General features: G+C 40.2%; 1 protein-coding gene across 1 annotated transcript; it reads left to right on the forward strand.

Moving 5' to 3' along the window:
* Positions 1-18,700: 18,700 nt before the first annotated feature.
* On the forward strand, positions 18,701-90,278 carry dlg4a (discs, large homolog 4a; the record flags this gene model as incomplete). Its single annotated transcript, XM_083926690.1, has 21 exons — positions 18,701-18,730; positions 55,922-56,083; positions 65,652-65,708; positions 75,420-75,470; positions 75,638-75,762; positions 78,863-79,032; positions 79,200-79,336; positions 80,979-81,123; positions 81,596-81,731; positions 82,193-82,349; positions 82,469-82,571; positions 82,817-82,931; positions 85,545-85,721; positions 85,872-85,914; positions 86,010-86,040; positions 87,106-87,153; positions 87,253-87,354; positions 87,524-87,696; positions 88,352-88,464; positions 88,553-88,644; positions 90,103-90,278. The coding sequence occupies 21 exons, from the start codon at positions 18,701-18,703 to the stop codon at positions 90,207-90,209; spliced, it is 2,274 nt and encodes a 757-aa protein (XP_083782816.1). The 3' UTR covers positions 90,210-90,278.
* Between the last annotated feature and the right edge of the window lie 11,373 nt (positions 90,279-101,651).

Below are 101,651 nucleotides of genomic sequence, written 5' to 3' on the forward strand. Positions count from 1 at the left end.
CTGAGCAGCAACACTGCATGATTTTTCATAAATGAAAGTAATGGTGCGTAACGAAACCTGTGAAGGATGAGGTTCAAATAAAGGTTCGCAGTGATGTTGCACCCCAGCGAATGTTCTCCCATAAACCCCCTCCGTTATTGTTTCATTTATGTCTTTTTCTGTATTTATTGCGCGAGCTCCAGCGCTTGCTTTGCAAAAAAAAAAGACCAGCGTTCACAATTGTGAATGAACTCAAATCTATTCCCCAGTCTGGATCAGAAGGACAGGGGAATTGTCAGTTATGTGTCCATCATGCGTCTGAACTTCGCATTGGACGCTGCCCCTGCCAGTCCAGTGAGCCAGCTGCGCCGGGGCCTCTCATTGGACCGCGGCGCCGTCAATCATTTCCGCCACTAACAAGCTAGATTGTCTGCGGTGTCTTCTACTTTCTACGCATTTCTATTTTCTCATTTATTTATTTTTTAACGTCCCGAGCTGACCTCGAGTTTGCGAGCAGGGGGAAAAATTCGTGCCGGTTCAGCCGGCCAATCAGATTTGGTAGAGCGATTGCTTTTTTCTCTTGTTGTTGTTGATTTTTTTTTGTCATTATCCAACGCCTTGAGATATATTGTGGTTGGCATAGAATAAAGCAGTAATGGGTCATGTGGGATCCCCCCCGCACCCACCGCCTTAATGCCCCCTCCCTGTCTAGACAGTGACAGGTGTGCGTGTGTGCGCACACGTTTGTCTGTAGTTCAGATCAGAATAATGAGCCACCCATGTCTAATAGATACTTTCGATATATTATTCATGTGTGTGATTGTAGTGCACGGGGTAGAGGTTCAGTGTGAGCAGCTCTGCATCTGGGAAGAAAAGCTTTTTACTGACAAAGAGGTCAACTAAGGTTACGCTCGACCGGTCTGATAAACCGCCCTGCCTCCTGAGCTGATCAGCGCGTAAAGGCTGTGAAAAAGTCTCTTTTTATAAAAGAAAAAAAAAAACTGCACTCTTGAACTTTGCTTTCACAGCCCTCCAGCTCTACAGGGGAGACAGAGGTGCCGCTTCAGACAATCGTCATCTCTCAAGCTGGGTAAGCTCCATACGGATATTGTTGTGTGAGCACCGTGGTGAGCACCCAGGGCACTCAGTTGACTGTGCGCGCCATCTGCAGGACTGCGATGTGGATTAATACCACGGGTTCAACGGAGGACACCCTTCCGTCACTGCTTTGACCTACATTAACCAGGAACACCGTAGGAACACCCCCGCCGGCCTTAATGGGCTGCTTTGCCATCCGACAATGAGGCACGTTTCAAAAACGCTTTTAATATTCAGAATGATGTCTATTTGGGGTTATAAACGGAACGTCCCGAAACGGTGGATCCGCGTGGCGCACGTCTTCCCGGAACACGGTTGAAGATATTCCGCTTGATTATCATGGCTCACCCGGCAGCACGTGCAGGAAGGATTCAACGCCGAGAACATTTTGTTTTAGTGGTGGTACTAAGTGCTTTTCATGTTTGACTGGGCTTGGCCTTTATGGCAGTGTATAGCGTTGTCACCATGAGAACAAAATCCAATCTAAATATGTTTGGATTATTCATGTTTGTTTTTATTGAACAAATACAAGCACATTGAATATTAACTGATCAGCCTAATGGCAGTTATTATGTGTTGTTATTTTAAAGAAACGTAGTCCAATAAAAATAAACATAAAATGCAAATTGTATTACAATTATACACCCATTTTCCCTAATTGTACCAAAACTCAGTGTTCACAGAATGGAATGTAAAAGAGTCATAACAGCCATAATAAGAACAGAAATAATAATACTGTGGAAACTCATGAAATCAAAAATAAATAAATTATAAGCTACTAAATATTGCTATTAGTTCATCTAAACTTTTAAGCTTCTCCGGTAGCTTCCACATCCCAGAGCCTCTATGACAAGAATAAATGAATAAATAATAATAATAATTGGGGGTAAAAAGTCACCTTTAGTTGCAAAGCCTTCCATGAGAATTATGATCACTCTTGAACTGTGACACAATTTCACATTTTCAAGGTAATAAAACAGTGTAAAATACATATTTTTAGTGTTTCCAGAATTTGTTAAATTAACAATAACTAACAAACAAATACAAAAATATTCTTTTAGAAATTAAAAACAAAAAGGCCTCAGCAGCACAATGGACTTATAGTGCAAGTATGAATCAGACCTGAATATATTGGCTTGAAACAAGAATCTTACCTATAAACCTGGTCGGCAGCCACAGTTTTTTTTTATATTTGGAGAAATTGCAATCCCTAAATGTTTTCCCTCAGCGACAGTCCAGTCAGTAAAACCAAATCATATGTTAAGTGTCTTGCCACTATTAAACAAGCTCTGGTTGTCAAATGTGACCATCACTCCTGAAAAAAATCCAAATTTATTTTCCACTGATAAGTAAAAAAATAGAGCAGATGAGATGAAAAGTTGCATCGTTAGCGAAACACATTTTTTGACAAAATTAAACTTGACCTTTTGCGACCCTAGAGAACGTTTTACATTTTTTGTGATTGTGATGATATTTTACAGGAAAACTGAATTCCTACTGCAACTTAAATATTCTTTAAGGTAAAAACAGGAACGCACTGTAAGTTTACATTGGCAGGTCAAGTCACGTCTTGCTCAAAATAAAATATAACCAACAGAGGGCAGCAATATGACTTGTCTTTTGAACAATTATCTATTCATCCTTTCATTCATGCATTCTGTTTCTATGCTGGGCCTGGCCCACTCAAATACTGCGCGTGTGTCTTAGATTTCCCTAATTTGAAAATTATCTCTGATGGTACGTAAGTTTCTAGAGTAATACGAAGTTAGATGGGGATGCTGGTTTTCACATTGGTTCACAAAAAAAGGTTTTACTCGGAATGGAAGTTTGCAAGCTACCATTTAGGGAAATTTATAACTTTCAACTTGGAAATAAATCACTGTAGCTTTTGTATTCACTAAAGTATGATTGCACACCTCGATTCAGAGGTATTGCTCTTGTGTATCTTGTTCTGTTTGAATATATTCCAATAAGGGCTATTTATTTTGCAGACCGTCTAGACAACTCATTACTGGCTGGATGGCAACTGACAACATGCAAACTGGATTAGGGCGAGAGGAATTGAGTTATACAAATAATTTACATTCAATTTGCAGTTCAATTAAAAAGGTCACTTTCGTCCAAAATGTAACTTTCTAAGCCTCCCTTGTTTTCAACCCACCTAGTACAAACCTGTTAATGTGTTCAAAGGAACATAACGTTTCTCAGGATTGCTCTAAGTAATTCTACTCATTGTTACTTAAATACTTAAATGTCCTGAAGCTGTTACACACTGAACAGTTTGCCTTTAAGAGATGCAGTCCAGAAAACAATGTTTGTCCAGGTTATGTTTCTGTTATATATAGATATTAGCAAGCATATTAGCAAGTGTTGTGAAATAAAAACACTGAATTAAAATGACCACAATGATATGTGTGTGCAGCAGATCACTGACGTGGTCTCATATTTGGTCACATGTTAAGATCTAATGCCACATTTCCACTGCATGGTACGGCACCACTTTACACAACTCTAGTTTTGGTTTTCCAATAGCAAAAGCTGGGGATAGTACCTGGAACTTTTTGTGGTACCACCTCAGTGGAGGTTCCAAGCAAGTTGAGCCAGTACCAGAAGGTGGAGTTTAAACACTCCAGACCACTGATTGGTCAGAGAATCATCTTAAATGCGACATGGGACATGGTAGTGTCTAGGTGGTAACCCAAGATTTGCCTCATTATGGTCAAGGTTAGGCATTGAAATCTAATGTTTGAGGTTAGTGTAGGTGGTCGGGAAGCGAGTCCCACCAGAGTTCTTGCGCGTTTTCGCAAATCTAGGGTTACCATCTAGACAAACCTAAATAACTACCACAAAAAAGACATTGTTGCAGATTAAAGCATTCAGCGAGTTTCACGTTGACGACGGCAGTCAGCTGAGAAAGACCTCATGCCAAAAAGTGAGATGAGTAAAGTCGAACCTCGCAGTGGTAATGAGATCTGAGATACACGTGTGGCAGCATGGCACACCCTCTCCATTCCTGTTAAACCGATCTATCAGCCACACCATGCCACATACTTCACAAACATGTTCCCACAGCATCACCACATAGCATCACTATTCTGTGTTATCTGGTGATTAAAAATAGAATGGTGGTAAACCAGATGGAGCCACAAGTCACCTGTGCATTCCAGTGAACCCATCCGCATATGAATCAACTGAGACACACCTTGATACTCACTGTTTGATAATTCTTAACTGGTATGAGGACTCAGAAGGATTTAGAAAGTTGTGTGCACGCATGTCATCATATTTGTATTGTTACTGCCGTCTGTTAGAAGGTGTTTTCATTTACACACTTTATAATTATATAGAGGGGTGTGTACAGGAACGTAAATTATGTTGAATGTTACGTACGTTGAGTTGGTCTGGGAGCCGGCTGGCAGCCTCAACAGGCCTATCGTTCTACTTCCACATACTTCACGCTTCACATATTTTCTGGTGTAAAGAAACAACAGCAAACACAACATTTGTCTTGTCTTTTGTAACGTTTTATGTCTGTGAGAGATTAAATGAATGGCCATTAAAATTAAAACAGCTCGCATTTTGCAACATTTTGTAATGCACAGTAAGTTTGCAATGCAGAGAGCTACTCGCCTCTCATCTTCAAAACTAGCTGCAGGCAGATAGTTGACAAGTACAGACAATAACATTGCTTTGTAAGCTATTCGTCTCTCTCTCTCTTTTTTGGTTATTTGGTCTTTGGTCTTAATTTGTCAATTATTGTGCCTAAAATAACTTGTGCAGTATGTCAGTGACAACATTAGTATTACATGTTTCATTGAAACTCACAAGAAATGATCACAGATGAGCCAGACGTGACAGAAAAGAGGCCTCTTCACATACTAACAAATGTGTTTTTGTTCCCTTTGGGTTGGGACTCCTCTCTGTTTCTACTACGGTGTTATCTGACTCCGCAGGAAACTGTAAAACTGTACTTATTTTTTCCAGGTCGTGTTACTGTGCATGCGTGAGGCGAGACAAATACTGTAGCTCTTGTGCTTTACAGAATAGCACCAACTGTTCCGTGGGCCATACACCATCTGAAGTTAAGGATTTTCAGATAAAGAAAAAAACAAGGAGAATCTGTAAAATCAGTTTCCTGTTTGTCAGGTCATCACTAGTTTGATTTACCTTCCCACTGAAGAGCTGCTTGAACTTCAACCTCATTTGTGTACTTAATAAATAAATAGTATTTAAGACATAACAGCATTGTAAAGCCTATTTTTGTATACTCATGTGTGAATGAAATAGCTGACCAAGGAACAGAACTTTAGTGCAAAAAGAACATACCGTGCAACGATCAGAATGTAACACGTCGACCAAATCAGTGATTCTCAACCTTTTTCATGTCAAGGACCCCCCAAAAAATGTATGTACGTTAGGTTAGATTTCGCTTCAGGGTTATCTGGTGGTTAAGACCAGGATTCTATAGTTGTTAGCTACAGTAGAGGAGTACAGTTGAAAATATGATCAGACTAGTCACTCTTGACTCTTGCATATACAGTATATACACACAATAGGCATTTGTATATGTTTTTGGGATGAAATACATACATTCGAAAATACATACATACGTTCATACATTCCCACGTGTATGTGAAACCATGGGTTATGTTATCCAGTTGATGTTAATCCCCTTGAACTATGTGCTTATGTAAAGTTTATAAAGTCTATGATTACAAAAACCAAACTGCTATTTTCAAATGATAATTCCTCAGGCTCAGAAAACATTTTCCGAGAAATCGAAGTGCTTGTTATTGTCAATTTAGACAACGTAATTGTGAATCATATAATCTTGAAAAGACGATAAATTCTCATACTGAATTATCGCCCAGCCCCAACTAAAAGTAAACATGATCAACATGTTTAAAATTGTACAGTGTATGTCTCATTTACATATATCTGATTCATATATCATCAGTATTGTTAATGGATGTCGGTGACATGTTGAGACTGAACCTACAGTTCAACTAAGCCGCAGTTTTGTACTTGTCCCTTTTAGAAAGACAATCAAGGTAACATAAATGAGTTATCACAATGCTGTCTTTTTGGGAACATGGTCCAAGTGGTATAAATGATTAATAGGCTTCTTCACTTGTCTTTCAGCTCGCAGGAGTCCTCTGTCTGTGCCAGCCTTGCAGCTGAGATATAAGAATAATGTGCCACCAGTCTCTACGAATTCTTCCTCAACTTTGGAGATTCACACTTCATCTCACGTGTTTGCCACAAGATACTGCATCAGAATAGTGATTAGACAGTGAATATTTTAACCCTTCTAGGATGTTGAAAGTGACTACTACCTGCTAATAAGAATTACACTTTTTCCCCCCAAGTCTACATTTGTTTTTTTCAAACTGGAAGCAATTTAATGTTCCATATACTCTTATTTACCTGAAACACACTGACATCATGTTTGGTGCTTTAAAAGGGGCTAATCATTGTGCTTAATCTGAATGAGTTGATAGATATTAACGTTATGTCATGCACATTTTAATGTTAACCAGTTGTTCCTGTGAATTGAAAGCCTGAAGTTCAAAAGTCATAACTGGATGAAGTTACGGTACATGCAAAGGATTTTCCACAGGAGACACTGTTTGAGTCACCGTCTTCACCCTTTCCATCAATATGTTAATCAAGTCAGTAAGTGGAACGCCATAAGCCCCCCTGACCATGCCCTCTAAGAGCTTTCATGGACGACCTGATGATGATTAGTGCTCCAGTACAGGGCTGCAGTTGGCTCCTCCGAAGGCCTTTGGAAGCTCATCAGCTGGACATGGCTGTTCTTCAAGTGAGTAAATTCCAGGTGTTGGCCGAAAAAGTGTCTGAGCAATTTTGCCTCTCCCTAGGAGGCACGGATATTCACCCTTCAATGACTGCTCCGTCAGAAGCTTGGCCAAGACCTTGAATTACCGTACAGGTGACTGGTTGGCGATCAGAGCCATGGCAGGAGGCGGCAGTCATGAGAGGGTATGGCACAGCAATTCAAAGACTGACTTTGACACCATCCCATTTATCCTGCTGTCAACCACTGGGGGCTTTACATTACATCTCTTTAAGAAGACGCTGCTTTCTATTTCTACACGTGGTCAGTCCTAACACAAAACTGGACATGCCTCCCAGATCAGTGTCTCTCAAATAGGGGGTACACTTTGGAGTACTGCATGGGATTTTTAAAAAATGTTTATGTACAAAATATTAGTCATGCATGACTCCTAGAATAATTATAGGATTATAAGTACAATAGAAAAATCAAAATGTAAATTTGGTTAAACCTCATATGATATTCAGAATTCCTACGTTATCTGCCGTAAACTGTGTCGCAAAGTGTCGCAACAAATGCAATCACAATTTTTGGTTGAAACATAGCAGTAGCAGGTGTGTTTGCAGTTGTTTAGTCAATCAAAACACTGATGGCGCTTCTTTATAAAGGCTTTTTTTTTACCCGAACTGTTTTTTCTTGGTTGAAAAAAAATAGTTCAAAGGGGGTACGGTTTTGAAAAACCTAAGCAGAACTAGAGTCTATAACACTAGGGCAGCTTTCACAACTGCTGTCTCTGTGTCAGTCAGACTCTAGTGTTGAAGCTGTAGCATACGTTCTTTTCCCTTTAAGGCAGTAAGTGCTTTGTTATATCTGCCCTCTTCCACCTCAGTTGTAACACTTCACACCCTGAGCATTGTCAGTCTTTGACAGTTGAATTCCCTGAAATGGCACCTATAGCCTGGGGCTGAGTAACATTGGTATGTGACGCCGTGCAGGTGTTGAACAAGCAAAGAGCAAACAGATGCTCTGCAGTGAAAAAACACAATACTGTTAAAAAGGAGGTCTATTCTGCAGCAAATGTTCAGTTTCACTGTCTTTTCTCTCTCACTGAATTTATTTCAATTGTTTTCAACTTTTTATGAGTTCCAGACACTGCAGCCACAAGACTCGCTTTCATAAGCACAACTCTGTTCACTGCTGGCAGCACCCACCAGCAGGAAATGCTGTACACACCCCAAAACCTCCCAAACATTGCTGAACAACTCCAAGTAGAAGTTTTTTTAGGACTTTACACACAGAGTCACACACTGACAATGCACAGCATACATTTTGACTTGTCACAGTAGGAAAAATACATGTGTTACTAACAAGATTAACAATGGATCTGTTCTATTCAAGTGTCCCTGTAAGACATGGCAGTGTGACTGTGTGATCCTGCACACACGATACCCGGCCCTTGAAAATGAAGCAGCTACATGGAATTCAGCCATCTCTCATTAATTATTTACACCTGTGCTTTTCCTGCTGTAACATATCAAAATGTCTTCCGTGACATTCTGATTTACCATGATGTGATGACACAGTCACATGTCTATATAGTAGTGGCGTCTTGTCAACATGAGCAATAGCTAAAGTTTGGAATGAAAAATTATTTGACAATTCAATAGTTTTACAATATGTAAAAAAAATAGGTAGAGTTCTTGTAGTTCAGTCTTTTACCAGAAGATGGCGGTCAACTCCATATAATAAGACACCAGTCTTTGTTTTTCAATCAACGCAGTACAAAAATACAGTAGGTAACATCTTAATTCATTTGAGTTTTTTTGATTGAAAAGTTTAATAACGAAGAATATATTTTATAACTACAAAACACCTAAACTACATATTATTTTGAGAAATGTAATCACAGATTTTACTTGAATTACTTATAAAGAATGAATTTGCTACTTATCTGAATAATGAAAACACTGATTATATTCAATCAAGCAGCTTAAGACTGAAAATGTGTATACAACAATTCAATCAGATTTCAGATTTGTTTGAACATTATACAACTTCTAAAGCCTCTTAAATAATGTAAATACCTGAACTCATTGCCATAAGTAAAAGAAAACATGTTTGTTATTCATGATTATATTGAGCTTTGATTAAACATTTTAAAATGAAATCAAAACCAATATTTTGCACGATACATGAAAGCAATGTGGTGAAATGATGTGATTATTGTTACATTTTACGGTTCAACAGTTTTTTTTATTTCTTTAATACACACCATCCTACAGCAAATGTTAGGATTTACAACTCTTTGGCCAAGTGGGGAGAGTAACATTTTATCTCCGGCTGAGAGGAAAAGAAAGGCACACTGCCACATGGCGTGCGGTTGGCTAGGTGAAGATTGTTAGCCCACTGCTGGCAGCCTTGGAGGAGGCGGCTGCTGCTTCCAGTCAACAAACATGGAGTAAAAGGCCCTGGAACAAGTCCTCAGGAATCATAATATGAATTACTTTGTAGTGAAAATCCAGTGTAGGACCAACTTTAAACTGTGCCCGACAGTTATAAAATCAATCAATCAATCCATCTATCTGAATGAATGTCACATTTAAATGCTAAATGTATTTTATTTCTCACATCCATCCCATCTTTGGTTGCAAAATTCCAGGAATATTAAAGATGGCAAAATTCCATATGAATTTATGGGTTAAAATGGGATTATCTGATCGGACTGTATTTACCATGGTATTTGCATATAGAAACACACTTTTTGCCGTATCATATACGCAAACATAATGAATTAATTTCCCAAATAAATCCATGAATTTGAATTGCAAAAATGTGCCATGTGGTGAGTTAGCTAGCTAATCAGGGAAAGTTACCCTGAGAATGTGAGTGGACAATTAAAACTCCTTGATTAGCATTGCTCAATCAAGCTACATCCTATGGTAACAGCTAGCTTGCAAACACTAGCAGTAATGAGTTATAAACTGTGCACTGTCTTTTAGGCTACTATCTGCTGGTTAACTCATATATAAAAAAATATAACATACAAATATTCACTCCAGCGATATAATCAAAACTTACATGAAATCATGTATTCCTGTGGCCCAGACAGTGCAGTAGTGTGGGCTGCACATGTGATGGGAGAATGCACTGTACATGCAGAAGGCTTTTCATTTTCCCAAATAAGTTCACTATGAAAAGGTACTGTTTTAAAGCAAAATTGTGCAAAATGTCAAACAATACCCAAGCTTAACCTTCCCTGGAAGTGTTCTGGAAATTTTCGGATCCTTTGCAACTCAAATCCCACCTATGTGGGCTTAATTAAAGATTTCTAGCACCCCATCTTTCCACACCAATTTAAATGCTTTCATACCTACACAAGGTTAGATAATCCCATTCAGATTTATATTGCCAAATGTAGCCTACTGTATTTTTCAGAGCATCACACAAACATTAATGGCTTTAGAATTGGAAAAACATCTCCTACTCCTGCTCTGCTACTCAGATTTATATGCCAGTAGGATGAATGTGAGCCATATCATTTCATGCTGCAGTGGACAAGTGAATGTATTAGCAGACTTAGAATCCCCCAGCTGCTTATTAATTAGTAAGCTGTGGGTCGGTGGGAATAATCAGCAGGGGTAGGTTACTCCGAGGTAGCGAGCTATAGGCTAGTGTTAGTCAGGGAGGTAACTTGTTCACTGTGTTTCTGGTGTTGCTTTATCAGTGGACCAAATGCCATTTCACCAGGTTGTCAGCATGCACTGACAAGTGGTGGTGAAGTGGCTAATCATACAGTGTGCAAGAGTGAGGTAGTTAATTAAAATGTGCTGTTTACTGAGCTGTCTATCTGGCTGCAAACGGTGAATAAATGTTTAATTTATTTTGCCTTTTTTGTATGTTTGTATTTGATGGATTTGACACCTAGACGTAATCAGCAAGGAGCTTAATACTTAAATGATACTTCGAGTGATTTTCAGCATGTATTAGTCATGGTGCTGGCATTTGTATAACACCCACAACTGGGAGGGTGTGAGTTTCTTTTTATCTCCGCCTGGTGGTATGACAGCGCAGGATGACTTCAGAGCAGCATTTTGGATGGTCGGGCAATTTACTTCCATTATGGAATAGTTTCCATTGTATAACAGTGTGAAAGCCGTGGAGCCACAGCTGAGGAAATGCAACAAAGAGATGACGCTCTGGCTGCCACTCATGCCCACCTAGCAGTACTGTAGCATCAGTGCTAGGCTATCCATGAGGATGAAGACTTACTTTTAGTCAGAGTGTAACCAATTCAACAAGATGATAGTGAAGTGCTTTGCACAATCACAGCTCAACACGTGATTGGATGATTTGGTTCACACGCACGTCACCGTCACTTTGTGAGAAGTACACAATGTTAAGCAATGTTAACAGCTTTTACCGGTATAAATAGTAAAAAGAAAAAGAATCAAAAGAATTGGATTATTCACAGGTGACTCATCACTCATGTGCTAAGCATGCTGGTACATGTAGGCACTGTGAGACAAGCTCTCTGAGCTGGAGAGCAATCATTTCTCTGTCTGTGTGAGCAGCAAAGAGACAGTTATACAGCACCCTTTAAGACTGAAAAGACCAATGGCACAGTCTGTATGCCGTCCATATAATAAGCAGCAATATATTCCTTTAACCGTCAACTTTTAAGGCCCTGACAACTAATTTTCTCAATTAGCTTCTGACTGTGAGCAATGGGGACCTGCATGAATATTTTTTTTTTTTCTTTCAGTGCTCTTCACATGGGTTTGAGGTGGGTGAGGGTGAGAAATTGGTGATATGACGCATCTCTATGCACCAATCAGGATTTAGCAGGATCCACACAGATAAAGGAGAGATAAGAGTGTTAAAATATACTTATTTTCCCCTACAATGTATACATATTGCACATGTAGTAATGAATGTTTGTTGTATGTGAGAAATATTTAGGTTTGAAAGCACATTATCAGGTGCTTCAACCAAAGCGCCAACCTGGGATGTGACTCATCCTCTACACATCATATGGCCTTTTTCAAAATGTCAAAAGCAGCAGACAAAGACATGAGGGTGATGTGTTTGTAAAGACCTGCGAGTAAAGCATACAGGTAGCATAATCAGATAAAAATGCAGTTTGGTTGGATGAGTACATGATTATATGCTTTGGCTACCATTTTCACTTCCTGTTGAACTTCACCAAATAATAATAATGATTATAATAGTACTACTAATAATATTTATACACTTTGTTTCTATCTTACAAAGGGTTTCCCAGAAAAACAGAAACTAAAACCAAAAACAACAGAAAATGACAACAGAGACAGTGGAGTCATGAAAACATAAACACCGAGGATAAAAGAAATATATATATTAAAGGCGAAGAAGGAGTGATGATGAAACCTAGCAGCAAATTAAATATTCATAAATGATTTTTTTATAAAAGAAAGCTTGGCGAGTCGGATCTCAGTAGACAGAGAGTTCCAAAGTCTTGGTAGCAAAGCCCCACTCACCTGTGGTCACCTGCCAGGGACAACCAACAGAGCTCCACCCACTGATCCAAGGTGGAAAATAATCAATACAGGCAGCCAGTGTAGGTTAACTAGCACAGGAGAATTGTATTCATATTTCTTGATGCCTGTTAAAATTCAGGTGGCAGTGTTCTGCACCAATTAGAGACGGTGAAAGGTACAATTGCTGCTAGCAACACAGCTTCATTGATATGGCTCCTCAGCTTCATATTTTTAGTGAGGGGTTCAAGCTTTGGACCAGTGACTATGATCTCAGTTTTGTCATCATTCAATTTTAAAACTTTTTTTGACATCCAGGATTTGACATTGTGGAGGCAAAGAAGGAGGATATCTAGGCTGCTGCAGTTAATGGACTGGAGAGGGACATATAACTGTGTGTCATCCGCAAAACAGTAGTGGGGGACACCATGGTTCTGGATGAAGTGGCTGAAAGGAAGCATTTATATGGAAAACAACAGTGGGTCGCGATACAAGCGGCCGAAATGGGTTTTCTCAGGAGGGTGGCTGGAGTCTCCCTTAGAGATAGGGTGAGAAGTTCAGCCATCCATGAGGAACTCGGAGTAGAGCCGCTGCTCCTTTGCGTTAAAAGGTGCCAGTTGAGGTGGTTCGGGCATCTGGTAAGGATGCTCCCTGGGCGCCTCCCTAGGGAGGTGTTCTAGGCACGTCCAGCTGGGAGGAGGCCTCGGGGAAGACCCAGGACTAGGTGGAGAGATTATATCTCCACACTGGCCTGGGAATGCCTCGGGATCCCCCAGTTAGAGCTGGTTAATGTGGCCCAGGAAAGGGAAGTTTGAGGTCCCCTGCTAGAGCTGCTGCCCCCGCGACCCGACCCCGGATAAGCGGTCCCTTCAGCATGCAGGTGAGCGACTTCTTTCATAATTTGTGAAAAGGTTAATAGATAGTTTGCACACACAGTCATTGTGGATCAACTTAATACAAAATAAATCACTGGCACAGTGCTGCAGGAGCCATATCAATGAAGCTGTGTTGCCATGAGCAGCTTACAAAACCCAAAAGCCCACTTCTACGCATGTAAAAGCAATCTGGAGAAATAATATTCCTTAATGTCTCTGAGAAACAAATGTTACATACATCAGCCAAATAGGTAAGCATCTGCCTTGGGACACACAAAAATCCCAGAATGCAAACTGCAGTCTGTTTCCTGAGGAGCTAACACATCGTGCGCATCACCTGCACTAACAATAGTTTACTCCAGGGAAGCTGCAGTGACATCCATGCTGCAGGCAGGCCCGGCTAGCGGCTTGCAGAATCTTGCTCGCAGTGATCACCCTAAACAACACTAAAAAAAGTGGCAATTATCTGAGCGAGTGTGCAGACACCTGTGGGTGTCTCTTGGCCTTGACAACTCAGGAATGGTCTCGCGGTTTTTATGCCAGCTGAATATTTTTGAACCAGGGAAAGGGAGATTCTGCTAAGTAGACGCCAACAAGATTAATATATGAATAATATTCAAAGCAATTCATGGTAAATGCCTGCATTACTTAACGGAAACAAACACGTCTTTAAGCGTTCTTGATTACAATATTTGATATTTTGAGTCAACACTTCTTTCAGTATGTATTATTTCAAGACAAACTGAAAAGTTATCAGTGCATGGTAATATGGTAATTCGAATAAAGCTTAAGCTAAATCTGGCAACATTTCAGTCTGCAGCCCCGTGATCTGATGTTCTACTTGGGTTTAGCCTTGTTAGATGACCAGTCTTTGTCCTTGACCTATATATTGGTCAGAGGCATACCATAGAGCCAAAAGAATATAGTGTTTAAGAAAAGCAGCACAGGAGGATGGAGGCAACATACTTATGGGTAAGTGCTCTTCAAATCTTGGCAGGAATTATCATAATGGAGGTTTGTGAATGTACATCAATGGAAATGCTCTCAGTGCTCGGGTTTCTCCATAGGGAGGTTTTTCTCTTTGCTACTCCTAGCATGATATATTTTTAACAGCATGCGTAAGTGTGTGGCTGTGTGTGGGTGTTGTAGGGGCGATGGAAGGTTTGTGTTTTTCATACACTTTTATCATCAATATTATGCTGCATTTCCGTAACTGATTCTTTTGACAGTTATTAAAGCTCATAGTGTGCACAAGAAGAATCATAACTTGTGTTGCAAGTAAGCGCAGAGCTCCTTGCTCACTTGAGAGCAGTATTATATATTTGTGTATACAGGTCAGCCATATTAGGATCCTCTTCTGTGAGAAAACATGCTACGTACAGAATATGGCCCATAAATCATATAATTCCCTTTAAAATGAATAAAAAGTCCTACTTTGAAATGTACATAATCAGCTGTCACTAGATTACGTCACACACATGCTGACACACATACTACATCAATTACTAATGCATTAATATAAGTATGATTTGCTCCCAGGTTCCCACTAAAATATTTACATAGGCATAAAATGTTCCTGAATTAATATCTGAAATACACAAAAAATGTTTTCACTTTCATATATCGACTGTTTTGCTCTTTTTTTAATTTACATTTTGCTCTGCTTGTGCGAAAGATATTTTAGTTTATATGTGGAAGATGAAGCTGTCAAAAGTCAGATATGCAGGGCACATCAAGTGCTGCTGTACAATTACTTCATGTCATCACAGATGTGATATAGATAAATTTAATTATCTGTAACCTTTACAGGCAATTTTGCTCCCTGTGATCATATCCTATCGTATCCTGTTCATACTGGCCATGAAGAGATTCCTTCCTAATGCGATTTCAATGTTAGTGATGCGGGACAAAAATACACCACAGAGTTGATGTGAAGTTAATTTGAGGGTTGAGCAGTCTGAACGAGACAAGTAAAGTGTGTCTTCCTGTTCTTGAAATTCCCTCTTTGTGTTACCATCCCTGCACTGCAGCTCAGTAACGAAACACTGGAGATGTACATTTGATTTGATTAACTCAGACTGCTGAGGCCTCATATTAACTTGACATACTCTTTGGAATATAAGTAAACGAAATGACCAAATGAGGACTGTGGATTTTGTCCCTCATTACGTCCAGTATTAATATGAAGAAAGATTACAGCAAGACTGTTTCAATGTACATATGGGCATGCATGTTTTGTTATGAGACATAAAACATTTCATTTAATAACATGTGAATCATTTTAAGGAAAATATCAAACTAAGCTAGCAATTCAGACAAAAGGAGCAGATGTAAGACAAGCCCTTGGACTCGGAATTGATGATTATAGCCTGACCAGAACTGGATTTTGGAGGCCCATACTGATTTTGATACTTGGGAGTTTAAAAATAACAATATACCGGCCAGTGGTAATGTTTTTATCATAAGCAACTATCTTGATACAGATCCCTTTGATTTTTTTATTTTTAAATCAACATGTCAGTGCTCTCCGGTGGACAAACATTAAAGTGGCGCCATTCCTTAAAGCTAGTTTGCCATTTATTGTTACACTTATCGGCCTACATACACCAACATAGATATAAACATAAGCTGACATCGATCAGTTCATCAACACAAAAGATAATCGGCAATCGTAGTAACTGTATTGTAGTAAGTGATTTTTCATGCAAAAATGGCAGGAAAAACTGTTTTCAACTTCTTAATTATGGAGATTTACTGTGTTTCTCTTTGTTATGATACCAAAATGAATATATTTGGGTTTGGAATCAACATACCAAAACATTTAAAAACATTACCTTGGATTAGGGGACTAGGACGCACATTTTGTATTATTTTCTGACATTTTATCAACCAAACGATTAATTGAGAAAATAGTCGGCAGATTAATCAGTAATGAAATAAGCAGTTGCATCCCTTGCTGACACCGGCCGATTTATCTGTCTAGCTCTTCTTGTGATGGGTATTTGACCTCATTGGAATAAAAATAATCAATAGTTGCAGCCCTAAATCTTTTTCAAATAAATGTTTCAGCAAAAACACAATGAAAAAGACACAGTTTGGTGTTCCTTTGAATGGTGCACTGCAAAGCCACTTGAAGGAACATTAAATTACTACTTCAAGGCTCGTGATTGCCACTAGAATAATATTGACTGTGGTCTACACTGCAAGCAAATAAAGAACTGACAATGAAATCTGATTTCATCTTTGAAAAATATGCTTTGAGATGCTCACAGTGTACTCCAGACACATGGCACGTGTTCAATATGACTTTAGTTGTTTATTTATTCTATTCTTTATCTGTTTAAAAGTACAAAATATTCACATTCTAACCTCTAGTTTCCTGAGAAATAAACATTTCTGGTCCTGTTAACAGATTTGCTGCTATCACGTTATCTTTTCTCTTTATTTATTAATACAAATGGACAAAAGTACTCTCTTAAAAGATCATTCTTCTCAGAAAAATCTTGGTTGAAGTCCTTTAGTCTTGAAATGTATAATAAATAGAGTTGTCAGAAGGTATTAAGGGTTGAAGTTATAAATGTTATATGATGACAGTGAAATATTGCTTAAACTACCTCTGCTGGAATCCCGCTGTTAATCTCTAATCTGTCTTATCAAGCTATTGTCTAGCTTCTACCAAGTTATGTCTGTAGTTAACCAAATGCCGGGAAGAGAAAAAACGTATCTGAGCAGATTAACAGGTATGTAATTGAGTGGAAGTGGAGTAATTAAGGTAGCCCACCCTTGCATTTAATTACAGAGCTTTACACTTGTGAAACTGAGAGTGTATTTATAACCGTGGCCATCTGTAGGAAGTGGCCATCTGTGGGTGTAAGTGCCTGTTTGTTGTATTGCACTGTACATTTCGATCAAAGCCTGTACTTTTCACCCCGGGGAATAAATGTGTTCATCATTTAGAATTGCTTTATTGCTGCACCATTGCTCTGGCATTGTGGGGAGCTGGAAAGTAGGGATGAGGTGGGGTGAGGGGTGGATTCGTACAATTATAGAACTGATGATGCAAAGACACTGAAGAGCACATTCCTCCCCTTTTACACAACGCTGAGTGGTACGGTCCACAGTCTTAAAGGTAGAGTGTACAACAGAGACGAGTGTATACATTTTTACACTGTTTCCTTTAAGCTAAAAACAATAGTTAGCACGATCATACAAGTAATCACATAATAATTCAATGTAAATCATTTCTGGGAGTTTGATGTTTCAACGTGTGTTGAATCATGGAGAAATGTAGTAATAGTTAATGTTCAAATAATAAATCGATCATTTCTGGTGATTACTTAATCAAATATGATTGTCCTTCATGGTTATTTATATATATTATTCATATATTATTTTTAATTATGTAAAATTTGTGGACATACACACACCTTGACACAAATACACAAACATACACACACACCAACATACAGATTTCGATGCACAGGTGTGTAAATCCAATGCAGACTTCCTCACTCATACCTCAGCACTACACCGGTGACCATATGACAACAAGCCTTTCTATTGCCATGGCAACAACTGCACCATTGCTAAGGCAGCTGCAGAGTGCTACAACAAGCAGAAAAACCTTCATGCTTTCTCTATCTCATTATATCTTCCCAGTTAATTCTTTTTTTGTGTGATTTGGTCTTCTTTAAGTCGCTCTCGCGTTGCATCTTGTTTTCTTTTTTTGTGATGCATATGTAATTCACACTCTCCTCCTCAACACATTTTCTTTCGGTCTAATTCCTTCTGTCTTCACACACATACACACACACACACACGCACTCACCCACTCTCCCTCTCCTTTTCTCTCTCCTTCACTGTCCCCTCCCTCTGTTCTTCCTCTCCATTCTCTGCTGTTTCGCTGTCTTATTCTCTGTTTCTCTTTTTCCCTCTTTCCAATGTGAACCTCCCTCCCCCATTTTTTTAATCCCCACCACCTCTGCTTTCCATCTTCATTCTCCCCCTTCCTCCATCTCTTTTTCAAATTCACCCCCTCTTTTCTCTTTCTTTTCCGCCGCTTCTCCCTTGCCTCGGAAAAGAAAAAGCAGATATACTCTCACCTTCTACCCACCCTTTCTCCTCTCTTTCTCTCTCTCATACTAAATTCTGAGACCACCCTCTCTCCTATCCTCTCTCTTTCTTTGCTCACTCTCTCTATTTCCCTGTGGCCCTCCCCCTCCCTTTTCACATTTCCCCCTCCCTCCATCCTCTCTTTCCCTCGCTGGTTCAGTTAGTCAAAGAACAGATTCACGGAAGGAGAGAAAAGGGGGGAAAGGCAGGACGAGAGTGAGAGTGCAGGAGTGGGGCAGGCTGGGGAGAGGGGTGTGGGGTCTCAGCCCTCTGTCGTGGGGGGTTGGGGGGGTTGAGATACACCCCAATATTTTGTTCTAAGTACCATGGACTGCCTCTGCATTGTGACTACAAAGGTAAGCCTATCTGCTGTTCCTTACTTTAGCTCTGTGTGTGTGTGTGTGTGTGTGTGTGTGTGTGTGTGTGTGTGTGTGTGTGTGTGTGTGTGTGTGTGTGTGTGTGTGTGTGTGTGTGTGTGTGTGTGTGAGAGAGAGAGAGCAAGAGAGAGAAAGAGTGAAAGGTGACAACTGTATGTGAACACAGAGAAGAAGGCACTTATCTTTCTGTCATCTTCGAATTCTGAAAAAATATTCTTCTTCTGTAAGACATAAAAATATTTCTGTCTATTATTTATAAATATATATATATATATATATATATATATATATATTTATATGTCAGAAAAAGGTATGCTAGGGTACCTAAGTGTTGTATAGAAGGGGTATAGAGGGATTTTCCCTCTCTAGATGACCCTCTCTCCCACTCTCCCTGCATCTCCTACTCTTTGTCATGCTTTTTGAGTGTATAAACAGGCTGACCTGCGTGGATGTAGTAAAAGCAGGAGAGAACCGGTGCTTGGGTTGCTTGTGCAGGGCTTTGTGTCATGCTGGAGCTGCAGAATATATCAGGGAGAGTCCATGGGAGGGCATCCTGCATGCTAATCTGCTCATATTTCCGGCCGCTTTATCTTAACCTCGACCGTAGGCACATGTTAGAGCTACCCGCTGTGCATCTGCACACATCTGCCTCTTTACACACAGGATACGAGCGATGTGTTATATCATACACATGCGCTCAACGTCAGCACTCAGCATGTCGTTCCATGGAGGCAGTTCTGGTCATGGAATTGGTGAATAAAATGAAAAATGAAGGCGCTTTAATGAAGTCAGACTCAAGACACACTCTGGGGTCAGACCCTGTTTATTCAGACAGCTACAATCTGCTTCAGACCTTCAAAAACCCTGGTGGACATACAGATTCAAAAACAGGTGAACAATAATCTGTAGCAGCTGCACCTGAATGCAGTTTCTGGCAGGAAGTGATGACAAAAAGTGGGGAAATACACACTCAAACACACACACACACACAGACACTCTTACAGCTGTGTGACGTGGGGATCATTTGAAATTTCACTTGGACTAAGTGTATGTACAACAGTATCGAGTTCAGATGTATTACATGAATGTGTGCTTAACTGTGGCACATTACATTCATTTGCTTATCAACCTCGCAGTTTCCTTGGCAACAGAGATTATTGGTCAGTTAAACATAAATAGGAAGGTGCAGTCAGATGAGCAGGGAGACAGAATTTTACGTTTTATGTTAAAGAAAATTTTATACAATATCTGTTGATAAGATATAAAAAATAAAAGCAAAAACTTCATTTCACATCTTCCGCTAAACGAGCTAACTCCCAAGCTGATGAGCGGCTGTTGGTGCTACAAGCCTATTTTTGTTACCTAACAAGATGCAGTGTGACAAATGCTGTGTGAGAAAAAAAAGAAACACAAATTAAAATGTCGAGGTATCTCTCTGTAAGCCTGGAACATCCGTCCCTAATGCATCTTATTCGCTTTGAGTGTGACTCACTGAGTTACTGTAGCGAGGGGGAAAAAAGCACTATAAGTGAAAGACCAGTGGATATTTCACCAAACTGGTTCCAGAAACCTGCGTCTCCAAAGTGTGAAAAAAATTACTGTAAAGCTGGCAAAGAAAGAAACTTAGCAATTGTGAGCCAGATGGTCATTGGATTAAAAGGGAAAGTTAGTGCACAAAAGTGGGGCTGCAGGACATATGTAAAATATGCGATAACGCGGAATATCGTGCTTAACAATATTACTTGCAATAAATAAAACAGATATTAGAGTCAACTCAGTTCTGCCTTTCTGTTTGTTTTAGTTATACCCCTAAAATACAACACATTGCTTGTTTGATATAAGGAAAACTGAAATGATTTTCAACATTATTTTATCAAACAAACTTAACATTAAACTGAACACAAAAGGCACCAATAAAAAAAGATACATGATAGATACATTTTAAAGTTCAGTTTTCGACTGATACTCTCTTTCAGCTAACTCAAAAAATAGCCAAGGTCGCAAGGTGTCAGAGTCTTTCAAAATGTGTATATTATGCAGGTTGATATTGTGATAATGAAAAAAACAACCACAATTTATTGTGCAGCCCTATAGCAAAGTAGATCCACCAATGTGATCTTTGAATGATACTGCAGCGGCTACATGTGGCTACATGTGGCTACATCACCAACATTATATAAACTGGATACCCACAAGAGAATTGGACAGCCACTTGTCTTACCAGTGTGCAAATTTAACTCAGATTTGCCAAAAAAATTGGTGTGTTCCTTTGAATTTGTTATTAAACTTTAATGGAGGCTGGCTGCAATGCAGGTGAGGAGTGTGGCTTGCCATCATGTGGCAGATGATGTGTGAGCAGCTCCCTGGGTGAGCTCTCCCCCGACACCCACATACTGGAGAGCAGGTTACGAACAATGCTGCTTCCCCGTGAAGGCCTGTGCAACAAAGTTTTGCTGTGTGGGAGAAGCCGCAGTAAGCTAGTGAGTGACAAATATCGGATAACATTGGGTACAGCACACCAAGTTAAAGCACCACTGTGCTCAATGCTGCTTTAAGTCGGAAGAATATTAGCTCGGACGATACATTACAAGCTTCTTCCTAGATTTTAATGGCAACCCCAGTGAGCCCCTGTGGTTTTTGTTGGGGAATTCACCTAAACCTAGAATCTAAAATGAGATAGCAATAAATTGACCTCCTTTCATAGCAACAGAGGCAGCATTAGTGCAATTATGTGACGGAAAATAAAGAGAACTTAAAGCTATTCTTACCTTTCTTGCATGTCTCACAGCGCTTCCCTCCAAAGTCCCAACCTCTTCCCCCTGCCTAACCTCCTCCCCCGACACATGCGGTGAAAGTGGAATGCTGTTTTCCAGTGCCATGGGAACTGCAAGGTTTCGGACCTCCAACTAAGCAAAGTGCACTAGAATGCCTGTCTAAGTGGAACCTCCTACTATCGAATTTAAGATCGATCACTGTTTTAATCCCAGGGATCGTTTGGTTTAACGCTTTTAATTGAAGCAAAACTTTGGGGTCGATGATGAATAAACAAAATCCCGTACTGGGGTGAGAGCTATGTGGCGTGGGACTTTTTTTCAGTACATTTAAATATATTTTATTTATTAGAGAGAGAGAGAGAGCGAAAAGAGACATTTTCTTTGATAATAACATTATATTACTGCAGGCTGCCTTCCCAACAAACAGTGACAAACAGTGACAGCTAATCATATGAATGGGCCTGTGAATGTTCTCATTCGTCCAGGTCATCGTTATCCTCAAAGCAATTTCAGTCAAAAACAACTGGACTGGTTGTTTGTCTAGGAAGACGTTTCACCTCTCATCCAAGAGGCTTCATCAGTTCATGTACGCATCTGACCAGGCTGGGACTGGTCCAACTAACTGGTGTGAGATCCAGGTATTTAACCTCTCACAAGGCCGATGATGTCACTGAAACCCTTTGTGCTCCAAGTGCCCACGCCCGTCGTTAGAGTGACAGTCGGTGGTGGGCAGTTGGTTTCGACGTCGTTAGTGCTCTATTGAGTCTGAACGACAGTCGTTGGGGTCACCCGGGCCATGTGTGAACAGTTGTCCTTTGAGGTTAGATTGTTGAATCTCCTGGGAAGGGATGAAAGGGCGGCATTGTAAATTGATTTTCAACAAACACTGCATCCCTGTGTATTTCAAACCCGGTAACACACTCAGACAGAGACTAGTACATCCGAAGGACAGAACACCACACCACCACAAAAGCAACCTGGTTTATGCTGTCCAATGCAACGAGGAATGCAAAGATCTTTACATTGGAGAAACAAAACAACCACTGCATAAACGCATGGCCCAACACAGGAGAGCTAACTCCTCAGGCCTGGACTCGGCTGTCCACTTACACCTCAAGGAGAAAGCCCACTCCTTTGATGACAGCAATGTCCAAATCTTGGACAGAGAGGACAGATGGTTTGAAAGAGGAGTAAAAGAAGCCATCTATGTAAAAGTGGAGAAACCATCGCTAAACAGAGGAGGGGGTCTGAGACACCACTTATCTCCAATTTACAATGCCGCCCTTTCATCCCTTCCCAGGAGATTCAACAATCTAACCTCAAAGGACAACTGTTCACACATGGCCCGGGTGACCCCAACGACTGTCGTTCAGACTCAATAGAGCACTAACGACGTCGAAACCAACTGCCCACCACCGACTGTCACTCTAACGACGGGCGTGGGCACTTGGAGCACAAAGGGTTTCAGTGACATCATCGGCCTTGTGAGAGGTTAAATACCTGGATCTCACACCAGTTAGTTGGACCAGTCCCAGCCTGGTCAGATGCGTACATGAACTGATGAAGCCTCTTGGATGAGAGGTGAAACGTCTTCCTAGACAAACAACCAGTCCAGTTGTTTTTGACTGAAATTGCTTTGAGGGAATCATATGAATGGGTCCGCCGTCTCACTTGCACAAGACGACAACTACCAAGAATATCGATGTTTGGTTTGGCAGGTGAGAGGGGCGGCCCATCCCTCCAATAGCTATGCCTGCCCCTCCAAGTCAATGGTAGGGGAAATACTGCATTTGTCTCCTGGGTGAAAGTCCTGTGTTTGTTTTACCTATCCACCACCCCGACCTTCTCTCTAGACTGATTTTGTAGCAGCGGATGGGTTTACAGTTGAAAGCCTGGTGCCTCTAAAACAGATGCTAAAGGCCACCTTGTGCATCAGAATTAAATAGTGAGGGGCATGACAAAGTGTCAGTGTTTTTGCACACTGGGAATGAGAGCCATCTGGTATAATTTGAATAGGATTTTTTTGTCCTCAAAGTCCATACAATTAGACAAGTATTTATTTTAGTAAAGTAAAGTAAGTAAGATTGCCTTTTATCTCCTACAGAGATGATATGTGGGTCATAATAATTTGTCTGTATGTTGTAAAATGACATTAACCCTTTGACAATCAGCGTTTAGGTGAAACTAACTCAGAAAACAGTCCAAGAAATACTGAGCTTGTGTCAGGTCAAGGCTGATGTAGATCAGAAGCTATTCTAAAGCAACCTGTCTTGATCATTTAATAATTTCATCCAATTTCTAACAGACACAAACACTCCAAGTTTTTCATACCAGATAGGGCTGGTTAATAAGAAGATGTGTATTGTAAAAAAGACCTAAGACCTAAACCCTGTCTATCATATATATTTTTCAATATAATTTTTATTGCATCATTGGACAAACAGCGGCACTGCGTTACAGCAATATTTAAGTAATTTGGACAACACTTGGCATTCTGATCCTTGGACGTTATGTTCATTTTGCACTGAGGTTCTTAATAAAATGAGAAAATACTCATGTAGTTTTTAATTGGTCAAGTATTTAATTCACACAGACATATACAAAAATAGGCGTTACCAGATAGCTCTTTCATATACACTATTTATTCATTGAATGACTGGAAAACATGCTTTATCATGAAATATATTGTTAGCGAGAAATGAAATTACCTTTATACAGATATCCATCAGGCCATATCGTACCTGGTACCAGGTAATACATTCACATTTCAAGTCTCCTGAGTGTTGATTGAGTTATGTAATTTTTTGCTCCTTCTTACATGCACATATCTGGAAAAAAAATAATAAATAGCAACATATGTCATTACAGTGTCATTACATAACACTAAGAACTGGAATATTAGGGCGTATCAGCTTGATGAGACGTCACAGGATTTATATTTGGTTGCTTGACAATACCTTGAACTCTCCCTCCCAGCGTGGCACTGAGTCAGAGAAGGACGGTTTGATGTTTGAGAGGCAAGAACAAAGACGGTGTACACAGAAAACAGGATTTAAGCAACTTCTCTTAAAGCTATCACAATGTCTGATAGAAAATGATTGCAATAAAAAATCAATTATGTATCTCCTGTGTGGAAAGGAGGACACTGCTAACTCTTACTGCCTTCCTCCTGCTTTGCCTGTCTTACACTCCTTTGATTATCACTCCTCTCCCTGTTGTCACCCTCGTTCCACTTCTCTGCTCTCACATTTCCAATTTCACAATTTTTTGTCCTCTCTGCCTCCTTCACCTCTGTAATCTCTTACTCAGTCATCCTCTCTTCCAGCCTCCTCTTTCCTTTATCTCATTTTACCTCCTTTTCCCCCTTCTGCTTACTCTCCTTTCCTGCTCTCTCTAGCATACCTCCTGCTCTCCTCTTCAGCACTTTCGAGGCTTCCCTAGTTAGTGCTCCTTCAAATAAATTATACATTTGACAGGATGTAGTCAAAGTCAGCAGCTTCGTGTGCATATTATTGGCATCATGCATCGCTTCATGCTCTAACATGGACATCTTCTTCCCTGAATGGGTTTCAGCACTCACATTTGTAATTATTTTGCTGCCAGCTGTTCTTATGGTTCAATATATATGAATATTTATATCGTGTATGTATGTGTGTGTGTGTGTATGTGTGTGTGTGTGTGTGTGTGTGTGTGTGTGTGTGTGTGTGCATGCATACAGGGATGAGAAGCTTATGGCTGTGCGTCTTGCTCTAGTCCTAAGAGTCTCCAAAATGGAGTTAAGCTAAACCCTCCGCTCACAAATCAAACAGCGTCTCCTTAGCATTCATTCGGCTCGTCCACAATTCTGCTCATCCTCACAAGTGCCCATTCACTGTACAGTGTGGTGTGTGTCTGTATGATTGTGTGACAGTACAGTGTGCTGTGGGTTAGGATTAGTGATCCAGTGGAGAGCTCATATGATCTTCGCTCAAGGGCACGAGCTGAGGCCTTTGTATGCAGTCACAGAGACACTGATCCTGCCAAGTTGCTCCCAGGGCACAATGAGCGAAGCGGGGCATGCCCTGGTGCAAGTCTGATGCCACGACTGCACAGCGCAGAGGTTCTCCGTTGTCCGAGAAAGACAGCAGAATCAAGGGGGTGGTGAAGATGAACATGTTGTTTTTCTCCTTCTTGGTTTCTTTATCATCACCACTGCTTAAATGACAGCTTTCTCTTGCGCTCATGAAGGAATAATGCACATTTCTGTGGTCAGCTACGGTTTTGTTCCGTCCTTTAAGTACATATTGCACCACTCACCCACACATTCAACCGCTTTCCCGAAAGAAAGCCACACACCTACATCGACAGACAGAACTCGCACTCAAACAGCAGAGCATCCTGCTCCAGTGCAAGTGGCTTCTGCACGGCGAAATTTAACTGCAGCATTGCTCAAGCTAGAAAAGGGTGCAAGTGTATGTCTTAGAAAACTTGTCAGGTTTAATTTAACAGGGTGTAGAGGCTGGCTGTATGAAGACAATTCTTACAGCAGGTGCTAAATTCAAGCAGCGGCAACTGTGAATGGTGTTGTTGCAGAAATCGAACACTAGATAACTAGCATCTTTTATCAACGCTGTCTTGACTCGAAACATCAAATCAAACACATTGTTTCACCTTAGGAGCTTCTCTTTGTCAAATGCACACAACACAATCTGTGCTGTTTTTTACTTCCCTAGCCTCGCCAGTCTCATCCAGTGAGTGGATGAGCAATGCTTCATCATTTTCTTTTAAATCTCACCTTGAATGTTTAGATACTATTAATGGCTAATTCATTATGCCACAATGTTTCGAGGCCACAGGCTCAGTCTGTGTCTTTATTGCTTTTTAGTGTGAAATAAAAATGATTTTTCAAGGCTTTAACACCCTTATCTTTGGTGCCACTGATTAATCATCATTTCGTTGATTAAACAATAATAGAATCTAATGTGATATGGACATTGTAAAGAACAATAGTCTCTTAAGTAAAAACACCAATAAAAAGAAATCCTCAAATCTTTCTTTATACATACATAAAAAGACCAGTCCACTTGCTGTCCACCAGCAGACCCTGCTTACAGGCTCTGCTCCTTAATTTCAGTGTTTTGGCTGTCAGCATCGCTGTCTGTCCTGAAATTGTCCATATGACAGGTGACAGATTAGATCCATCATGGGCTGTTTGAGTCAGAGACTTTGTCGTCTCACATTGACTGAGAAGGCTAACGGCGAAACATGAACCTGGTGGACCAGCAGGAGGACTGTGGTGCTCAAACACTGTAGTATGCAGCGTAAAAAATAATACTAATGGTAACTATATAAGACTGAGAAATAAATACATTGATAGAGATGATGATGTATATAAAGATGTGGCTAGATTCAATAGAAGAGGTCCCGTGGGCCTCATTAGGTAGAGAAGCAAAGGTCAAGGAGGGTCATTGTTTCATCAGGGCCTCTATAATAAAACTACATGTCCATACTATAGGCATTTTAGTTAAGACAGCCAACTTACTAGCATGTGTTATGTAATTAAGAGAGTGTTTGTCAATGTGTGGTGCTTGTGTATGTGTGGGGTGGGCCTGGGATGTGCGGGAGCACAGAAAAGAGGAAGGTAGATGGAAAATGACGAAAACAAGAATGACAAGGATTGTAGTGCTGATATCATCGATATGAATAGCTCTGGCATTAGCCTTGCAAATGGGATCAGGTTTTCTTCCAGTGCCTCGATCATATTTTTCAATAAAGCACACGATGACACCTTGTGGCCCGTTGTTAAACTACAGCACAGGAGTCTTTGACAATCTGTCTCAGGGATACAGTCAAATTTGAACTGCTTGTGTCCATGCGAGCAGCTGGATGCTCGTATGTAACGTCAGCCTGAGCCTTAGAGCACACACTTGGTCTGCATTCACCGAGGTGGAGGCCTTACATTTTTTCTTATAATTAATAGGAAATTGCTGGACCATGTATCAGTTATTCATGAGCAGTCCCTTGTCACCTTCATAATGTTGTCGTCTGAAAATTAAAGTCACGGATTCAGAGGTTTTTAACCTCTTGTTTGGCAAAGAGCAGTAGAGTGCCCAGAGTAGCAGTCATATTTGAATTATACACTTCCTAACTCTAATAATACACCTTGCCGCCTGCATGTGTGGCTTTGGAGCTGATTTAAAAAAAAACTGTCAACATTTGAATTAAAAACACAATATGAGCTCATGACAACGCGCCCGCACTCCTCACAGTAATTTACAAGCACACATATTTTGTGTGATTTGTTTGTCTCTGCCTTTTTGTATCTTCATGTTCCTCTTATAGGTGATGTCAGTTGCCTAGCAACCAAGCAATCAGGGCCCGATTGTTGCCATGACAACATGGCAGGGGTATCATCATGGAGAGAATAGAGATGAAAGGAGGAAGGGAGGGAGAGGAGAGGGGAGGAAGAGGGAGAAAGGGAGAGACAGAGAGAGAGAGAGAGAGTGGGCAAAAGAGAGAGAGAGAGAGAGAGAGAGAGAGAGAGAGAGAGCCCTGCCATTGAAGGGTGTTGATAATGTGAAGCCCACAGTGTTCAGGTAGGAGGACGACCTCTGTGTAGGCGGCAGCAGAGAATGCTCATGAATGCGGAGAATAGAAAATGAACGTTTGGTATTATGCGGCTGGATCCACGGGTTACTCAGCGTTTGACACTGTTCTAACAGTATAGGCTTCATTCCAGATGGAAATGTCACGATGTGCTCCAGTTGTCTTTAGTCACAGACAGTGAAGCTGATGCAGAAGGCCACAGCTCAGTGTGTCGCTGAGGTCCAGAGGGCTATGGGCCCAACCTCCCCAGGTGTCATAACCCATCCATCACCCGACAGCAGTCCACTGTAAAACAGCCCAGTGGGGTCATGGTGCATTTACTCTGTTTATTCCCTCGCTCAACTCTGCTTCACCCTTAATACAGCCATGTAGCAGAGAGAAACGGGGCCTGAGAGGGCAAGAGAAGGAACTACACACAAATATGCCCATTATAATGCCAATTAAGCTATTGTATGTAGTAAACACAGAATTATATTCAGTGTCAAAATCCTGACTACATTGAATCAACTACTGTCACGAATGAATGACCTTATCATTGTTACGACTGGTCAAGAGCAAGTGTAAATCTAAGCTAACTCACCGGCTGAATAGTGAAAGGCCGTAACTGTTTACAGAAGTGTGCTTTAAGAGAAACTTAAAAAAAAATTACTAAAATTCAGTAATACTAGTTGCACATAACACTTATGTTGGAGTTGTCTATCTGGCTGTTAAGCCTGACGTAACACCCTTTCAAAATACGATTTCAATTTCCGAACTTGTGAACAATTACGATCACCTCTTTCGTCAGTTAGACACCTTTTTTATCGAGGTAAAATGACAATTACGTTGTTTTTCTTAAAACTCAGATCTGTTCAAACAATGGGGAAGACGTAGAAATACGAGGCTTGGACCCGGAAATCATATTTTGAAAGGGCATTACGTCACGTCTTAATAGCCAGATATCACTTTCAATCAATCAAAATTCCTGAAACTTGCCTTTCTCACCACTGAGTCAGTATACAGCGCCCGGGTCAGGCCCTCTGTAACGTGGACACAGAGGTTCTTGAAGATGTCCATCCTCTCCAACGAGGATTATTAAGGTGGGCATAGATCATTCCCTACTTCTTCCCTATCATCTACTATCATCTTCTTTGTCTTGATGATGTTCATGAGTATGTTGGAGTATGACACCAGCAGGTCAAGTCCTCTACTTCTTTCAGATAGGCCCTTTCATTGTTTTCTATGATCAGGCCCTCACAATGGTGCTGGGTCGAAAGTGGCTACACACTCATATGTGTACAGGTAGAACATCGGGAGGCAGAAAACCCAGCCCTGGGGTGCTCCCGTGTTTAGGGTGAGAGTGGGAGAGGTGTGTTCACCCATCCTCTCTACCTTGGGTCAGGAAGTCAAAGATCCACATGTGCAGTGAGGTGTTTAACCCCAGGTGCTTGAGCTTTGTGATGAGCCAGGAGGGAACTATGGTGTGAAACGCTGAACTATAGTCAGCGAAACCCTTTTCCAGGTAAGACAGGGTGGAGTAGTGAGGGTGTGTGATATTGGTGTCTTCTGTAGATCGGTTGGGATGGTAGGCCAACTGTAGTGGGTCCACTGTACTGGTTAATGAGGAGCAGATGTATACCTTGACCAACTGATAAAAGCATTTCATCACTAGAGAGGTGAGTGCGGTAGTCATTTAGGCAGGCTGGTGTTGTTTTCTTGGACAAAGGAATAATGGGAGACAGACAGCCTGAGCCAGTGACAGGTTGAATATCATTATGAACGCCAGCGCTGGTCGGTCAGCACTCAGTTTGGTGTTCACATGCAAAAGGCAGATATTATAGATTTTAGCATCCTACATATGGTAAAACAACATGTTGCATATGTTCCAATTCCCAATTGCTCCATTTCATAAAATACCTAAGAATTAACTACTGCTATATATTAATTTTTTGACAAATTACTTTGGCAATCGACTTTTGCAGTCCAGTCAGAAACTACTAACCTGACTCTCGCCAGATGAATTTTGTTCTGCCTTGCTTCCTTCATCAATCTGGGATCGCTCAACTGGGAAGCGCTTTCGGGAGGCTGGACTTTATCAAAAATCCTTGCATATGATTGGAAAAACCACTTGTCCTCATCTTTATTGACGTGCTACTTCAACGACTCACATCGAAACCAACTTGTGACGCTGATGAGAGCAACGCAGGGAAAAGTCAAACAGAACAGCCGACATTGTTTCCACCAACAAAAGCCTTCAGAGCCGTTCTCTGGTGTTCTTTTAAAAAATAAATATTTGCTAGATTGGACAACACGGAGGAAATAGCAGCATCGACGTTGACGCCTGCTTTCTCGATGCAAGCCACCATTGTTGTCTGAATCACAAGAGTCGTTTCTCTGCTAGTCACATCTATAAAACCCTGCCTGGTGGTCCTGGTTGGCCTGACCATTTTTTTCACATTACTATAGTATTTGTGTTTCGCTGCAGGGGAACCATCATCATCTCAACTTTTGTGGCGAGAGAGACACTATAAAACATCTAATAAATGCCTAGTTTCCAACCATTGCTCTGATTGTGGACAGGGAATATGTGACTTTGTGATAAGGACACAGAAATACAATTTATTACCATAGATTTGCAAAAAATATTGACTTCATACAGTATTTATAAGTATCTTATTAAAGGTCTGTCCAATAAACACTGATCGTAGATAAATAAAAAAAAGTTCCGGATTGACAATTAGATGTACAAACTGTAGCCTACAGTAGTAGCTAGCATTTACCAAAGTCACACAATAACACAAATAAACTAACCAACCAAGGCAGCTGTAGATCAGCATCTCCCATGTTCTGTGAGGTAGAATGACTCATTTTGTCAAAGGAGTCTGGTGGCTTTTAAGACAGCATAGATAACGGAAGGGCCTGTCTGACGGCAAGGTAATGTTTTTCTTTCTCAGATTCGTGCAAAGGACGTATTATATCACGCCTATGAACCAATCAGATTGCTTGATTTGAGCTAACTGTTTTATAAAGATTATTTTTAGTTCTTCATCTTAGTTCTTAGTAAGTAAATCATCTTGCAAAAAGCAATTGCCGGTCATACCTTCAATCTGTGTTATATACGATCCAGTCGGCAGTCTGCATAAGCCTAGCTGACACAAAATCACTCTGACATGAAATAAAGTCTTTGACATTAGTCCGGTAGCCAGCAATTTACAAATTTACACACAAGATAACAACCTAACAGCTAAAACCACTGACACCCTTTTATAGACATTATGATTACATAATAACATAGCTAACATTTAATTGTTAGAATAACACAAAATGCTGATGCAACTCTGTGCACAGGTTTCCAGAGCCCATAACATTGTCAAATTACCAGTTTTGTATGACCAAGCTATTCAAGCTATTTAAGAATACAAAACTGAGAAAATAAGCAAAACATTGCATTTGTTTAGCTGGAACCAGCAAATGTTTGCTTAATAGATGAGAAGTGATTACTTGATAATTAAGATTACTGACAAATTATTTGTTTCAGTGTTTGTTTGGCACAGGAGTTTTTTGAAATCTGCATATTAACAGGATGATTATGGAGCATCCTTCAAATGCATGGCTCTTCATTTAGATTTGCAGTCTTCATGTGTGAGCTGAGGAATTTGTAAGTCGAGACAGACATGGCATGGCAATGACAGAAATGAACATAGGCTACACTTAAAACACTAGTCGCAAAGGGATAGATATGTAATTATATAATGGTTGCATAACAGAGAGATCTGTGTCAAAATTGTCCTCATTTCAAAATCGCCATCAAAACATTCAGCCTTTACTTGATGCGTTTGTGTGTGACGGTGTGTCCGGGGAGGAGCAAAGAGCAGTGTGGATGGAAGCCTTCCATCGTGCTTATTTCCTAAAAAAATAATAAGAAGAATCATTTTGAAGGTTTACTCTCTGTCTCTACGTCTCCTTCTCTCCCCTCCCTCACTCACCAGCAGTGACAAACGAATTGTATGAGTCACGGCTAGAGCAGGCTGCCAGTCCTCTCTGTTCAGACCCTTGCCTTTAACATCAAGATATACCCAACACCAACAACTCTGGCTTCCAGGAAAACTCTCTCTCCTCGTCTGCTACGACACCCCCCCTTCCCCTTCCCTGTCTCCCCCTCCCTCTTTTTTATTTCCCCTTACCCTTTCCCAGCCTCCCATCTCTCTCTCTCTTTCTCCCCATCCCTCTCCTCCTCTACTGCGGGTGTCTGGGAGGCTGTTTTTCCTCTGTCTCTCGCTCATGAAGGGCCGCACTAAGCTCCCTTCCCTCTGCCCGTGTGTGGTAGGTAAATTCACCTCTCCGTTTGTGTCGTTCTTCTTGTTCCATCTCTCTCTGTTGCTGCCTCTGTTTTGCATGTTAGCTTGAAAGTCTGCTAGTCGTTCTGGCAGGCTTTGGGGAGGTCTGCATCTACATCTGTGTATATTGCATCGAACATGCTCGCAATCTCGTCCACTGTCATAAATTAATCAGAAATATGTGTATGAGGATTTCTTTTGCTCTCCTAATACGTATGCTGTGGGTAGGTTTTTTCATGCACTTGAGTTATTACGTATGAACATGGCCTGGCACATGTGGGTGTGTATGTGTCAGTGAGCATTTTCAGACACGCAGTAGTCGGAGTAAAACTCTAGCAGACTTGTTGATTAAAGCATCATATAGATTCATGTATGCAATGGTTTGATTCTCTGTTTGGATAGGTATGGTCAATATATATATTTTAAAATATTTAATATGCCTGTACCCCTTTATCCTTGTGAGGACACTAGAACACAAGCCCAGTGGTCCAAGGTGAGAACAATCCTCCAATTGACTAAAAATGTACGTCACTTTGAAAGAGGTCATTGCATTTTTAGGGTTAAAAGCATCAACGTCAGGGAAAGAGATTAGGATTAGAGGTGAGGGAAGGGGTTTTCATCACACGCCCAGGGTAGCACCCTTGAATACAGGACGCACACATGAAAACACGGAGCAGCCAAGAGAAGTCAAAAGCTCCTCCAGCCTTGATTAGCTGAATAGACATGATGAGCTTGTACTGGTTTGGTTGAGTGTTACGGCACAAAGATTTCACTTAATCTAGATCTTTCTCTCTCTCTGTGTGTGTGTGTGTGTGTGTGTGTGTGAGTGTGAGTGTGTGTTCATCTTACACAGATTTGCACTGGTTATTAACTGTGTTAGAGTTGTTATTGCGAATGTAAACGCACACAAATATAAAGTTTATTGTGCAACAGATTTGAACCGTAAGTGGCTCTGATGAAGGAGAATCATTATTTGCGTATACAATACTGCAATATCTAGTACATTGACACATATTTGTAGTTTTTCCTCTGTGCATCAGCATGTTGGATTGAAAAAAAACAACTGAAGTGAAAGTCCTGACTCTCTGCTTTAATGTAAAGGTATTTGCATTCACGTCAGATTAAGCATGTAGCAAATGTCGCCAAATTCCCATAGACTCAATGTAAAAATATCTGGAGTTGACTCTGGTTGTGACATTTGTCTCTCAATGTGAAGACCAAATATGTGTCAGTGCCAGTTAAGGAGGCCAACACAAGGCTGGAAAAACCGAATAAATCAGTGTTGAGGCTAAACATTTGGATGTAAAAATCAACAGTTTAAATGGCCCTCTGGGTTTTTTTTTTCTTTTTTTCTTTTTTTGCTAACAAAAACAAGTTATGTTCACATTTAGTATTAGACATTCAAACGCATTGTGTAACAAACATGCTGGTGGAATTCCTTTCACATAAAACATTTGTAAAGCCGATTTTTTAAAGTGTTTTAAATCCTGCATTGTTAAAATCCTGTATTTTTCACATTACCGTCACCTGTTGCTCAGAGGAATAGTGTGACACCACTGGTAGGGCTGTGTATCACCCACGTGCGTCAGGGACCAGCTCAGAAAAACAGCTCCATAGCGCTACAGGAGGTCTAAAAAGCTGTAGGAAGCAATAATGCACCTTTCAGCAACTGTGAACAACCTGTTAGATAAAGGAGGACCAGTACTGTTGATGACAGAGGAATAAACTGGAAGTTCAAGGGGAAAAAAACAGCTGTCCAACAGACACATGACACTCTGACAAGACAAACATCATGACAAGACTACACCTGTATAACCTCAGCAGGTTCACCACAAGATAAAAACCTCAGAAAGGCCAGGTTACAGTTAAAGCGTCAAGCGCTCCAGGAACCCCGTAGAGCTCTGAATCGGAGTGTAATGGACACATGAGACAATGATCGACCAGCAGCAGAGTGTTGGAAAGAAAGCGTGAAAAATAGAAACATAATCTATGCCATAATCCAAGGCATACCACCTCATTTGTCAAACATAGTGGAGGTGTCATGGTCTGGGTGCCAGTGGAGTCATCTCACTTGAGTTCATTGATAATTTCCCTGCTGACAGCAGCAGCGGGATGAATGTGAAAGCAACAGTGCCCAGATCGAAATGAATGCATTAGAACTTTTGAAAAATGCTTTATCAGCATGGAAATGATCCTTACCATACAGTCAAAGAAACAAAGGAGATTACGTCTGGCCAAACGGTGTGATGTTCTTGAATAGCCAAGTCAGTCACCAGACCTCTAGTTTAACTGATGTGTATACGTTGTCAAGGCCATACTGAAGGCAAAGAAAGGATGAGTACAAGCAAGAAGTGAAGATGGCTGCAAACCAGAACTGTCAGAGCATCACCAGTGGAGATACCAAGTATCTATTGAGTTCTGTGGCTCATAAACTTCAACCAGCCATTGATTGTAGAAGAATTTCAACTACATATGATGAGTTTAGTTCAATTTGTCCGATTAAGTTTGGTACCCTACATTTGGAGGACAGTGTCTATGAAGGGCTGCTATACACAGCTCATCTGATGTGGGTGGAAACCCATTAATTTTATAGGTGAGAGTCTTCAGTGATTTCCCGGCAACCTGATCCTTGAATAGTCTAATTAGACTATTCAAAATCATGCTGTCACAATAGAAAATAGAACGTGTGCTTTTTTTATGCACCCATTGACTTTTATTTGTCCTATCTCTTATCAGAAGCTGACTGGTAAGTATCTCAATAGGAAAGCTGAGCGGAAATGGCAAAATTCAATAAAAACTCCTTAATAGAGCAATAAAGTTATTAAGCTCGCTTGAGGTGTTTTTTCTATTTGTCAAAAAACAGTTAGTGTTATGGCTAAATGGGATATGAAAACGTTTTTGCAGAATAAGTTTTGATGTAGTGAACATTTAACTCATATGACTCACTGGCTGTTTCCACTGTCAACTCCTGGAAGTTAGATTAGTTTATTCTGAAATTCCTGGCAAACAATGTGTCCACTATTCCATTAGTTAGTAACTTGTTCCACCTTCATGTAAAGCGTCCTTGGGTCCCTTGAAATCTGCCGTTAACACCCAAGCTATATATTCAACTGAGTACCCACAAATATCACACATGTAATGTTGCTACCAACAGGATTTGATGTACAGTAAACAGTCAATGTGTGTAAACTCAATGTATTAATACTGTTAGATGGCAGTGGTGGGTAACTGGAGCATAGACACTGCCAGTCAGCTCTACCTGTTGGCTGACCAGACTGATCCCCTGCTGCGCTCGCTACACGCCGAGCCAAATCAGTGGCGATCTGAGCCTCTTTGTTGCATTTCATCAGAGGTGACTCCAAAAAAATATACTGTTAAAAGTGTGAGGCAAGCCAAACACGGCAAGGTGCACACCAGTAGGAGCTCCAATGGAAGTCCAATGTAATTAAAACTCCTCTTACAACTCTTCTCCAGTACAAAGTGCTGCTATTCACCAAATGTTTTTGGCCAGCTTGCCTTCATTAATGAAGCAATCCAAAATGACAAATACACACATTTATACTTTTAAAATGTTCTCAGCCGACACCAGAGCACAGCAGCAGAGACATTTCATGTAACTGGAGATAAACAACGTGGACAAAATTCCATGAAGTCACTCCTATCTTATTGACCATTGATCTATAGAGTTAAGTGTCGTAAATGAAAGTGACACTTTAGGCTACCTGGTTCATAACGATGGAAAAAGCATCATGACTGTATTTTAAAGCCTTAAGTTGGGGGCAAGCTACCACCCAAAGGCAAATGTTATGTAATGGTTAGCAATGTACTGCCCGCTAAGTGACCAGGGGCCATATTCACAAAACATCTTAAGGCTAGGAGTAGGTCCTAACTTGCTGATTTAGGTGTAACTCTAATTTCAACCCTAATTTTAGGACTCACAAAGCATTTAGCGCTAAAAGTAGGTCCTACATCTATAAAAGCGTGACTTAGGAGAGGACCTCCCAAGTCGCTCAGAGTCAATCAGGAAGGACCTAACATGGCTGCTGCAGTCAACATTTTGAAGAGATTAAATGATAGTGAGCTTTTAAAAAGGTATCGCCTAAATGGAGATTGCATTATGAACGTGGTAGAGTTGGTCAGAAATGCCATCACATCACCAACGAATAAAACCCACCCTATATCACAACGGATTAAAGTTGTTACAACTCTCCACTATTTGGCCATGGGGAAAAATGCAGCTCTGCAACACAGACGATCTTGGCGTCTCTCAGCTGTCGGTCAGGAGGATTTTGCAAAATTAAACTAATAGTCTGTCCACATCCTGCTGCTTATCAGTATATTTCGTATTCCATAGTTGCTACAGAATACATGTAAATTAAAGCATATAACTATATCATTTCAAATGACATCATCTCTCAGAAATCTGTATACTATTTGTATTAAAATCTGTCCCACCTCTAATCATTCTGCTCTGTGACATTATGTTTTTATTAGTGAGAAAATTTACAACAATATACTGTATAGATAGATAGATAGATAGATAGATAGATAGATAGATAGATACATAGATAGATAGATAGATAGATAGATAGATAGATAGATAGAGTATATATTATATGTATATATATTAATAATATAGGGTGAAAACAATGCAAGTTAAATAATATTTAGTTGTATTAAGTAAAATGTTAGCTATACAGTGGATACACATTGCATAATGGCATTTACAACACAGACAGCCATTGTGGTAGCATGTTCCAATGCTAGAAACAATGGAGAGGCTCATGGGGGCTGCTTTAGGTGAGAGAAAGCTTTTTAGCTTGTGGGTGGTTCTGGTTTACAATTGACAGATTTTAGTACGGGTTGGAGATGGAGCTGGCAGTCCTTAGTGATCCCTCTTCCACTTTTTTTGCATCATACATGTTATGGGGGACAACTGGCAGGGGACTGTCTCAGCACTGTGGATAACACACTGTTGTCTTGAGTGTGGGAGGAGGCACAGCAGAACCAGAGTGTGGTAGAGGAAGTGAGGTGATGGCTGTATAGAATTAGACCAATAGTTGCATTGTGACATTCTTCACTTGTCAAAGGACGAGGATCTGTTTGACTTTAATGATTATGGTGTAGATGTTTTCATCTCAGTTTGGGGGTGGTGCAGATAATTATTCCCAAGAGCTCAATTTAACCATTTAATAACTGTCTCCGAGCATGTCTACAGCTACAAAAAAAAGGAGAAAGATAAGTGCATTTCAGGGCTAATCGATATTTTTAGGCTTTTGAAGTGTGTTGAAGGTGTATCATGCACACCATACTTCATGCATAAAGCATTGCTCCAAGTTCACTCATCACTGTTGGAGATGACTCTATTCTGGCATGTTAAATTTACACAGCTGGGTGGTTTTGCGAGAGATAGAAGCAGAATTATCAGATATGAAACATTACAGTTGTAGAGGAACACTTAAGTGCTGCTGTTGCACCCGTAGCGGAGTTGACCACAGGGTGTCCCGGTTTGGAGTGTTATGTTGTTTTGTCTTGTCCCTAACGGGGTCGCGGCTGGAGCCGATCCCAGGTGACATTGGCCATGAGGCGGGGTACACCCTGGACAGGACGCCAGTCTATCACATGGCACATATGGACAGACACCTACGGGCAATATATAATATATATAATATATATACAATAATCAATTGTAATCAATTAACCTAACATGTGCATGTCTTTGGACTGTGGAAGGAAGCTGGAGAACACGGGGAGAACATGCAAACTCCACACAGATTCGAACCAGGAACACTCTTGCTGTGAGGCGACACCACACCACCATGCCGCTGTTTTGTTTATTTCACTAGGAATAAATAATCTCTGTGCAATTTATAGAATAAGTTAAGGATTTTAAGGGTGATTCATCCTCTTAATTTTACTTGCTAATTTTTAAACCGACCATGTGCTGTATTTTTTTCTTTTTTAAAACAACAATTGTATTTTCTAGTAAGAACAGGTGAAATTACATATTCAAGCCGAGATAAATCAGATGTAGCAGGTTCTGTGTGGGTGTGAATACTATAATTCTCACCTAGGGTGATTTCCTAGTCAGTAGAGCTGAAGCAGTCTCAGAGCCTCAGGAGATTCCCAGATTTGTTTGCACTTTGGTTAGACTACTTCATTGTCAAAGCTGTTGAATACTGGAGGTTATAGAAAGCTGAAGACCGGATGCTTGTTTTGCAAAGGCTGGGACACACCAAACTGACTTCAAAGAAGTCGTGGTGACAAAGGACGACTGTTGTGTAACTTGTGTCTCGCCCAAAAAGGGGCACTTGAACACACTTGAAGACTACACCAGACAGCAAACTAGTACGTACATTCTGTGCCTGGGTGAGAGGAAATAACTCTCCGTACTCGCAGGTGGCAGTGGTCTGTGTTCCTCATTCAAAAAGGGATGAGGGAGATTGACAGGATGTCTGAAGACGCTAGTGTGTCCCCACAACCCGATGGTGAAAGAACTAATGATATTTACTGTGCATGAGCAAACAATAACGGAAAAAATTATGAACCTTTTCTAGTAAAGAGCTCAATGGCTAATCTTACTTGATGTAAGTTTGTTTGTGATCTCACAATTTCTGTATTTTAGATGTGTGTCTACTTTACTCACTTTTGTTTCTCTTCTTATGCACTGATCTGAGCTGCCAATAAGAGTGATTTCTCTCATCAATGGGCTCCAACTGCTCCGACACCGATCCAACATGCAGAATCGGCCAAAACACAGCGAACAAGGGCCGACTAGTGCAAACGATGTGGGTACACCGCAAAAACTAGGGCGACAGATGCACAACATAGGCCCAACTTTGACAGATGGCTGACTGTCAGCTTAGTGTGTCCCAGCTTTAAGATCCAGGTTTTTTTCCACCCAATTTAGTTAGTTACCACACTGTTTAGATTAGCTTTCTATACTTGAAAACTACACATGCCAGCCGGAGCTTACCTGAATATAGGTTAAGGACAGATTGAATAGTGTAAGGGTCTGATAAGACTAATTAACACTAAATAGTATAAAGTGGTTATTGGTAGACCAGTAAAAGGAAGGCCACTTTTTAGTGGAGCAGCTGCTATTCAACCCACAGAACTAACTAATCTAAAATCATTGACATACAAAGACTTAAAAAAGACATCAATTCATTTCTCCGACTCTGGCTCATACTTAAGTTTACATTCAGTCCGGCTGTGATCAGGCTGTAATGCCTTTCTTTATCTCTTATGCAAAGGTAAATCACTAATGGTATGTTTTTCTCAACCACTCATACAGTTAAACATGAAAAAATGGCTACCATGGCTTGCAGAAAACATGAGAAAATGTCAAGTATGGCACATCTGGCTCAACCTACAGTGTATTAGGCTTAGCACCATTTTCTGGCACTCACAGGCTCAGTGAGCTGCTTTAACAGCCAGTGGTGAATAATGCCAGCACTCTTCAAGTCACAGTGCTTCTTTATATTCTCTGTGAATTAGAGAAAACACTGGCATGTGTCATGGCATGTGACGCATGTAGTAGTAGCATGAGGCGCCTGCCTTTATGTGCCCAATCACCCGTGACAGAAGCAGTCATCATATACGATATGGTGGCCAGAATGCTGCTGGAAAGTGGACTATTTGTTAGGAATGTGCCACCCCCTGCAGATGTTGTCATGGAAACACTCCTCTCTCTCTCTCTCTCTCTCTCTGTCTCTCTCACACACACACACACACACACACACACACACACACACACACACACACACACACACACACACACACACACACACACACACACACACACACACACACACACACACACACACACACACACACACACACACACACACACACACACACACATACACACACAATGCAGCATTAGGATGTTAATGCTATCCTCAACACTGCACAGTTCAGGTTTCCATGTGACTCCTACGCTTACATAATGCCGTAGTGGAAGGGGGAAGCCATTTACAGTATATGATCTCCATGGAAATGATGCTGTATCTATGATGATTAGATGGTGTTATAGTCATATCCTTCTTTATGTATTGCTTGCCTGAAAATGCTGCCTGGATCAAATTAAATCTACTTAAATGTATAAACACACATATGTAGTATGCAGTTTTCATCTAATAGGTTGGTCCTATATACAGGAGGGTTGAACAAAACAACCTTCAAAGGCATGTCTGTGAAAACTGAGTTTCTGTTAAAACCAAGGAGAGGCAGCTAACATGGCTTGACTTCCCTCCTGCTGTTCTTATACCGGTTAGAGCTCTGTGGACAGAGATTAAAAGTTTTATTTTCTCTGTCAACAATTATTTCAAGTCAAAGCAGAACCACAGCTAAGAAACTCCTTTCAATGACTGCAGCTGATAAATCAGATACATACAGTAACTACTGTAGTAAAAAGGTATTTTCTTCAAATTATAAAGCAGGTTGAGGTGCTTTATAAATACTGTGAAAGTACAGTATCAAAACACTCAATTCAAAGAGAAATGCACACAGCCCATATAAAGAAAATGTGCCTTTAAACAAGCCGTCAGGACCTCTGTACGGTTGTGATGTCACAAATATACTATACATAGAAAGTGAAAATATATACACATACATACATACATACATACATACATACATAAATGCAGATACATTCAGACAGACTGTATGAGAAAAGTATGTGTTTTTGAAAATTAAGGCATGTAAATGTCCAGTAGAAACCCCCAAAAACCTAATATGTGTGGCACCACTCTTGTGTGATTTTCAAGAGGTGGTGGCCTACTGCAAATCTGTTACTCAGCTTTGCAGCCTTTGTCAGTGTACAGTCAGAGTCTCTGATGATATGGCATTCAATGCTGCAATCAAGGACAGAGTTTTCTTTTTTAGAAATATCCATGGAAACGGTGGTGGGCTTGAAACCTCTTCTTAGTGTCATTATGTGATCACAGATAAAGTATAAAGTTAGAAAACAGCGTCATACATCTGGAGTACTAAAAGAAAAATGTGAACAAGGCCATGCCCGCCCACACACACACGCACACACACACACACACACACACACGCGCACACACACACACACACACACACACACACACACACACACACACACACACACACACACACACACACACACACACACACACACACACACACACACACACACACACACACACACACACACACACACACACACACACACACACACACACACACATAGTACGTCTTTCTATTATGTGATCAGGACAGAGGGCTATCTAGCTTTATAGATATTCATATTATTGCTCTGAAAATCACATTATTAGCCATTGTGCCTTCTTAAACATTTTTGTATTGTTTGTATTGATCTGTTTTCTCCGGTCTTTGAGTTAACCGAAACAAATATTTTTCTAAGAAAAAAGTTACACTAGTCTACTTCACACTGTGTTCAATTCATGGCCTCCCTGGGCATGTGGTAATCCTGCTTTCTTTAGCACATTGCATGTTTCCCAGGATATCCCCAACTATCAGGGAAGGTGATAAGGTTAAAAAAAAAAAAATATATCAGCAGCACATTGGTGTATTTGGAACAGTCTGTGTTTAAGGCTGACGTCACCGCAGAGCGTTGAGCCCTGCGCCGCAGTTGGTCCTGAGATGAATGCACAATATTTAAATCTAGCCTACCTGGTTCTCTCACTCCACCCTGTGGGCTCACCATGTCAGCACAATCACACAAAGGAGTGGAGAGGAACAAAACCACAAATAAAATGAGACCTTCCTCTTGTGAAAGACGTAAAGCCTGTTAAGACATAATGATCTTTGGTATGAAAAAAAGAGGTTACCTGCTATTGCTGGTTATCTATTACAACTTCAATTGTGTAACCACAACAAAACATCTTTGAGCACCTGGAAAAGAGCCATATACATCTGTATCTATTATTATTAACAAATTCTATTAAGATTATTAGTACATCAATCATTTGTTGTTATTATTTCAGAAATCTTTAAGACCAAACATCATTTAGAGAGGTTTAAGTTGCCTATATGAAGTCAAACTTATCAGTTATCTCAACACTTTTAATAACAAGAGCCATATGATCTCTATCAGGGGGAAAGCAGCTTTTCACTGAACACTTCCAACTAAATTGCTCCACTTGAATCACTTAAATTGATTGAAAACAAGCTTAACATTTAGACGGTGTACTTTCAGACAAAATTATGACAAATATATGAATAGAACAGTCAGGGTCAAATGAATGCTGTGCACTGTAATATGAGATGATAAGTGAAAATATAAATACTGATACAGCAACAGTAAGCTCTACACTTCTCAGTGTGTTGTTATCTCCTCTCTTGTGAGTGCATTCATTGGTTTACATATTTGTGTGTAGTGGTTGAATTCACAGCATTCATGAGAAATGAGGGCAAAGTTCCTGCCTGTGGTATTTGAGCTCATTTATAAAAACTTGAGGGTGTGTTGATGAATGACACTCCCACTTTAGCTCAATCACCGAGTAGATGCATGAAGACATTTTGCAGCCACCAAGTGCTATTAACTGCCGTAAAACATTTCAGGACGCTGGACAGCTACTCCAGCATTTTTCTAAAGATCCAACAGGGGGCGCAATAATCACACTGTAACATGTGGTGGTGAAACAAGCTGTGGGAGCCATTTAAAATTTCCCAGGTTCAACTGCCGTGTGTGTGTGTGTGTGTGTGTGTGTGTGTGTGTGTGTGTGTGTGTGTGTGTGTGTGTGTGTGTGTGTGTGTGTGTGTGTGTGTGTGTGTGTGTGTGTGTGTGTGTGTGTGTGTGCGTGTATGTGTGCGTGTGTTTGATTATCTACTACCAATAGGCTACATACAGATAGGGTAGGCAGGCTTTACCGTTGCTCTCTATTCAGTGTCTTCACTGTTTCTCCTTTGATTCCAGCTGCGTGCGCGTTGAGTACAAATTTTACGGTCAATGAGAGAGCGAGAGAGAGAGAGAGAGAGAGAGAGAGAGAGAGAGAGAGAGAGAGAGAGAGAGAGAGAGAGAGGAGAGAGAGAGAGAGCAAATCATGAATGATGCTGCCATTAGACATATGGACAACATGGCATTGCATCGCGACAGACCGACGCTGTAAACGTGTCAAACCATGCACGATCATGAAGTTGCATTAAGAACAAATGGACCCAAGTAGCCTTCCGCTACGGTCACGTTTCAACCGGGAAGCCCGCCTGTTAACCGGGCATCACCGACCCCCCTCCCCTCTCAGCATCCACGGCTCTCGTGTATCGCGGCTCTGAAGTGAGTGGCGAGCGGACCGACGTGCTCCGGTCTGTGCTGTGTGTGTGTGTCTGCGGTTGAGCCTGTGGACTGATGTCTCTGCCTGTCAGGAATTTAAAGTGTCTGTCGCCGGTCATGTGCCAGTGTAAGGTCATCTGCAGCAACCGGACCCTCTCTCTCATGTTCGGGTGCAAGGTAAGACTGGGTTGCAACTGCAGGCAGATGGGGCAGGAGCGATTGCTATCGAGATGTTAGTTTGTAGAAATATGAAACAACAAAAAAAAAGGCTTTTGTGAGAAAGTGCTCGTTTGGTTTTGTGCCATTTGAAATGATTTGAACCGCGCGTTTTTTCTCTGCACAGCCACTAGTAATTAGTGCTGTGATCACAGTCACCTACGGCTTCCTCTCTTGTCCATATGCTTTCAGGTACCAGCTTATTCACAGCATATTACCTTTACATCACCGCCTGAGCGCTTCTTTAAGAGCTCATTGATGGACGATTTCCATTTACACATAAACAGGCAGCAGCAGCATCCTTGGCAGGCAAGGTTTTGTTTTTGCTGTTATTTTTAATCCATAAGTGTTAGTGATATTTAATGAATCAGACGTCCATCATCATTATCAGACGTGTATTGCAGGGCAGGTCACGTTATAAGGCTAACCTTATGGTAGCCCGTGCTCATTTGAGTCCCATTTATCTTTGCATGCCTGCTGAGCAAACTACATGGCATGTTTTTGACCTTGGGAAATGCACTTTATTGCTGGGGGCCACTTAGATATCATTTATCATAAGAGAAACTGTACACTGCTAAAAAAAAAAGCAGGAAATCAGGTAACAGGAACAGTACTCCTGCTGTTTTCTACAGCACACTGATGAATCAGAGCCCGGCTGCTAATCATCAGCAAAGCAGGCCAATTTGTTGTCAAGGGTTTTGTCTTAATGTTGAGTGAGAGAGGCGGTGTTTTTTCCAAAGAGAGAGCATGGTCATTCATTCATTCACTGATCGTCCATCACATCCCCAACACCCCCTCCCTCGCAGCTTCAGGTGTTTCCAGAATGGCAGCCAGCTCAGAGTTTCCCTCCATATGGCGCTTCTCGTCTTAGCTTTTTCAAAGCCAGATCTGACAACGCTGGTCCGCTCTGTCCAGGATTTGTCTCTACGCTTGCCAAAGTGATGTGTACATGTATACAGAGCTCCAGATAATTTAGACATTTGTGTTTGTGTTGTGTCTTGTTCCTAGAAGCTGGTTCACTCTAAGTAGTTATTAGATATGAACTAGGTGGATATTTTAGTTATATTTTATCAACCGTGATTATTTTTACGTTTTGTCTGGTAGATGACAAAAAAAAAGTCCTATATTTGTGAGACACCGCTACTTAATGGGGTTTGTTTGCTCTGTGGGTTCCTGAAAGGGAGCTCCTGCTGTGCTCAGTGTTCAGTATTACTAGCACAGATAATCCCATGTGTCCTCCCTCCCTCCTGGCTCATGTCTTCCTCTCTGTCTCCATCTGAGACTCCACTCCTTCCTTGTGGAAAACATTAAAATTCTCCTCCCACATAATCAAGTTTCCTCCACAGTCATCATGACCAGCGAGTGAAATGTAACCCCACAGCAAACATCTAGTCTGTAAGAGGAGCAGATTTCAAAACGGGATTGACTACTCATTTCAATTGTGCTCGGTTTGCATGTTGTTATAACAGATCTGGCCTATAATAATGGGTTTCAGCTCATCTAATACACATGCTACAAGCATTTTATCTCATTTGTATGTAAAACTTTATTATTTAACTGTTTCCTTATCTTTGTTTCCTTATCTTTCTGTTTTCTTATCTTATCTTTGATATGTTTCATATCTTTCCTTATATATCCTATGCTAAACATGCAGCCGGGAAACTAGACAAATCTGCATGCTAATGTTTGCGCTGATACGTTTGGCCCCCCTCCTATTCACACAGATTTCCAGCCAGCCAGGCCCTGGGCAGACCAATCACAACCATTGATCTCATATGAGGCGGGTTTAAGAAGATTACTGACAGAGGAGCATCATGCTAGAATGTAGTTACCGAACGAAGTTACTGACATACTGCGTCCGGCCTGACGCATCAGGGTAATGAAACTGAAGATCAAATTGCCAAACTAGGCAGCGCTTATCTAAATTAATCAATATTCTGTTACAGTTTTGTACATTTGCTGCCTCAAATGTTTTTAGAAACACATTTTAGTGTACAGTTTAGCTGTAATTTGAGAAAGTTTGTGACCGGGCAGCCATTCTTTTCCTGTTTGGGTAGTAAATGGACTTTCTAGTCTTCTGACAACTCAAGGTGATTTTACACTATTTGTCACATTCACCTTATCACACAGACATTCATACACTGATGGCAGAGGCTACCTGCCCATCATCTAATCTAATCGAATCATTTAAACCACATTTACACACTAAAGCGCAGCACAGGGAGCAATTTGGGGTTCAGTGTCTTGCCCGAGGACAGGAGGAGCCGGGGGAATCGAAAAGCTAGTCTTTCGAATGGAAGACACCCGTCTGCACCGTTGATAACGCCCCTTGAAAATCAAAAATGAATTGAAACTAATGTGCATTTGCAGATAAGTCTAGTGATGCCAGGCTACTAAACATGCCAATCATCAGATTAGCCTCCATTTTGTTGTTTTATTAAGATGTTAACCAGGCGAATGTATCTAGTGTCATAGTTTCCCTTCAACATACCCCAATACCTGCTGTACATATTTCAGTAGCCCCCAAACAGCTTGCATCCAGTCTGTTGCAGTCTCGTGGTGGGTTGTTAACTGTGGCATATGATTTGGCAAGATCTTTTAAGATGTACAGTATATTGCAGGGATGTGCTTTTACTGTTCCTTTATATCCTTTCCCTACTACTCTAACACATTTCCAACTTTACCTCTTTGCTTTTATTCCCAATATTCTCCAGGACTATCCTGTTTGCTAAACTATAGCTCTCTCTACAATAGCTGTCACATGACTGTTCATTTGCCAAGGTGACGTTCCAAGGTTATTTGTTTACATAACCTTTGTTCTTAAACAAAGCCCAGCGCAGAGCCACTCAGTCATCTTTTATTCAGAATCTTAATTGAAAGGCTCTTTATGTGGTTGGAAGCGTTCAGCAGTGCTTTAATGTGCTCTTTTATGCTTAATGCTCATTGATGGCCTCACAACATTTAATCACGATTGCCTCGCTGAAGTTTTTCTTTAAGCTACTATTCAGTGCTGTGCTTATATCGAAGGCCAAGCAATGCACACCAGCCAAAGGACAGAGTTTAAATGAAAACTGAGTATTAATGTAATGAATGATTTACGACTCTGGGATCAGTGTGCCTTCATCTCAATATCAAGATCGATGCTCACCTCACCCTGAGAATCAATTCTCAGACGTCTTTACTGGAAAATGGACAGGAAATCGACCTGATGTCACTCATTACCAGTCGACCAATCAGATGATCAGGAGTAATGATGTGGAAAAATATCAGCAGATTATATCAAAGCAGAGTGCGTTCTGTGCTCCTCTATATGAGGCGCTGGTTTTACATTACACATCCTTACTGTAACTGTTTTTATAGCTGCGCAAACACACATTTCCTCCTATGGATTTGACCTATTTTATCCTGCCGTTTGTGTCATCATTTTTTTATAAAGAGCAGTGAGTCTCAGCTCTGACAGTGAGTTCACAGAGAGATGTGGCAACAACAAAGTGTGACGGCAGATATTTGCTAATGCTCTGCTCAGGTCTAAGACTGAAGCATTCAGGGGCGCCTCGTTCTTGCTAACTTGCTCTTCTCAGCTTATCTGCTATCAAATACTGCAGCTGGTGTTGTGTGGGCTATGGATGCAGAGGTTGCAGCCAGGAGTAAGTAGAACACTCACAGTATAAAAACTAGCACTGTACAGAAATGGCAGCAACCTCACAAGTAGATGTTTCTCATAAAGGAAAGAGTGTCTCACTGAGGATGAGTGTATGGGTTTCCTTCAGGAGACCTGACATCATATTTGAAAAAAATCAAATCTTCAAACTTGTCAATATGAGTGTTTACACCTAGTTACATTACACCTTACATGTACACCTAGATTCGCCACGAAAAAAAACATTGAGGTGAGCACATCAACACAGGAGATATTGTGATGGACTATTTGAATAACCAATAGAGGTCATTTTTACAGCCAGGGTTGATCACAGAATCTTGATTCATATTTGAGTAGCACTTTGTAGTTTGACAGTTTAATCTGAGCTTCATGAGCGCCGTGCATAGCGCTCGACGGAGAATGCCGGTAACATTCAGTAACTACACGATTGTGTTCGGCCCGTCTTGGCTGGATGAAAATCTGTCCTAATTGGAGGAGGGGCCAGATGTGTCTGCCAGAGCAAATGAAACGTGAGTTTGCAGATTCATCTGGTTTCCAGGATAGGGCTTCATGGACCTTCTTCGTAAACATACATAGATGAGAGGAAAAAGGAGACTGAAGGAAAGTTCTGAGATCAGTCATTTTGATATGAGGAGTGGAGATATCTGTATTTAGACAATTTCCTACTAATGCTTCAGATAAACACGAATGCTTGAGATCAACAGATTCCTCTTTTTATTATGCATGGATAGCCAATCGTTTCAGGGTGATGTTTGCTCACAGCAGTAAAGCGACTACTCAGTGCTCTGAAGCTGTTTCAGACCTGTTTTTGCAAGTAACGTTGATCACACCGTAGGATTGAAGAAAATAACCACTGCTGCCATTATTGCACGTTCTGGTGAAACCATTTACTAGTCTTTCAGTACTGTGTGTTATCATGGCACCCACTTGCATGTTTGAGTGTGTGGACAAAAGAAAGGGCTGGGGGAGGGTTAACACTACAGGCCCCCACTACAAGTGCAACATACATAAAAATGTATGTACTCAGCATAAAAATGGTATTTGCATACTTCTATGGGCAGAGGGGGAGGGGATGAACTGATTAAGATTACTGAGCTTTCAAAGTGTGAGACCTGTGAGGAGAATCGAAGAGGTTTCACCTGACCTGCAGACTGCAAAAAATATAGCATTTGAATGCTTTGTGTTTTTACTGTGCTGCTAATCATGCGTATTTTTTAATGGAAGCATATCCTCAAAAAAAGTGAAGGCTTTGTTCTTTCACAACATGAAACAGAATTCATTTTTGTCAGATATTTGTTGTTTTGGGTCATTTTTACAGGGTTTACGTTGAGGCAGTGTCAGAAATTAAGGGGGTCTAAGGGCAAAAATGCCCAAAGATATCTCATAATGCCCCTGTAGCCCCAAATATTTCCAAAAACAATTTTTTTGAGTTACTAGTTAAGATTAATATCCTAGTTCTTCATATAGCAATCACTTTTTTCCCCAGTTCATTTAACTAACAGACAGTGCTGTTACATATAAATGCTGAACGTAAATGATAGCAATAGCATGCTTTTTATTTACTCATGTTGGTTCATGGTGGTGACTACTGTACTGCATTATATTATGGGAAATTATATCATACAGAAAAAATGGCACTTTATGCACCAATGATTGATTTATTATTATTTTTTAACAGTGTCCACAAAATGTTGTAAAAACGACCTGTTTTTTTAGACAGTGAAGGCAAAAGTTGCCCCTCAAATATATATATATAATATTATATTTAATATATTTAATTTTCTTCATTGTGTTAAGGTGCATTATTTTTGCAAGGTTCAAATTGAGAAAATGCAAATATTCCAATATTTTTGACCAAATACCTTAAGTATTGTAGGGTTGACAACTGGTGCTTTCACAAAATATTTTTTATAAATAATCATCAGTAATGTGGATACAATGACCAAGTGGTTAAAGGCAAAGTGAACAGCTTCAACACTCTTGTAAATTCAGAAAAATATATATTTTTTACTGTAATGCAGCCTAAAAAAACCCTGAAAAGACAACTCTTATATCATATTACATTATTCAAAATATAAGACGATCACAATGTTGATATGATTGTGTCATATTCCCTAGCCCTACACCATGGCTTCATGCAGTTAGTTTAATGTTAAAGAAAAAATATTCTGGGTAAAATCCCTCTAGTCTGCAATTCATGCTACTAATCATATAAATATATTGTTCCTTTCCCGAATTACATATAAGCATGGAGTTCCTGTGAAAACAGGCTCCAGACAGACAAGAAGCCTTCCCCCGCACTACCCTCAGCAGACGCACTGCAGCCAAGCACCCACTCTGGCACCATTGTATCTGTGACTCTAATTTGATTATTACATGTGAGGATGATACATCTGTGTGGGTCTTATCAATGATGAATCATCCCACAGAAATGAGATTCAGACTCATTAATTTGGGTTAGATCAACATAAATTAACAAGTGAATATTAAAGACTGAAATATAAGGAAGACAACATGTTGAGTTTCTAAAACAATGCTCAGCAACTATCCAGGGAGTTTAAAAAAAAAACAGTTGTCTTTCTATATTTTTTATGAGTTTCCCGGTTTCACTGTTTTAACATAAGCCTTCTGGTGGTGAAGAAGGCACTTTAGGGATTCTATTTTTATTCTTTAGGGAAAGTCTTAAGTTGGTTGGGACTGTAATGAGCTTCAAAACATGCACCAATGGAAGTATTTTTACATGTTTCATCAAAGTTTTAGTTGGACAATTTGAATAGTGCTTGGGCAGAATGGGCATCTTGATTGTCTCCCTGTGGGAGCGTGTACTGATGCAGTCGAGGTGGTGCTCAATATGAAACACCTTCACCTTCCCAGGAGCCCCTCTGTATTCAATAACCCCACGCACAAAGCTATCGTACTGCTGCTGCTGTTTTGATTCATAATAATAAATTAGTAAACACATCTACATAATAAGTATTTCACTCTTCCTTCTTGGTAAGCCACCTTTCAGTGGGCGACTGTTCAGGCAGAAGCTTTGCCATTAATTGTCAGCGTTACAAAGAGATTGGAGTGACTACGCCCAACAGCAGACTTAAATCTGGGCAAAGCGGGTAAATCTGGAGCGTCTCCATGGGGGGATAAGAAGCTCTTCTTTGTCGCAGCCCCACTTTCTGATTTAGGCTGGACAGGATTCTTACATTAAAATCCGCCCTGGTGCAGATTCTGCCCCACGGTATATGTAAAGTCTGTTGTTGATGCAGCATACATAGCTACAGGATACTAACACTTGTCAAAGTGTTGTGCTGAGACACCTTGGAGAATAGTCTGAAGTTAGCATTGGCAGAAGATGAGTGAATATTTCTTTTTTTTCTGAGGCTTGCATGTAAATGAAAAAGAAGAACAGTTGTACTGGTAGGTGTTGGCTGGCAACAGCAATAGTGATAATGTAAACGAGATGAAAGCTGTAATTGAGGTCTTGAGAGTGAAGATCAACTGAGAGGGCAACAATGGTTTTAGTGGGAAAGAGAAAGTTCAGATGAGCCCTGGGCCTCATTCATGAACCTGAATTCTTAAACCCACTTACACAGATTTCATAAGATTCTGACATTCACCATTTATGCACTCAAAAGCACATTTGAGTGCTTACATGTTGTGCAAAATAGTAAGTTGTTGGATTTATTTCAGTTATACAGCTGTATAATATTACATGATATAAATTACAATTCCATTTTTAGCATTTATAATGTTTTGTAATAATTTTTACTTAATTCTAACAGGTTTTCTTTTCCATTTCTGTGTGGCGGTGTGCACACAGCCTTGCAGTCTCATGCTCTTTTAGGGGGTATGGCAGGGCGTTTACCTCTCCTAATTAGGATCAACTGGCACACGCTTTCAATTTTTGAGGACGATGAGATTAATCATCATAGGTATACGAACAATTCTGCTGTTCAAGAATCTTCACAAATCTGACGTAGACTTTTCTTAGAACCTTTCTTAAAAACAAATTAAATTAGTTCTCTCATCAACACGCTGTCCAAGTGACAAAAAGCAATGATGATGAGGAGCCTGTCAGATTTTAAACATACAGTACTAAGGTTGATGTGAGGGTTTGCTCTACTAACATCCAGCAGGTGTTCTGGCCTACATAAAATATGTGTAGGGAGGCGAATTCATGTCTTTGATGAATTAACTAAACCCAGAGTCCAGGGATAAACAGGTGATAGACCTTTGAAATATTTGTTATTTCCCCCAATTTGGACTCACTTAGTTTTTTTGTAGTTACTGTGTCTACTGATTGCAGCATAGTAATTGCTGATGAGCATGTTATTACAAAGCACAAACTGTATGAGGTGAGATCGAAAAAGGTACAAAATTGGCTGCATTGTTGCAGAGAGACAAAAAGCATCAGAAGGTAAAATATTAGAGGTAAGACACAGGTCAGTCAATATATTCAAGTTTAATAGGAGAGTCAGGTACGTTCAGTATTTTTGGCAAAACTGAATATCTGTAATTTTCAACAATTCCTTACAGTTTGTGTATTCTAGGTGATTATCCCAATAAGCTGTTTGGTTTTAATGTATCATATGCAGTTGTTTGAATAGGACAAAGAAGTGTCTCTTTGTTTAAATTAACCAACTCTTTATAAAACCGATTCAAACACATTTACCTGTCCAGAATTACTCCATTGAGATGTATTATGGTGCATACCACTAATTTCCAACATTTAGTTCATTCTGAAACCGCTGTGAAGCATTACAGAGACTTTACACCCAGCACAAAATCCCCCTGACTTCATTACAGCAGCAAATGTTAAAATGAATGCAAACGTAGAAGAAACTGGATGAATCACTATTCCTTTTATTTGTTTTTTAATGCAAATGGATGGAATCCCAAACGCATCACACATATATGCAGTCTTGGAAATGACACGCCAGAGAGGTGAGGTTAGCTTTCATTCCATTATGATTAGTCATTTAAAAGCTCAAGCTTGGTCCTTGAATTACAAACTAAGATGATAGTAGATAGAATTTGACATTTGCTCTACATTGAGTTAACTAATTTTACTGTTAAAAGATCTGCTTATTCCGCCACTCAGTGTGGAGTTCTTATTATAGTACAGAAGGGCCAATGAACGCAACTGCAAACTGTGGAGACTGCCCTGATATTGACCTTTACAGCAGAGAAAATTCCTTAAAGATGTACTGGATTAGTTTCATGATGATTTACTGATACAATAAAGCTGAGGAAACCCAGAGGTATTTTGTTGCAGTGGTAATTTAGGTGGCTGTTTGTACAGTTAGGAGCTGGTTATAATTGCTGCAAGCTGTTATAAACCTGCTTCTTGTGAGAAAAGAACTGGGGGGGAAACAAATTCTATTGACACGGCGTCCTATTATGTTTATTAAAACAGATACTATGTAGTATCAAATCTGTTTGCTTTACATGTATTAATGCATCTCTCTGTTAATATAATAGTGGACATGGGAATTTGTATTATTGCATATTTTCTTTGCCTTTCAATTTATACATATTGCTAACTTATCTTTCATATACCAACTATAAATTGTATTAAACATTTTATATGCTAGTTAATATTTCAACAGTAATTTGATAAAAGACACAGCTTTCATTACACAGGCAAGGAAATAATCTTTCAATTGTACGTAAGACCGGTAATACTAATAATGCCTTTCATTGCAATAACACAACACTTTGGGGGTTCAATAGGACCTTATTGAAATAGTTTCAAATATATAATAATAGTCAAGATGTTTATTTGTACAACTTAAAACCATACAAATAGTAAATGACCTTATATCGCAGGTAAAGAGACCTATTCGTTGGCTCAAACTGAATAAAATACTGTAGAACAATATTAAACAATATCAAAAAGGCATTTATTAGCTAAATGTATACATGGACCAAGATGAATTAAGTGCATAGTGTAGATGAAGGACTCCAGATGTTTTGAATTCATCCTTTCTAGAGTTCAGTCTGAATGTTCTTCTGTATAAGTTCTGACATGACCAGCTCACTTTTTTTTTTTTTTTTTTACCTGTGGTGCAATATTACCTTGTAACAAAGCAATATTTGTCACCTTACTTAAATCATGGTGAGTGAATTAGTGTAAAATAGTGCAGCTTATGTGAAATGCTGCATCTGTGTAGAAATGTATGGACCAGAAAACTACTGACTGCTGGTGCACTCATCAGAAAGGTTAAGGTGTCGTCATCTCAGGCAGAGGTTCACTGTCTTTTTTTCTCAGGACTCGAAGCTTCCCGTTATTTTTTAGCCATCTAATCAGGGATTGGTTGATATTTGGAACACTAGGCGAGAACAATTATGAGTCATTTACTAGCTGGAAGGTAGTAAAAGAGCTGCAACGATTAGTTGACTCATCGATTAGTCGATCGACAGAAAAAATAATTGATACAGACAGATTTATCATGAATGCTGTTTTTGAAGACATCACCTTAGAAAAAGGGCTGGTCATTTTTTTTTTACTATTTCTACCATTTTATAGACCAGACAACTTCTGCAATGAAAATAATGGTTAGTTGCAACCCTTAACTGTGATGAACCTTGATAATACCAAGTGTCCCTTTATTGTCTGACCTGAATTTGCTTCTCAGTGATATGTTTGGGGAAAAATGCCTCCTTTAATTTCACGTGAACCCATAGTTTTTGCTGCATTTTACATAATTAAGCAAGATTTATCAGAAAATACTAATTTACCTCCAAATAATTTAATCTTGGACAAATTGTTTGTATTTTAGAAAGTTGTTGTGCTATTATGCTGCACTGGGCAACAATCATCCCAATTCAGTGGTCAGAGGAAATACACCTAAACCCCTCTCCAGAAGGACACCTTGTAACATTGACTGTCACATCCCCCACCAGTGGGACAGAAGGCAACATGGCAGCATGAATGTTGGTCATGCAGGAAAAGGGGGAGGCAGCAGAGACCAAAGTGCCCAGGGCTGCTCTGAACTGTGATGCATGTAATTTACAAATCTTTCAGAGTTTTAAGTTAATGTTTTTTCTATTATTTAATACAAATCTTACTTTTCAGATTTTACTTATATAGACAAGATTGAGATAATTAATAAACCAGCAGTTGTTCAGTTCTGTATTACACTGTATATAGGTAGTCGGTGGTATACAGTTACATAATATGGAATCTGTTTACATTAATGTAACAATGTCCGCCTCTGCAGTGCTTAATAAAGAAAATTTAACCATGTCCTGCTTATCAACCTGTAATTAAGGAACAGTCAAGGGTGCTATCAACAACTATTAATTCTCTCTCTGCTCCACCACCATGCTGCCGTTTTCTGCTTCTCTTTATGGAACGGCCTCACTTTTGTCATTTTTACCCATCCCCCCTCACTTTCTCCTTTATCTTCATCTCTGTTTCACTCCCTCTCTTTCTTGCTGTCTCAATGTAATGTGATCCAGGACCAATGCTGGCAGCCCCAACTGTGGCACTGCAATCTCTGCTCTGCTCCGGTTGCTAGGCAGCCTGTCTGAGACGGGGCTTGGTGATGCACCTCCCTCTCCGTCTACCTCCAAAAATACAATAAGAAAGGGGAGATAGGCAGAGCAGGCCATCAGGCCAACAGCCAAAATTCAGATGATCCCTCCAAATGTATCTGTCTTCAGAATGGGCTGCTTCACATCTGCAGTGCAGCAAAGCATATTGTGGGCCTGGGGGGGCTTTAGGAGGGTACGGATTTGTGGCTAAAAATGCAAGCACTAACCCACAGGACAGTGTGGCAGATCTCCACTGTGATGCTCCCCACCTTCTGATGTGTTTGTGATGGAAAGTGCTGTGTGCAGATTTTGTGTCATCACGCCTAGAATAAAACCTACCATGTGTGGCGAACACAGTGGGCTGCTGGCAGGCTGCCTAGGTGTGGGTTATCAGTAGGGGAGTGAGGCTACTAGGAAGAAGCTACATGTCCTGCCACAGTAGAGCCACTATGAGTCATGGATCTGGTTGCTCCATGTGGTTGTGGAGGGGGATCGCTTTGCTTGGTGCACAATGGCAATATTGAGACCTCTGATGTCTTCACTTTGCACTTGTAGGCGTCACACATGTTATGTGATATAAAAGATTTGCATAGAATGCCCACGCACGGTTGAAAATGTCACTGACGTTGACATTATCAATGTTTAAAAGAGGACATCACTGAACACTTACAATAATGAGGCTGACAATAGAGTCTGTTAGTGATTTAATAAACCTTTGACGTGTTTTCTTTAATATAAAAATACACTCCACGCCAATAGTTGCTAATTTCATATGAGAGCTGTTAACTAACAGCCCTTATCTGTATCTGCATGTTTCTGCAGAAGTACAGGTACCAGGATGAGGAGACGCCCCCCTTGGAGCACAGTCCAGCACATCTGGCTCCAGGAAAAAGTGCAGAGATGCTTCACATGAGTGACAAGAACCTCGCTGCCATGGAGGCCATACATGGCTACACACCACACACTCATATCTCTCCTGTCAAGGTACGACACACACACACGAACACACACACACACACACACACACACACACACACACACACACACACACACATCCATTCATATACATTTCTGATCAATACAGAACACAATTACAATGGCACAATACACTCAGTGTCAGCACTTAGGAACAGGTCTGTTGCTGTGTCAGAAAAATAAATATTGCAACATATTGCAAAGCGCATTACACTTATTCTTCTGCCAGTAGGTCACAGTTATATGTTTACCAAAGTATGTCTAGTGTGACATCATTTTTTTTTTACCTCATATCAAAATAAACTCAGACATTTGTCACATTTTTGCTGCAGATGAAAAACATTTCTAAAATGATACTAAAAGAAGTGCATTATTGTATGATTCCAATTTAAGTGAATTAAGACAAAAATATATCCAGAATGACTTAAAATGCATTACTATAAACACAAATAATTGGTCCAAAAATCCCCAAACCAGAAAGATTGATAGTCATGGTAATGTGGTTTCTCTTATTCTAATTTGCTTCATTCAGAGACACATGCTCTAATCTTGTTAATTGTTTTGTTTTTTTAATTCTAATTCTGCAACATAAATACTTTGATGGGAATATAATGTATTTATGAGGAAACCCGGCCTCCCGGCACGTTTAAGTGTCAGATCAACTTTACACCTTTATGAACATGCATATTGGGCAATTTGATATTGGAACTTAACAGCATGAAAATCAAAGTGCAACATAAGATGATTTCAGTAACCGGATCACCTGGACCATTTCAAGATGTGATCTGGAATCAACTTATTTTAGCCATCTTGTAAATTATAATGTGAAAGATAGTGATGATTTAGATTTACAAATTCAAATAAAATCTAGTTTTGTAGAGGAAACATGATAAGGATAAGGACCATGTCGACACAGCTACAGCAACATATAAGAACTGATTAATGGGTGCAGTATGTTCAGAAACAAATGACTATGATTATGTGAGATTGACATTCTTCCATTTACTTTATTATACTTTATTTGACAGGGAACTACTTCTTTATATACAGTATTTATTTAAGACATGTGTCTTACGAACCTCTATGAGAGCTCCGTGACAAAGAAGGAGACACTGACAGAGACCACATCAGAACTACTGGTCACACAGACCAAAGACACAGCTGACATCAGTGGGAATATGAGCGGAGTCATGTTGCCTGGAGTGCATTAATGAATACATACTGTAGCTACAAATGCAAGCAGGTGTAAGCTGTAATGCACACTTAATAACGATCCATCTCATATGCCCACATGTTATTTAACAGCCTCACTGGCTATTAAGACTTAAGAGCTCCCGTATTTATTTGCTCCAAGGGGGGGATTTTTTTCTCTATTTCCCATATGGGAGTACATTGAAGTCCCTGAAGAGCAGATATGTCCATTAAAATGTTCTCTTTTAATGAGCAGAGAGGTGAGGCTGAGTTATTGTGCTTTACCACTGCTATTTTAACTGCACAGAGCCTGTTCAGCTTGAGCTGCGGAGGACATTTCTCCTTGCAGGGTGCTCAGTTTAGGAATGAGCTCAATTGAAAAGTAGTGGCGTGGGAGAGTCAGTTCCAGTCGTCATATGGGACATTAGAAACAATAATTTATTTAATAATTTACAAGTGTATAATTTAACATAATATATATATATACAGGTATATGGCACAGTAGGGCTGGGTATCATTCAAAAGTGTTTGATACTGGAACCAATTCTTGACTTCAATACCAGTTCCTGAACGATACTTTTGTTCGAAACCAATTTTTATTGTTATTTTAACAGACAAGATATGTGCCGTAAAGCAAGTCGTCATTTTGCCGAGAGTTCGTACCCGGTGGTAGACAGCTAAAGCGAGGCGTATAGACAAGCAATACAAATGTTATCTGTTGACACTTTAACAAAAGTCACAGGTTTCACTGCTATCTGACACACACTGTAGCCTCTCAAAATACAACACCACACACACACACACACACACACACACACACACACACACTAACAAACACACACACACACACACACACACACACACACACACACACACCCATAACAGTGTTTTTCCTGCATGCCTCTACAATGTAATGTAATGTAATCTGTAATGTTATACAGCCAAAATCAGCATCATTAGATCTTGGTACCAGCATGCTGCATGCTTATTGCCTCACTAATGCTGATGAGATTCACTCCTCAGATATTGAAATTTGGTACTGAATGAAAAGGCATTTTTTTATATACAAAGGAGGCAATATGGTCGGTGCCTAAAAGTATCGAAGTTTGGTAGCCAGCCCTATGGCAAATGAGCATCACATGAGTAACATGAGTACAGGTTAATGAAATCGTGTAATGTCATGTACAATCTGATTCTGTCCCTTCGCTCACTGCTCTCTGGTTATTTGCGTTCAAAGAGGACCTGAAATAAACTGCAGCCTGAACGGAACAGAATGACCTGCTGACTAGTGATAAATATGTGATACATAGGCGGGCCAATATTATCGGCCAATATTTGCGTTTTTTAGGTGTATTGTATGGCGGATGCAGGCTGCTGCGTTTGTCGATATTTTTTTTCCCGGCATTATTTAGAAACAGGCGTCCACAGGCAGCTCTGTGTTGCTTGAGACGCCTTTTTTAGTTCCTTTTTTAAAAATTGAGACTCGTAGCATTTGTCATCATCATCATTGTGCAATTTTTATGATGTAAATTGAGGGAGCAAAAGTGGTATTGGCTCCAAATATCAGCTCAAGAAAATCGGCAGTCCGTATCGGTCATCGGCTAAGGCTGAAAAAAATAGGTATTGGCATCGGCCCTAAAAAATCCATATCGGTCGATCCCTACTGCTGACAACTGCATTTTCATTAAATGGGCATTGTTCAATAAGAACAATAAGCAATTAACAAACAGAGAGAAACAAGTACTGGCCATAATTTGGTTGTGGTAGTTTTGTTTGTCAATTTCCGTAGGTCGCTGGGTCTTAGCTGCTTTTAATGAGTCAAAGTGTAAATCCAGCAGCCACTGTAGCTGGTGGCTGACTAAAGAGAAGAAGCACGTGTCTCTGTTGGAGATTTTTGGCGGCATTTCAGGGATGATGTACTGTAACTGTTGAGACATTTGTACACAGACATCATGATAAAGTAATAGTAAAAAGAAGCAAAAACCTGAAATTGTTTTCTTTCACAAAGGGAGAATGTGCTATCCTTATTTGACCTTTCTTGGTGGTTTGATTAATTCCCATCATCCCAGTGGAGTTTGTCATCTAGCATATGCCAAGGGATCAGTAAGTATTCACAGATGATGGGTGTACCTTTTATTACGGTGATGGGGACGGAGACTTTCTCCTTTCCCTTAAAATCCACCATTATGAGGTCATTTAAAAGAAATTTAAAAATTTGATGTGTGCCCTGCAGTGTTTCAGATCCATTCAGTGACTCATTTAGTCATTCCCCAGAGGCCTGTGAGAATAGAAAGTCAATATCTGTGAGCTAACATACCGGAAATATTATTCTAACATATAGGAGAAGTTGTTATTTTACACCAAGTAATAATTACATTGAAAGTGAGAAGATTATCTTTCAGTCCCCGGATATTTTTTTATTAAAAGATAAGGCTGGTAATATTGACAAATCCTATTAAAAGACCAACACCAACAATAAATGTATCATATCCTAACCCAAACCCTAACCTTAACAAGCACTGCCCAAGCAGCCGAAGTCTGATACAGCTTATTCTTCTGTGCCTAGACCTCCATTCTTGCCCAGAAAATATTAGAAACACATCAGTGAGCCACAGCATTGCACCGCATGACATGTCCTGTCATTATCATGAACATGGACCCTGCAGTTTATTTTGAGTTGCTGTCAATCCCACGTAACCTGCTGACATAAATACTCACTAGGGCGACAGTGTGTATTAATCCATGACAAGTTAGTCCCCAGCAAATGCACTGTTTACTTTTGTTTGTATAACGTTTGCTAATAACTACAGAGTCCAGCTTAAAAGACATTTTTGATACATGTAACTATGTATTTGTGACCTGTTTCAAGAGAAAAGAAAAAAATAGGCTTGTGGCTGAGAGGCAGAAATGGGGAGGGGAATTTGGACAAAACGAAATATTAACATCGTCAGTTTTGGTCTTTTCAGAGGATTTGTTGTCTTGGAAAATATCCTACACTGTTTATTTTATTCAAACAGAAAACAATGTGTGGATTGACCTGCAGTATTGATAATAAGAGTGTGTGGTTGATAAGGAGAATTATTGATAACGACCTTGATCTAACGTTGTAGATTTATCAAAATGCACAGGACGCGAGTTCCCCCGCAGGATGTAAATGTCATGTCTTTACGGGTTAATCATTTTACTGCCTGTACAACCTGTCTGTGTTGTCCTTGACAGCTTTGACCATCACTATCTTGACTCCAAGTGCATTTTATGGAAATCCGGGGACAAAGTGCATTTTGCCGGATGACTGCTTTTGTACAAGCCCCCTGTGATAAAGGAAGGAGCAGAACCCTCACTACAGTACAAGGCAGCCAAGCTGAAGAGGTTGCAACACAATCTTTTGGCTGCTACTCATCATCAGTCAGTTGCGTTAACTCAACTTTGTACCCTCAATTTGCTCCTTTTTCATGTTTATTTCTAGCATACTTCTTTTGGGCCTATAGCTCCTATCTCAAGTCTTGATTTCATTTTACCCACCTACCAGCCATAGGTTATTTAATTGAAAGAATTCATATAAAATAATTACATAAAACCATATTTAGAACTGAAAACAAATGTGTTGTGTGGGCTGAGAATGCTTAAAGTACAGTATCATGCTGTCCTGTACTTGATGCAGTTTTTCTGACACAATGCACCTTTGTTTATTTCATAACTACTCATTATTATTTTAGTCAAACTATTACAGTTTGTTGCAATAATTCTATTCGGTTGACTTTAAATGGTGTTCCCTGTTTGTACCAGCCACATGTGAATGCACTTTGAAGACTACATAAACTCCTATATTTTATCTTGTATTCGCAAACAACCCCGTTTGGATTCCAGCGGGAGTCCTTTGCTGCACGTCATATTATCTGTGTGGCAAGCATACCATGTAACTAGCCTGAATGCTAGAATTTAAGCACTACATTCATCCACAAAGCGATCCATGTGACACAGAGAAACACCAAAACGCAAACTAAGCTTGAACGTCTTTGACAGTGACAGATCTAGGGTCTTTTAAGAATCTAGGATGGTTCGTTCCTCGCTACCTTGTTGTCTTTATACCACAAAAGCACTTCTGTCTGGAGGAATGCTTGGTTTAAAACTAGGCCGCAAAAACATTTTCTTTATATCATCCCTCCAGATATAACTGCTCTAGGTATTACTTTTGTGTAAAAACATACACTGTTTTTTATAAACCCAAATCATCCCATGTTATCCCTCCTAACAGACACTTTGGAGATTTTCTCCATTCACAAAAAGGAAATTCTGGTGCTCAGTATGTCCGCAGATAACACTGAACCAAAACTCAGGGTTCGTACATCTTTTCCCTGGTCAAATTCAAGCACTTTCAAAGGCCAAGTGACCTGAGTCTGATTTTTTCGCTCATATGTGACCCATATCTGATCGCATTGAATCTGACATTTTCAAATCAGAATTAGGCCACTTGTAAACGTGGTACTTAATCGGATACGTATCGGAACAATACAATCTGAACAGCCAGGTTGCATTTAATGTGACTTTCATGCTGCACTGTTTTGTAAATTAATGACAAATAAAGTTGATTGAAAAAAAAAGTGTGTCACAGGCGGGAGCCAGGAACAGAATCAAAACAAACATGGAGGACAGAAGCAGGCGACCAGTGGAGGGATAGTGAAGTTAAGTTTTAGCCATAAAGTCCTACAATACCGGTAGCCGTTGCCATGTTCAGTTCCGTAAACACTGTTGTGGCGTGATGTCATCAATGATCAACTGCACATGCGGGTCACTTCAGGAGGGTGAGCTGTTCACACAGCGATCCGTAGACAGGCCACATTTAAAGATGTAATGTGAACAGCCTAACAAAAAATTGGATTTGAGAAATATATCAAAATTGTGCATTAAGACCTGCGATGTGAACGTAGCCAAAAGGTCCATTTGCATGCTTTTTTGGCTCGTTACAGCTGTGGTAAAATAACATATTTATACAAATACACACATACTGAAAATGATTATTTCACGTTTTTCATTTCAGGGTCTGATTTATTGTATTTCTACAAGATAGCTATTTGTTCTGAAAGAATTGCAGATACAATTTCAAGCATTTTCAAGTACTATATCCAAAATTCAAGTACTTTTCAAATCTTGAAAACACAGCATTAAAATTCAAGCATTTTCAAGGATTTCAAGCACCCGTACGACCACTTAAAACTTTAGAGTGAAATACAAAACTGTCTTATAAAACATGCAATATGTGAAGTGATGGGCAAAAGTAAAATGATAGCAATAATAACAAACTGCAGGATATTTTCCCTATCACATGAAAGGCAGCATGTTGATGTTGTTCACAGTGTTTTTGGTAACCAGGATTGGCCCTATTTCTATTTCTGGAATGCTGCCATTATTTATGAAGTCTTGTGTTTCTCTTCAGGGAGAAGTGAATGCACTGTGAAGTATAAAAGGTCTGGGCTCACTCAGTTCAAAGTGAATTGTTTGCATCAGTCTATGGCAGTGGTCTGCATCCTTTAATAATCTAATAATCCAGATATATAACTGTCTGAGTAACTATATATTAGTTACTCAAACCCAGGCTGACGGATGGCTGTGGACAAACACGGCTGGAGCCATTTTGTTTTTTTCCCACTCAGCCTTTTGTCAGTGATCATGAGGATAGTGTTTATTCTGCTGTATTCTGATATGTCATGAGGGGCATGTTAGTATTAACATTTGAACGTGATGATGAGTTACTGTATAATCACGTGTAATAAGTGTAATAGTTTATTTATTTTGAGGATAATATGCTGAATATTGTTTATGATGATGAGAGTAAGGTTGCCGGTGATCTGATGATGATGATGACGGACACTGCTGGTTTATCCGCACTGTGTTGCACTAGTATTGCTTCCTGACACATGGTCACGATGACCTCATGGCAGCTCAGTCTTGACATTTTGTTTTTGCGACCCTGTTTGTTCATAACTGCGTGATGTGATGAGTAATTTCAGTAGATACCCTGGCTTGCATCAATCCCAATTTCGAACGTTTGACCCGCACATCCCTTATCAGTTTCATGCTTCTCCTTCCCTTTTCCACACCGTGCAAACCCCTCCTGCACTCCTCTCCCTGAGTGTGTCTGGATGTTGGCAGCGGAAAGGCTAACGAAGTTGGCACAAGGTTGTCCATTTGACCGGATTAGTCTTCACGGGGCAGCCCTGTCTACAAAGAATAACAGTCTCAATGTAGTGTTGAGAGAAACATGTTTTTTTCCTGGATTACGTTTTTTGTTTTTTTCTGACATACTACAAATGTGTTTCTAATCAAAGTCTGCGTAGAGAGGAGGTCAGTCAAGGTGGATGGATGGGTCAAACAAACACGGGACTTTGACCCAGCAGACTGCTGCGTGTCCGATGTCAAAGTTGACATATTATAACTTATGTACATGACTACGTAACAAGATGTTTCCACTAATAGAAGTTCATGCCTATAATCGGAAAGAGAGGTGCACATATAGTACTGTATCTATAAAAATCAGAATCAGCATGAATCCACCTCCCAGGTAGTCCTACGTGGATCAGCAAATACAGCAGTCCCAACATTCATACTTTAATGACGGGCTTTGCTGCAATATAAAACTTTTCCAGTGGGAAGAAATGTGTCTCCTGACATGTGAAAATGCTGCACTGCTGCTGTTTGTAAAATTCATAGGCACAGTGTGCATTGTTTGGAGTAGCAGCTTCAGCTGTGCAGGGTAAAATCCATTCTGCTTTAACAGGTGTAACGATCCCACTGTTCTATAATAGTTAACTGATTCTGATTAAGCTGTTTATTAGTCCATCATGACTGGTGGGGGAAAAGAGGTGCTGTATCATCAAGTGTATGTTATGTTCTATTTTTCTCTTCTATTATCAGTCTTTTTGTAGTTTACTCTGTCATAGTCAGAGAAATACATAATGCAAATGCATCGTTTGTATAATTTTTGTGGAAGTTTTAGTGGTCTGAATATATTTAAATTCCTGTAAAAATTCTGACTGATGACTGATGTACTGTTTGTTTTAAAAATAGATTTATACACAATTGGTGTGTCTGTTTTAGCCAAAATACATGGGGTGTGTACACGGTGTGACTGGCGCGGTATGCTCGCAGCAGAGTGTGTCCATTATATCCATTTGAACTTGCTACATGGACCAAGGAAGCCACCTACGCAGAAGCCACCCACGCAGAAGCCACCCACGCAGAAGCCATTTGGCTAAACTTAATTTTTTGCCCGCCCACTGCATGTAGCCAATTCATTTAAACTTGTGTTTGCCCTGTCGCTTGTGGCCGTTTGAATTCCTTGCTCTTTTCGTGGCACTACCAGCTTAGTCCACTCACCAGGTATCCCAGCATGATTTGTGCAGCAAATCAGTTTCTTCCTATATACAATGAATGAGTGCGAATTTTGTCGCTAGTCAGGTCGCCTGCAATGGGAAAGGGCTGTTTTACAGCTTGTCTATTTTTTCTTTTTTTCTACGAGTGTTTACGCAGCCCTCCAACAGATAAAAACTACATAGAATTGTGTAAAAAAAAACAATACAATACCTTATTGTACCAGATGGCAATGTGCGACAGCCAAGCTTCCAAACCCTGCAGAACCAACTGTATTTTTACTTAGCAAAACTCAATATACACACAGTTAAGCTGGTAGCAGCCACACGCTACTGAGACTAGGTATTAAAAAAAAAACCTACAGCATCACACCTACGTACACTGCATGTCTGTTCCCCATGTATTTTGGATGACGTTTTGGTCCTAGTCGACTAAGATTTATTTTATAGATTAGACATTTTTTATGCTTTTTTTGTGCTGAATAACTTATTCCTAAGACACATAGGAACATATGTCATTCGTCTCTGGTAAACACAAGTTTTAAGTGGTGCTTTTGCATGATCCTTAGTGGAGAAATAGTTTTACAGGTCTGTCAATAAATCAACTAATTGATGATTGGACAAAAAAAAAGCCTTAGTCGTCTCTATAGGTGGGGAGAGACCCAGTTTGTGTCTTCCCTGAGTGTCTGTACTATTATGCTTTCTATATGACGCACTGCTGAAAGTTCCATGTGTTTTTGTATGTGGCATGTATAACATTTTCAAAGGATCTTGTAAGCTTATGTTAGATTTGATCAATAATATACTTTAGTATCAATATTCATATATGTATCAAGTCCTGGTTATCCGGTTTTGTTTGACCTTTGCTGTGAACATGTGAGTGTGTCATATAATGTACTGATCAGCTTTCCCTCTGATAAATGAAGGGGGGGAATCAAAAGAACAAAGCGTTCTGTTCTTCCCCTTTACCCATCCGCATGCCCTGAACAATTACCCCTCTCCCTTCTGTTGTTTTGCAGCCTGTGTTGATGTCTACGGGACACACTCCAATGTACACCTCTGCAGTTTCCACGCTGGTAAGCTGCCTGAGCTGCTCCGTCACCCTGAAAGTTACCGTATCATCATCAGTCATCATCATCAGTCTGATTTGTGTCCGCATTTCCTGTCTTTGCTGGATTCGGTGTCACTCGATGTTCAGGCTGTCTGATTGCAGATAGACAGCTGTCCTGTTCAACGCCATTTTAACTGTACTGCCAGAGTATGAGCTCATCTATTTTCTGATTGTATCAGTGTATCTGTACTCATTGTTACTCAAATCTCCTTAATTGTTCCGCTTGTAGTCAGTGACTATTTTTCGGCACCTGAAATCCAATGACTGGAACTGAAACGTTTTTTAAATGTTGTGCTTCCATTACGTTCTAACAATGAGTTCACATTTTTACTCCTAATGAACACACGTTTTCATGATTTTGCCAGCATATTTCTCTCAAATCAGTTTCTCAGGCTGGATTATGCACACACTAAAAACCTATCCTGAAATATGCAAACCAATGAGAAAATACCCATGATGCTGTGAGACATGAGCAAAGATGATGTTGAAGCTGTCAAATAGCATGAGAGGATGGATGGATGGATAGATAGATAGATAGATAGATAGATAGATAGATAGATAGATAGATAGATAGATAGATAGATAGATAGATAGATCGATAGATAGATAGATAGATAGATAGATAGATAGATAGACAGATAGATCCACAGATAGATAGATAGACAGATAGATCCACAGATAGATAGATAGATGTAATCTGTTTGCAGAACAGACTGAAACCTGTAGGTGTCAGTGTTGGACTATACAGAGTGACTTTCATAACCTTGGAAAGATGGCTATGCTGCTTTCTCAATAAAATTGTTTTATGATCAGACAGGTTGCATTAACCTCATGCGCCAATGCTTTTGTCTGTCTTGCAAGGCAAGGAATTCATACTAAAGTCGCATTAGTTATTCCCTCCTACCTGACACAACAAGTATATCATCATTTATAAACACAAGTCAAACACAAAATGTAGTTAGAAGTGTAAACAAAACTACTTTAAAAAGGGAAAAGATGGGATAATAAGAAGGAGTGGGCTGTAAAATCAGGCATTCAGTCTCTGTCTCCATTGGACAAGTGGTTACTCTTGTAACTATGGATCATTTCTCATATTTGTCTGCTCATGCGGACCTTGAATGCACCCCGGACTAAAAGTGCCTGCTTATAATTAAACTGTTTAACATATGGAGCATTCTGCACACCCTTCAGCATTAAGTCATCAGTAAGAAAAAGGGTCTGTATACATTCCCTAATGCATTCGCAGACGTACTTCAATCTGCGTATGCGTGCATTCACTTTTCTACACTGGTTGGTAAAGTACGCTCTGTCTCCAAGATGCATTGCAGTAATGCCTGTGTGTGTGTGTGTGTGTGTGTGTGTGTGTGTGTGTGTGTGTGTGTGTGTGTGTGCATGTCTTTGCAGCTGGTGTAGAGCCCATGCGCTTGTCATTGATGTGTGGGTGGTGTCGTCAGTCTGTCTCTTTATTGCTTTAATGGTGTGGGGGTTGCCAGTACCACTCCAGGCCCCATTGATTTATGGGTAGGATTGTCTCCGGAAGCACTGCAATGGTTTGGCAAAGTAAGAGGAGGTCTTTGGGTTATGTACATGATTTAGCGAAGAGGTGCTTTAGCTTCAAATGACATCTTTTTTTTTTCCTTGGGGCATAATGTAATTAGAAATTATTTTTTTTTCACACTGCACGGAACTTTTGATATCGATCTGTGCTCATATTAATGGATCTTTATACCTCTTCTACTCTATATGACACTAAAAGTCTGCTGTACCGTGTCCCCCTTTTACTGAGGGGCTACATACATTGTTGTGAGGAGTATTTTACTTGCTGCTGTGATTACATTGAGAGTTCCTGTTCTATCCAACAGCAAACACATGAACCAAATAAGTGCTTTTATACAGTATACCACATTGTACACAATATATAACACAGAAACGATTTATGTCCAAAAATTATATTAGGGAAAGGCTAAAAATTTAAACTTTTAGTGTTGCAGTAAGGGTATTTCCCTGCCTTTGCAGTGAGCCCCACAGGCATCTAAATATTGAGCTAAGCTTGAAGGAATTCAGCATTCAATCAAGGTACCTTCAAACTTCCCGTACAGACATAAAAGAAGGCATCCCTGAATGCATGTGAAGAAGCAGGGAAAAACACCACAATTACCCCCAAACCAATCTATGTCTTTAGAATTCCACTCATTCTCTATGTTTCAGATTAGGTTTACTCGCATGTTAACTACATTCTCCGTCTCTTTTCATAACATTCTACCTTTGGCTTTATTCACTGAGAAAGATCCGTCCCAATAGTCTTGTGAGAACTGTCTTTCACACACATTTGCCATTTATCCTTCACCTGAGGAGCAGGGAGTGAGAATCTGCAGGCATAAAGTGCATACTGAAGACCCCCTCTGCCCAGTTTATGTCACACTGTCTCTTCTAATGAAAACGGTTGCACATCACTTTCTCTCTGCTGTAACCACAGAACTGTTCCCATACACGATGCTCTTCACACAATCCTCTTAAGACAAAAACAGTCAACTCCTGTAAGATGAGTATAACACTTCGTAAAAATGATGCAATCGTGTTTAAAGTAAGGATTCAATTACTGTTTTCTGTAGTGTTTCCTCCAAAGCCCCTCTGCTCTGCACTCGTCTGGTTGGTATCTGGTTTATATCTTCATTTTCTCCGTCCTCCATACTTTTCTTTAATAAATGTTTAAATATGTCCCAGCAGCTTCGGTGTAATTATAGTGCAGTAGCAGCTCAGGTCCTTTGGGAAGGAGAGGGGAGAGAGAAGGGGGGGGGGGGGGGGGGGGTATGCATTCATAGAGAGGAAGAGAGAGCTGTTCATGCTGAATGGCAGAGTAAGACAGATAGAGAGGGCCTTGCAATTGGAAGGGTGAGAAAATTAGATAGGTATGGAGGAATTCTATTTAACAAAATGAGAATGTCAGCTGACAGCTTGTCCTTCAGCATGTCCTTACATAAGTCTGCCTATGTGTGTGTGTGTGTGTGTGTGTGTGTGTGGGTGTGTGTGTGTGTTTGTGTGTGTGAGTGTGCGTGTGTGTGTGCATGTGCGCGTATATATATTACGTGCCTGTCGATCCATCTGTCTTTCAAAAGCTCGAGCTGTTAAATAAAAGATGGGGATTTAAATGAGAATGTTACACTTATTTCTGTAAGTATTTGCGTGCCTTTGTAAGGCTACATCTGCCAGTTAATAATTTATTCGAGAAATATAAAAATATGGCATGCTTACATGTCATTTCCTTTTAAAACATCCTGTCCTATTTTTTACCCTCCCTCTGGTGTTTTGCTGTCCATGGTGCTGAAATCATTAGCAGCAGAAGGGGCTTGAGCAGAACTGTGATGCTGACAGCCTTTATGGAGGTCTTAGATTGATTTGCCTAAAGATGCTGGATTTTGAAGAGATGAGGAAGTTGCTGGCAAATATTTGCAATGATTTTTGATCCTTGCAAAAACTGAAAACGGAACAAGAAAAACACAAGAGACAAACTAAAATGGTCTGATGTCAAGCTACATTTTTCCACTGTTGCTGCCACCACTAGGACTGATTGAATGACTGCAGAACTGGGCTTACAGGCCTCCAGCCCGCTCTCAGTTTTCAAGTGCTCCCTAGGACGAGTCAGGCCGGTCTGAGCTGCCTGTCCTTCTAAGTTCAGCCAAAGTATAATTCCTCCCCCCTTTCACATCACCACCGTCAACATTATACAGAGAGACAGCTAAGTAATTGCCATCAAACTTTCCTGCTCGCTCCTTTCCCTGAGCAGCGGGGATGGGAGGGGTACAGTACAGTAGCAGCAGAAAATATGAACTGCATTCTCGCTGAGCACAGACCAGTAGCAGGGAGGCACCGCTATCGCAGTCCACTGCCACGGATGACAAAGACTGGAAGGATCCGTTTGTAAATGCTTGTTTTTTTTTTAACTCTGGATGGGTGATTTCTGAAGACAGGACGATTGTGTATAAGATAATAACGAGCCATCTCAGCGATGAGTCATTTTTATAACTCGAGCCTTGTGTTGGAGGATGTTACTGGGCTTCCAGCACCGTCTCAGCAAGAGGAAGACACTAATTGGGCTGTGCTTTTTCTGTGATCTGGGATTTTAAAATCGTATAACAAGGTGCATCCTTTATCCACAGCTACCGTTGGTATTATTTCGACTGAATGGAAAACAAAGCTAAAAGGGCATGTGTTAAGTTAAAATAGATCTGGAAGCTCTGAGGTTTCAGATTAACTGTTATGGCAGGGCCTAGACCTGATTGCTTGCTTTGCAATGATGCATTCGTGGTATTGTTAAAAGCAGATACTTCTAGAGCACACTCAAACTCTTCTAGCTACGGCGGGTGTCTATGTCATTTTGGGAGGTGAGCGGGGTTTGCTCCCAGTCTCAGCCACAATTTAAATATTTTGGCACCGAAGCAGAATGTTCATGTCCGTGTGGTATGCCAAAAAGATGGGCAGCCGGTTCCTCAACAATGTACGGAAAGCCAAGAAACATCGACATCATAAGATGGTAGGCATGTTTTTAAACATGTTTACTCTTTTTTTTTTTTTTTTTTACAATGTAATTTAATATATTTGAGAAATCTTAATGAAAATGCCATTTTGCTTACCCGCTCAGAGTGCTCCAAGAGTATGTCTGATTATGTTGTTATGATGGTACCAAGGCTTTGTTTGATTTATCAGATAGAAGGCTATGGCTGCTATGGTTATGGCACAGTGAATCAAATCTTGAGTGTATGTGTGTGTGTGTGTGTGTGTGTGTGTGTGATGTTTGAGATGTTTGTGAGTCCTCCTCTTATGACCTGAAGATGCAGTTTCTTCCATTCAATATTTCAATAAACAGGGTCACCACTAAACAGCATAACCCACATACATATATACAACTATGCTACCACATTTTCCTGCACTCTACAGATATACATGGGATTTAATTAGGAGCTAGTAAGTGAGCAATGTTCAGAATGTGATGTTCAAATTTACTTCTGTCACAACAACACAAGCACAGAGGCAGCTAATTCACCAGCCTACAGCTACATGTATGGGACTATGTACTATTTCATTGTGGATGGCAATTTAAAACACTCACAATAAAATGAACCTGGTGAATTTCCATTATCAGTATAATCGTGAATATCCTCACAGGTGAAAAAAACGTGGGCTGACCCAAATGCTGTTTTTTGAGCTTTGGAGCATGAATCGGGAAAGAGCCAGCCAACCAGCACTGTGCCTGAGCACATTGATATTATGTGCGGCCGTTGGCGGTCTTCATCTTCATTAAATCACCTCAAAACAACACCAGGCTGCTACAGTTTAACCATACAGACAACTACATACATGGTTGTGACTTTACTAAGCCAGACACTTCCCCCTTCTTGGCTGAGATGGATGGCACAGTGCTGCGGCGTTTCAGTGTTTAAACCGTATAAATTAGCCTAGCTGCCATTTAGACTTCTTTAACTCAGAACACCAAGATGAATTTCAGCCTACACGCACGTTTTTTGACATTTTTAAACATTGTTGGACAGACCAGCTAATATTGGTCATGAGAACAGCAAGTTAGCCAACTGCTGAATTGCTCCTGCAGCTGCCCGCCGCACACCTAGCCCCTGCATGTGGAGATGAGAGGAAAGCAAATGTAAAAGAGAATAAAACACAAAAAAGACTCTCTCACTGAGCTGAAATGGAAACAGGCATTCCTTTTTAGGGATTCTGTCATTCTTCAAAATGAATATCCGAATTCCAAAATTGAAAACGGGATAGTCAAATATTCGGTTCCAGCCCTCACATACAGTATATTGATTTCCTGATTTATTTTTGAATTGCCACAAGGGGGAGCCCACACCTTTTTAGTCATTCCACAATCCTAAACCTGTCCCCATGGCTGAAGTCTCAGTTTGGTCGCCTGCAAGGGTTATAGAATGTAATATCATGAATTGCAATTATTTTGGCTAGGATAATCATGACGAAGTCTTGTCTTCTCATCTCCATTTCATTAACAGCCTTGAACACCCTTAAGGTACTGGTCAGTCTGGGGTATTTGGGACTGTTATCTGTCTGAGCAGCTGTTTAGATACACCCTAAAACTGTGTAATGACCATATTGCTTGCCTGTTTAATTGTAGCTCTCAAAAAATCCATTGTCTTCATCAAACATATCAATTCATAGTTTGACTTTGCGTATTCCAATAGAGGTCATTATCTTGATCATTGACCAGATGGCATTTACGTGTTAAAGGCTTTCCAGCTGCAGGGTTAAAGCTTTGCTAATGCAACCTTAGATTTGCATCCAGTGCCAGCTCACATGTGACATCCTCCTCTCTGATGATACTGAAGTATTCTTTGCACACTTAATCCCAACAGGAAAGGCAAAGACAGTAAATATCCTTAGGCTGAACTAAACAGGTGAATGTCGTTATTATTGGCGTTATTTTACCTGATTCGACTAAAAATGTCCATCAGACTGAGAGGTGTGAGCGTGCACAGAATGGTTCATGAGCCTCTCTGACAATGGTGCACGTATGCAGGCACACGTGCACAGAGCAGTGGCAATTGATTAGATCTCCTGAAAGTCTTGTGATGCACATATTTAGGAGTGTGTATGGTATGTAGCTACATCTTTAACAGACCCTGAGGCTTTTGGTTTACACAGTGCTAAATATTCAAAACCTATCTCAACCCTAAATTGAAAAAGAAATTGATTTAAACACACTGCTTCACTATTTTGCTTGCTTTTCTTGTTAGAATATTTGTATATATAATTGTATTTAGGAAATGATAAAATCACACATCACGCTATAAAATCTGGGTATCATGTAACAAGAAAAAGATAAATGAATTTAATTTGTCTTTGAATATGCATATTCTGGCACTTTATCCATCAAGAGGTAAAGGTCTGTGGAATGGATGGTGGTGCTGCCTGTGCAGACATGGCAGAGGACGGGTTCGCTGAATAGGTGGTGCTAAAATATAGGTGGGCAAGAGCAGCCAAACACTATAAATCCTAACAACCGCGACGTTGAACGACTTGACAGAGCGGAGAGAGGGCTCTGTCAAAATCCCCGCGGGGGAAACTGCCTGCACTGGGCTTAGATTTCTGCTGGCTATACTCATTATTTCTGTCTCTAGATAAGGACGAATTTGACGTAATGTTCAGCAGCACAGCCAGTTGGACACAGCTACATGGTGAAGCTCTGCAAAGGCATGGTTATAATCGAACAGTGTGCAGTTAAAGCTGAGCTGTGGCGTTTTGTGGAGGGCTAGGGGAGAGTTTTGTGTCTTTACCTCATGTGGATGACTATTTCTTCTTGATATTCGCAGCTATATTTAGTTTCATTTAACTTGATTAATAATGAGGAAAGGAATTTGATGAATATGATGGTGGTGTTGTGTCACCTGTTAAACACAGCTGGGTTAGCTAGGTATATAATGAAAATAATTAGAAGCATTTCATCTTTAAAATAGCATCCCATTGCATCACATAAAGATCACTGGGTAAGAATGTGAAATTGTTTTTAGTAAAAGCTCAGTAACAGTGTTCTGTTTGGTTGTGTAGCTGTTTGTGTGTGTCAGAGCTGTCAGGCCTGTGAAGGTCAGCGGGCTGATTTTATGCTGCTGTTTGCTGTTCTGTAAGCACTTCAGATGCACAGCGTCTCTCCCATGCTAATCAGCGTGGTACAGAACAATGACAGAAATAAACACAGCAGTTAAGATGGGGAGTCAGACTGTGTTCTCCAAAGAGCACTGTACATTTTTACATCTTCCAACATCAGATACCTTGATGATGAGAGTGAATCCTTGTAAAAAAAATAAACATTTAAAAAGCATGAAAGAAGGAGAATAAAGGGATGAAAAAAGTAGAGGAATAAAAATAGTGTGTCGCGGTTAACTTTCACCCTTTAGATGAGCTGACAGAAGAGTCCCAGGAGGTAAACCCAAAGCACATAAATGCCAAAAATCCTGGCCTCTCATTGACTTGCTGTCTTGAGAGGTTTGTTATGAAACGACTGGTAGGCGGGAGGCAGATGTCCACGTCCACAGTTTTCACTAGATAGCCATTTACACACAAGCTATGCTGAAACTCAACCTAGAAAAACAGAAGACCAAGTGATCAAAATTATTTCTGTGATAATTAGGGTTGCAAATGGGTGGAAAGTATTCGGTAAATTTCCATAGGAAGTTAAGCTGGGGAATGTTGAAAATATCCTAAATTGACAACGATACCATACATCAAATTTATTTACCCCATATCATCATCAGAACTGCACTTTATGTACAAAAATGTGGACTTAATTGTCCAGAGTTATAGAAGTCATCTGTCTATGTGTAAGTAGTTTGCTATGTGCATGTGATTAGATATTCTCAAGTGTTCTTGCATGAAATCTGTTTGTTTAAGTCAGGATTATGCTTAAATGTATATTTTCCCCAAGTATATTCAATTATTATTATTATTATTCAAGTTTATTTACATAAATTCCTACTAATTCCCAAAAAGTCCTGTTAATTCCCATGGAAACTTTCCAACTTGAAAAATTCCTGGAATTTCACAACCCTAGTGATAATTACAAATGCTCTCGAGCAGTGCTCTCTATCCCTCAGAGTGACAACTGTAGTAAAATGAGAGCTGTGTTATCGCTAAGAGCTAAAATGGCCATCAGTCTTGGCTGTTACCGTAGGTTTCAGGGATATACCGGGAGCTCATCCAGGAGCCTCCTCAACCAGAGATTCTGCCATTATTTCTTAATAATGTGTCTTCTCTCTCTGCCTCCAGGGAAATACTCCTCCAGTGGTGGTGAACACTGACACACTTGATGGCTCCCCATATGTAAGGATTATGTGTAATCTTCCCTTTATTGTATTGTTATGTTAGGCTCAACTCAACTACCTTCATATTCAGTCCGTTTTATGAGTAATGCCATTCCTTTCCCAGCATCCAGGTAGGTCTCTGCGCATTGTTTTCATCTGAATGATAAAAGTAATTAATTTTTCCCCTTTTTAATTAAAATGATGTTTCTCTGTCTCCTATACATTAGACAGAACAGCGACATGACTTAATTAGATTTAAAGTTTTTTTTTTTAATGATGTCCTTTCTGAAAGGAAATCAGTGGATTACGTTCAACATATTGTCATGAATTGTGAGGGATTAGAGAACAAGGCTTCTCAGAGAAAAGCCTCCCACCAAAGACCAGTATTTTTTGCATCACTACAGCACTAAGAAAAGTTGTTTTCTAGGTCAGATAACAAAACAGTGAAGTCTGAAGTTCTTTAAATTCCATCTTCCTCTGGGATTTGTTTAATTGCAGAGGTAAAACTGGTGCGTGGCTGAGCTGATCAGCCAGAAGGCAAATTAGACAAGAAGAACAGTGTTGCTATTTTCAACCAGGTACCCCACTGGTCCACACATCAGGATGTCAAAGAGGAGCAGGACGACTCTGGATCAAATTTAGTGGACAGAACTTCTGGTTTAGAAATGCTGTCATTAGTTGGTGCTGGTAATGCTGTGTTCAGGAGCTGAGGGGAAGAGCCCCCAAGCAGAATCAGAAAATGCTCAATCAACATTAGCTGACCTTAGGATTCACACTTATTTTTCTTTTACTTTATTTATAGAATTGTTGATTTTCTTACAATTACACTATAAACTAACATCCCTTTCCGGCAGGTGAATGGGACAGAAGGCGAAATCGAATATGAGGAGATCACACTGGAGAGAGTGAGTCTGAGAGAATGATCTTTAAAATTGTAGACATTTATTTACATACATACATACAGTTGACAAAGATAGTTTGACTACTGTCTCCGATCTCTAATGCCACAGTCAAATGCCCCTAATGTTGATAAAAATGTGTTGTTTTTTTGTTTTGCTAATTGCTACTGCAGGGTAACTCAGGCCTGGGCTTCAGCATAGCAGGGGGAACAGACAACCCTCATGTGGGCGACGACCCCAGCATCTTCATCACCAAAATCATACCTGGAGGAGCCGCAGCTCAGGACGGACGGCTGAGGTAAAACCACACACATCTAAGCTACAGCAAACACAAAGCTGGACTTCGAGAAAAAAGCCCACGGGCCCATCAGGCCGACTTCGGTTTTCAGTATGAAAGAAATGCTGCTCTACTGCCCCCATTTACCCTGCCTTTTCTCTCCTCTTCCCTGTACCTTTTCTTCTGAATTCACTGATTCAGACTGCCAGTCACTCACTACCAGCAAGCACACTTAGAGACGAGAAAACAGACAAAGTAGAGCCTTACTCCTCAGCTTTAAGTCCAAAGTATTGCACCACAGAACTACAGCCTATTGACCGTCAAGCCTGTTCAGCATCATAGTCACATTAGAGAAGACCTGCCCTTTTAATCTCAGACCTGAATGCCTCTACTCAACTAATATCCTCTACTACTTTTATAGGTCTTTCAACAATTTCCCTTGCTTTTACAGTTGTATACCAGTTTAATGATAAACTTCGGTATAATTCTTGACTGTTACTATTACCGTTTTAAATTTTGATTAATTGTTGTTAAAACCATATTTGATTAACGGACTTCGAAAAACTGGCAATGTGTTTTTTTTTTATTGCATCTGTGAAAACATGGTGGGAGGCAGTGACAACCCTCCAGAGATTGTTCAGCCTTCTAAGACATTGTGAAGTCCACGTAAAGTGTGGTCGTATTTTTGTTACGAGTGCTGAGGGGAAACTTGATGGAAGAAGGTCACCCTCTCTGCAGAACATGAAAGAAATAAAATCACAGCGAAAGGCTGTGTAATTATCTTACTGTTTATGCGAACAAAAAGTGAATAGCGCTGCTAATTTTATTTGTGGTTTACAGTATAAAACTTGGTGTGCATCAGTACATGTGCATTTTTACACAACATTTATACACAGCATGTATAAACGTCAAAAGAGAACCTCGGTTAAGCACATGACAGCAACTGTAATAAATCAGCCATGTGCAGAGGCGTCCTCCTTGTCCTTCTCTTTACAGTCGACCTATAAACGTCCATCTGGAATGACTTCAGAGTGTAAAGCAGGCCTGGAGAGATCGCCTATATTTGCCTGAATGCATTGTTATTTTTCTTGGCCTTTACTGTCTGCTATGAGCAACATATCTAAAATATCCCAAGAAAAATACTTTAACTTTACTACTCCTAGCAACATAAGAAATAAAAAAACCTGCATTTGGTGCTTTCAGATGGTTTGAATTCTCTATTTGACACATTAAATTAATCAGTGGCTTCTATGAATCAATTAGAAAAATCTTTGAAAGTCAGTAGCCTATGAAGAACTGGTTTTGATGTTTATGAAACTGAGGTGTAATAGTGCTGGTTTGGAACAGTTTAAACAGTATGTACATAAATTGTATGTAAATCCTTATGAGCACAGAGCTACAGAACATGGTGGCGTTGCATTAGAACTGCCAGCGTGTTATTGTAAGATAATAATGTGCTCTTCTCTACATACAGAAGAAAAAAAAATATATATATATAATTATAATATTGCTTCACAAACAACATGCAACTCAGACTTTGTCAGTGGAAAATCCTTTGTATGAAGATGTCAGCAGCATGAGTCGGCTTTGGTGATGAATCCCACTTCAGTTAGAAGAGATTTAAATCAATTCTTACCTTTCTGGCATTTTTACACTTTTCTTTTGTAATCTTAAAATGTTCCTAATAAGCGTATAGCACACTAAAATGTGAAAGAAATCCACAAGGTGTTGAAACTCAAAAATATATATATAATATTCTATTCTCATATATTTAAGTCTGACCAAGCTACCTGCCTGTCATCATCGCTCTGTTTCACCTGCGCTGCTCATGCTGCGTTCAAGTGCCGTGGGAAATCCGTAGTTTCGGACTTCCAACGATGCTAAGTTCGGTTACGCTCACAGGCAGTTCACACATTTCTCTATTAATGTTTGTGTCAGAGGAGGAGGGAGCGCCAGAGGTCAGGCAGAGGGAAGAGGGTGGGACTTAGGAGGAAAACGCTGTGAGACATGCCAGAATGGTGAGAATTACTTAACTTGAAAGTGAGACTTCAGTAATTCCGTTATTTTATTCAGTTATTTTATTTAACAATAGAGAATGTTGGAAGAAATATGTGGAGTCTTTGGCGATTAGACCCCATCCTAGTATCAACATTCAACGTTCATGCCATGAACTGTACAGTAATATTCCCCTGATGAGTCTGGACACTGGTGGTGGTGAAGGGCTGAAAATCTAAATGGACGTGATGGAGCAGGACTTACGATGAGCTTAGAGGAAGTGGTGATTGTGATGAAATCTGGAGGGGAATAGGTCACAGAGAAAAATGGCAAAGAAGCTGTTTGAAAGTTTGACAGCAACGAGATGATTGGCTCACAGAGGTTGAAGCAAAATCTGATTGGTTGAACTGAAGAGTGAATGCCCTCAGTCAAGTTATTGGGTTGGAGGCGGGAGAAGGCAGAGAGAGAGAGAGAGAGAGAGAGAGGGAGAGAGAGAGGGAGAGAGGGAGGGGAATGTAAATAAACAGAGCAAGCATTAAGAAAGTCTGCTTGACTGAACTCTCGCTAAGCTTCATTTCTTGCAGCCCTCAAGCGTTATTTCAGTCTTACACAATTTTACACCCTTTAATATTCATGGCCGTAAAAATTGATTTTGAACACATGAATGGAATTGTGATAAGTAGAGTTTTTCCGCCCTTGGAGAAGAATGTGTGCGTCTGAAAATAGCTATTTCATCAAAAATCTTTTTGCTTGAAAACCAGCTTCTCTTCTGCACTCGGGCTGTCAGTCGCACTTCACATATCAACCCCTTCTTCGTTTTCACGAAGAGTTAACGCAAAGAGAGTTACATAGCAGCTAACCCCTGTGATAGATCAATAGTGGAAGGGGTTTTACCCTCGTTCATTTTGAATATTGAGATATTGATATAATATTGAATATTAGGGGGAAAGGGCCAGATGTCTGTGGTGAAACTGGATTCCCAACACAGCTATAAGTGGAGACCAACTGCTCCTGACCTCGTCTGGTGGCCGATTACACCTGATTTCCTCACCAAAACAAAGACTCATTGTGTATTTCCCCTCCCTCTCTCTCTCTCTCTCTCTCTCTAAATTTCTCTGTTTCTTAGTGTGAACGACTGCATCCTATTTGTGAATGATGTCGATGTGAGGGAGGTGACACATAGCCAAGCTGTGGAGGCCCTTAAGGAGGCAGGTGCTATCGTCCGCCTATATGTTCTCCGCAGAAAACCAGCAGCAGAGAAAGTCACTGAAATCAAACTCATCAAAGGGCCTAAAGGTATGTGGAAGTGTGGACTAATGATGTACAGCATCGGTGCTTTTGTGTGGGTTTAAGGATTCTTTATACCCAGCTAAGCTGTGCCCTTAGGATTTAGCAAATCTGCTCTGTGTTAACCCATACCTTCTTTGCTCCTAACTGCTTCTCTCATCGCTCACTTTTCTCAGGATTAGGTTTCAGCATTGCTGGAGGGGTGGGAAACCAGCACATACCAGGAGATAACAGCATCTATGTCACCAAGATCATTGAAGGCGGTGCGGCTCATAAAGATGGGCGTCTGCAGATCGGGGACAAGATCTTAGCGGTTGGTCATTCATATGGAATAACTACTAGCATGGAGAGACAGCCTATATGCCCACACGTCACTAGGTTTTTTTACACTGACAGTAACACGGTAATTTGGCTGCCTTTTTTGCGGCCTGGTCTGCAAATTCAGACACACCGAGGTATTGCTGGCCTGATTTAGCACCCTAATGTGACGACTCGGACCCTACACTTATTGGAGGCTCGATTTCCATGTAAATAGAGTTGATGCGGCCTGGCAGCAAGGGCGTGACTTGGGCGGAGGTGTCGATGACGGAACTGTTGTGCGACCCACAGAAAACAGCTGATCACAGCAAAATATCGACCGGTGCGATGTGCAACTGGAAAGCCTGTGAAATTTGCGGCAGAGAAATTTGTGAATTATCAGATCACAGGGCTTACTTCTTCCTACGCATATGTCTTACATCACTGTATGCCCAACTTTGTGCTTCACGACACGTCACATGTTAACGCCTATCCCAGAAGGCCATCTTTGGGGAAAGGAGGAATATTACGCCTCTGTTTCAAACGGACAGGACGTCAAATTGCAGCCCTTGCCTGGCCGCAAATGTGACGCGTTCTCTCTTTAAAAAAAAAACCTTCGCTTCTCACCTTTTAAGCACACAGACACACATTTACAAACATGCACACTCACACATTTGTGTATAAGCAGCATTGATGTAACAAGAGCCAAGATAAATTGCAGCTGTAATTTTCATGGCCTGGAATTACTGTCATTAATATGTTAATAACTGTGTAGGATGGGCTAAATGTTTAACTGGAGGGTTGCCACAATGATTCTCAAGAAGCATTGCTGCCATCTGCTGGAGAACAGAGAGACTGTAATGTAGCAGCTGATGCAAGCTCAAAACCAGAAACTTCAAAATGGTGCTTGGTTTCTACTAAATGGTGTCCGGGCAAATATTTCCCTTCTAAATGGGATACGGCAACATGCCTCTGTTCATTAGGAATCTTTTCAAAATACATTATATCAACGCTGTATTAGGTCATATGTCATAATGCTTTTTTGTGTAACCTTAACACACAGACTTAGTTAAGGGTGTACATTTGCATATTACCTTTCAGGGGCTTCCAATCCAGAGGGGACCCTTTGTTATATTTTTTGCCTTAGCTCATCAATACCACCAGGTTAAACATGAACAATTACATTGAATGTCACATAACTTCGTGTTATTCTATAGTTTTACAGTCAGTTAGGGCATAAAAAGAACATTAATAAACTACTTTTAAGTATTTTTTTTCAGGGTTAAATTAAATGGCATCAATCGGTTTGTAGACTTATGTACTCGCCGAACTGATACCAGAATTTTGGCATTTACGATACTTGTACTGGTACAACTCTATAACAAATCAGTTTAAGCTAAATGCTCTAGCATTAATAAGAAAAAAATGTACCATCACTAAAATGATGAAATTTAGCATTTAGCCACAAAATGTCTATGTAAATGTGATCTTTTGGTGTTGTCTAAGCATAAGCCCCCTTTGTAGGTTACTCTGCAGTGACTAAAATGTATCAGTGTGTGATTAGGGGGTCCAGTGTCATCTCTAGTCACTCTTTCACACTGAGCCTTGCAGTTTGCAGTTGTTGATCCCGATTGTGTTTTCCCTGCTTGAATAATCAGGTGAACAACGTGTGTCTTGAGGATGTGATGCATGAGGATGCGGTAGGGGCTCTGAAGAACACAGCCGAGGTGGTGTACCTCAGGGTGGCCAAGCCCAACAACCTGTTTCTGACCAACTCTTACAACCCTCCGGACCTCACGAGCAGTAAGCCCCCGCGAAAGAATCTACACTTATGTGAAGTATGGCTAGTGAAAAATCCCACCAGAAAATGTTCTCACCAAATGTCCTGCCTTTGAGTTCATGTATTTCCAAGAATACACACCCACAAAAGGGAGAGATTTTTCTTCAGACTTGAAACAGCAGTCAAAAGGAGAGCAGATGGAATAACGTGTTCTTCTAACTCACTAGAGACGGCAGTGGGAGTTCTGTGAATATTCAGAGCTGAGGTGTAACAGGTTTTGTTTTTTGTTTTTAACTATTAGCCTCATAAAAACCACAAGAATTCTCCTTGACCTAAATATGCCTTGATGAAAGTATGCCCCGGTAATAAAAGTAATACTCTTTTTGCAATAGGTTTTCATGAGAGGATTACAAAGAGGTTTTAAAACAACATCACATTTATTAAGTGGGAAAACTGTATATTACACCTCTATTTGTTTTGTGTGCACTTTTCCAGCATATTCCCATATGGACACTGAACTCAGCCACCCCAACTATCTCGGGTCGGATTACCCACAAGCTCTCACTCCAACCTCACCTAGTCGGTTTTCTCCCGTTCTGCATGGCATGATGGGAGATGATGACATCCCCAGGTGAGCAATGATCCTTCAGCTAAACATGCAGTGTACTGGTTTATTATTAGCAGCAATAGTACAATTAGCAGTATTAATGTTAGTAGTACTGTTTATGTTGAGGTGCATCAGAGTAGCACAGATTAGTTGACTGTTAAATGAATCATCTAAAATTATTTTAATAATCGATTTGAGTAATTTTTAAAGAAAATTTTAAATCCAGCTTCTTAACTGTGGATATTTTCTAGTTTCTTTACTCCTCTATGACAGTAAACGTAATATATTTGCGTTGAGGACTAAACAAGACATTTGAGGACATCACTTTGTGAAACACTGATTGACATTTCTCACAAATTACGACATTTCTCGAAAGATTAAACAACAACTACAATAATCCTTATTTGTGGCCCTAGTTTGTATTATGCATGGCATTATTGATAAAATGACTGTCTGGTTTCCTCTCTCATCCATCTCTCTTCCAGGGAGCCTCGCAGAGTTTTGATCCACCGAGGCTCCACTGGTCTGGGTTTCAACATTGTTGGAGGAGAGGACGGCGAGGGAATTTTTATCTCTTTCATCCTGGCAGGGGGGCCGGCTGACCTTAGTGGAGAGCTGCACAAGGGCGATCAGATCCTCAGTGTAAAGACACTGTTGTCCTCATAATGTTGACACACACGCACACATATATGCGTTCTGCAGTTGTTGTTGCAGATTTTTTTCAGCTGTGGTTGTTAACAGTCATACTGTGTGTGTATCAGGTGAACGGCGTGGACCTGCGTATGGCCACACATGAACAGGCAGCTGCAGCTTTAAAGAACGCTGGCCAGACAGTGACCATTATTGCTCAGTACAGACCTGACGGTAAAGACAAAACTCTCATACATTACTAAGATATCTCTTTTTTCGTGTTATACAATTTTAAAGTCAATTATGCCTGTAAGGTGTTGAAAACAATAAATAATTAATAATTATCTCAGCTGGTATTAGCCTAGATTAGTGCTCTAAGATGAAGCATTGGTCTTGGGAGAGAAAACGTTGATTAGGTGCATCCCTATCACTTATAAACAAACTGTTGATTTTTTTATGCCTTTGGATTTCTGCTTCAGAGTACAGCCGTTTTGAGGCCAAGATCCATGACTTGAGGGAACAGTTGATGAACAGCAGTATGGGCTCTGGGACCACAACGCTTAGGAGCAACCCAAAGAGAGGCTTCTACATCAGGTCTCACACACACACACATGCTAATGCATCTACATTTCCACAGTAAAGCCAACATTATGTAAAGCACATTAAGATAAAAATGTCAATCAGCGCAGATGTTTTAGGACCGGAGGACTTTATATGTGACATGACCGGATTTCTCTGCACTTGAATACTTTGTTGCAACATCATATATTTAGTCATAAAAAGCCAGTCATCCACTAAAGCACTGATGCCAACTGTTGTTTTTTTAAATTCATGAAGTAACTGCAAAGCCTTTATAGTGCTGAATTGTTGACTTTAAAAGTGAGAATATAAGTTATTGCCCCAAGAGGGAATTTGATTATTAGACAGAAATGATTAACTGTCGGCACTGCAGACGATCCTAAATTGCATAAGTCACAAAGGCTTTGAAGTTGTGTGAGTCACAACGGAGAGATGACATGATAATACGAGGTACTTTGTACATTAAATCACTCTGTAGAGATTTAGAAATGCAAAGTATACAGATGAAAATGTACAGTATGTCTGAGGCCGGCTGTGTGAGAAGAAAGGAACGTCCAACTCTTTTAAAAAAAACCTATTGAGATAAGTAATTCATTCCCTCTTAAAATAGAGTACGGTTTTACACATTTTTTAGGATTTTGTTTTGGTTAGCGCAAACCCAGACCAAACCCTGCTCAAACCCCAGGAGAGATCAGGATCAACACAAAATGCGTACATTAAAAAAAAAGGTACAAACTGTAAGGAATAGCCTAAATAACGTCCATTTACATATAGGCCCTATATATCAGAGCTAAACGGCGAGGTTAACTAAGGTCAACTAAGTCGATCAAGGAAAAATAATTGTTAATTGTAAAAAAAATTATTAATATTTCTTACAAAAATTGCAGAAACTTCAGCATTCAACCTCTCAAAAATGAATATTTCCTGCTTTTCTCTGTTTCAGGGACTATATCATATTAAAGTGAAACTTTTTGGGTTTTGGACTGACAAAACAATGGGATGCACATTTTTCACTCATTTAATTGACATTTCATAGGCCAAATGGTGAATCGATAGTTTCAATCCCATTACACAGTCCACCAAAGACATCCTGTATCTAGATCCGCAACAAATAGTCCAATAATCCGATTTGCTGTCAACTATTCAATTAATCACCATCTATTTTGTTAATAATCAGTTTGAGTAATTTTGACTATGACAATAAACTGAATATATTCGGGTTGTGGACGCTCAGAGAAACCATAGCACATTGCACAGAGTAAACTGAATGAATAACATCTTACTTTTAGAAGAAGGTCTTTATCTCCTGTATTTTCAATCTGAGTTTAATACTGACAATAAGAGGCTGTTCCTGCTACAGTATGTTCCTGGTCAAACAGGCTGAAAATGCGTCTTACAAGCCATGATGTAAGCGGTACTGCAGTATGTGTAACTTTACCTGTCAACCTGGATGGCTGAATTGCCCATTACAGGTAATTTGTTTTGAACAAAAGTTGCCTATCAGATTAAGGCTGGATATATAAACAACTAAAGGGCGGGGGGAGGGAAATTCTCTGCAACCGTTCCGCAGATATCACGGCAGTGTCAGGGGCGTGTAAAGTAACAAAACACCACTTAAGTCATCAAGCATCAATCATACTTGCCAGTGAATCCAAGATGGCACAGCATTTCTTCCTTGCGCAGAGACTGGAGTCCTGCACAGAAGCATGGCGATCAGTGCTGCCAGCTGGTGGCCGGAAACAGTATTGCAAATATAGCAGGATACCTCCCTACATGTGTTTTTTTTTTCTGGTTTCTGTGAATTCCATAAGGTTATTTTAATCTTTATAAAAAGCTTTAACATATTCATCTGGTTTCCTCTCCATGTTATCATCTGGACCAGGGGTCTTCAACGTTTTTTAGGCCAAGGACCCCCTGTACAAAGATTGTATTAAATTGAGTATCATATTAAAGGGCTAGGTTGTCCTAAAGTCTTCACACATGGTGCATACAATACTAAGATATTACAATATTAACATATTCATATATTTATGATGTTAAACATACATTTGGAAGGCACATTGAATCCTTCAGCTAAATTGTATCTGTGCATGGCTACCTGGGTGGCTACCTTGCCTATATGCCAGTAAGTCTATCATCAAGGTTGTGTAAATGTATTTATTGCCAATAATATGTTGAATTCATGTTAATGTATATTTTCGGACATATTTTTTTAAAAACAAATTGGAAAGATTATCGAATAATTTGGCGGAGCCCCTGCAACAACTCTGAGACTATTGCACTGTATACTGTCTGATTTATATCAATTTGCACAGTAATGCTGTTACAACCTGAATTTTCTTTGATTTGAGGTTAGAATCGTTCTGTGCATTCATTTGATGGACATCCAAGATTTTCCATTTGTGGCAGTGTTAACAAAATTGCCTCTTGTATTTAGTTATTTTTTAAGTAAATTACACTTTAAAAAAAAAACAATACAGTAGGCTGTGTGTTGTTTTCAAACAGCATTAAAAGCAAAATAATAATAATTATGAAGCTACTTAAGTAAAATGCAAGAAGACTGTTCATATCATTGCTTTATTATATAAGTATTATTAAGTGACTGATTTGAATCGTTTCATCACTCAGGGCTCTTTTTGACTATGACAAGACTGCAGACTGTGGCTTCCTCAGTCAGGCACTGGGCTTCAGGTTTGGAGACGTGCTGCATGTGTTGGACTGCGGAGACGAGGAATGGTGGCAGGCACGTAAGGTCAGCCCCCAGAACGAGGCTGAAGAGGTCGGCTTCATCCCTAGCAAGCACAGGTCAGACTTTTCCCTGTGAGTGAGTGTGGGAGGTCTGCCTTATCTTTCATAGTGCTTCACTAGTTACTAAACACATCAGTAAATATTTAAGTCCTCCATTTTTAAGTCTTCAAAGTTAAATGTTTCTGTTCTCCCTCCTCGTCTCTACAGGGTGGAAAGAAAAGAGTGGTCTCGTGGTAACACCAAAGAGAGGGTAAGTTTATTCACCAGAGCTGTTTGAATGAGTTGGGACTGGTTTTATTAAACTGTCTCCCAGTATGTAAATCTCTGCTCTGGTTTCTTTTGCAGGACCACGGTCGAGACAGCTTGGGCACTCAAGGTAATTCATATGCAGCATACATGTACTGTGTATTAACACTGCAAACTGCTATATACACATATGACTGACAGGCACTGGTCAGCAACACGGGAACCCGATATGCTGATACAGACAATATCTTCAGGTTTTATGTACACACAAAGGAGAACATCGGCCATTTTCAACATTCATGTGTTATTTCTATGGTCTGAGAGTCCACAGTACTTCAGACTTTATACTTGATGACACAAGCCTGATACTTACTCCTCTGGTTTCTGGCTTTGAGAGAAATTAGCTCATGTTCACTAAATTTTATTGACTTTCCTAGGCCATGGAAATAGCATGTTGGCATTCTTAATTTAGGTGTTCCCCTTGCAATTAAAATTTATAGATGTAAATATTAGCCTTGCAATGCCAGACCACACTCCAGTGCTGTATGGTCTGACTGCACGAGTTAACATTCTGGTACAGGGGGGAAAAAAGCAATCCGGACTGTTCTTCATACCAATCACAATCGTCTTGGGCGGCGCTAAGAATCTAAATGCAGCAACGGCGCCCTTGCAAAACCGATAGCAAAGATATAGGAAAGGGGTCTGACATCCAGCGAGTGAGCCACCATTTGATAGATTTCAGGATTTATACCTGTACTGTACATCCGACAAGAGTAATAATCAGACACACTCCAATAACACTAACACTCTAACAGTAATATCTATAACAGGATTAATTGCTCAATTGAAGGTGCAAGTAGCATTACCTCCTGCAAACTGCAGTCACAGAGCAGTCCCTTCACTAACTTTTCCCTACTCTTTGAAACTGCAGTAATCTCCGAATGCCTCACCACAGCTTTGTGGACATTTCATTACACCAGCAGTCTTTACTTACATTTTCTTCCTGGACAGAAGTCCAAAGCACACTTCATCTCCAACAGAGTCACACGTTAACTGTTCTTGTCGATAACGACACGTAGTAGCTGCCACATTTAAAATTACATCATATTCACTGCACACAAATAAAGACACATGCAGACTCAAAAGTCATCAATAATGGTAAATTTGTCTAAATGCTTCCATGTTTTATCATCAGGAAGAGATAAAACCTCACAAAGCTATGAGACAGTCACTCAAGTGGAAGGTAAGGTCATACAGAAGTTCATTTTTTCAGGATTTTGTATTACATTTCAATTTTGTTTGTATTTTTCTGAATGCTCCTACTCTTTCTCTTCATGCAAAGTTCATTATGCGAGACCCATCATCATTCTGGGTCCTGTAAAAGACAGGATAAATGATGACCTGTTGTCTGAGTTCCCTGATAAGTTTGGATCTTGTGTCCCACGTAAGTAATTATGCTATCAGTTCTCTGCTTTGTTTTGCTTTTATTTCTGCCACCTGCAGCCATTTAGAGTGATGTCTGCATAATACATCCCTCCCAGAGAAGTAATTGCTTTAATTTTGAGATTTAAATTGGATGCACTGCTTTTATTGTTTCGTTCTTCCCCTGACAGACACCACGCGGCCCAAGAGGGAGTACGAGGTGGATGGGCGGGACTATCACTTCGTGTCATCACGAGAGCAGATGGAGAAGGACATCCAGAGCCATCGGTTCATCGAGGCGGGACAGTACAACAGTCACCTGTACGGCACCAGTGTCCAGAGTGTCCGGGAGGTGGCTGAGCAGGTGCGCAGCAAAATGTTATACCAGGAAATAAAAATGAATGGAAATGATAAAATTCAAATGCTTTCAATCACTTGTCTTAATGACTTCTAATAACTAGAATTATAAGATCAGGCACAAGAAAGTTATTTAAAGGTTGAATATGGAGAATGAGCTGAACACCTGTAAGATTGCCAAACTCCATTTAACCCAGTGCCCGCCTACAGTAGCTGCACCACACAACAGACAAAGATGGCAACCGGCAATTGGCTGGTACAATGTAAACAGAACATGACAGAAAATCATTGTCAACCCCCTCACAAAAATTCAATATTAATTCAGACTAAATATTTTTTCTTTTATGGAAAAGTAATACTTTCATTCTGTACCCCTCAAAATGCCCCGCGGGTGTATTCTTTTCTTTTTTTTAAATACAGCTTTTAATAAAAATTCTACATATTCAACCTTTAAATATGATGAATCAATATAAGTGCATCAAAATATTTTTAATTCCAACTGTGTATTCAGAATGTTTAAAAAGAGCAACACCCCCTTAGAGAAAAGTTTAAGCAATGAGTCACAACCTGTTATGAATTTCAAATGTGTTACTAAAATAACAGTGTATACTGCTGTATTTACTAACCTTGTAATTTCTTTCCCTGCATGTTTGCACAAGCAGCAGGGGAAACACTGCATCCTGGATGTGTCGGCCAATGCCGTTCGCAGACTACAGGCAGCTCAGCTTCATCCCATCGCCATCTTTGTCCGGCCCAAGTCACTGGAGAATGTCCTGTACGTACTTCACGAGCTCTTAATACATTAAATATGCTGTGCACCATGAAAATATGTGTTTAATGAAGACTTTGTGTGATGTTACCAGAGAGATCAACACTCGCCTGACAGAGGAGCAGGCCAGGAAAGGGATGGACCGAGCCCTCAAACTAGAACAAGACTTCCTCGAGTGTTTCTCAGGTAAGAGCGGAAGTTTGTGTCTACATGACGTGAACACACAGAAATGCTGTGCGCAAACAGAGCATGGGTTTTTTGAGTAGTTAACTGGTATCATGTAGTGTCTTGTCTTCTCACAACTGGATTTTGGTTTGGATTATGGCAGCCCCGGATGGTAAACGTGAGCTAATACATCCATGTTTGCACAAACTCCTTTGTACAGTCCACACTTTGATGCGTAGTGGTGATCAAACAAATCCTCCCTTATTACAAGATTTAACAACAACTTCTCCATGTTTTTCGGTTTATTGCAGATGCTCATGTGTACACTTCTGAGGGGGATAATATGAGCTTTTCACTTTAACGCTTTTTTTCTCTGTCCTCAAAGTGACAGTTTTTATATCAATTACTCGCCGAATGTCACCTCGAAATTCATGAGGAAAACTTGTTTTTGTAGCACGCCTCCATCCACCGAGTGTTGATGCATCAAAGAAATAGGGGTCCGCGTTAAACTGCAACACTCTTAGTAATTGATGGTCATTTCGGCTCTGAACCCCCACACAGGTGTTTTCAGTTAACCTGGTTGATTAGACCTCTTCTCAGGACTGTGTGGGTGTGTTTACTGTGATTGATTGACATCTTCCTGAGTCTCCTCAGGGAGGCTGAGTCACCAAAAAAAACAAATATCTGAGCTTGGGATATGGCATATGCACAGTAAAATCCGGTCTGCAATTGCCAAGAGGCTCAATAGCTGGCGTGTTATCGTAGAACTTGGAGGTGATTGATTAATTTTACTAAGGCGTCTGTAGTCTGCCTTGGGTCGCCTTAGGTTGTAATTGGAAAATAAATACATATATATATATATAATATATATATATATATATTTTTTTTGGTGGCTCAGCCTCCTTTCAGTGGTCTTGAGCCTCCTGTTAGCTTTGTTGCACCTGTTAAGCCAGGACAAACTGCACCTCACTTTCCCATGTTCCTGGCAGAACTGAATGAGTTAAATGAACATCCTCTGGGGTGGATCCAGGGGCATATTGACATTTAAGGGACATATTTGGGGCAAATCACAGCAGTCGACAGAATATGGATGTTTCCTCAGAAATCTTGGGCTGTCTATAATTTCAAACAAATCGAGAACAGCTGTGACATTTTATCAGCCGCTGAGAGAATCTGTGTGAGACTAAATAAATGTATGGGAGGCTTTGCAGTCAATATTTATAATGAGAATGTGCCTGTTGTTCAACATTGTGACAATATTTACAATGGACGCATCATCAAAACAATTGTATTCATAATTGATTTTTTTCCTCTTGTGTCTTCTCAAACACATCTGATAAACATAATTTCCTTTCGTTCCTCTCTTTCATTCCCTCCTCATGACTCAATATTTCCTGTTTCTCAATGTCTCTCTTTTCTTTTTGCTTCTCCCCTCATGGATTTCTCTCCTTCCCTCACACATGCTGTGTCCTGCTGCAGCTGTCGTGGAAGGGGACAGCTTTGAAGAGGTCTATCACAAAGTAAAGACAGTGATCGAGGAGCAATCAGGGCCTTACATCTGGATCCCCACTCGGGAGAGGCTGTGATGCTGCACCCGTCCTGACGACCCCCTTTTTCTCACAACCACCAACCGGCACCACCCTTCACCCTCACGGCCAAGCCAGCCTGGCCTGCCTGTCTGTCCTCCAGCAAAGTCAGTGCTTAGGCTGACACTGAGAATGACACAGAGAGACAAATGCATACTAAGACAAACAGAGACAGAGACAAACACAGGAAGTGACACAGCAAGGCAAAGAACCATACCAAAAAAGAGACTCTGAGACAGATGTGAACACAGCGATTGTGTAATTAGACCGAAAGAGACTTAATCAGAATTCCACTTTAATGAGGCAGAACTGAGTATTGAGGGCCCCGTTCACACTCAGAATTAAAATGCAGTGGCTAGCTCGAAATACAGCTGTGACTGCACCGTAAACTGGGGACGCAAATGTCCTCAACTCAGTTGATTTAGCACTTCCGAACAACTTCGCGTGTAATGTGTGTTTTCTCTGTTTAGATGCAGTTACAATTTCCCAAAAGATAAAAGCAAACGGGAAGCGAAATCCAATTTATAGATGCATTCTGATGCCAGGTGTGAGCTGCAGTCCATCTGGATCTCAACACCGTCCGGTAGTAGGTCTGAACAGGGCTTGAGAGTAGAGGGTGACCCAGCAGGGACGGACCCCGAGGTAGTATTAAGACCACCTCACCCTCCCCCACCCCTCTCAAGTCTCACGCCCCCCTTGGACACCTCCACGCGCCTACGTCTGAGATGGAGGTGCCCAAAAAAGGACTCTGGGCCATCTTTTTATATCACCTCCTGGCTTTCTCTCTTACTCCTCCTCCTGTCAGCTCTGCCTTGTTTCAAGACTAGAAAAGGGGGGCGGCTGAGAATGGGGCGCTCAGATCCTGCTGAGTCCCTCTCGGCGAGGGGTCTTTTTTCGGCAAATAGTCCCTTTTTTTTCTTGTGAATCTCCTCTTGGTTCTGAGCGTGAACTCAGAATAACACCTCAGTGAACCAAGACTGACATTTGCTCAATCACCCATGTTGAATATTGCAAAGCATTATTTAAAGGCAGTTCAAATAATTATAATGATTAAAAACTCATATGCTGAATTTGTGCATGCATCCTCAAAGACAATGGAGACAGGAGACAAAAACAATGGAAAATTAGACTTTGAAAAAAAGGGGGAAAATTATTTTTAAAAAAAGTAAAGAAAGAAAGTAGGTAGGATGTTTTCTCCTTCTCCGCCTCCTTATTGTGGAGGAGTTTTTTAGCATGTCTCATGAAGGGAGAAGGGAAGAGAGACACGGTCATCAGATATGGTCATGAGGGGCCGAACCTGAGCGCAGTAGATGCTCTGACATATGTTTAGCCTCTGCTCTGTCACGCACACACACACACACACTCACGCACCCACACACTTTCTCGCACCCATCCACCATCACACACACATGCACGCGCGCACACACACACACACACACACACACACAAACACACACCGTAGAGTTGTAACCTCAGCTGTAACCTAGCACACTCCTCTACAGGGTGACTGGCTGTTCTGACCTGCTAGTCAGAATCCAGGATGAATGTTATCTCTCTAGGCACAATCAGCAGAGCTGTTAGCTTCATCGCACCACAGCCAACTCACCGACCACTCTTCCAAAAGAATCCCTCAGCCACAGACGTACACACTGTTTCCAGTGGCCGCAGTAAAAGCCATGGTGCATGTGTATGTGTGTGTGTGTGTGTGTGTGTGTGTGTGTGTGTGTGTGTGTGTGTGTGTGTGTGTGTGTGTGTGTGTGTGTGTGTGTGTGTGTGTGTGAGTGTGCTGTGCGTGTGTGTGCGTGTGTGTGTGTGTGTGTGTGTGTGCGTGTGTGTGCGTGTGTGTGCGTGTATGTGCACATCCATGTGTGGAATCTCCTCTATGTGGGAGGAATAGGTCTTCTTTTATTCTCTCTCTTCCACGTTTTCTCTGCTTCTTTCTCCCTCTTGTGTCCACACAAATTAAAGCTAAGTCATGTTTAACAAATAAATGGCCTATATATATAAATATGAATATGAATATAAATATATATATATATATATATCTTTTTTATGACAATTTCTAACGGGACTAAGTCTGTAAAAATCAACATCTCCAAACAATATTCCATTGATTCCTTTGGGTAATATTGCAGTTTGGTTGTTGAATTTACTCACGTTCCCATTTTATTGTTGTAAAACGCAGCAAAAAGCTACACAGAAAAAACTGAAACGTTCAATGTAAAGCAGACCTCACACCAGAGCTTTGAACTGACATATGTGACGTGTTCTCGTGTACGTCGGAATCGAAACACATGTACAATGCAGCTGTGTGTGTCTGCGTGACTGTGTGCGCACGTGTGTTTGCTGGTTGTGTGCGGGTGACAAGAAAGCGCGTGTTGTGTATAAAATATAAATGATACTATATGAGAATATCTATCCTTTATAACATCCACTGGTGGTTATAATGTATAATACATTAATGGGTGGTGTGCGTAGATGTGTGTGTGTGTGTATGTGTGTGCCAGAGCGAGAGAGTGAGACACACACACGAAGATGTAGTGCAATACTGCTATGATGTTATGCAATGAAGATGGTTTTATGTATGTCTAAGATTAAAACAGTATTTATAAAGTTTGCACTGACACTAGCATTATATGCTACAGGTATCAGCAAGAAAATGATGGTGGACTCCAAGGTTTTATGAGCATGTGTTTGTATTTACTTATAATTTGTTCTGAATTATAAGAGTGAAGGTGGAAGTATTGATGGAAAGTAACCATTCATATTTATTGTTTGTTTATTTTTTGCTCACTTGCGTCTTCTCTCAGCTCAAGGTGAAACAGCTGGAGCTTGTGAATGACAAGTATCAAGTTTGTGTTTATTATTTATTTAGAACTGTCATAAGTTCCATCTCAAGTCTGTATATTTTTGTATTTTATTTTATTTTTTTTCCACATTGAGAGAGCTTTTGGGTCTCGGCCAGAAATGCTGTAAATATAATAGAGATGTTGGAGTGCTGTGTGGCTTCAGATTTAGCCGTGCACACTGCTGAATTGATGCGAGTACAGGATCCATCAGAGCCACAGCCCAGTGAAACTGCTCAAAACACAGAAACAACATCTACACACACACACACACGCACACACAGATATCAGCACATCCATTGACATTTACACATTGAGAGAATCACAGAAACTACAACACACGACAACACATCCATGAATGGAATAATATGTTTTCAATTTCTTTATTTGAGGGTTAAATGTATTTCTTAATATCTCTCTCAGCCATCCGTATCATAGTGTGATATTCCTTATAAAAATATATGAATTTTTACAGAAAAGACTGATTACAAAGTTACAACAAAGTCAACTGATGCAGAAAAATATATTTAACAATGACAATATCAAGCAAAATAAGATGTTCCAGTTCAGTGAAGCGCTTGTTGTAAATTAGCTATAAAATAATAAAATGAATTTAAAAATGCTTTCTGAAAATGGACTCTGAAGCCTTGTTTTTTTTTTCATTTGTTTGTGTTTTTGATTTGATTCCTCACAGTTCAACAGGTGAGCGCTGCGGGGACGCGACATAATGACCAGGGGAGGGCACTCATTCTCCATTTTCAGCTGCTTACACAAGCTCCTCTGTGCTGCATTTGCACCTACTGTATTTGCCGTGGCTCCGCCACCTCCGCCTCTCTCATCAGGGGAACAATTTTCTCTTTAGAAAAGCACACAATGAGGATCCTTCCCTTTGATCGCATGTAATGCTGTAGTGTGTGTCTGGGTGCTATGATATATATATCCGTGCTTGCCTCAGGCTTGTGTAGCATATACCTGTACAGTTTTTGAAGGCAAAATCTGATTCAAATATAAAGTAGATTGAGTCTATACCAGAAGCTAAAGAAAGACAAGGTTTCGCCTGTTGTTGCCCACCAGCTAATTTGATGTTTTCTAATGCTGTATGGTTATGGTTTGCTCATATCAGTATTGTGTATTAATTATTATTATACATTATGAGGTGTGCTTGGTTCAGGAACAGAAAAATGCCAAAGGGAGTCATGGAACTGCATTGTTCCTCTTTTAATGCTAAGGCCATTGAGGAAAAATCCACACGCTGTGAACATCTGTTAAACTTCTCTGTGGGTCAGTCTTTACAAGCTCATGCTTTGCAACCAAAGATTGTTCAAACCCACAGAGCATTATTAATTAAATCCAAATTTCCCTAATAATATACCAAAACGGGCAGCATTTTCAGGGGATATGTATAAAATGATGCACAAAATAACCGAAGGCAGAAGAAAGTCTGGGTTTGAATACCTCACACTGTGTAAACATCATACAACTTCAATGAAGAGCCTGAATATGCTCAGGCAATGTGGAAAACGATTATGTTTCTACCCTTAAGGGGAAAATTGGAAATGTGTATGCTAAGGAGTTTAAAGGTAAACTACTTGCCTGTTTATTCATTTTCTCAACCTCTTATTCAAAGTTGTGGGAGTCTGAGGTATTTTACTCCTGAAATTCAAAACATCAATCACCTGGTTGACCACAGCCATGGTCTCTGCTTTACTGTAACACCTGCAAGTGATAGAGAGGATTTGGCAGCGAGGGGAGAACATCCATCATAGGTTATAAAGAGGATTTAAACCTTCAAAACCGGTATGTATCTAAAGGCCTCGCAACCGGGTTACTCCCATCCACGCATTTCTGTTATCCTCCTATCAGCCATTAACAGGTGTCTACTCCATACAGGGCATGTAATGCATCTACCCACAAGCTGGTGGGAGAATGCACAGTTGGATCCTACAGCACGACAGATGCCTCACAGATGGGTTATTGAAAATTTTGCCAAAGAAATTGTGGTTAATTCAAATTTAGAACTTGAATTCCCCCCCCTAATTAAGTAACTGACTCACTGGAAAAACTCTTTTTAATCATGTTCTGGGAATCTTGTTGTATGTCACAGATGTGCGCACAACCCATTGCCAGCATCTCTTTTACTGCGAGGGCAGTCATTTTAAACTAAGGAGGAATGACAAATGAATGCCTCCAAATGGAATAGTTAAATCAAGCCACTGGTTAGAATGAAATTTCACTCCAAACACGATGAAATGTCGAAGCTAGTGGAGTGAAATTAGGGGGATAATAGTTTGATCTTTCAAGTCTTAGTGGAATCAAGGTGATAGTCATTATGTGTTGAAAGTTGGTCCTATTACCGTCATCATCCTGCAATTATTCACAGACTGTTTCAAAATATGCTGGGGATTGGAGTAGTACCTCCTTGTGTCTGCTGCTGCTGGGGTCCAGAGCTGCAGGGACAGGGCTGGATTTGGATGAAAGAACAGCTGACATTTGTCTCGTGGGTGTTGGTAAGAATTATCTCAAAGCATTCAAAGCATTCAAAGCATCCTCAGAACTGCTCATACACTTCTGCACGGCAAAGCAGATAAACAACACAAGTTATCACACCAAAGCCAATATTATCAGCTTGAAGGCACAAAGGTGTTTCAGCCATCAATCATCCCTGAATCTTTACTTGCAGTCCTGACTTGCAGAACACACCAGCGGTGGTTCACAGAAAAGCTTTCAGTAAGGTCCCCATGTGTTTTAAAAGGGACTTATTTTCTCATATCTTTTCATTTGCTCATTTTGAGGTTCATACCTGTATTTTAGGGTTCTACCAGAACATGTTTACATGCTTTAATGTTCAAAAAACACATTATTTTGAATATACCTGTAGTCACCCACTGTTTGTGTTTAAGAACCAGTCTCTTTAAAGGGGAATTTTGGTATTTTCATTTTTTCATGTATTCTATGTAGATGACTCATGGCAACAACTTTTTTTGGTCCAGTATTGAGTGTCTGCGGGCTACAATGTAACTGAAAAGGGCACCTGCGCACCGACAATATACATTCACTAAGTAATTGTTTTTGCCACTGACTCAGGCTCAGATTGTTATTATAAGAGTCTGACTACATTGCAGAAAGATGGAGAAGTTGCTGTTATCCTGCCATGCTTTCGTTTGTAGCTACTGATGCCAGGTCAACATAGTAACTTTAGTTAATAGCATTAGCCTACTTACGGATGTCTCCGCTCTTGGAACAGCATACTTTTTTTTAGGAAAATGTGCTTTGATAGGATGTCTTTTCAGGGTCTTCCACATTTGTGCTCTCAGCATCTTTGCACTATCATAAAATGCTAGGCCTATAGCATACACTTCCAGTCTTCTATGTGCATGCGGCCTCGCAAGGCATTCACAAGCATTAGCTGCACGTTAGCTTCGCTGTGTTGCCCGATCTCCCAAGAGTTAGCTGCTAAATCAGAATCAGGTCTCGAACAAATCATTTTCTCCTGATTTAAAATGAAATTGTAGTGTCAGAATGTTTGGGACTTTAGTGGTTGTTTTCACTTTGACTTCTGCCATTGAATCAGGACCTGCTGCTATTCTCCATACCTTTCTGGCTTCAGATGGGTGTGCCTGTATTCTTCTTCTCAGATATAATTCTTTGATCAAGGCAATCCTCTATGATCAGGGATGATAGTTTCAAAAGTTGCAAAGGGAACTGTTAGTCACAGATTTCACAAAGGCATTTCAATTTCTCTACCAAACACTGTGGCTATACACACAGGAGGTTGTCAGCACCATTTGTTACCTCCATTACAGCATGACAGCTACAGCCGCTGTAGCGGATCAAACACAGACCCTTTCCATGTTCATATTTTATAATTCATTTCAGCCTGCTGCGTTTTCTCCTTGCCTATTCTTTGTCCCTTCTTTATTTTTGCTCCTCCACCCATGAGGTCCCAGCTGGCACCCATCAAATTGTTTGTGTAGGACAACTTGAGTTCAACAGTTTTTGTTTATATCTTGTGCTCCGGATGATGTCATTTTGGCTGCTTCAATGCTTGTAATCCACATATCACACCGACTGCATAAAGATCAGATGATTCATCCTCAGGACCATGTGGGGTGTCGTCGTTAAGAAGCTGCTTTATGCTGTTTGAAAAGAGCTGCCTTCTTAAGTTTATAGACCAAGATAATAACGACTTCTCTGGTTTTGTGCAAGAGCTCTCAGACTGACGTTAAAGTAAACCTAATGGGTTCTTCTGCCTTTATCTGACTCTGAAAGGCTTATTATGATAATGTGTCAAAAATGTGAGCACCGCAGCCATACCTGCCACAGAAGATATTTCTATACTGAAATTACCTGAGAATTAAATTGATTGTGAGAAGTTTTTGGCATGTTTACTTCTGTTGAAAATTGTCAACTCTATGCCCATTCCACTAATTAAAACGTGTCATATTGGCTTCAAAAGAATATTACCTTCCGCAGTTAATATTCACCAACCTTGAAATTAATGGAAAATGGCAAGTGTCAAAGATTTTGGGTTTACAACGAGGAAAAAGACAGCGATTTTAAAATACAGCCTTCTGGCTTAATTTTATAAGCCGCATCTGCAAGGGCAGAGCTTAGCCCATGAAGGCTTATAGTGTCACCTGGGCCAAATGCACACTTTCATTTTGTAGTAGCAATGATGACATACTGTATGATCCCAAAATTAGAACGATGGTATACAGTCATTTTAAAATGCTTTGACTAAAATCTCCATGTGCCTCCTGAAATAAAACCCCAAATACACATTTACAAAAGAGTAAACTGTGCAGACCAGATAGATGCTGCTGGAAAAGAAGAAATGATGCAAACATACAGACTTTGGAGGACATTGGAGGCAGTGTTTTTTTTTTCTCTGTGTAGTGACAGAACAGAACCAAAAATGACAAAGGCCTATCTATTGATTCTGTTGTGAGTCAAGAAAGAAGCTCCTGCTTTGTTCAGCAAGGCACGTGGAAAAGAGAATGTTAACATATATTTTTACCAGTTGTTCCTGGCGTGCAAGTAATATACTTTCAAATACCTTTTTGTCATTTTGCTATTGTGACTATTCAGAGATTTTGTGGTTCCCAATCTAAAGGATGGACGCGGACAAACCGTAATGCAGGATTATCTATTAGTTCAGGCAGACGACATGGGCCATTAGCGCAAAGCCATTGGTGGTTCAATCACTGGTTCATCCTGTCCACATGTCAAGATGGTCTTGAGGACAATATTGAATCAAAAAAATCTTCTATGTGCATGGGCTATCAGTCTACTGCCATGCTAGTGGCTCTGTGTGGCTGTAATCAAGCACAGCAGTACTTTGAGCTAAATGCAGCAATGACAATGTCATATTTATGTTTGGCAGGTATAATGTTTATCATGTTTAGCCATAGACATATAAAGACGGACGACTCTCCACCAGGCCCCCAGGATGCTATCAGGCTTTGAAGCTAATTTGATATATTGGCCAAAGGAGGGAATTGCAACTGTCGGTCACATGATGCCCTCTGGCCCAAAAATACTTTTTTCCCATTGATTAACATGGCAATAAAAATGGCTGAAATTCAAAGGAAACATTTTTTCCCAAATTGTAAAAAGTCTAAAAGAGCCGAACGATTAAATAATATAAGCCCCATTAAAGTTAGCCAGAGCGCTAAACCAGAAGTAGTTGGCTTGGCCGGCGGAATTCTCTTCTGCGCCAACTTCATGAGCCACACAAGTGCCAATCATTTGGATAATCTTAGATGCAGCAGTTGAACTTCTTTGACTTCATACGCCACTGAGCAACTTTCATGTCAGGAATGAACAGGGGTCAACAACGAACACTGTATCCAGTTATCTTTATAAACCAATAGTCTCCACTTTCTCCCACTGTACAAGTGAAGCCAAAATTTCCCAGATACAGGCGCTGCCGTGATTTTTCAAGCCAGAGTCTGTGCACTAGTGATCGGGCGGTCCTGAGTAATTTACAGCTTGTCACGTTAACCCTGTTTTTAAAGTATCAAATAAATTATTAAAACCGAATTTATCAAAAAAAATGAACACTTGAACATACAACAGTGGGATAAAAACTACCTTAAATGACAGAAACTACCTTTGGGAAAAAATGTATTTGATTTGGACTTTGATCTTTTAGTTTGCCCCATGTCCCATCCGCTAATATGGAGGGGTGGGGTTTATGACCTAGACTGCAGCAAGCTTCACTTTTGAGGAGCTGACGATTCTATCTTTGCATACAGTCTATGTGTTCACCATCCTGTTGTAGTGTGTTAACATGCTAACATTTGCTAATTAGCTCAAAACCATAACTACAACTGAGGTTGATGGGAATATCATTTGTTTTCCAAGTATTTGGTCATAAACCAAAGTAGGCTAGTAGTAGACAAACTGAAAGTCTAAGGGATCATCAAATCATAACAATATGCCATGCCAGTCTATCCAACAGTTGAGACATTTCATGTAAAACCACAAATGTCAACCTTGTGGTGGCACCAAAGTCAGTAGGATTGAACATCTAGAAGCCATTAATGTCTGTACTGTACAAACTGCGGTGTCAGTCCACTTAGTAAATGATGAGATATTTCACTAGATAAGTGAAATATCTGACGTGCTGGTGGCACTAAATTACAAATCCGGAGATCAACAAAGTCAAATCAGTAAAACTGGGATGACAGGTCAGGTGTCTCATTACACAGCCTCTGCAAAAAGAAGCATTGTGTGTACAAACAGCTGACAAATAGCCTTTCTTTCTCCTGTTGGTAAGTCACTATGATCCCAAAGCTCCTCTGCCTTACACTCAAGAGGTTCAACAAATCATAGACTTAGTGTGAAGAAGAAAAATGTAACCTCCTGGGGACATTTCTCAGTCTCGTTTTTTTTCAATCATTTCCCGTTGAAGCTCCGACTGCAGCTTGCTATTGCTGGAAGTGAGAGCCTGATTAAAGCTTATGAAGAACAATTTCATGCACCGCAAACAGTAAATGTGACAGCTTTGGTGAGTTGAATTCCCCTAAGCACTGCCCTTGCTGTTGTGAGTTTATATCCACTTATATAATCACGCTAACATATTAACAAAGGGACAGAAAGGTTAAGAAAAGGCGGTTGTTGCAGCAGTGAGCAACAGGAATCGTTACAGTGTTGGGACAAACTTGAATCAACTCATTACAATTTATAGCCATTATATTGGCAGTGCAGTCATGCAGATATAATAGAAAAACCAAAGCAGCACTGATGATCTTATTAAGAAAAGGACACATAGTCAAGCTATTTCTCTCTGATTTCACTTTTCTAGCAAGACAACTTCCACAGTAAATACTTAGATAAGCAGGTATTGATGTAGAGCAAAGCAGCAATATAAGAGTAACGACTCATTCTCTTGTGCCAAATCTCATAATAGTCTGATGTTTGTACGTTTTCAGATTCCTTCTTTCATACTTTTGGGAGCTACGGCGTTAGCCTGTAGTAGCGTCATAGAAACACTGAATGTGTTTCACCCAATAATTCAGCTTTACAGACATTAGAAAAAGAAACGTTAAACCCAGAGAACAAGAAACACTGGCCTTGCCGTGCAAAAATGAAACATCGGTCTGGCCTTGTTAGTGAGCTTGAATTGCTAATGTCTTATTTACATTTTATCATTTAGACTGAAAATTTGCATTTTCTCTTATTTATGCCGCTGTCTCCACTAGATCGTCCTCAAAAGTGATTCCCCACAGTTCCCCTTGAGGAAAACACTCATTAATTAAATAAGAAAATAGGCTGTGCTGCGACACTGATGTAATGAATCGGTTCTCTCATTAAAATGTGTTGTGTTGAGTTGCAGAAAAACATGCACGTTTAAGAGAGAGATATGTCATAAAACATGCAAGTTTAAAAATGGTCAGTGAGGTGACGCAAATGCACGATAGCTTCTAGCAGAGGCAATTATGCAAAATCTATATTTTTTCATTAAAGAAAACAGATAGTCTTATCAGCCAAAGCAAAGGCAATATGGCAGCAGGGAAGCATCATGAGACAGGTGATGTTCTAAGTTGGTCTATCTTCATTTCGCAGACTTCAATATATTTGACCTCAACTGGAGACCAAATGTGTTTAAATCCCCAGTGCCAAAAGTTATCAGGCCTGCAGAGGTGTCCTTGAAGGCTTGTCTCCCTCAGAGGTGCTCTGTGGCTCCGAGTTACCCTAAATGGTGAGTCATTATATGTTATACCAAAGCTATTTCAGAAAGTGCTTGATTTTGGTCAGCAAAAAGAATCTGATTGCTTTCCCCACCAACTGGGCTTGGATCGGACCAACATGGGGATATTGGACACAACTCTCTGTACCACCAACACCACCGGCAGGTTTGATAAAGGGCACTTTAGCATGTCAGTACTTGTAGATTGGAAGGACTTAATTGTTGTTTTGGAGTCAAGGCAATTAGAAAAAGTCTAAACAATACCGGAAGTTGTGAAAAATTGTCGTCAAAATAAAAGCATACATATTTCATTTGCCCATTGTGTTTAACCTGAAACATGCGTCTAACAGGTGAAACACGGCAAGAAAAGCGAGAGCTCCAGTTTGGGTTTGACACCACCTG

This window comes from Echiichthys vipera, assembly GCF_963691815.1.
Source record: "Echiichthys vipera genome assembly, chromosome: 14".
NCBI classification, from domain to species: domain Eukaryota; kingdom Metazoa; phylum Chordata; class Actinopteri; order Perciformes; family Trachinidae; genus Echiichthys; species Echiichthys vipera.